This window comes from Triturus cristatus, chromosome 1_2, assembly GCF_964204655.1.
Source record: "Triturus cristatus chromosome 1_2, aTriCri1.1, whole genome shotgun sequence".
NCBI classification, from domain to species: Eukaryota; Metazoa; Chordata; class Amphibia; order Caudata; family Salamandridae; genus Triturus; species Triturus cristatus.
Window position 1 is genome coordinate 387,548,555 of NC_140580.1, and position 144,179 is coordinate 387,692,733.

Sequence of the window (144,179 nt, forward strand, 5' to 3'; positions counted from 1 at the left end):
CATTACACACTGCTGCATTACACACTGCTGCACGCCGCACACTGCTGCACGCCTCACACTGCTACATGAAACACTGCTGCACGCCTCACACTGCTGCATGCCTCACACTGCTGCACGCCACACACTTCTGCATGCCACACACTGCTGCACGCCTCACACTGCTTCACGCCGCACACTGCTGCACGCCGCACACTGCTGCACGCCACACACTGCTGCACGCCACACACTGCTGCATGCCGCTGCACGCCATACACTGCTGCACGCCACACACTGCTGCACGCCGCACACTGCTGCATGCCGCACACTGCTGCACGCCGCACACTGCTACACGAAACACTGCTGCACGCCACACACTGCTGCACGGCACACACTGCTGCACGCCACACACTGCTGCATTACTCACTGCTGCATGCTGCACAACACTGCTGCACGCAGCACACTACTGCACTCCGCACACTGCTGCATGCCGCACACTGCTGCACGCCGCACCCTGCTGCACGCCGCACCCTGCTGCACGCCGCACACTGCTGCACGCCTCTGCATGCCACACAGTGCTGCATGCCTCACACTGCTACACGAAACACTGCTGCACGCCACAAACTGCTGCACGCCACACACTGCTGCACGCTGCACACTACCGCACACCACACACTGCTGCGCACACTGCTGCATTACACACTGCTGCATTACACACTGCTGCACGCCGCACACTGCTGCACGCCTCACACTGCTACACGAAACACTGCTGCACGCCTCACACTGCTGCACGCCTCACACTGCTGCACGCCTCACACTGCTGCATGCCACACACTGCTGCACGCCACACACTGCTGCACGCCACACACTGCTGCATGCCTCACACTGCTGCACGCCTCACACTACTGCACGCCTCACACTGCTGCACGCCTCACACTGCTGCACGCCTCACACTGCTGCACGCCGCACACTGCTGCACACCACACACTGCTGCATGCCGCTGCACGTCACACACTGCTGCACACCACACACTGCTGCACGCTGCACACTGCTGCATGCCGCACACTGCTGCACACCGCACACTGCTGCACGCCACACACTGCTGCACGCCACACACTGCTGCACGCCGCACACTGCTGCACGAAACACTGCTGCACGAAACACTGCTGCACGCCACACACTGCTGCACGGCACACACTGCTGCACGCCGCACACTGCTGCACGCCACACACTGCTGCACACTGCTGCTTTACTCACTGCTGCATGCTGCACGACACTGCTGCACGCAGCACACTGCTGCACGCAGCACACATCTGCACGCAGCACACAGCTGCACACTGCTGCACACCGCACACTGCTGCACGCCGCTGCACGCCACACAGTGCTGCATGCCTCACACTGCTACACGAAACACTGCTGCACGCCACACATTGCTGCACGCCGCACACTGCTGCACGCCACACACTGCTGCACGCCGCACACTGCTGCATGCCGCACACTGCTGCACGCCTCACACTGTTGCACGCCGCACACTGATGCACACCCCACACTCATGCACGCCGCACACTGCTGCACACCGCACACTGCTGCACTCCACACACTGCTTTTATGCAAGTTTATGCTACTGACATTGTAAATGACAATGCCTTTTATTTGTTTTAAAACCAAAACATAAATAAAAGGCATTGTCATTTTACAATGCCAATAGCTCAAACTCTTATAAATGCGAGACCTATTGCATTGCAAATGCTTGTTGTACACACTTTCTTTCATATAGAACAGACTACTGGTTACTGCCAACTAGTCCTTAAAGGGGGCCACAAGCCAGCCCCTATGATACCCATGTGACTACATCCCATTCAGATCTGCATACTTTACTATCGAAAAGTTGTACAAAATATTCTGGCGATACCCCAAATATTTTGTATGCACTCAATGATGCTTGTCTTGATTGTGCCCCTATTTAGATGATTAGGAGCAGCTTGTAAATTTAGTCAGTCTGGAGATCGGAAAATCACAGTGGACTCCTACCCAGCAGTTGAGTGACATTTAATGGTATAATAGTCCAGCAGAACTCATACTAATAATAAAAAAAATAGGGAAACATCAGTATCAGGAAATGGCTTTCTAAACCATTGATATAGGTTCATTTTTTTTACCATCTCCTGGACTCGTCGAGCGCTGTACAATGCTACAAGTAAAAGAAAGTGTTATTGCTTATTGTTTTGCTGAATTCTTTCCAGGATATCTGGGGGTGCTGCAGCACCGACCACATCCCTAGTTCCAGTGCCATCGGAAAATAATGAAGAGAAAGGCACACAAGTGCATAATATACCCCGCCCACAATATGAACTTGAATCTTCAAATCAGTTGGTACTTCAGTCCCATGTTTTCAAAGAGCAAAAAGTGGACATCGGGTATTTTCCATACTTACACCCTCTACTTAGAACTCCATTCCACTTGACCTATGTTATATTTCCTCTCACTTCCGTTTCTAAAGACAGTTGACAACATTAATATTCAACTCCTACCTCACTTGAATGAGCTGTTCTGGTTAGGTCACCCTTCTGTTGAACCGAGCCTCAGCTTCTGGAGACCGTCAATAATAATTTTATAACATGTTATACCGTATTAGGGTGAAAGGAGGTAGACATGATATCATACACTTTCTGTGACCAAAACAAGCTGCCATGTGTTGCTTTTCTTAAATAACACAGTTTCTTAAAACATTTAATTCACTGGTGTTAGACAATTAATTTCTACCACCAAGGCAGGCACACCAGTATCTCCTATTTTGATTTGTATCTCATACAATAACTATGCAAATTGAATGCAGATTGCTAAAGCCCGTGTAAAATACCCAACCACCAACAATAACAACACAACCAAATACCTCCACAAACACCACTCCCAATAGCACAGTCACCATCAACAGCACCAGCACAATACCACTAGCGCCATCAACATCACCAAGAAGCACCACAAGCACCATAAGCAGTATCACTAATACCACCAGCAACACACCACAACCAACAACATTACCTGATCGCCAATCCATCATCAATACCACCACGACCAATTCCACCAAATCCACCACCAAAATTAACAATACCCCCACCAATAATGCCAACAGCCTCAACACCACCACCAATACCACCATTACTTCCAATATAATACCGAAACTAATAAAATCACCTCCTCAATACACAACTATTAAATACACAACAAACAACACCACCACCAATTCCACACTACAACCAATGCCAACACCATACCATCATAACCATCAATACCACCACCAACAACACCATATTACCACAACCATTAACACTATCAAGCATTAGCAAAGCCAATAGGGCTGTATTTAATGTTCCTTTACATGGAAACATATTTTCTACATGTCTGTGTTTGAATGCATTCAAACATACAACCTAGACCTTTTGGCTTTTCCAATTCCTGTTTGTACAGTACACTCGTCCTTCCCACCAAAATCTACTGGTGTGTGTCTGCACCAAAGTCATATTACCATGTACCTCTGGCTACTACCTTCACTCAGAAATTCAATGTAATAGCGACTCTAAATTCAAGCATATAATTTCAATATTCTATCAACAAATATAGTATGCAGGGGCAAAAAGGGAGTCAGGAGAACTCACTGAGATCCCATTAAGAATCAGGACGTAGCTGTTCTCCGGCCCCACAAGAAGAAAGCTACAAATCTAGAATACCACATGCAGCTTTTTTTGTATTAGGATAGTGGAGTATGCACATTTTACAAGTGCAGAGTATGTCAATCAGCAATCCTAGATTGAGGCAATCCAAGTCGAAATTGAAGTCCAAGTTACAGGCCATCTTGATGCTGGAAGAAGCGGTCTCAAGATAATATGATCAGAAATTACACAAATATACCTGAGTAACGGGTATCCTGACAAGATCCATGGGCAGAGTGCCACCACTGTAGCATCAACACCTAAAGAGACCTTGGCCAGGATTAGAAAACGGGAGCACAACTGTGGATAGGCAAAGTAAGAGAATGAAATAAATCAGAGAAAGATACACAGTTTAAGAGAGAAGATAGAGGACAGAAAAGACATACGATAAAGTACAATGATGAAAAAGTAAGAAAGAGCATAATTATGCTATAAGGGGAGTGGATTAAGTGAAAAAAAGAGAGAAGGAGACAGAGAGGGAGAGAGACAGAGAGAGAGAGAAGCAAAATTGGATAATGAACGAGAGTGAGAATAGGTTGTAAACAAAGTGGAAATGAAAATAGATGCACAAGGAGAGACTGAGAGTAAAACAAAGAAAGAATGGATCTAAGAAATGTATGGTAACATTAAACAAGAGGAAAGAAAGAGAGACAGTGAACAAAAGCAGATTGGAAAGTGACAGTTCAAAAGGAAAATAGGAAATCAGAAAATAGGGAGTGAGGAGAGTCAGAGAAAGAAAGTACAAATTAAGAAATTAGTTAAAAAAAAGAGAGAGGGTGTACTGGAGAAACGAGAGATTGAGAGAGAGAAAAGTAAAGCGTGCGACTTAAAAGGAAGGAAATAGGGGCATACAATATATTGTGCAAGGGAAAGAATGATAGTGAATGAAGACCAAAAAAATGAAAGGAACTGAAAGAGAGCGAAATGTACACAACGAGAGTGAACTTAGACTTACCCTTCTCTGCAAAACTGGAGAGCGAGCCCACAAAAACTGCTACCAAGAATCTTTCCTAACTTTGCCAGTAAAAACATTTCAAAGCCAAGTAAAGAAACATTATCCAAACATCCATGTTGCCATAGCGACATAACACCTCTTGGCTCATGAGGCAATGCTGAGCCGCAATCAACAATCCTAAATCATTGCTTTCAGTGTGAAATTTGTGTTAATATGTCCAATGCCACTCAGGGGACAAAGCTGATCCATGACTGCCAACCAATGTAGTTTTTCTCATTTGTGGCTCAGCACCACTCTCGATATTTGTTTTTCCTCTTTTGAATAGAGAACAATTGTTAGGTCCCAGGTAGGAAGATCATAAGGGCGGGATGTATGACGTCTGTCCTTGCCATTTCAACTTCGGTGACCCTAAAACAAGCCCTGCTCATCAAGGTGCTTGTCTCACCAGACTGGAAAAGGCGAATCATGGTAGCAGGCTGCTGCTCGCTTCACTTGGTGGATCATTTTAGAAACTGTTGCCAGCGACTGCAAACAGACTCCATCCATTTTAGCAGGTCTAGGTTGGCAAACATGCCTGCTGCTGACTGTTGCATCAATCAAGGTAAGGGGGATATTGGCTGTGTCTGCTTGAAGCAGTATGGGGCTCAGTATGCAGTTATTGGACTGGTCCAGTTAACATATGTTCTAACTTTTTGTGGGCAATGCCTGAATTTAGCTGTCCAGTCTGTCTCGTGTGTGCAGTTTTAGGCTGTTATCACTTGTGGCTGAGTTCAGCTTTAGGCTGACCCATGTTACACCTGCAGCTCTTGCTAGGATGACATGTGGTCAATCAATCTGTCTGTTTCTGTGCAGTCCCTTTCTGAGGTCCACGACTGAAAAAACAGACCGCGACTGAAAAATGTGCTACAACATTCAGTTTAGTATTACCATTTATACTATAATTTATTATACTTTAAGACGTTGCGTTTAGTGGAAACTGATATAGTAGGGTCGTCCAAATCCTGGTTTGTACCCTCTGAAGTAAAAGTACAACCCCACCTCATTTCTTTAAATGTTTAATCTTGTTACTCGCCAATAGAGGGTTTTTTCAGCATTCTACATGATATCAGCTCAGATCGAATGCCAACAACATCTGGCAGAGAAAAGGTATGCGTTATTACAAACTCTAAGTAAGGCGCAGAGCTGCCTTTTTTCAGTGGAACTCCAGCATAACGAACATTGAAAACATGTTTTCTGTCCTAAAAGAAGTTTGCATCAACCCATTTCAGAACCTCACTAGAACATGCAATTGGAGCTACATGCTGGCTGTTGGGTGTATGCAATAGCCAGGAAAGCTCTTATTTAATCAAATTCAAATTCAAATTAAGCTTTATTCGATTTTAGTCATTTAAAATCACAAAAGCATACATAGTCATAAAAACATTTAAAAACATTTGATATAATCATTAATCTAAAATACATTATCTATTACAAAGTGTGTATTGTGCCTTCAGTTAACTTACATAGTAACAGGGACCAGACTGTAATCACAACCAGTTAATTCAATTAAACTTTTTCTGACTCTAAATATATTTTTCAGAAAGCCAGACATAACAGATATTGTTAAATAACTATCTAAAAATAGTAAGTATAAAAAAGCTGGTCTACATTCTCCAACCTGCTTGTTTAATCTTATTTAATCAAAAGGGGTACGTTGGAACACAAAGATGGAATTACTCTGGCCACGTGGCGGCATTTCTGATGGAAATACAGTTTCTGGGGTACCAATCACAATGTGCGAGCGGGGCACCTTTTGACCTATGAGGATTACATTTTAATTTTGACTCGCTCTATATATGATTCAATATGTTAAAGATAACCAGCGTCACCATTCAAATCTAAATTACATTTCTATCTGACATTTAAATTTGGACTTTTTTTAATATAATTTTGTATAAATAATTGTAAAGGTTCCTATGTCCCTGTGGTATAGTATTAATATGATTAACCATTTATTTCTTGCAAGCTATTTGAAGAAAAGGATAGCAATCCTCAAATATAAAGTTTGTCACATGAGAACATTTTCAAATTTGAAGACTCCATGGCTTTCATTTCTCGGGATTCCTATGTTAACACCACTTTTCCTCACATCTCCCACAATATTATAATAATTTCTTAGGTATGTCTGTAATGTTTGCATCTTTTTTCCGACGTTCATATTCTGTGTGCTACGCGAATGTGTATTGTACATTTCAGAATTCAGGTTAGTGTTTACTATAGAGTTCCTAAGTTTCCCTCCCTGTAGCACCGGATCTTCGAGCCTGCATGATCTGATCCAGTAATTCCTGACATCGAATGCAATGTGAAGTGTTTTCAAGCTATATTTCTATGTGTATGTAAATTGTACCTTTATTTTATGTATAAGGGTACACAGAAAACATTATGGGGCAGATTTGCAAGCCCCTTGCGCCTCTTTTGCGTCATTTTTCCCATGTTAAAAATGACGCAAAAGTGGCGCAAGGGGCTTGTAATCTAACCCTATTTATATCATTCATTCTTAAGGGTGTCGCAGCTTAAAAACAGTAAATGTGGAACTAATTTTTCGTTGTGAAATTGTTGTCACAAATTATGTTTCAGTTGTAGGTATATGTGTATAATACCAGTGATGCAATATTGAATGTTTATTATGGCAGGTTTTGCGCAAATATGGTTTGTTTTATTTATTTAATTGTTTACTTACCTGCAATTATCCATATTCCGGTTTTTAGAACCCCCCACCCTGCCCCTACCCCGCCCCGCCTTACCGCCCCACGGAACTCCTTCCACGGGCCGCGGCTGCTGCCAACCTGTATTTCCAGTGACGGATGGTACCTGGTCATCATAGCGGACTTGGTTGAATGCTTGCATCTCTCCTGCGGTGCCATGCTTTGGCAGGAGAGAAGCGTTGTTGACTGGGTTGTGAGCACCCAAAAATCAGAAAAATCAGGTTTTAAATCAATCACCCTGATGGAGCATGATTTTTGCGAATAATCATGTTTGAGCAAGTCTGCTCATAAGTGTGTTATTAATAAACATAAATAACAGTGTGAAAATTAATAACATGGGACACTTTCGAAAATGCAACATGAAAATGTACAAGAAAGGCACAACACGTTTAGTAAACAGAAGCTGCAACGTTTAACGTGCAGAAAGCTTGTAAGTGTTTTTACATGAACTAAAATGATACGAGAGCGAAAGTTGTCAAATGTGCTAAATAATACTTATAAGTAGAGTTTTGATAAATATTAATAATAAAAATGTTTAGAGTAAAATATTTCATGATTATATTCTTTATAACAAGAGAATAATTGATTAATAAGTCACATTTTGAAATTGAGTTACACTTTAGGATCTAATTAGAATAATGAATTCTTAATTTCTATTTTCCTTATGTATACTCTTTATTTCTTAAACAGTAGTGCATGTGTTTAATTTCTCAGAAAACCGACGATTTATGCTTTTCCTCTGAAGGCCTCAAACCCCGCTAGAGTTATTTTCCTTTTGTTAAACTAGGCCTCAAAAAGAATGTACCTTGTCCTTCCTTATTTCCAAAATGCTGACTTATTTGTTTAGTTGTGCACAGCATACAACTAGAATTTCCTTTCCACCTGTATTTCTTTCTATGAATAATTGTGTCAACTATGTTGCAAACTGATGTGGCAGCAAACCTGAAGACATGAAGACATTTTAAGTTCCTTTCCTGCTTCCTTGGAGCAATGACATCTTTCATTTTAACAATAGACTGTCTTGCTAAAGTTCCGGATGACATAGCCTAGAGAATGATGACATCATGAAATTAACCAATGGAATTGTGTAGAACTGTCAAAATAAAACATTTGGGGGCTGGTTTATGAACATTTTTGGGTATAATTATTTCTGTGGAAAAATAATTTGGCAGTAGCTGTTTCTATGAGAAGAGACACTTTAGCCGCTGTATTCTCTCTATGCTTCTCTGGCTGGCTATATTCCTTGCAAATACTGGGCGTGACATGACAGCCCCAACCTGATTTTCTTGAACAAGATCTATCCTGATTACCTTGCACATCATCGGCTGGTGATGTTGCTCATGCTTACCTTTTCGGCTGAAAGGTTAGCTATTTAACTATTGTGCGCTGTGCATTAGTTCATTGATTCTAGGTTTGCATGAATCTTTTATTGCATACTGATATTGCAATGTATTATTTCCTTTGTTTCTCTCTCTCTCTCCATCCCCTCGCACTTGTTATTGAATTTTTGATGTATTTGTCGTGAACTGTATTTCTTTATTCTGATTTTACCTGTAACACTGAAATAATATTGAATTGACATTACTAATGTATTTGGTGTATTGACCATTCATATTTTGATGATTTAGATAAAAGTGACTTGATAAGTATACAGAGTTTGTCTTTATTAGTAAATTATTTGACATTGATGCATACTCTGACTGTTATGTTTGGTTAAGCATTTCCTTCATTATAGGTCCTCATGAAGGAAATAGCATCCGTCTCTTATTATCTGAGTCCCTATTATTAGCTCTCCAAAGATCTATTGGAGGGCCAGATGTTTGAAAGTGGTTATTGAGTTTCTATGGGCCCAAACTCTTAGATTTAATTAAAGTTTCATACATGATATTGGAGCTATTGTGAATGAGTATATAATTTACAACGCTTCCGCTGGATCAACCCCAAACCTACAGCTTGGACCCTTGATATCCTGGGTGCTTGACAGGTCGAATGGACCTTGGCTGCAGTATTCTGAATGGAGATGAAACAGAACATACAGGTCAAGTATATCATCATATGTCAAGTTCTTTATTTTCAGTAACTGATGAGAGGTTTGATTAGTTTTAAAAGGTTTTGTTTTCTAATTACATTTGAGCTTTTCTGAATTACATTAGTGAAATATTAATCAGGTTACAGAATTGATAATAGAAAAATATAGTTGTGCAGATCACTTAAAGGAAAGAATCCCTATTCTAAGTCATAGGGCGCAAATGATCTCAGTCAGAATCAATGAAAAAATAAAGGCAAGAGTGAGATTAGCATGATGCTAAAAAAAATCAATCATTAATAATTGTAAAATTTCCCATAAAGAGAAATAAACCATAGAGTAAATAAGCCTTGGCAAAGCTAATATGTCAAAGCATAAAGCTTGGGTTTTAATAAATGTCAAAAGAACACAGCCTGTCATTTCTCCTCTGAACCTCAGCTGATCTGCCTTCCTTCTCCTCAACTCTGCTCTCCTGTCATTTGCATCTCCTCTCTCAAGCTGAATCTGTGATCTCCTAAAACAAATCTCAAGCCCCTAAACTAGGAACACGTTTTTAAAGCACTAATTCAAAGTTATAAAAAGAATGTGGTCTGTTCTTTTCTCCATCCAATGGAAATCCAGCAATTGTTCCACGTCATCCATCATGTGTGCATGCTATCTTCTTTATGGCAGTGAATAAATCTTTCCAACAGCACATTTTCTCCACATTTCGAATCTTATTTAAAATTACCTAGTTTCCTAATCTTCCAATAAGCAACTGTTTATTTTAACTAAATGCATGGTCAAAACTTTATCTAAGCAGGAAGTCATTAGAAACAAATTATGACAATGCATTTTGAAATACATGTGTTTTCTGTTCTATATGGCAAATTAATGAATGGGACTCTGTTTAAATGATAACATTTTACCAGCACAAAATCCGAGGTTGCATGCCAAAATCGGTCCTAGGATGCTTGTTTCCAGTCCAGGGAGGACTTGGCCTGGCTGTTCGGGCTGGACTGTTCCCATTGTGCACAGAGTCAAGACTGATTTGCATATGTCTGGGTTCAAACTGGAGTAGCACGTTGAGCAAAAAAACAATGGATTTAGGCCCAGATATCGGTACTGGGGTGAATGTATGACATTGTTCTGCATTCAGTACATCAATTGGTGATTTTGTAATTTATGTGAGACATCTTTATTTCACAAAAGACACATTCTACTGTTATCTTAAAGGTCAAATTGTCTTTGAGCAAGCTGCATTTCTACAAACCATTAATTTTAGTTAGCTGTCACTGTATTTTGCACTTTTAAACACATGCTAAGTTAACACAAACTACACGTTGATGCTTCACACATGTTTAAGAATTATTTTAAGTTAAAAACACACATTCTATAGTTAAGACAGAATCTAAACCAGTCACAATAACTATTAATAATTTTCCGCATATTTTAGTATTCTAAAAAACATTATCGATTAAAGGGGAAGTGTCCGGATAAAGGTCTTTGAATATCAAAGCCGCGTGTCTTTATGTTTTCAGCACCAAATGTCTACATGTCATGTTTGAAGCCCAAGGTAGATTGTCATTAGTAGTGATTAATTTTCAGGATTTTTTATTTATCACAAAGGCAGCTGGGCGCTTTAATTTCTCAGCCTTTTGGGGTGGTTTGACACTTCCTGCATGATTGGAGGATAGCTGGGCACCCTTGTTGTATGCTGTGTTGGTAGTCGGAAGGAGGTGGAGTGACTCTCCTTTAGGGATGCGGCCTGCACATGCACGAGAATGGGAGTTTGCGCATTAGCATTGAAATGCTGTTTTTGAGCTAATGTACTGCCAATGAGAACTTTAAAGGTGGCGGTTCCAGGTAGATACGCATAGCGGATTCCTATTCTATAGTTTTGGAGATCATTGTGAGCCATATTTTGTTTCGGTGCCTGATGACTGTATTTGGGCTACTAATTATGGGGAAGCACTCGTACAAGAGGAAGCGGGTGGTCTCTTCTTCTTCTTCTTCAGACTTCTCTTCTCCCTCTCCTGTGAGAAGGAGGTCTGGAGGTTTGGATGAGCACCTGAAGTGCTTAATTAGAGAGACTTTGCTGGAATTGTCTCCATCACAGAAAGGGCGACAGGAGTCATTTCGAGCTTGTTCTCCTTGGTCTTCGGTGTCAGATGAAGTGACCCGTGGCCCACATGAACAAAGGGGGAAGTATATAGGCAAGAAGATCTTGCCTGAATTATTGACATATGTGAAAGACAATATGGGGTTTCAGGAGGAGGTGGTGCCTCAAGTTTCACCTTCTGGATTATTGAGGGAGTTTCAGAATGCCTCAGAGTTGGGTTTTGCAGTTCATCCTTTCATTTGGGAGGTCTTGAAGAGAGAGTGGAAGGTCCCAGACAAGATTATGTTGCTCCCCTTCATTTAGAAGTTATACCCCCTTACATAAAATACATGTCTGGCAGTTTATTGGATTCTATCCCCATTGACTCCTTTGTGGCCAGCTTGGTGGGCAGGACCAGCCCGATGAAAGATGATTAAGGGCATGACCAATAGGAAGGTCGATTTAGCCCTCAGGAAGGTGAATCTGAGCTCTCAATTGACGTTGAGAGCTGGTATTTATGGTTCTTATGTCTCTCAATCCTTATTGACAGATATCAAGAAGTTTTTCAGTGCTGTTGATGACTCTTCTGATTGTTCCTCTTTGCTGGATCACATGGAGAAACAAATTGAATTCATGTCTGACATTGTGTTTGATGTGGTGCAGGCCACTGTTCTGATCAGGGATGCTTGTATTGCTATAATCCAACAAGGAGCAGCAGAGGGAAGATAAATGCCAGGCCACCCTCCACTCAATTTATAATCCAACAACAAAGACCCGACAATAATCGGCACTTTTCATCAATTTGTATATGTAGATACGCAGGATTACTTATAGGGTGATATGTTTATCTGCTCCCCCTAAATCAGTAGTTCTTTTCATGAAATCTGAACTAATCCACTGTGCCTTAAAAATTGATATTTTATAATTCCCACAGTAGGGAAAAAAACCAGTCAACAGTCAGATCACTCAACCAGCACCAATCAACATTAAAAAGTGTATATGTCACAAACATAGTGAGGTGCAGGAAAAAGTGTAGCGAAATGAAAAAGTATCTCACGTGCGCACCACCGGAGGAGCAGGTTCTCACCAGCTTGCCCACGTATTTTATCATCATCGATAACTTTCTCATAAAGTAAAATATGTGTCCAGTGCGAGAGAAGTGTGAAAATCGCTGTGTTGGATGAAATTAAGCTGCTGGAAGAATCACAGAAGCAACATACTTTCAGCAATATGAGTCAGTGTGATTGGCAAGCGATTAAGTCCCTACAAGATAATGCCTCACTGACAATAAAGTCGGCTGATAAGGGTGGGGCCATAGTCCTTGGATACTGTGGACTATGAAATGGAAGTAAGGAGGTTATTACAGGATAAGAAAAACTACCAACCGTTGCCCAGAGATCCAGGTGAGGAACTTCTTGGGGTAATTACAACCATGGTTGAACAAGCCAAAGAAAAGAAATGGATAACCAGCAAAGAGGCAGATTTTTAAATTAATGTAAAGCCAAGAACACCAGCATTTTACATTCTGCCGAAAATTCATAAGGTGCAACATCCACCACCAGGATGCCCGATAGTTTCGGGGATCGTCTCTGTGTTAGAGCCGCTTTCGCAGTTCGCTGATTTCTTTCTAAGAGAGCCAGTGTTGAAACAACTGTCCTATGCCCAGGGTACAACAGATATCTTGAATATTATCCAAGATATGGATTTTGAGCCGTCACAACAGTTGTTAGTGACGATTGACATTGAATCTTTGTACACTAGCATACCCCAAGAGGCGACGCTGGTGGCAGCAGCTCGTGCTCTTGGGGCGCAGGAGTGGTTTTACGATACTCCACAGTCCTTCGTGATGCAGTGTATTGAGATTGTCCTGACCCGTAACTACTTTGCGTACAAGAACGATCTTTTTTTTCAGACATCCAGTACTTCAATGGTCGCAACATTTGCGCTGAGTCTGGCCTGCATTTATGTAGGCCAGTTTGAAGAACACCATCTGTACAATTCATCTAACCCCTTCCAGAGTCATATTTGCCTCTGGAAGAGGTACATTGATGATATTTTGTGTGTATGGTCAAGTACTGAGAACCATCTTTACAAATTCTTGGAATGGCTGAATAACCGTGATGACTGCTTACAATTTACATGGAGCCTTAGTAATGAGAAGGCGACATATCTTGATTTGGACATTGGTGTGGTTAACAACAAGCTCACTTCAAGCATTCATCAGAAACTGACAGATAAGAATTCATTATTACACTACCAATCATTCCACTCCAGAGCTTTGAGGGACAACCTCCCGGTGGGGCAATTTCTTCAATATCGGAGAAATTGCTCCTCTACGTGTGATTATTTGCAACAGTCTGAAAATCTTACTGAAAGACTGGTGCAACATGCATATCCAACAAGAATTGTTAATCGAGCTCATAAGAGGGCACATAGCACTCCACGGGAGGCTTTACTTGAAAGAAATACGAGAGAGTCTAATGATTGCCTGCCAGTTGTACTGACTTATGATCCCCTGTCTACTAAGATCCGTCAGATGATTAGGAAACATTGGTCGTTGTTATCTACCAATAATTATCAAATGCCACAACCAAGGTTCGCTTTTAAGCATGCGCAGAATCTGAAGGACAGTCTTGTCCACACGAGGCCCATACAACAAACAGTAAATACATCCATTCCATCTGGGCACTACCCATGTGGTGGGTGCTCAGTGTGTGAGCTTACAGAGAAAACTATGAGTGTGCAGCTGCAGAATGGGAGAACGTGGTACCTTAATAGGTTTAGCAATTGCAATTCTGCTAATGTCATTTACAGATTAACATGCCAGTGTGGTCTACACTAAGTTGGCCTCACAGCCAGTAATATCAAAGTGAGAGTGCAAGAACATCTGAGCACCATCAAAAACGGAAAGTTGACAACTAGATTGTCCTTTTTCTCCAGTCCCTTGTGGTTCAGGGTACTTGGTTCCTTCCCCTCATCCTCTCTTCTCTGCAGGTGTCCCATGTTCTCTCGCTTCAGAGGCTCCGCCTCTCAGTGTGAAATTTGAAAGGAGGGGATTACAGAGCAAGGGATTACCTAGACATCTAGCTATTCCCATGCAGCAGTCTCGGAAGCATTCTACCATGAAGTCGTAGGGTAGGCACAGAGAAAGCTTTCAGAGGTGGTGTTCAACCTTGAATCTTTCTCCTTTGGACTGTCCTTTGAACTATATCCTTCAATTCTTTTGGGATGGGTTTGAGAAGAAGCTTTCTGTGTCTACTTTGAGGGTGCAGTGGGCTCCTATTATAGCATTCAGGCATTCCTGGGGCAATCTGACTGACTCTGATGATTTGATAGCTCTTTTATTAAGAAGTTTCTCTATCTCTATGCCTTTTGTACATCCTGTGTCCCCTTTATGGGACTTTCCTTTGGTTATTATGGCTCTGATTTCCCATCCATTTGAGCCTTTTGATTCATTAGATGTTAATTTTCTGATGATGAAATTGGGCTTCTTGGTCGCCATCACGTCTGCTAGGCGGCTAGATGAATTCGGTGCGTTGTTGATGAAGGAACAATTTCTTTCATTTTGTGATGATGGTGTTCTGTTGCGTTTGGACCGTTCTTTTTTTCCAAAGGTCTACTCTAAATTTCACATGACTCAGGATATTGTTTTACCTGCTTTGATGCAGACTCACTGGATTAAGCAGGTGATTTCCATGGCGTACTCTTGGTAAGGGTCTCTGGATCCCGATGGGGTTCAGGGGCATTCCATTCTTGGGATGTCAGGTTTTCGGCCGAAATTCATGGGGTTTCTATTGCAGACATTTTTTGGGCGGCTACTTGGGCTTCTCCAAATAATTTTGTCTGACACTATCGCATGCATAATGATTTGTCTGATGGCCCCAATTTTGTTGTGGGTGTTCTGCAATGTGCATTGTCCTGAGATTGTCTCATGTGCACGTTTGGGTTTTTGCATGTCAATGGTGGTGTCTGTGGTCCTTTTTACTTTCTGTATGAAGCTGTGCTAGTCGGCCGGCTTATGGATGCTTTGGTATTCCTCATTAGTGATGAATGGGATGAGGACTAGGGGGATATGGGGGCAATGTTATATTACTTACTGTTAACTTTCATTACTCCTGGTCCTATTATCCTCATTACCAATCATCCTGTCCCTCCCACCCTCCCGTCAACCTGGCCTCCTGTTGGTGGAGACTTGGTATTTCAGGAGGGAGGTTGGGCGAGTATAGCTTTATAGGCTACCGCCTTTTGGGAGGGGCATATACATAGGATTTTACTTGCTTTTTTCTGTGTGTGCGGTAGAAATACCTCATTAGTGACAAATGGGATGAGGACAATAGGACCAGGAGTAATGCAGATTACCAGTAAGTAATATGACATTACAGGTAGCCACTTCTTGATTGTGTATCACAAATTAGACCGTCTGTTTTTAAAGACAGATCTAACTGGGGACTACTATTCTCATTTAGGGCTTGGGGGCCAGTCCATTGGCCAATGAGGGGGGAGGATGTCATGCACAAGGTATTTCTGACCCCACATCGATCCGGAAAAAAAAACTTCACAGCCACTTTTTGGAACTTATGAATAACACATTTTTTCCCACACAATGCGAATTGCAACCTTCAGAGATCAAAAGAACCAATTAGACCCTGAAACAATAGCCATCCCCTCTGGTAAAGCATCAGCTTTACAGTTCCAGGGACTGCACAGTCAGCAGACCCACAGTAAGGTTGTGTGAGAGAAGCCATCCCTGATGCTGGTTGAACGGCAATGCCAAGGCCTTTTAAGGACGTCTCCTTGGGCATACCACTCTGCCCACCAGGTATCTGCTAGGGCTGTTGTGAATGTTCAGCTATAGTTCGTACAGGGTGTCTGCGTAGCCCAAGAGGAGCACAAATGCCACAGGGTACTGATGGGATTGCCGTCACCACCTCTGTCCATTTGTGAGTGACTGCACACTCTCAGTCATATAGCTCCGAGGATGGGGGAGGCAAGTAAACACAGTGGTAGGTGTCGTTAAATCCAAGGCGGAGACTAGAGGGTGTCAATGAAGGAATGTGTGGTGGATTCAACACCCAAATTAATCACTACCATAGTATGCCCCCAATAACCACATTCCTCCTTACGCAGTTAATAAATCAGAGGTACTAACTTGCCTTCTTTTTGAAGCTTCTAAATGATGCTGGGTGTTGTAAGCACTATGGGGCACATTATCAAGGACGGCGTTAAACATTATCGCCGGTTTCGCTGCAGAAAACTGCCGCTAAAGCAGCAATAATGGGCTTGATAATATGCCCTTGAGAATTCCAATAGAAGTCCATGTTCTGGTGTGAACATGGGCTTCTATTGGAATTCTCCAGGGCATATTATCAAGCCCATTATTGCCGCTTTAGTGGCAGTTTTCTGCCGCAGAACCGGTGATAATTTTAATGCCGTCCTTGATAATATGCCCCTATATACCTTACATCCTGCTGAATTAGACCCAGAGCAACTAAACAATGAAAGAGACCATTTTTAAAATGTTATGTAAACACAGTCAATAAGTCAGTGAGGGATGATGGGAGGACCACGAGCAGACGCCTCAGAACGAGTTTAGATAAAAAATACAAACCCAGAGAGGAAGGGCTATTGCAAAACACGAAGCATACTGTTGCATGATAAAGGAGTGGAGATTTGGTTCAGTAGCTTAGTTGTTTCTTTCCCTACCAGAGACACCTGATTTCTGTAATCTATTTCCAACAAGACTCCCTAGTCAGCCTCCCTGCTTTCCTCTATAAAGCACTTACAGTTGATACACTCCTGCTGTAATATGAAAATAAATGTTGTTTGAAAGCTCTTTCCTTCTGTAAAATGACTAAATAAGAGCACTAACACGATATGCACTTATGAAGGGGTTGCTTCAGAGTGAAAGAGGTAACATAAATACATGCATGAGTGAAGGAAGTGAACAATGCTTGCCAGTACTGAAATGGACTTGCCCTTGATGAGCCACGAAGCATTGCTCTGTGCCTCCGCAGCTGGGTCTCAAACAGGAGGTATTTACAAAAGAGGGATAAAAACACAGCAACCTTGGCTTTTATTTAATGTGAATCAGTTTCTTTTTTTAGATTGCTGACAATATGACTTTTCATCACATTGCAGCATTTAAAGGCACTTTCTCTCATTTGTACATCTATCAGTGACACTAGACTTTAAGAAACTGTAGAAAGGGTACCCATTCCAGCATAGATGTCATTAACGTCGAAGTCTCTAAATCACCACATAATCTTATATGCGGCACAGAGTATCTCAATTAATGTTTGAACTGAAACAAAGTTCACTCTGCATGTAGACATACACTTGTACATACATCTGAAAGAAGCATTAACTGAAATTTGTAAAACAAAATTGTGCTTATTGGGTTAATTTAATCGAACCTGTGACTGTCTTTAAATATCTGCTTTATGCTGGGTGGAAAAGAGACATTGAAAGGCCTCCTTACTGACCATTCTGCTGCCAAATTTCCGTCACCTACTTCCACGCTCCATCTTTGTCAGTATTGTGCTCATGTTCAATCTTTTCCGGTGCATCTGCTTCTCAATGAAAAGGAGACAATGCAAGACGCTGTGCTATCCGAGAACAGACATGGGTCTTAGCTTCAATAGTAGCTGTATATCATTGGCAAAGATGTAAAAATATTTCAAAACAGTAGACACATATAATTAAGAAATCCAAATAAATATTATTACAGAGTGAAAAATAAAATTAAAATCTGTGCAGAGTACTACTCCTGATTGTGTTAAAGTAGACTGGACTCAAGGGTCCCCAACCAGTAGTTTGTGAGCTACTCTAGCTCTCCAGCTACCTCCTAATAGCTCACCTGTGTGTAGCCCAGCTTATTAAATTAGAAAGTTTTTGCTTGGTTGAATTAATATACATATTAAAAAATTTAGATTATACAACACTAAAAATATTAGTGGCTCTTCATGTGTTTCATTGGACATAAGTAGCTCTCCGCACAGAAAAAGTTGGAGACCCTGAGTTTAGACCTTGACAGGACCTCTAACCAGTCTGTTCTTGTTAGAAATTGGGTTTCTGGTTGGCAGAGGTATGCACTCTATCCAAGCAGTAACCACAATCCTGGTCAGGGTAAGTCAGATACACACCCTAAATTAACCTGTGCTCACCCTTTGGTACCTTGGCACAGAGCAGTCAGGCTTAACTTAAGAGGCAATGTGTAAAGTATTTGTGCAACACTTAATACAGTAAAACTGAAAATACCACACAAAAATAATCCACACCAAGTTAGAAAAATAGAGCTTAATTTAATGAACAAAACAAGACCAAAACAACAAGGGAGATGCGTTGGTTCTTACCAGTGCAACAACAGAAATGCGTGGATTTTGGTGTATACAGCAAAAAAAAAACACTTCCAAGGGACCGGGACCAGGACTGGTTTGGCACCACTTGGCATGCAAGGAAAGTATCACAGTTGAGGTGCTGTACAGGGTTGTTTGAAGTATTTCCCTGAGACTTCAGAACTGGGGAACTGCCTGCAAACACTTTAAGCCACTTTGATTCTGGGGTGTAGAGATGCAAGTCCAGTGCTTTTCACTCCCAGGCAAGGAGGGCAGCAGGTAGCAGGGCAGGCACAGCAAAGCAGGAATCCAGCAGAGTCCAGCAAAGTGACAGTCTTTTCAGATGCAAAGCAGGCCTTTTTCCTGGCAGAGTATCCTCGTATCCAGAAGTGTACTGAATTGGTGGTGTCAGAGGTCCATGACTTATAGTCAGTTATGCTTTTGAAGTGGGGGAGACTTCAAAAAGAGGCTGTTGAAAAGCACAGAGTCCCTGCCCTTCCTGCCTGCCTCCAGACTCACTTCAGGGGGATATGCAGCTCTTTGTGTGGGGACAGGCACTCCCTATTTGGGTGTGTCAGTTCCACCTTTCCATCCAGCCCAGGGTGCCCATCAGGATTATGATGGCCCATCAGTCACACCCAGGCTCCCTTTGTGTGTGTGGCTGTCTGGAGGGAATGCACAAAACCCAACTGTTACCCACTCTAGATGTGTATTCAGTGACACATAGAATGCACAGAAGGGTTAAAATAAGAAAATGCTAACTTTCTAAAAGTGTTATTTTCTGATTTTCAGTTTAAAATCCAAATTTACCAAAAGTTGGGATTTTAAATGTGAAAAGTCTATCTTTTGTCAAATCGAAATTACATGTATAAAGTGATCTCAATGTTAACCTATGGCCGAGATAGGCCTTGCAGTAGAGAACATCTAATTTAAAGGTTTTTCACTACCAGTGCATGTAACACGTAAATGCACATGTCCTACTTTTTAAATACACTGCACCCTGCTCTTGGGTTGTTCAGGGCCTACCTTAGGAGTGAGTAAAATGTATTAAAAAGGAATGTTTATGCCTGGCAAGAGGTTTAACTTGTGTTTGCCTTGTTCGCCCTATGATGGCCGGGTATGCCCAGACGTGGGTCCCTTGCTCACTTTGCCACTAAGTTCAAGGTAGTCTGGCTGATGAGGGGTGTTACCACAAAACTGGTCCTAGGATGCTTGTTGCGGGCCAGGGAAGACCTGGCTTAGCAGTTCGGGCTGGACTGTTCCCATGAGAAACAGAATCAAGACTGATTTGCATATGGCTGTGTAATCGCTACTGGAGGGCGAGAGAAACTGAAATGAGTTGCACTTTCCCACTTTTGAAGATTTAAATCACATAGCCAATGGATTAAACAGGGGTTTCAAGGAACTATATCCAGTTCCCTCTTTGTACTAGGATGTCAGATAGACTCTCTGCTTTATTGTTTTCTTCTGATGGGGTATCCAAAGATTTTGGAGTAGACGCCTCACTCACTTATAATGACATGCTTCATGATTGGCGCCTATCCACACCCTGGTAAGATGAACCAGACTGGACTCAACCATAGTTGGAAACGGGAGTTCTTAGATAAAGCAAAACTGGATATGCAGGGACCCAGATCGGTAATATGTTAAAAATACCTCTAGGTATACCCAAAATATTATTTTATTCGGTGGGTACCTGTGGTATGAATAAAACCATGAATAAAAGTAATTATTCAATTATGCCGTTATTTTACTGCCAACATGTTTCGGCCCTCTCTTGTAGCACAATCGGGTCTGGGGCCTTCGTGAGGGCTGTCTCGTCAATGTCCCTGCCTGTCATTAGTGCACGCACTACATGCAAAATTGTGAGGCCTAAAGCTATCACCTGTATTTCTTCCTTTGTTTTCTTTTTTTCAGAGGATTTTCCTCTAGGTTGTCTTTTTGAGGGTCATGCAGTACGTGCGGGATGGTGCCATCTTATAGTCACACATTCGTCAAAGAGCAGGCACCTCAGAAATACTTGAGTCCTGCTGCTACGTATGCATACGGCTGTGTCTCAACTGGGGTGGCGAACAGAGCTAAAGAACGATGATGGATTTAACAGATCGAATAGTGACTGGGGGTGAGTGTCTTAAAAGTTTCAGTAATCCGTCCATCATCTCCTTGTGTTTGAAGAGGTTTAACTTGCCAGGTCAACTTGGCAGTTTAAAGCTGCACACACAGGCTCTGCAATGCCAGGCATGAGACATGTTTAAAGGGTTACTGGAGAGGGTGGCACAATCAGTGCTGCAGGCCCACTAGAAGCATGTAATTTACAGGTCCTGGGCATATGTATTGAACTTTACTAGTGACCTATAAGTAAATTAAATATTTCAGTTCTGGATAGGTCAATGTTACCATGTTTTTAGTAGAGAACACATGCACGTTAGCACTGGTTTAAAAAAATGAATTCATCAAAATGAGGAGGGGGGAGGCAAAATGTTTGAGGGTGACCCTGCATAAAGGGCAATTTTTAACAGCGCCAGATCAAGTGTACTGTGGATTTTTATGAATAGTTGAAACTAACCCATGACAATACATTTGATGAGTAGAGTTAGGCACTTTTAAATTGGAAAAAAACCCTACAGTTATTCAGTGACATTTAATGATGTGTTTCCACTGCCCATTTAAGATGGGCTGGAGCATAACCTTCCTTCCTCTATTTCCTGCCTACTGGGTGAGTTGATTTACCTCGTGTTGGAAGCCCATTCCTCTCATGCAAGGTATACGCTCTCCTAATGTAATCCTCTCCCTTATTCTTGGGCATCCCATGATGCCCCAGGATTTCGTTGTCACGATTCCCTCGCTGCACTCTCGTGCCCACCACCGGAGGGGAGCATAGTGTGACTTTCCTGTGTTCTAATAAGCTTTCATATTCCCCTCCCCTGCATGCATATCCTGACTTCCATCCATTTGGTCACTATTTGGGAATTGACATTCATTCCCAATCCATGCTAGGTTTTGTGAAAGCCACCCTGCTCATGCTTGAAGGCAGCCTGCTAATGTTTGACACTCTGTTACCTAGAGTTCCCTGCTCACTGCTTTGTCTTCACCCCTGCAGGCCAAGGATGGGTGGAGGAATTCAGCTCACTTGTAACTGGCTGCTGCTAGCTTGCTCACACCTGATGCATGTGATTACTGTGAGCTCTTTTAAGCCCCATCTTTCTTCAGGCCAAGGTTGGTAATTGTAGCTGTGTTCCGGGGAGACTGATCCTTGTTTCCTGAGCTGTTTGATATGCCTTGATTCCTGAGCTATAGTTAATCCTGGTTCCTTGATTCCTGAGCTATAGCTATTCCTTGTGCCTGAATTGGCACTGCCTGCAGTGCTACCTTGTTTCCTGAGTTCCTGAGCTATAGTTATTCTTTGTTCCTGGGCTTCAGATATTTCTTGTTCCTGATTTTCACTGCTTGCAGTGCTCTCTAGACTCCTTGTTTCCTGAGCTGTAGCTATGTCCTGTTTCCTTGAACTAACACTTCCTGCAGTGCTACCTTGACTCCTGAAGCTTTAGTAATTCTCTGTTCCTGAACCATCACTGCCTGCAGTGCTACCTTGACTCCTGAGCTTAAGGAATTCCCTGTTCCTGAACTAGCACTGCCTGCAATGCTACCTTGACTCCTGAGTCTTAGCTCAATTCTTGTTCCTGCCCCAGCACTGCCTTCAATGCTACTTTGTTTTCTTAAGTACTGAACCTGCACTATTCTTGTATACCCTTGTCCCTGCCTTTCTTCCCATTTCCTTGGTTCCAGTTACTAGTTTGCTGTCTTTCTATTCCTGCTGTTTTGCTTCTAATTACCTTGTATGTTTGTTACTTGCTTTCTGTCAAATGTGTCCTGTGATTTTCTTCCTTTCCTATTAAGCAATCCTCCCTGCTAGTTCCTTGTCTATTGTGCTTGTGCTTAGTTCTACCCCCTTGCTGCTACTGCCTTGCGTGTTCTTGTTTGATTGCCAGGATCCGTGGCCACAGCTGACAACCTAGGTGGTGTTTCTTGTCCACTGTGAGTATTGTCTTTGAGTTACATTTATAACATCACCATAGGTATCAGCCCCACAGACCCTGCCTGTGCATGCATTGCCTTTATGTAGGAATTTGCAGTCAGTATCTGTAACAGCAATTGTGGGTGAGGAATTTACTGAGCTTCAGTCTTACTGTGTGGAACTCCTGAGTGCTATACCCCACATCCCCTTAATTGTTAATGGTGTTTCATATATATGTCTTGCACATTCGTCCTGGGTGTAGTTATTCTGAATGCTAAATCACCTCAAGAGTGCCTGTCCATCTTGTTCCTTTGTGCAGGCTTCCCCTTTGGATCCATTCTCTCCTCTGACTTCTTGTATAATCCTGGCAGGGCTGTACTCCTCATTCTGTGTATGTTTTCTACCCAGTTTCCAGTCCTTGCCCAAGTCCCTGACTGTGTTTCCGACATAGTGGCGGACAGTTCCTGGCATTCGTTTTTTTACTGCACTACAGGGCTCACTAGCTTTGGGATTGTTTCCCACCCTTCTGTCATCCTGGGCAACACTTTTCTCCCTTTTCCAAAATGTTTTAACCTTAGACAGGCCCCATTTCACTCTTTTCAGAACCTTAATTGTACATTTGATTTCCAGATACTGGATGCTCACCCCCCGTTCTGATGATGACCTCATATTGCCAGAGGTAGAAATACCGTTGACAATAGATATTTATAGACTCAATGCCCCAAACTGCAATAATAGCAAAAAGGTGTCATAGCTTTTTATGTGTGATGAACATTTTCTTCTTATATCACTTCACTTTTTTCACTTATGTGTGAGCACTGGATCTCTTTACAAAAAAACAAAAAACACATAATAATGAGAAAAAAAACACAATTACTGAATAAATTGTTATGCAGTTTTTAATGACTATTTTCCCCCTTTTTTCATAAATATTTATTTTTGTCATGGCTTGGGTACTCGTGATGTGTCTTAAATAAATGTAGACATAGAGTTCTCTCATTTGATGGATGTCCTAGTGACCCATTGATATATTTTTCTCTTATTTTGATTGATGTCCTAGTGACCCATTGTTTTTCCACTATATAGCATTACCCCAGGGCCTAAAAAATGTTGGGTTTACCCTTGTTTATAACACTCCTCATAATCTTAGTTAACATCTCATCCCTCAAGTTCTTCCTGCTACACCTTGCTAGCTGTATCACTTTCTAGATTACCTTATTCAGCCACTCAACCATTCTATTTGTTTCAGGATGATATGGAGTACATATCTTTATGCTTAACCGTTTCGCTGCTAGGCCTCCCCCCCACCCCATGCTAACTTTTTATTTGAGCTATTTGGGGTAGTCTGCACTTAGGCTCCTGTAACTTTTTGACCACATAAGGTATCCACACCAAATGTGCGTCCTTCTTTTCCAACATCATGGGGATTTTAAAGTTACCCAGGATTTGTTGATTCCCCTTGAGGGGACTCAGAAATTAGCCAAAATACAGCGTAATTTGTTTTGGGGGGTGGGAAATGGGCAAAAAGTGCTGCAGATGAAAGAGTCTGTTTTTTTTTCTTGCAAATGGTATCAACAAAGGGTTTGTGGTGCTGAAATCACGATCTTCCCAGCTTTCAGGAACTGACAGACTTTTGTCTGAAAACCAAAATGTTTTACACAGTTTTGGCATTTTACTGGGACATAGCCTATTTTTGCAATTTTTTGTGCTTTCAACCTCCTTCCAGTTAGTGGTAGAAATGGGTATGAAAGAAATAATGAATCCTGAAAAGCTGTACATTTCAGAAAAGTAGACACAATTCTGAATTCAGCAAGGGGTAACTTGTGTAGATCCTTCAAGGTTTTTTAATAGAAACTAACAGTTGAAAATAGGAAAAACTGAAAGTGAGTTGCAAAAAACTGCCATTTGTGCCAACATTTTAACCTGTAACTTCTAAGTATGACACATTTTTTAAAGTAATATACCGTTACATTCGTTGGACCCTTCTGGTTGTGGGGATATATAGGACTTGTAGGTTCACCAAGAATCCGAGGAACCCAGAGCCAATAAGTGAGCAGCATCTTGCAAGGGTTTTTATTGTGTACCAGGTATATAGCAATTCATTTGGGAAAATATAAACGGTGAAAAATTTGTATGAAAGACACCTATGTATTTCTGAAATGGGAAAACAATATAGAGTTTAGAAACAGTAGTTATTTGCACATCTCCAAAATTGTGGGTACCCATGCTAGCATGTGAATAATAGGACATTTTTCAAAGGGACTTCTTTTTTACACATCGTCTTACATTTGGAAGGCAGAAATGCATCGAAAGTCAATAGGTAATAACAGTTGCTCCACAATTCTGTGTTTCCTTAAGTCTCCCAATAAAAATGGTACCTCACTTGTGTGGGTAGGTCTAGTGCCCGCGACAGGAAACGACTCAAAACGCAACATGGACACACCACATTCTCACAGTGAAAACTGACCCTTTTTTTGCAAAGTGCCTAGCTGTAGATTTTTAACCCTAGCTCTGCCGGCACCTAGGGACACCTAGCAAACCATACATTTTTAAAAACTAGACACCCAGGGGAATCCAGGATGGGGTGACTTGTCTGGCTCTCACCAAGTTCTGATACCCAGAATCCCTTGCAAACCTCAAACTTTGTCAAAGAAAACACATTTTCCTCACATTTCTGTGATGGAAAGTTCTGGAATCTGCGTGGATCCTCAAAATTCCACCCACCCCGCATTTCCCAGAGTCCTCCAATAAAAATGGTACCTCACTTTTGTGGGTAGGTCTAGTGCCCGCGAAAAGGAAACAGCCCAAAACGCAACGTGGACACCACATTTTTACCATGAAAACTGACTCTTGTTTCGCAAAGTGCCTAGCTCTAGATTTTGAACCCTAGCTCTAACGGCACCTAAGGAAACCTACAAAACCTACATATTTTTTAAAACTAGACACCTAGAGGAATCCAGGAGGGCGTGAATTGTGTGGCTCTAACCAGGTTCTGTTACTCAGAATACCTTGCAAACTTCAAACTTTGTAAGAAAAAAACACATTTTCCCAACATTTCTGTGATGGAAAGTTCTGGAATCTGTGTGGATCCACAAAATTCCACCCGCCCAGTATTCTCCAAAGTCTCCCAATAAAAATGGTACTTCACACCTGTGGGTGGGCCAAGTGCCCGCGACAGGGAAGGGCCCAAAACGTATTGTGGAGACATCACAGTTACCAATCACAAAACGATCTGGTTTTGCAAGGGGGAGTCACCTGGGTTTTTGGCCCCGGGCTCGGCAGCCATCTAGGGAAACTTACCACACCCACAAATTTATGAAAACTAGACACCCGGGGGAATCCAGCGAGGTATGGCTTGCATGGATCCCCCAATGTTTTCCTACCTATAAACCCCTGCACACCTCACATTTAGCTGAAAGAAATCACTTTTTTTTCAAATTTCTGTGTGGGAAAGTTGTGGGATCACAGGGCTGACAGAAATTTCCTACCACCCAGCGTTTCTACAGGCCTCCCAATAAAAATGGTACCTCACTTGTGTGGGTGGCCCGAGTGCCGCGACAGGCAAGGGATCAAAACATATTGAGGAGACATCAAAATTACCTATCAAAAAATGACCTGGTTTTGCAAGGGGGGGTCACCTGGGTTTTTGGCCCCGGGCTCTTCGGTCAACCGAGGAAAACTACCAAACCCACACATTTCTGAAAACTAGACACCCTGGGAAGTCCAGGGAGGTATGGCTTGCACGGAACCCCCAAAGTTATCCTCCCAAGAATTCGCTGCAAACCTCAAATTTAACTGTAAAAATCACTTTTTTCTCAAATGTCTGTGTGGGAAAGTTGTGGGATCACTGGGCTGACACAAAGTTCCTACAACCCAGTGTTCCCCCAGATCTCCTGATGAAAATTATACCTTACTCGTGTAGGTGGTTCAAGTACCCGCGACAGGCAAGGGCCCAAAACGTATTGAGGAGACATCAAAATTACCTATCACAGAACGACCTGGTTTTGCAGGGGGGGATCACCTGGGTTTTTCGGCCCCGGGCTCGGCCGCCATCTAGGGAAACCTACCAAACCCCCACATTTCTGAAAACTGGACACCCGGGGAGTCCAGGCATGTATGGCTTGCATGGATCACCCAACGTTTTCATACCCAGAAACCCCTGCAAACCTCATGTTTTGCTGAAAAAACTAAATTTTCCACATATTTTTGCTTGGAATCTCAAATGCTCTACCAAACAGCATTCCCCTCAATCTCCCGAGTAAAATGATACCTCACTTTTGTGGGTGCCCAATGCAGACTTGGCTAAAATGTATTTTTTTTAAATGTAGCGCTTAGAATTCGCTGTCTATACCCTTAATCCCTATGTTTTGAGCTCTTCCCAGTCACAGGCCCTTGCCCCACCCACACAAATGAGGTATAATTTTATGCGGGAGACTGAAGGGAACTCTATGTGGTGGGAAAATTGTGCCGGCATGGTGATCCCCCACAAAAATCTGTCGAAAATGTATTTTATTCAGCTAAATTTGAGGTTTGCAGGGGATTCTGGATAGGAAAACGTTGAGGGTCAACGCAAGCCATACCTCGCTGGACTCTCTGGGTGTCTAGTTTTCAGAAATGTGTGGGTTTGGTAGGTTTCCCTAGATGACCGCCGAGCCCAGGGCCAAAAGCCCAGGTGACCCAGTGCAAAACCAGGTCATTTTGCGATAGGTAATTGTGATGCCTCCTTAATATGTTTTAGGCCTGTGCCTGTCGTGGGTCCTTAGGCCACCTCATGAGTGGAGTACCATTTTTATCGGGAGATGTGGGGGAACGCTGGGTGGTAGGATATTTGTATCAGCCCAGTGATCCCACGTCTTTCCCACACAGAAATTTGAGAAAAAAGTGATTTTTTCAGCTAAATCTGAGATTTGCAGGTGATTCTGGGTAGGAAATCATTGGGGGATCCATGCAAGCCATACCTCGCTGGACTCCCCTGGGTGTCTAGTTCTCTGAAATGTGTGAGTTTGGTATGGTTACCTGGATGGCCGCCAAGCCCGGGGCCAAAACCCCAGGTGAAACACCCTAGAAAAATCAGGGCATTTTGTGATAGGTAATATTGATGTGGGCTCAATAAGTTTTGGGCCCTTGCCTGTTGCGGGTACTTGGACCACCCACACAAGTGAGGTACCATTTTATCAGGAAACCTGGGTGAATGCAGGGTGGTAGGAAATTTGTGTCAGCACAGTGATCCCACAACTTTCCACACAGGAATTTGAGAAAAAAGTGATTTTTTCATCTAAATTTGAGGTTTGCTGGAGATTCTGGGTAGGAAAACGTTGACGGGTCCACGCAAGCCATACCTCCCTATACTTCCCCGGGTCTCTAATTTTCAGAAATGTGTGGGTTTGGTAGGTTTCCCAAGATGGCTGCTGATCCCGGGGCCGAAACCCCAGGTGACTCCCCTTGCAAAACCAGGTTATTTTGTGATAGGTAACTTTGTTGTATCCTCAATATGCTTTGGGCCATTGCCTGTTGCGGGTACTTGGGCCACCTACACCAGTGAGGTACCATTTTTATCCAGAGACCTGGGGGAAAACTGGGTGGTAGGAAATTTGTGTCAGCCCGGTGATCCCACAACTTTCCCACACAGAAATTTGAGAAAAAAAGTGATTTTTTCAGGTAAATTTGAGGTTTGCAGGGGATTCTGGGTAGGAAAATGTTTGACATCCATGCAAGCCATACCTCGTTGGACTCCCCCTGGTGTCTAGTGTTCAGAAATGTGTGAGTTTAGTAGGTTTGCTTATATGGCCGCTGAGCCGGGTGCCAAAAACTCAGGTAACCCCCCTTTCAAAACCAGGTTTTTTTGTGATAGATAATTGTGATGTCTCCTCAATACGTTTTGGGCCCTTGCCTGTCACGGGTACTTCAGCCAGCCACACGAGTGAGGTACCATTTATATCGGGAGATGTGGGGGAACGCTGGGTGGTGGGAAATTTGTGTCATCCCAGTGATCCCACATCTTTACCACACAGAAAGTTGAGAAAACGTGATTCTTTCAGATAAATTTGAGGTTTGCAGGAGATTCTGAGTAGGGAAATGTTGGGGGATCCACATCAACAATACCTCGCTAGACTCCCCTGGGAGTCTAGTTTTCAGAAATGTGTGGGTTTGGTAGGTTTTCCTAGATGACCACCAAGCCTGGGGCCAAAAACTCAGGTGACCCCCCCCTTGCAAAACCTGGTCGTTTTGTGATAGGTAATTTTGATGTCTCCTCAAAATGTTTTGGGCCCTTGCCTGTCGTGGGTACTTGGGCCACCCACATGAGTGAGGTATCATTTTTATTGGGAGATCTGGGGGAACAATGGTTGGTAGGAAATTGTGTCAGCCCAGTGATCCCACAACTTTCCCACACAGAAATATGAGAAAAAAGTGATTTTTTTCAGCTACATTTGAAGTTTGCATGGGATTCTGGGTAGGAAAACGTTGGGGGATCCACGCAAGCCATACCTCCCTGGACTCTCCAGGTGTCTAGTTTTTAGAAATGTGTGGGTTTGGTAGGTTTCCCTAGATGACCGCCAAGCCCAGGGCCAAAAGCCCAGGAGACCCCATGCAAAACCAGATCGATTTGTGATACGTAATTGTGATGTCTCCTTAATATGTTTTAGGCCCTTGCCTGTCACGGGTCTTTACGCCACCCCATGAGTGAGGTACCATTTTTATCGGGAGATGTGGGGGAACACTGGGTGGGAGGAAATTTATGTCAGCCCAGTGATCCCACATCTTTCCCACATCGAAATTTGAGAAAAACTTGATTCTTTCAGCTAAATTTGAGGTTTGCAGGTGATTCTGGGTAGGAAAACGTTGGGGGATCCATGCAAGCCATACCTCGCTGGACTCCCCCGGGTGTCTAACTTTCAGAAATGTGTTTATTTGATAAAGTTCCCTAAATGGCCGTCAAGCCCGGGGTCAAAAACCCAGGTGATCCCCCCTAGAAACATCAGGTCATTTTGTGATAGGTAATTTTGATGTCTCCTCAATACGCTTTGGGCCTTTGCCTGTTGCGGGTACTTGAACCACCCACACAAGTGAGGTACCATTTTTATCAGGAAACCTGGGGGAACGCAGGGTAGTAGGAAATTTGTGTCAGCCCAGTGATCCCACAACTTTCCACACAGGAATTTGAGAAAAAAGTGATTTTTTTCATCTAAATCTAAGGTTTTCTGGAGATTCTGGGTAGGAAAACGTTGGTCTGTCCATGCAAGCCATACCTCCCTGGACTTCCCTGGGTCTCTAATTTTCAGAAATGTGTGAGTTTGGTAGGTTTCCCAAGATGGCTGCTGATCCCGTGGCCGAGAACCCAGGTGACTCCCCTTGCAAAACCAGGTCGCTTTGTGATTGGTAATTTTGATGTCTCCTCAATACGCTTTGGGCCATTGCCTGACGCGGGTACTTGGGCCACCTACACGAGTGAGGTACCATTTTTACTGTGAGATCTGGGGGAACACTGGGTGGTAGGAAATTGTGTCAACCCAGTGATCCCACAACTTCCCACACAGAAATATGAGAAAAAAGGGATTTTTTTCCAGCTACATTTGAGGTTTGCAGGGGATTCTGGGTAGGAAAACGTTGGGGGATCCACACAAGCCATACCTCCCTGGACTCTCCGGGTGTCTAGTTTTTAGAAATGTGTGGGTTTGGTAGGTTTCCCTAGATGACCGCCGAGCCCGGGGCCGAAAACCCAGGTGACCCCCCCTTGCAAAACCTGGTCGTTTTGTGATAGGTAATTTTGATGTCTCCTCAAAATGTTTTGGGCCCTTGCCTGTCGTGGGTACTTGGGCCACCCACATGAGTGAGGTATCATTTTTATTGGGAGATCTGGGTGAACAATGGTTGGTAGGAAATTGTGTCAGCCCAGTGATCCCACAACTTTCCCACACAGAAATATGAGAAAAAAGTGATTTTTTTCAGCTACATTTGAAGTTTGCATGGGATTCTGGGTAGGAAAACGTTGGGGGATCCACGCAAGCCATATCTCCCTGGACTCTCCAGGTGTCTAGTTTTTAGAAATGTGTGGGTTTGGTAGGTTATCCTAGATGACCGCCAAGCCCAGGGCCAAAAGCCCAGGTGACCCCATGCAAAACCAGATCGATTTGTGATACGTAATTGTGATGTCTCCTGAATATGTTTTAGGCCCTTGCCTGTCGCGGGTCTTTATGCCACCCCATGAGTGAGGTACCATTTTTATCGGGAGACGTGGGGGAACACTGGGTGGGAGGAAATTTGTGTCATCCCAGTGATCCCACATCTTTCCCACACCGAAATTTGAGAAAAACATGATTCTTTCAGCTAAATTTGAGGTTTGCAGGTGATTCTGGGTAGGAAAACGTTGGGGGATCCATGCAAGCCATACCTCGCTGGACTCCCCCGGGTGTCTAACTTTCAGAAATGTGTTTATTTGATAAAGTTCCCTAAATGGCCGTCAAGCCCGGGGTCAAAAACCCAGGTGATCCCCCCTAGAAACATCAGGTCATTTTGTGATAGGTAATTTTGATGTCTCCTCAATAAGTTTTGGGCCTTTGCCTGTTGCGGGTACTTGAACCACCCACACAAGTGAGGTATCATTTTTATCAGGAAACCTGGGGGAACGCAGGGTAGTAGGAAATTTGTGTCAGCCCAGTGATCCCACAACTTTCCACACAGGATTTTGAGAAAAAAGTGATTTTTTCATCTAAATCTAAGGTTTTCTGTAGATTCTGGGTAGGAAAACGTTGGTCTGTCCATGCAAGCCATACCTCCCTGGACTTCCCTGGGTCTCTAATTTTCAGAAATGTGTGAGTTTGGTAGGTTTCCCAAGATGGCTGCTGATCCCGTGGCCGAGAACCCAGGTGACTCCCCTTGCAAAACCAGGTCGCTTTGTGATTGGTAATTTTGATGTCTCCTCAATACGCTTTGGGCCATTGCCTGACGCGGGTACTTGGGCCACCTACACGAGTGAGGTACCATTTTTATTGTGAGATCTGGGGGAACACTGGGTGGTAGGAAATTGTGTCAACCCAGTGATCCCACAACTTCCCACACAGAAATATGAGAAAAAAGGGTTTTTTTTCCAGCTACATTTGAGGTTTGCAGGGGATTCTGGGTAGGAAAACGTTGGGGGATCCACACAAGCCATACCTCCCTGGACTCTCCGGGTGTCTAGTTTTTAGAAATGTGTGGGTTTGGTAGGTTTCCCTAGATGACCGCCGAGTCCGGGGCCAAAAACCCAGGTGACCCCCCCTTGCAAAACCTGGTCGTTTTGTGATAGGTAATTTCGATGTCTCCTCAAAATGTTATGGGCCCTTGCCTGTCATGGGCACTTGGGCCACCCACATGAGTGAGGTATCATTTTTATTGGGAGATCTGGGGGAACAATGGGTGGTAGGAAATTGTGTCAGCCCAGTGATCCCACAACGTTCCCACACAGAAATATGAGAAAAAAGTGATTTTTTTCCAGCTACATTTGAGGTTTGCAGGGGATTCTGGGTAGGAAAACGTTGGGGGATCCGCGCAAGCTATACCTCCCTGGACTCTCCGGGTGTCTAGTTTTAAAAAATGTGTGGGTTTGGTAGGTTTCCCTAGATGACCGCCGAGCCCGGGGCCAAAAGCCCAGGTGATCCCATGCAAAACCAGGACGTTTTGTGATAGGTAATTGTGATGTGTCCTTAATATGTTTAAGGCCCTTGCCTGTCGTGGGTCTTTATGCCACCCCATGAGTGAGGTACCATTTTTATCAGGAGACGTGGGGGAACACTGGGTGGTAGGACATTTGTGTCAGTCCAGTGATCCCACATCTTTCCCACACAGAAATTTGAGAAAAACGCGATTCTTTCAGCTAAATTTGAGGTTTGCAGGTGATTCGGGGTACCAAAACTAGACTCCCCCAGGTGTCTAACTTTCAGAAATGTGTTTATTCGGTAAAGTTCCCTAAATGGCCGCCAAGCCCGGGGCCAAAAACCCAGGTGAGCCCCCTAAAAAAATCAGGTCATTTTGTGATAGGTAATTTTGATGTCTCCTTAATACGTTTTGGGCCCTTGCCTGTCACGGGTACTTGAACCACCCACACAAGTGAGGTACCATTTTTATCAGGAACCCGGGGGGAACGCAGGGTGCTAGGAAATTTGTGTCAGCCTTGTGATCCCACAACTTTCCACACAGGCATTTGAGAAATAAGTTATTTATTTTTTCATCTAAATTTGAGGTTTGCTGGAGATTCTGGGTTGGAAAACGTTGGTCTGTCCATGCAGGCCATACCTCCTTGGACTTCCCCGGGACTCTAGTTTTCAGAAATGTGTGAGTTTGGTAGGTTTCCCAAGATGGCTGCTGATCCCAGGGCCGAAGACCCAGGTGACTCCCCTTGCAAAACTCGTTTTGTGATAGGTAATTTTGATGTCTCCTCAATACGCTTTGGGCCTTTGCCTGTCGAGGGTACTTGGGCCACCTGCACGAGTGAGGTACCATTTTTATCCAGAGACCTGGGGAAACACTGGGTGGTAGGAAATTTGTGTCAGCCTGGTTATCCCACACACTAATTTGAGAAAAAAGTAATTTATTTCAGGTAAATTTGAGGTTTGCAGGGGATTCTGGGTAGGAAAATGTTTGAGATCCACACAAGCAATACTTCCCTGGGCTCCCCCTGGTGTCTAGTGTTCAGAAATGTGTGTGTTTAGTAGGTTTACCTAGATGGCTGCCAAGCGCGGAGCCAAAAACCCAAGAGACCCCCCTTGCAAAACCAGGTAATTTTGTGATAGGTAATTTTGATGTCTCCACCATACGTTTTGGGCCCTTGCCTGTCACAGGTACTTGGCCCACCCATGCGTTTGAGGTACCATTTTTATCGGGAGACCTGGGGGAACGTGTGTGGTAGGACATTTGTGTCAGCCCAGTGATCTCACAACTTTCCCACACAGAAATATGAGAAAAATTTGATTTTTTCTGTTACATGTGAGGTTTGCAGGGGATTCTGGGTAGGAAAACTTTGGGGGGTCAACACGAGCCACACCTCCCTGAATTCCCCCCCGGGTGTCTAGTTTTGTGGGTTTGGTAGGTTTCCCTAGATGGCCGCCGATCCCAGGCCAAAAACCCAGGTGACCCCCCTTGCAAAATCAGGTCATTTTGTGATAGGTAATTTTTATGCCTCCACAATACATTTTGGGCTTTTGCCTGTCACGGGTACTTAGCCCACCCACACAAGTGAGGTACTATTTTCAATGGAAGACTTTCGGAATGCGGGGTGGGTGGAATGTTGTGGATCCACACAGATTCTAGAACCTTCCATCACAGAAATATGAGGAAAATGTGTTTTTCACTAAGTTTGAGGTTTGCAAGGGATTCTGGGTAACAGAACCTGGTGAGAGGCACACAAGTCACCCCATCCTGTATTCCCCTTGATGTCTAGTTTTAAAGAATGTACAGGTTTGCTAGGTATCCTTAGGTGCCGGTGGCGCTAGGGCCAAAAATCTACTGGTAGGCAAATGGCAGAAAAAAGTCAGTGCCTAGTGTGCTTTTTGCCGCCCTGGTGGGGATAGGGGGGAGTTGAGCTGATATGCCCCCAAGTGGGGCAGAAAGGCTGTGGCTATATTTTTGGTGGGGTGGGGACATTGGTATGCCCATTCTGGGCAACCCCCACTCCCACGTATGAGAAAACCAGCATAATCGATGGTGCCTAGTGGCTCTCTGCGGGCCCCGAGGACCAGATCAGGGGCTACTGCAACATCTGCCTCCTGGGGGGGCAAAAAGACTGTGGCATTTTTGGGGGTGTGTGGTGGGATTGGCATGCCCTTCTTGAACAGCCCCATCCCCTAAATCAAATTTAAAAAAATGCCTGGTTCTAGTGGGCTTTCTGTCGCACTGGGGGGCATATTGGGGGCTACTGCCCCCATCTTCCCCCCAGGGAAGGTAGAAAGACTGGGATTTGTCTATGGGCAATGGCATGCCCATAAAAATATAAAATCCCTGGCTTCTAGTGGGCTGCTGCCCCCATCTGCCCCCAGGGGGGGCAGAAAGACTGTAATTTCACTGGGGGGCATTGTCATGCCCATCTTGGACAGCCCCCATCCCTATAGCGATATCATTTTAAAAATCCCTGGATGTAGTGGGCTTTCCACCCCCCCCCCCGGGTGGCATATTGGGGCCTACTGCCCCCATCTGCTCTCCAGTGGGGGGGGCAGAAAAACTGAATTGCTCCCCTTAAAAAACTGTGGAAGGAAAGGCCCTTGCCCAAGGGGCTACTCCCCCTCCCTGGTGTCTAGTGGGTGGATCCCTTCTTGGGGATCGCCCTCCTGGGGCTATCCCCAATCAGGGATGCACTAGGGAGGGGTACCATCTCCTCTTTCCTATGATACCTCTTCTGATTTTCCACGTGCTCGGGGGGCTGAGATAGCCCCCTAAGCACGTAGAAAGTGAAACTGAAATGAGCCTATTAGCTCATTTCAGTTTCGGTTTCTGTGCAATGACGTCAGAGGGGCGTGCGCGCTGATCGTCCTTGCAGAGAAACCAGGGGAACAGCCTCCTGAGCTGGGGAAGCTCTTCCCCAGCTACAAAGCTGTTAAGGGTGAAAGAGAATCCCTCTGGTGCCCACACCAGAGGTATTCCATGTGCCATGTGATCGGACAGCCGGGGGCCATCCGACCCACCAGTGCTCCTGTGCGTCGGACTATACATTTTGGACCTTTGACTGTTGCGGGTACTTGGCCGACCCGTACAAGTGAGGTATTATTTTTATCGAAAGACTTTCGGGAAGGCAGGGTGGGTGTAATTTAGTGGATCCAAGCAGATTCTAGACCTTTCCATCACAGAAATATGAGGAAAATGTGTTTATTTAACTAAGTTTGAGGTTTGCAAGGGATTCTGAGTAACAGAACCTGGTGTGAGGCACACAAGTCACCCCATCCTGTATTCCCCTTGGTGTCTAGTTTTAAAACATTTACAGGTTTGCTAGGTTTCCCTAGGTGCCAGCTGCGCTTGGACCCAAAATCCACTGGTAGGCCCATAGCGAAGAAAAGTCAGTGCCTAGTGTGCTTTTTGCTGCCCTGGTGGGGATGGAGGGGAATTGTCCTGATATGCCCCCAAGGGGGGCAGAAAGACTGTGGCTATATTTTTTGTGGGGTGGGGGCATTGGTATGCCCATTCTGGGCAACCACCATTCCCACATATAAAAAATCCAGCGTAATCGATGGTGCCTAGTGGCTCCCTGCCAGCCCCTGGGTGAGGCAGATCAGTGGCTACTACCCCCATCTTCCTCCTGGGGGAGAAAGACTGTGGCATTTATTTGGGGGGGGGGGGTGGGGGCATTGGCATGCCCATCTTGAGCAGCCCCTATCCCCTAAATCAAATTTTTTTTAAATCCCTGTATCTAGTGGGCCTTTTGCCCCCCAGGCGGGCATATTGGGGGCTACTGCCCCCACCTGGCACCCAGGGAGGGCAGAAAGACTGGGATTTTTCTGAGGGGGGTAATGGCATGCCCATCTTTAGTAGGCCCCACCCCTAAAACAAATACAAATAAATAAATAAAATCCCTGGCTTCTGGTGGGCTTTCTGACCCCCGGGGGTCAGATTGGTGGCTCCTGCCCACCATCTGCCCCCAAGGGGGCAGAAAGACCGTAATTGTGCTGGTGGGCATTATCATGCCCATCTTGAGCAGCCCCGACCCCTATGCGGCGGGCATATTGGCAGAAAGACTGAATTGCTCCCCAAAACATTTTGGGGGGCAAAGACCCGTTCCCAAGGGGCCACTCCCCCTCCCTGGTTTCTAGTGGGTGGATCCCTTCTGGGGCGATCCCCAAGCAGGTATTCACTAGGGAGGGTTACCATTGGAAAGGGGATGATTTCTCCATTTCCAATGATACCTCTTCTGATTTTCTACGTGCTCGGGGGGCTGAGACAGCCGCCTGAGCACGTAGAAAAGTGAAACAGAAATCACTTTTGGTTTCTGTACAATGACGTCAGCTGGACGTGCGTGCTGATCATCCTTGCAAGGAAACCAGGGGAACAGCCTCGGGAGCTGGGGAAGCTCTTCCCCAGCTCCGAGGCTGTTGGGAGTGAAAGAGAATCCCTCTGGTGACTGCACCAGAGGGATTTCCTTTGTCATGTGATCGGACGGCATTTGTGCGTTGGATGTACCCCGGCTGTCCAACGCACCGAAGGGTTTAATCCCTCTTTCATCAAAAATGGTACCCTCTCTCTGGGGGCTAATTGTACCCCATTGACCAAGATAAATGTTGGAGAAACATTCCATGTCAATTGCTCATTTAAAAAAGCAATAACATTTTCATTTCAATATAATTACCAATTATTATCACTAGCCATCTTGAGTATGCATTTTTCAGAGACAGCAGATGTTGACACTCTTTACCCCCTTGTGTTGGTACCACTGTTTTCAGGGCAATAGTCTCTGAAGGTTTATTTGGTAACCTTCTCTCTTCCATGGGCTGACCCATTGCCTTACTCAAACTAATTTCTATGTGCTCTCTCACTGAATGCTCCACTTTTTATCTAGCCCTGGCCACCAATAATCATGTCATAGTATTGCCTTAGGTATCCTGATACCTATGTGTTCAGTCTGGCCTTATCTGCAGGATCACCCCTAAACCTTTTGCCTTTACCCTCCACTTTTTGCTAAATTTGTTTTGCTGGCCTTAGGACTCTGCACACTTTACCACCTTCTTAAAACATGGCAACATTGCCTTATTTCCATTTGGCATTTTTGATTTACCTATCAGACCCTCGTAAAGTGGCATTACATGTGTTCAAGGCATGTAAATTACCTTATTATGATTAGTAAGCTGTAATTTCAAAATGGGAACAGGTAACCATTTCATGTGTGGTGTCTTTGGAATTGTAATGAAAAACTTTACTTGGGATAAAGTTGGGATTTAAATTTCAATTTTGAAAATGCCACTTTTAGAAAGTTAGCATTTCCTGCCTTAACTATTTATTGCCTGTAGCCTGTCCCTGGGTCACATGAATGGGTATAGCTCACAGATGAGATTTGCGTATTCCTCCTAGATAGTCACACACAATAGAGAGCTTAGGTGTGCATTTCGTGGGCAGACACTGGCAGGATGGGAAAGAGGAGCTGGAGCCAGATGTACTTACACTTGAATAGGCAGTGTCCTAGCTCCACACAAAGGTCTACATACCTACTGTAGGTAGTCTGAAGCCAGGGCAGGGAAGGCAGGATGCTTGGGGACTTTAAACGGAAACCTCTAGGAGTTTCTCCCACAGAAAGGGCACATGTATAAATATTGAACCAGAGCCACAGGGAGATAACAGGCTCATAACCACCTGAAACAGCACACAGATCAAACAGGAGCAAGCCCCCGACCCCAAAGTGGTGCCTCTAAGGTCATGGACCCTTGTGTGGCCTCAGAGAGGGTCATCTGAAGTTTCTGCTTTATACGCAACTGTGAATTGGCCAGTTGGTGCTGAAACCTTGCCACTCACACAGCCCACGAACGCGAAGTTCTGTCTGCCTGACCCTTTGCGCTACAGCATTGGTCACTAAGGGAAGCACTGGTTCAACCACTCGCAATGGCAACGAGATCTTCAAGCTGCAACAATGTCATCCGTGATGGCAGGCCTGCTGTTCACGCTAGGAACTAGAAAGGTAGTTCTGGCAGGATAGATATATAAAATTTGAATTCACTGTTGTTTCTTCTCACTTGGCGTAGACCCTGGGGGTGTGGTCGAAGTGTTTCGGCCTTGCAATGCAAAGCATTGGCCCCTCACGGGGAAAGCCATCACGAAGCACTGGCCCAACCGCTCGCAATGAAGACAGGATCTTAAGGCTACAGCAATGCGGTAAGTGGCAGCAGGCCTCCTCTTCAAGCTACATCAGCAACTGTACACAATGCTTTCCTGCTTCTTGTGGCCCCCTGCACTGTGAACTGGACTCTTTGTGCTGGATTGAGAGGGTAACTATTCAGTGGGACAAACCTGGTCCCTGTATCTAACACACACTCCATCGCATTTGGCCTGAACTTGTGACTTTCTCCCTGTCTTGCGTGACCAGTTAGCCCTAAATGGCGCTTTGGGCTGTTTGGTGCAATTTCCACTGAAATATTTAAAATTGCATATCATCAGATCTACTGATTGGAATTCTGTTTGTTTGGTGTTGTTTTATTTATTGAAAATGTTACTAAACTGTTGTGGGATCCTTATGTGGTGTACTTCCACTGTTTTACTCTTTGAAGTGTTGCACAAGCACTTTACACATTGCCTCTGAGTTAAGCCTGGCTGCTCGGTACCAAAATACTTGAGGGTTGAGCACAGGTTCTTTCAGAGTTAGATTGTGTATTCACCCTAAGAAGAGTTGTGGTTCCTGCTTGAGAAGGGTTTCCCGGTCAACCAGTATCCCAATCTCCTAGACTATGTAACCTTTATGAGCTAGCCTTTACATTTTATCTCCAAAGTTGATGGATTGAGTTTGGTACCCTTGAAAATCTCCCCTTCACCCACTGATAATTCCTCTCTGACCAAGCAAAACACCTTACTCTCTTCACTACAGTTATTTTCTCTTGCCACATTTGTTCAATGTTCTTACACACGTCCTGTTAGAGTATGTCAATCTCTACTTCTCTCCCCGATTTCTCATCCTGTTTAGTTCTTCCTATGATGACACATATCTTTACCCCTTTATCCAACTCCTATTTTTCTATTTTACTTTCATTCGGGCTTCTTGTATCAACTAATCTTACAAACAGTCAGCAATTCTATTCTTTGCCCCATGCTATATTCATTTTTGAAATCATATTTTGAAGTGGTACTACCCACTTGCAAATTGATTGGATATTACATCTATTCCTTTCTTCATGAACATCTGTCTGAATGCTATATGATCAGTTTCAAACAAAATGTGTTTCACCATAACAATCTATTTAATCTCCTTACCACCCAAACACAGCTAAAATGTTTCTCAATCAGGGAATAGATAGAGTCCGGTTATTTCAGTCAACTGGAGATACATGTGATTGTACTTTCTTCAGTGCCTGCATCTTGTAACAATACTGTGCCTAGCCACTGTGCTGGTGTCTTTTACCACTGTATACATTTGTTTTGGGCCAAAGCTCTTTAAGCTTAGGGTCTCCTGTGACTTGTCTTTTACTATGTCAATCTCCTTTTGATACTCTGTGTCTCACTTGAATTCTACTCTGGTCTTTCATAAACCTCTCAAGTTCTCAGTATTATTATGGAAGGTGGGTAAGAATTTGGTGTGCAATTCCACCATGTCCAGAAGATTTAGCAAATCCTCTTTTGCTCTTGGTGCTAGCATTTTCCTTATAGTGTTCACTAATTCTTCTGTGGTACTTATTCTCTCTCATGTAAGTCATCTGTGTTTTAAGTAGTTCAACTCTCTATGACGAAATTTTCATTTCTCACTTTCAGTGGGAGACCATCATAGCATAATCTACCTAGCACCTGAAACATTCCGCTGTTATTCTCTTGCTTATTGTCAAAGACTAGCAAGTTGGCTTAGTATATTTTCACACTTTGTATATTCTTCAGTACTCTTTCCATAGCCCTTTGGAAAACTGAGGCTGCCAAGATGTAACCAAATGGCATTTTCAAAAATTCGTCAGTTCCATTAGGTGTAATGAATGCACCGAAACCCTTGCAATTATCATGTTACCTCGCCTAGTGGTACACTGGCACTTAGTCAATTGCTGACAAGAGCATATCTATTTCATGTTCTTCCACTCTAATGATGTCAATTCGCCCAGTTCCTCTTTCACCCACTACTTGCAAAACGATATCATCAACTTCACCTTGTACTTCAGTAACCTTCTTTAAGGCTTTGGTGACTTACACACTTCAGCAAAGTGACCTTTCCTTTCACAGTGTTTACACATAACTTTGCCAGGAACATTCTCAATTGTTGACAAATGGTATTGTATGTCACTCCTCTAACACCTTGTACGTGCCTCAAAAGTCATCTCTCCTTTTGGTTTATGAGCCACAACGTGCATGTTCTCCTAATTGTTGATTTCTTTCCTCTACATACCCTAGACTGTGTTTAGTCTATTTTGCAGCACCCCACTTAGCATAGGATTGTCCATTGGCCATAGTTTGTTTCTCGCCTTTATTTGCTACAACCCAACATAAATTGATCTCTAAATCTCTCCTCCAGATTTTCCCAAAATTGCAATGTGTCACTATCTTCCTCTGTGTTTTTTATATGCTCTTCTACAGATTCTACACCTTCTTGGGCAATTCAATATGTTCCACACACACTGGTGTAAAGTGGATTTTTTTTTCTCCACTTTTCCGACTTTATGACAGGTTCCTCTGGAGAGAACATAAACAACAGAAGTTGTGCAGTGTTTTGCATCTTGAATAGAGATATGTGGAGTAAAGTGAGAGGCCTATGAAGCAAATATTCGTTATACAATTACCATGGCGCAAGACACACTTACCTGGCACACGCAGAAAGCACCAAGAAAAAGAAAGAAACTCGGTATTCAAGATAATACGCGACCCCCAATGCCTGGTTTCACTCTACTTTCATTGCTCTCTCTCTCTCTCCATTTATGTTATGCTTTGCAGTTCTGCTGCTTCTCCATTTTAAATTCCTTTCAAGCACTAACAACGTCAATTAATACAGATTTTAGTTTTATGGGGCATTACTTAGCACCCAGCAAGACCCTCTGAAGCAACACAAGACAATACAATGGGAAAACTGTAGATTATTTTTTTTCACTCGCTTTCAGTCGAGTTTCCATTTCTCTGACATTCCTCTCTCCAGTTAATGACTCATGCTACTGCCCATCTCACCTGTGCGTCCTCCATTTGTCTTCCCAAAGTGGTTCTTGATGAAGTGAGCTGCGTTGAAATTCTGCCTCGTGGTCCACTGAACTTCCCTTTGTGCAGACACCCAGGCTGTGCAGTCAGTTCCCCCTCTGCAGTGCAGCTGAAAACTCGAAGGGCTGAGAGTTGTCACACACACTGCACTGCACTCCTCACGTGGCGGCTGGCTGCAATGGCGCAAAGAAAAGGAAAATGCTCATGTCCTCACATGACAAGTGGCAGCAGCCTTTGCTAGGAGATGGAAAACAGACTAGCGACGCATTACTCAAACTTCCTTTGCAGCACAGCTTTTTGCTGAGGATAAAATTCTGTCGAGCGTTTGGGGGCTGCTGCCCATAATTCACTCTAGTTGCACCAAGACCCGCCCAGAATTGGTCACCACATCATGTCACAACTAGTAAAGGTGATATCTGTCAATAAATCACTGAAGCAAGGTCCAAAGTTACCATTAACAAAATGCATTGCCCAGATTCATTTGTAACTGCTGCTAACTTGCAGCTTAGATGGCCAGACTTCAGTCACTTCAAACTTGCACGGTGGAAGAGAAACCCAGAGACAGAGGAATCCCTCAAATTCCATCTTGAGCTAGGACCAGGGACACGCTAGTAGAAGTACAACTCTGTGGTGTTCAGGGGATTAGTGTTTTGGCATCCAGTTCATTACCAGTGTGAAAAAGTAAATCAAGTTAGAATTGAAGTAAGTTGCAATGAGACTTTACTCCATTATAAGTGTCCCTCCCACCTGTGCTAGTCCTTCAATTACAATCTTCATTCGGAAGGATCTCAGATTCCACCTTGTAAATGACAGTCTCAGCCCTACACTCCTCAACCTTCCCTGACTGCCTTAATGGCCACAAATACATTGTTTTGATCTCCTCCTACTCTGCTACTTTATGTTCATTCTCTTTACCTGCTGAAAACCATTGCAAACTGGTATTTCTCCTGTCTGAAAACTAACATACAGTGTCAAATGTAAGCTATGCTCTGTATTTAATGTTATTACTGTAAGTGTTGTATAAAACCTATATTGCTATCACTCATGATCCTTTTTGTCAGAAGCTTTGTTTGACTTTTTGCGAAAAGGTGCCGAATATGTCCAAATCATGAAATAAAATGAGTGAAAAAACATGGAGTGGTTAATCACTTCCTAGTCCTCAGACTGGAGTAATTATGGATATGATACATCGACATTGTCATATAGAATGGTACATTAATAAATATTCTGTGCTTAAACTTTGTGCTCTTCAGTGTGTAAAATGTTCCCTTCGAACAAGGAATGTTTATGAGCCACCTGTTTACTTTGTTCCCGCCCAGGGACGTTTCTGTGTGCCTCAGTATTGATTTAAATAATTGATGAGTCTGAAATATCTCTGCACTTCTAGCGACAGCTGCGTTTGTCTCACTTATTCTTAAGATTGGCAAGTTACCACTTCATGTGATTGTTTCATTCGATGGGACGGAATAAAAAAGTACAGGTCCATTTCCTCATTATTTGCTAAATAAAAGGTACATTAAATTCAGATATGAATGAGTGCCTTTTTGTTTATTATAAGCAAGAGCATAAACATACACCTCACAAATCCTCGGGTTATAATTCTGTTATTCCACAGCACAGGCGAAACGAAACTGCTCTTCCTTTAGCTTTAACATTTAAGAAGGATGGGTCCCAAAATGTATTTTACCTCATTTATTTTTCAATAGGAAAATTGAAAAGCCATATTGCAAACACTGAATGGAATTACACCAAATTTGGCAAATGTGGCAGAAAGCAAGATCTTGGTCCGTGCATTTCGTGATTTGGTGTAAATCTGTTCAGTAGCTTATGAATTAAGGTTAAAAAACGTTGTATTTTTAATGCCAAAGAAGATCTGCAGAGCCAACAGCTCTTGAAATAAGATCTGAATGGCTGCCACCATATGAATAAAGATGCGGTTGCAGCAATTTTAGGACTCGGGGACTCAGTCCCTCGTAGCACTAAATTGTTTTAAAAAAACATATACCAGTGCCAGATATCACTCCCCCTCGGCTGGTGGGGGGGTAAAAATGGCATTTTGTTTTATTGGCGCAGCGGATGCGAAGCACCGATTAAAATAAAAAGACTGCGATTTCCCATCTTTTTATTTGAAACTCTCCGGGGTGGGCCAGGGGAGACAGTGCATTTACATTTTTTGGGGAGAAGGCTGTTGTGGCCCCCTGCCCAATCCCTCATTAGGTCCTAGGGGACCCCATCCCCCAGGGGCAATATTTTTAAAATGGGGAGGGTGTGCATTGCTTACTCCCCAATCCTCAAAGAGACCCTGTGGATTTCATCCCCAGGGCCCCCAATGTGCAGCACATGTGGGTGCCTAAGGTGGACACCTACTAAAAAGTTCAAAAGTGGCCAGCTCCTGTCCACTAGGAATTGTAATAATATGTTATTTTACATTTTAAGAAAACCTTAGAAATTCATTTAAAAAACAAAGGTTAAAGGGATGTGATTGTTAAGTGAAAATGTAAGTTATCACATATCATTTTAAACAAAAGGAAACACTGAAATTCAAAAGTTACCTCAAACAACTGTGTTATAACCTCCCATACCTTCCTTTCTCTACCTTCCCTCCCTTTCCTTTTCCTCTCTCTTCTTTCGTTCCCTTGGTATAGCCCTCCCTTCCCCTCTCCTTTTCTTACCTTGGTTTCGCCCGCTCTAGAGGGCACCTTAGAACGTTGGCATTGTTTGTCTGTGGAGAGCAGGGACCTGACTTGCAATAAACTGCACTGACTCGCACTGAGTGAGTGGAGTAATTCTTTACATTTTTGGCGACGACTTCAGCTGTGCAGGGGACAGCGTCAGTGTTCCCCCCTGGCCTACCTGGCCCCTCATTCTCGTACGAGCTCTCCGTTCTGCCTTCTTTGACCGTCGAGGACTTCCTTCTCATCGCTGCTTGCCTCCTCCCTCCAGCGACGAAAGTGCCTCCAGCGTATACCGAGCCTCCAGGGTAGTGTCCCGCCAATGCTTCGGTTTCAGTCAGCATCTCGTTGTGCGCTCCTCCTCAGCGCATGAGCAAGCGAGAGCACGGTGTTTTTTATCCTCGATCTTTCTTCCGGCAAGTGTCCTGCATGGCGCATGTTCAGCGGTGAGAGAACAGCGTTTTTAAGCGCTGTGTCCCGCGTTGCGCATGTGCATTGGTTGGAGGTTTGTTTCTCCTTCGCATTTCTTTTCAACATTGGGTGAGCAGTGTCCTGTTTCATTGGTGTGGTGCTGCTGTACAAGGTATCGATCTATGCCTATGCTGCCTGGAGGATCTTCTGGATGACATGTGGTGTTTCTGGAGTGATTCTCTGTCAGATTCCAGCACCATTTGGGCTGCCCTCATGCGTATAGTGAAGTTAAAGGTGGAATTTCGACGCTACGCATTGGTGAGGTTGTTTTTTCCTTCTGCTAGACTGCAATTATCAGCGTTGGTGGCGTTTTTCTTCAATTTCTTCAATTTTCCAGTGTTTCCCTTTACTAGTCCAGTTCCTTGGTGGTGGTGTTTTTTTTTTCTCTTCTCGTTTTTCTGTGCCTGTGGTTTTTGGTGCCTTAGGTTCAAATTTTTACCTCGAGTGCTTCCTTGCTCCAGTTTCTAGCTCTGGCTTAAAAACAAGTTGGACTCTTACGTTTTCACGCTGATAGGCTCAGCTTGCCTACAGTTTCAAAGTACTATCAGTATACTTTCATCAACATTGAAATTTCATTTGCATCTGTGCCATTGTTTTGTAGCTCCTCTACCCTGTATGCATATTACATTACGTTTTCTTTAATTCAAATTTGGCAATTTTTTTCTTGTAGTCATGTCTGTTACAAATATGAGCCAACCTCCTCCATTTTTAAATGACGAGGGTGAACCTGAAATTCCTTGGGACAGATGGGTTAAAATGCTACACTCCTATTTAATTGCAATTGGAGGGGAGAAGTTTTCTTCGGTAAGAAAACAACATATTCTCCTGCACAATTTGGGTACTCAAGCGAGAAAAGTTTATGAAGATCTGGCAGATGAGGGAGATGGAGGTGAAGGGGATGATGATGTTTTTACCTTTACTTTAAGGAAGTTGGGGTCCCATTTTAAGGACAAAATTAATGTGGTGTTAGAAAGACACAAGTTTTTTAAAAGGGTACAAGGAAAAAATGAGAAAGTAACAGCATATATTGCAGCTTTGAGAGGTCTTTCAGCTACTTGTGACTTTGGGGCACTGACGGATTCCCATATCAGGGATCAATTAGTTCTCTGCACCAATGACCACAAAGTGCAAGAGAGACTTCTAACTCAAAATCCTGATTTGGAGGAGGCTGTAAGCATTGCTAAAGGTATTGAGCATACTGCGTATTGTGTTAAAGAGATGAAAATTAGTAAAGATTCCTCCCACGATGAAAAACAAGTAAATGAAATTAAAGAAGAAGAGGATGTTTTAAAGGTATCAGATATTCACGCTGCAAACAAATCTATAGTTAAGAAAGATCATTTTAAATGTTTTCGTTGTGGAAATGCTAATCATCTTGCCAATTTTCCAAGGTGCCCAGCAAGAGGTGTATGTTGCAGGAAGTGCAATAAAATTGGTCACTTTTCTAAAATGTGCAATTCCAAAGAGGTTAAGAGTGAAGTACATTTGGTACATGAGGAGCATGTTTCTGTCCCAAGGGTTAATAAATATATTTTTCAAGTGCGTGACCAAGAGTTAGAGGGAATAATTAATTATCCCATTTGTGAGATTCTTTTGGATGGCAAGCGAATTAATGCATATGCGGATTCTTGTTCGCCGTATACTTTAATTGATGGAGAAACATTCAACACATTGTTCCATAACGGTGCGTATACACTTGAGAAACCAGATGTACACCCTGGGGGGTATAATAAAGAACCCATACCTTTAAGAGGCATGGTGAATATGTGCATCAAATTCAAAGATAGATGTACTTATGGTAAAGTGTACATTACTGAAAAAGGGAGCAACCGACTGGGTTGGAAGCACCAAAAAGAATTAGGGATCATTCTTGACCCGAACAACAAAGAACAAGTTTTACTTGTGGACAGATCCTTAACGGGTTGGGGCATATGTGAGGAATTCCCTGAGGTATTTTCTGACCAGTTAGGGGTACTAAAAAATTATGAACACAGGATAAGGCTAAAAAAAGATGCAGTTCCCATTGCTCATAAAACTAGATCAGTGCCTTTGCTTTTGCGAGAACCTCTTGAAAAAGAGCTTGAGAAATTGGTGAAGCAAGGCATCATACAAGTGGTTGAAAGCTCTGAATGGTTGGCCCCCATTTTGATCACGTCAAAGAAAAATAGCCAAGACATCCGCATGTGTGTTGACCTTAGGAGTTTGAATTCTAGCATATGGGTGGATAGATTCCCTCTCCCTAAAATTAATGAAATGTTATCGGTCATAAATGGTGCTAAATTTTTCTCAGTCCTAGATCTTACATCTGCTTATTATCAAGTACCTTTACACCCTGACTCTCAATCCCTAACAGCGTTCACCACTCCGTTTGGCACATACAAATTTCTGAGGTTGCCATTTGGCTTGGCTTCTGCCTCATCTGCCTTTCAGAGAATAATGCAACACATTTTGGCAGACATAGATAAGGCCGTATGTTTTCAAGACGACATTCTTATCCATGATTCTAGTGAAATGGAACATGATGCCAATCTGAGAAAGGTGTGCAGTAAACTGAGAGATGCTGGCCTTACTATAAAAAAACAAGTGCAAAATTGGGCTAGCCTCAGTTGATTTTCTAGGACATACACTCTCAAGCAAAGGAATTAAACCAAAAATGGATTTGGTTGAGGCCGTTGTAAAAGCTCCTGTTCCAACGAACAAGGAGGAAATCAAATCGTTCCTGGGTCTAGCAGAGTACATGTCTAAGTTTGTAAAAAATTTCTCAGAAATAGTACAACCCATAAGAGATCTATTGAAAAAAGATGTTAAGTATGATTGGTTACCCATTCATGATCAAGCATTTTCTAATATTAAAAAAATGATTGTTTCGGCTCCTTGCATAGGTAGTTTTGATTGTACCAAAGACACTATTTTGACCACAGATGCCAGCAACAGGGACATTGGTGCCACACTTTCACAACTTCAGAATGGCAAGGAAAAAATTATAGCCTTCGCCTCAAGAACTCTGAGAGGCAGAAAACAATTATTCTACCATTGAAAAAGAAGCCCTTTCCTGTTTTTGGGCCACTAATCACTTTATATATTTTCTATGGGGTCTACCGTTCAAATTGAAGACTGATCACAAACCCTTAGTTTCATTGTTTTCTTCAAAAGACATGGAGAAGGCTACACCTTGAATTGGTAGGTGGTTAGTTTCTTTACAAAATTTCAATTACTCTATAGAGTATGTGCCTGGGAGTAAAAATCAGGTTGCGGATTTTCTCTCTCGCCTCCCCATTGACACGCCCAATGAGTGTAGCGTTGAGGATTTGGAGGTTCTGCAGGTATCCTTTCCTGCAATTCTGGAGGATGAATGGAACTTTTCTTGTAAAGGAGATGCCACACTTAATGCTGTAAGTGAATTAATCAAGAAGGGCTGGCCCAGTAAATGTGGAAATCTTGCCAGTAGTTTGCAATCTTATTGGAATGTAAGGAATGAACTGTCTATTGTGGGTACTAATATTTATAAGGCTGAGAAAGTCATACCACCGGAGGTCCTCAGAAATCGCATTTGTGATTTAGCTCACGAAGGCCATTTGGGCAGGAGTCTTACTAAAAGCAAACTACGTTCAGGTTATTGGTTTCCGGGTATGGACACCCAGATTGAAGAACTAGTCAAGGGTTGTCATGCATGTGGCATAAGTGATAAAACCAAATGCACAAGAAGAACTCCACTTGTACCGGTTCAAGTTCCCATTAAAGCTTGGGAAAAATTGGGCCTAGATATTATAGGGCCATTACAGGTATCAGGTCTGCAAGAGAGATTTATTTTGGTTTTGGTGGATTATTTTTCAAAATGGATTACCCTCAAATTTGTTAATAAAATAGACACCAAGGCCATTAAAATGTTCCTATCTGACACATTTGCTAGTGAAGGTATACCACATACACTCATTACCGATAATGGAGTTCAGTTTGTTTCGGAAGAAATGAAAGAGTTTTTGGTTAGCTTAGCCATAAAGCATGTTTCCACCCCGTTGTATTGTCCATGCGCTAATGGGTTGGTTGAACGCTGCGACAGAATGATAAAGGATGCATTGCAGTTAGCCATAGCTTCTCACAAACCCATAATTCAATCCATAAAAGACATGATTTGGTCACATGCCATTACTCCAAACAGTGTAACAGGCTATTCCCCTTTTTGTCTTTTGAGAGGACGAAAACCGGGATCCAAACTTACACCGAACTGACTGTTCGAGGATAATTCTTTTGTCTGTGATAAGCAAGTTACTCAAGAGAGGATACAGTGCCATCAGAATAGGTACAAACAACAGTATGATGAAAGGTGCGAATCAAGTCATATGAGTGGAAGGTTGGCCAAGGAGCTTGGGTGAAGAAACCGATTTTGGGTGCTAATAAATACGACAAGTTCTATGGTCCGGAAAAGATTAGCGAAGTGGGTAAGAACACTGTTGTAATGGCAGATGGTAGGAAATGGAGCATGGACAGACTAGTTCCTTATGCTGCGCAAGCCACCAGTAACAAGCCTTCTAGCGTGTCAAGTGATGGACCAAGAAGCATGGTTTCAAGACACAGTTACAGATCAGTAAAGGCACCGGGATGGCAGAAAGACTTTGTTTTGAAATGAACTGCAGTATTTTTTTTCCTTCGGATATTCTCCTAAGGGAAGGATGAAGTTTCACCGGGATGGCAGGAAGACTTAGTTTTGAAATGAACTGCAGTATTTTGTTTCTTCTGTTAATTTTCCTAAGGGAAGGATGATGTGTTATAACCTCCCATACCTTCCTTTCTCTACCTTCCCTCCCTTTCCTTTTCCTCTCTCTTCTTTCGTTCCCTTGGTATAGCCCTCCCTTCCCCTCTCCTTTTCTTACCTTGGTTTTGCCCGCTCTAGAGGGCACCTTAGAACGTTGGCATTGTTGGTCTGTGGAGACCAGGGACCTGACTTGCAATAAACTGCACTGACTCGCACTGCGTGAGTGGAGTAATTCTTTACAAACTATAACTCATGGTCTAAAATAATTATAACTTGTGCCATCGTCATGCACTGCTAATTACCTCATATATGACATCACTTATGATATGTTCTAGGACACCACTGATGACATTATTGCAACATCTGAAATGCCATTATTGATCACAACACTGTGCTTAGTGGAGGAGTGAGTGGGTCTATTGGTTTTATTAAGGGATCAGAACATCCACCTATATAAAGCACACCTATTGTTTTTGTCAAAAATCACCAATATTTGTTATCCAATTTACAGTTCATAAATCCACACACTAAAGTATTAAGCAAAGTGATTGTCCTGAATTTTCTTTCATAAAGTTTTATTTAAAAGAATATGAACATGTCTTAGAATCTTTCTTTGAAAACTTTTCAGGCCACATAATGCAGCCCCGAAAACAACTACAAGAGGGCCCATCCCTCCAGCTAGAAAGCATATAACTAAAGCTCAGAGTGCTGAAATTTGAAATTTGAAAAGAATGGGGTAAACTCTCCTGGCGTCATGGATGTATTGACCAAGGGGGCTTACGATTTTTAATGCTGCCATGGGGCTGCTGCACTCTCTACAACAACCCACAACATGAAAAAAACAGAGTAGTGATTAATAAATGCTCCAAGCCGCAAATTTATTGTTCATATTACTGTTTTTAATTATATTTTTGTCTCAAAATATTTTATGTTTTTAGGAGCTTCAGTGCCCACTCAAATAACCTAAAACTAACTTTTCTTTTTTTAAATTGCCATTTTGGCTTGAGGTGTGGATTCCCTATGGGACCCCCATACCAGGCCTAGGGGGCAGGCTATGTTTATCCTGCCCCCTATTTGTTTTATTAACTTTGATCTAGCCCAGGGGACTAGGTCCCTGAGTCCTAAGATGGCTGCCGCCACATCTTTCTTGATGTGGCAGAAGCAAATCAAATCCTACATGGCAATCTGTTGGCTCTGCGGATCTTCTACTGTGAAAGATATACAGGGTATTTGAGCCTTAAATCTTGAATGGAATAAAGTGGTAACACTTAAAACATTTGATTTGCAAAGGAACAAAATGAGGGGGTTCATTTTGCCATAGAAATTATGATTAGTGCTGCAGAAAGAAAAATTAGGGCACATTTTGACTTCTCAAATCCTCTTCTATTTCATTAAAAAGTTCTGACATGCAGACTGAAACATGCACTTTGAATACCAGCAGCAGACTTCCCTGATGAGTAGTAGCTTTACTACAGTGATCTAATGAGGAACTAGAGTGCTACCATTCAGATTTTATGGCAAATGTGTCACATCTGAATGCCTTCTTGATGGAACCAAAGTAAACAAGCATTGAAAATGCAATAGGTTTCGCCCTCGTTTAAGTTAAAGCAATTCTGTTTGTAATTAGGTGGCTTTTTAGCTTTGCTTGTATTAGTGTTTTTCAAAATTTAATGTACATAACATGCATATATGTATATGTATGCATGCATTTATATTTGTATTTATATAGATATGCAGATTATATATATGTTTATATATGTATGTATATATATACACATGCATATATAAATGCATATGCATATATGTGCATATGTGTGCGTGTAGAGAGAGGTAGAGAGAGGTAGAGAGGTAGAGGTGTAGAGGTAGAGACGTAGAGGTAGAGAGGTAGAGGTAGAGAGGTAGAGAGTAGTAGAGAGAGAGGTAGAGAGGTAGAGAGTAGAGGATGAGTAATAGAGAGTAGAGAGTAGAGAGAGAGTAGTAGAGAGTAGTATAGAGAGTAGCAGAGAGTGAGTAGGAGAGAGTAGTAGAGTGAGTAGTAGAGAGTGAGTAGTAGAGAGTAGTAGAGAGTGAGAAGTAGAGAGTAGTAGAGAGTAGTAAAGAGTGAGTAGTAGAGAGTAGTAGAGAGTGAGTAGTAGAGAGTGAGTAGTAGAGAGTAGCAGAGAGAGAGTAGTAGAGAATGAGTAGTAGAGTGAGTAGTAGAGAGTAGTAGAGAGAGAGTAGTAGAGAGTGAGTAGTAGAGAGTAGTAGAGAGTGAGTAGTAGAGAGTAGTACAGAGTGAGTAGTAGAGAGTGATTAGTAGAGAGTAGTGGAGTAGTAGAGAGTGAGTAGTAGAGAGTAGTAGAGAGTGAGTAGTAGAGTGAGTAGTAGAGAGTGAGTAGTAGAGTGAGTAGTAGAGTGAGTAGTAGAGAGCAAGTAGTAGAGAGTGTGTAGTAGAGAGAAAGTAGTATTGTATTGTATTGTATAAAATATTTGTATAGCGCAGCTATCACCCCACGGGTATCCTGGCGCTTAGAGACCCTGATGACATAAGGCAAAACAGAGCGATTAGGCCGCTGAACAGGAATGTTGCTAGCTGTTTCTGGCAAATAGCCAGGTCTTAAGGTTCCTCCTAAACATCAGCAACGAGTCAGCTCGTCTGAGGCTTAAGAGAATTTCATTCCAGAGGCGAGCTGCTGCCGAACCAAAAGCTCTACCTCTCAGCTTTGTCAAATTCACTCTGGCAACAGATGCCAGGCCTTGGCTGGTGGACCGGAGGAGTCTTTGGGCGCATACCAAGTAAACCGCTCTTGTAAGGGAAGCGGGCCTGAGTCGTGTAACGCTCTGAAGACAAGGCATAGAGATTTGAAACTGACTCTATCCTTGATAGGAAGCCAGTGTAGGTCCCTCAATGCCGACATTGCGGAGGAACTGCGCTGTCTCTTGAGGGCCAGTTTGACTGCCATAGACTGGACTCTTTACAACCCCTGCAAAATGTATTTAGGTGCGCCCAAATACAGGGAGTTGCAGTAGTCCAGTCTACTCATGATGATGCTGCGGACCACCAGTGGTCTCACTTCACTTGATAGTAGAGGGAGGATTTGGCGGAGGGCTCTCAATAGTGCAAAACATATGCCAATTGTTTTATTGGCCTGGGTTTTCATTTGAAGGTCTTCTTCCACCATGACTCCCAGGTTGCGAACCGTCCTGGCTGCCACTATGGGAGCATCCTCTGGTCCAAACCTAAATTCGCCCATTAGTTGTCTGGACAGTTTCGCTGCGCCACAGTACAGCAGCTCTGTTTCCCCGCATTGAGCTGAAGGGAGTTAGCCCCTAGCCAGTCTGAGATCTGCCCCATACACGCCTGAAAGGAACTCATGGATAATGCATGCTTTCCTTTGATGGAAAATAACAATTGAATGTCATCGGCGTAGTTGACAACAACAATCCCAAAACATTTTATGATGGGGATCAAGGGGCTAAGGTAGACATTAAAAAGGATCGGGCTGATTGCTGAGCCCTGGGGTACTCCAAAGCATACTGGGGACCAGGGGGAGACATATGGCATCATACTGACCGCCTGCTGTCGGCCTGACAGATAGGATTGAAGCCACTTCAGGGAGCAGCCCTTCACTCCAATGCTCTCTAGTCTTGCCACCAATACCTAATGATTAACCGTGTCGAATGCGGCCGACATATCCAGTAGGACCAACACTGAAGAGGTCCCACTGTCGGCTCGCATTCTCAACTTGTCCATTACTGTAATCAGAGCGGTCTCCGTCCCGTGCCCTGGACGGAATCCAAACTGGTCCCTGTCCAGAAGGTGATTCTCTTCTAGATAGCATGACAGGGACTTGCTAACCAGCTTTTCCAAGATTTTAATAGGGAAAGGCAACAGAGATATGGGGCGGAAACTAACTGGCAGCGAAGGGTCTAGAGATGGCTTCTTCAACAGGGGAGTCACTATCGCTTGTTTCCAGACATCTGGCACCGCTCCTTCTTTCAGGGATTGGCAGCATATATGCCGTAAGGCCGGGAAGAGGATGGGGCCATACTCCTTCCAGGTTTTCTGAGGGAGAGGGTCAAGGGGTGATCCGGATGATACCTCCTGTGCTAAGCTATTGAAAAGATCGTCTGTGAGGGGTCTGAAATGTTCCAATGAGGTGACATGTCTGTCTTCCTTAATAATTGGCGATGATCCATTGGCACCAGTATCAAAACCCCCCACAATTTTGTCTACTTTTTCAATGAAAAAAAGTGGCAATCTCATTACAGAGACTTTGTGATGTCTGGATTCTGTTGGCCATGCACCCAGGGTTGCTAAGGTCTTTAACGATTTTAAAAAGAGCCTTGGTGCTATTGGGCGCCTGTAGGATGGAGCTGGCATAGAACTGTGCCTTAGCTCCCCTGATGGCTTGATTGTATTGGGCTTGGGCTAATTTTGAAGCTGTTTTATCTGTTTCAGAATATGACCTGCGCCATCTTCGTTCTGCCTGCCGGCCGACGGAGCGGAGCTTTCTCAGCTCCTCACTGAACCACGGGGCAGAAGGTGTAGTAGAGAGTAGTAGAGAGTGAGTAGTAGAGAGTGAGTAGTAGAGAGAGTAGTAGAGAGCAGTAGAGTAGTAGAGAGTGAGTAATAGAGAGTGAGTAGTAGAGAGTAGTAGAGAGTGAGTAGCAGAGAGAGTAGTACAGAGTAGTAGAGTAGTAGAGAGTGAGTAGTAGAGTGAGTAGTAGAGAGTAGTAGAGAGCGAGTAGTAGAGAGCGAGTAGTAGTGCGTGAGTAGTGGAGAGTGAGTAGTAGAGTAGTAGAGAGTGAGTAGTAGAGATAGAGTAGTAGAGAGTAGTAGAGTGAGTAGTAGAGAGTGAGTAGTAGAGTAGTAGAGAGTAGTAGAGAGTGAGTAGTAGAGTAGTAGAGAGTGAGTGGTAGAGAGTAGTAGAGAGTAGTAGAGTGGGTAGTAGAGAGTAGTAGACTGAGTAGTAGAGAGTAGTAGAGAGTGAGTAGTAGAGAGAGTAGTAGAAAGAGAGTAGTAGAGAGTGAGTAGTTGACAGTGAGTAGTAGAGAGTGAGTAGTAGAGAGTAGTAGAGTAGTAGAGAGTGAGTAGTAGAGAGGGAGTAGTAGAGAGTAGTAGAGTGAGTAGTAGAGTGAGTAGTAGAGTAGTAGAGAGTGAGTGGTAGAGAGTAGTAGAGAGCAGTAGAGTGAGTAGTAGAGAGTAGTAGAGAGTGAGTAGTAGAGAGTAGTAGTAGAGATTCGTAGAGAGTAGTAGAGAGAGAGTAGTAGAGAGAGAGTAGTAGAGAGTGAGTAGTAGAAAGTAGTGGCGAGTGAGTAGTAGAGAGTGAGTAGTTTAATTTAAAAGGAACACAATGAGGAGGTTCATTTTGCCATAGGAATTATGATTAGTGCGGAAAAAAGAAAATTAGGGCACATTTTGAGTGACTTCTCAAATCCTCTTCTATTTCATTAAAAAATTCTGACATGCAGACTGAAACATGCACTTTGAATACCAGCAGCAGACTTCCCTGGTGAGCAGTAGCTTTACTACAGTGATCTAATAAGCAACTAGAGTGCTAACATTTCGAATTTATGGCAAATGTGTGACACATCTGAATGCCTTCTTGATGGAATGAAAGTAAAAAACCTGTAAGTATTTCCTACTGAGGAGACTGTTGTAAATGAGGAAATTAGGAAACTTCAAAACAAATAAGTCTCCCAAGATGGCCACCAGAGACAAAAGAGCCCAAATGTAGGACAAATATCACCGAGATGTAGCCCAATTATAGCCCAATGACAGAATGTCCCAGAGTGTTTTAAAGAACAACTAGAGCGCTAACAGTCTTACTTATGACAAAAGTATGGCACACCTGATGCCATCTTGATTGGAATAAAGTGGTAACACTTAAAACATTTAATTTGCAAAGGAACAAAATGAGGGGGTTCATTTTGCCATACGAATTATGATTAGTGCTGCAGAAAGAAAGATTAGGGCACATTTTGACTTCTCAAATCCTCTTCCATTTCATTAAAAAATTCTGACATGCAGACTGAAATATGCACTTTGAATACCAGCAGAAGACTTCCCTGGTGAGCTGTAGCTTTACTACAGTGATCTAATGAGCAACTAGAGTGCTACCATTCAGAATTTATGGAAAATGTGTGACACATCTGAATGCCTTCTTGATGGAATCAAAGTAGACAAGCATTGAAAATGCAGTAGGCCTCGCCCTCGTTTAAGTTAAAGCAATTCTGTTTGTAATTAGGTGGCTTTTTAGCTTTGCTTGTATTAGAGTTTTTCAAACTTTCATGTACATACCATGCATATGTATGCATATATGTATATGTAAATGTTTGCATGCATTTATATTTATATTGATATGCAGATTATATTTATATGTTTATATATGTTCTGCTCCAAAGGTTGTCCACCAGGTGAGCAGCACTCGATCAGCAGCTTTGTTTATGATAGGCATGGACGAGGATCCGCTTGTAGAAGCCGCTCCGTAGTGGAAAAATGGCGAAGTAGGTTCAGCGCTTGCACACACCGTCTCCGTTAAAGCCTCTGAAGAGAAGCATATGGAGCTTCGAAACGCGTCAGGCAATTCCACTACGGAGCGGCTTCTACAAGCGGATCCTCGTCCATGCCTATCATAAACAAAGCTGCTGATCGAGTGCTGCTCACCTGGTGGACAACCTTTGGAGCAGAATGTTTATATATGTATGTATATATACACATACATATATTCACTGAAAAAACCATAGGTTTCACACACGTTATAGTTAGGAATTATCATTTACAAAACCTTGCAAATTCACTTAAAAAACCATAGGTTTCATACATGTTATAGTTAGCTGTACATTTCACTCGTAAAAAACCAATGAAATTCCACGTTATAGTTAGATCAGGTAACTATAACTTGCGCGCCCACAATAAACTGCTGATGACGTCACATAGTACATCACTCATGACATGGTCAGTGACATCAGTCATGACATCAATGATGACATCTGAAATTACACATTGTGGATTGCGGTCGCGCAAGATATAGTTACCTGATCTAACTATAACGTGGAATTTCATTGGTTTTTTACGAGTGAAATGTACAGCTAACTATAACATGTGTGAAACCTATGGTTTTTTAAGTGAATTTGCAAGGTTTTGTAAATGATAATTCCTAACTATAACGTGTGTGAAACCTATGGTTTTTTCAGTGAATTTGTACGGTTTTTTAAATGCTAAGTTATGTATTTATTTTTTATTTTTTTTTCTGGTTTTTCACTATGCGCACACCCTGCGCGCACGGTGCGCTTCGCGCACCGTGCGCGCGCTGTGGGCGCTCGGTGCACTTCGCGCACCGAGCGCCCACGTTGCGCAGTCCATGCCGTGCGCGCCTCGCCTTTTTTACGCAGTAACATTTGTTTTTTTCTCCCTTGTGGGTCCTTTAATTTATTCAATAAATGTGATTGTTACTTCTTTTTTTTTTTTTTTTCCCGTGCGCGTACGGTAAGCTTACCGTACGCCTTCCCCGCGATTTTTTTTAAAAATTATTAAATTTATTTTTCGTACTTTTGGGTCCTTCTTGGACCCCCTGACAAACACTAGGGGGTCTGCAACTCTCTCCGTTGCCCCCGTTTCATGTTCCCCACCTTTGTTTCTCAGTGCGAGAGACAGAAAATGGCGGCCGACACTTCCTGATTTCGACCGATTCGAATGTTTACAGTCATGTAACCACCAATCAGAATTGAGCTCGCACACGGCACCGTACGCGTACGGTAAGCTTACGGTAAGCGCACGGAGCGCGCTTACAGATATATATATTGATTTAAATGCTATTTTCTCAGGACCTACTGAACAGATTTACACCAGACCTACAAAAGGCACATCCTTGACCTGAGGACTACCTCTCTGCCAAATTTCAAGTAATTCTGTTCAGCCGTTCGGGCTGTAGCTGTGTCTAAAGGTCCTATGGAAAAATGCATGGGGAAAATGCGTTTTGGGACCCCCTTTTTTCTCAGCCCCCGCTTGACGAATCCCCCCGAGACTTTCAGGGTAGGAGCGGAGCGTAGCGCCCCATTCGTTTGGAAAATTTCGCGAGAATTCGTCGACCGGCGCCAAAGTTATTCCAAATAGAATGTTGCGGATTTCCTATGGCAACACGGTCCTAACTATAACTATCTACTGGCGACCGCCAGTAGATAATATAAATGCATATGCATATATATGCATATATATGTGCATATGTGTGCATGTACAGAGAGGTAGAGAGGTAGAGGTGTATAGGTAGAGGTGTAGAGGTAGAGAGGTAGAGGTAGAGAGGTGGAGAGTAGTAGAGAGAGAGGTAGAGAGAGGTAGAGAGGTAGAGAGTAGAGAGCGAGTAATAGAGAGTAGAGAGTGAGTAGTAGAGAGTAGTAGAGAAAGTATCAGATAGTGAGTAGTAGAGAGTAGTAGAGTGAGTAGTAGAGAGTGAGTAGTGGAGAGTGAGTATTAGAGAGTGAGTAGTAGAGAGTAGTAGAGAGTGAGTAGTAGAGAGTGAGTAGTAGAGAGTAGTAGAGAGTGAGTAGCAGAGAGAGAGTATTAGAGAGTAGTAGAGAGTGAGTAGTAGAGAGTAGTAGAGAGAGAGTAGTAGAGAGTGAGTAGTAGAGAGTAGTAGAGAGTGAGTAGTAGAGAGTAGTAGAGAGAGAGTAGTAGAGAGTGAGTAGTAGAGAGTAGTAGAGAGTGAGTAGTAGAGAGTGAGTAGTAGAGAGAGAGTAGTAGAGAGTAGTAGAGTAGTAGAGAGTGAGTAGTAGAGAGTGAGTAGTAGAGAGTAGTGGAGAAGTAGAGAGCGAGTAGTAGAGAGTAGTAGAGAGTGAGTAGTAGAGTGAGTTCTAGAGAGTAGTAGAGAGAGAGTAGTAGAGAGTGAGAAGTAGAGAGAGTGGTAGAGTAGTAGAGAGTGAGTAGTAGAGTGTAGTTGAGAGAGAGTAGTAGAGAATGAGTAGTGGAGAGTGAGCAGCAGAGAGTAGTAGAGAGTGAGTAGTAGAGAGTGAGTAGTAGAGAGTGAGTAGTAGAGAGTGAGTAGTAGAGAGAGAGTAGTAGAGAGTGAGTAGTAGAGAAGTAGAGAGTGAGTGGTAGAGAGTAGGAGAGAGTAGTAGAGTGAGTAGTAGAGAATAGTAGAGAGTGAGTAGTAGAGAGCGTAGTAGTAGACAGTGAGTAGTAGAGAGTAGTAGAGCGTGACTAGTAGAGCGTGAGTAGTAGAGAGTGAGTAGTAGAGAGTAGTAGCGAGTGAGTAGTAGAGAGTGAGTAGTAGAGTAGTTGAGAGTGAGTAGTTGAGAGTGAGTAGTAGATAGTGAGTAGTAGAGAGTAGTAGAGTAGTAGAGAGTAGTAGAGAGTGAGTAGTAGAGAGTGAGTAGTAGAGAGAGTAGTAGAGAGTCAGTAGTAGAGTAGTAGAGAGTAGTCAGTCAGTGTCAGTCAGTGTCAGTCAGTGTCAATCAGTGTCAGTCAGTCAGTGTCAGTCAGTCAGTCAGTGTCAGTCAATCAGTGTCAGTCAGTGTCAGTCAATCAGTGTCAGTCAGTGTCCATCTGTGTCAGTCAGTGTCAGTCAGTGTCCGTCAGTCAGTGTCAGTCAATCAGTGTCAGTGTCAGTCAATCTGTGTCAGTCAGTGTCAGTCAGTCAGTGTCTGTCAGTCAGTGTCAGCTAGAGCAGCTCTGCTGACCTGGTTCTCTGGCTCTAAAGCAGCTCTGCTGACCTGGTTCTCTCTCTCTAAAGCAGCTCTGCTGACCTGGTTTCTCTGGCTCTACAGCAGTTCTGCTGACCTGGTTCTCTGGCTCCAGAGCACCTCTGCTGAACTAGTTCTTATGCTACAGAGCATCTCTGCTGATCTAGTTCTCTGGCTCTACAACAGCTCTGCTGACCTGGCTCTCTGGCTCTAAAGCAGCTCCGCTGACCCAGTTCTATGGTTCTGAAGCAGTTCTGCTGACATGGTTCTCTGGCTCTAGAACAGCTCTGCTGACCTGGTTCTCTCCCTCTAAAGCAGCTCTACTGACCTGGTTTCTCTGGCTCTGCAGCAGCTCTGCAGACCTGGTTCTCTGGCTCTAGAGCAGCTCTGTTGACCTGGTTCTTAGGCTCTAGAGCAGCTCTACTGACCTGTTTCTCTGGCTCTAAAGCAGCTCTGCTGACCTGGTTCTATGGCTCTAAAGCAGCTCTGCTGATTTGGTTCTCTGGCTCTAGAGTAGCTCTGCTGACCTGGTTCTCTGGCTCTAAAGCAGCTCTGCTAACCTGGTTCTCTGGCTCTAAAGCAGCTCTGCTGGCCTGGTTCTCTGGCTCTAAAGCAACTCTGCTGACCTGGTTCTCTCCCTCTAAAGCATCTCTGCTGACCTTGTTTCTCAGGCTCTACAGCAGCTCTGCTGACCTGGTTCTCTGGCTCTACAGCAGCTATGCTGACCTAGTTCTTAGGCTCTAGAGCAGCTCTGCTGACCTGGTTCTCTGGCTCTACAGCAGCTCTGCTGACCTGGTTTTCTGCACTCACGATGCACGCACCCAACTTCGCGAAAATATATTTAAAAATAATATAAGTTTATTATAAGTAAAAATATATTATTTTGATGAATATCTTACATAATCTCTTGCCTTAATATGTATATTAAAGACACATACATATCATTTTGGAACATAATTTTTTTTGCGGGAGTTGCGCACCCAGCGCGCCCCAGCACATATATGATGTCACACGGGACCCGCAACGCGCCAACATCTCGTACCGTAATGCGCATGTGTCGCAAATGCGCAGGAGCAGAAGTCGCAGACTGGTCGCATACCAATCGCGCATATCACGTGATATTAAATGTATATGATGTAACTGAAAAACACGCAGCCGTCGCACACCATACACGGATCCTTCATGACTTTTCTAAAATGGCGGCTAGAATGCGTGCACCCACCGTGATATGTACACTTTAAGAAAATAATATAAATATATTAAAATAAAAAATGAAAACAAGAAAATTAATCAATATTTCAGTTTTAATTAAAAAACTTTTTTTTTTGCAATTTTCAGAAAAATATATAATGTTATTTAATGAATAAAATATTTATAAATAAACAGTTAAAAAACTGTAGAAAATCAGTACAAAAATTAGATATGACTTCTATCACACTTAAAAGTTAGCATTTAAAAAACCTTTGAAATTCACTGAAAAAAAACATAGGTTTCAGAGACGTTATAGTTAGAAATTAGCAGTTAAAAACCCTATAAATTCACAGAAAAAACCATAGGTTTCAGGGGTGTTATAGTTAGCTGCCCATTTCACTCATACAAAACCATAGAAATTCCTCCGTTATAGTTAGTTCTGCTAACTATAACTCACGCGCCCCCAATGCACTGCTGATGATGTCACATATTGCATCATTCATGACATGGTCAGTGACATCACTGATGACATCACTGATGACATCTCAAATGACATCACTGATGACATCACTGATAACATCATCCACTGAATGTGGTTTAGTTTGAAATTTAAATATGTATTATATATATACCAATCTGTATTGAAGATTGATTGGATATATAACTGTCTGGATGGAGGATTTAGTAGCTGTCTGACTGTCTTTTTAAGTGAGTAATTAAGTGTCTCACTTAATACATGGATTAGTAACTAAACTATGTGAATGTGTGCAGCACTGTCTTTGTTGTTGTATAACATGCTGCATCAGTTGGTCACTACCTACATGAGTGTGTATATTAGTTATTGATTAGTTGGGTAAGTATTTGTATGGGACACTGAGTTTCTGTGTGGTTGGATGGGGTGTGTGTAACTCTATGCATAGATGTGTGAATGGTTGATTGACTAGGTGTATGGGTTTAAGAGAGCATGTGGAAACAGTTGTTTGGGTGACTGAGTGTATTTATTTGTGTGTTTGTGAGCGAATATATGTTTTAGTTGTACATCTTCAACAAAGTAAAAAACATAAAAGGCAGTGTATGTGAGAGTTGGTGTATCTAAATATGTATGTGTAAGAGTCAGTGATTGTGAGAGTAACTATATGAATAAGTGTATAATTGTAATGGTGCTTTTTTAACATATTAACGATGAGTTACTATGTGTTTGAATAAATGAGGTGTTGTTGGATAATTGTGTAAGTGAGTAAATTTAAGTGCGATACATTTTTTCATGAGTGAGTAGGATGACTGCATAACCGACTAAGATGACTGCTGATGTGTCAATGTCTATATATGTGTATAAGTGCATTTGATAGTGTTCTATTAATTAATGACTGCATGTATAGATGATTCTGTTGTTGAATGGGTAGTTGTGTGTGTAGACTTAGGAATCAGTGAGTGGGCATGTAGTAACTGGTATTGGTGTGTCAATGGTTTCAAATATGGTACTCTGTATTTTACAGTGAGTGATGAAAGGTTATACTAGTGTATGATGAGGTGTATCAGATTGTCAAGTGGATGATGTCATCAGTGATGTCATTTGAGATGTCATCAGTGATGTCATCAGTGATGTCACTGACCATGTCATGAATGATGCAATATGTGACATCATCAGCAGTGCATTGCGGGCGCGTGAGTTATGGTTAGCAGAACTAACTATAACGGAGGAATTTCTATGGTTTTGTATGAGTGAAATGGCCAGCTACCTATAACACCCCTGAAACCTATGGTTTTTTCTGTGAATTTCTAAGGTTTTTTAAATGCTAATTTCTAACTATAACGTCTCTGAAACCTATGTTTTTTTTCAGTGAATTTCAAAGGTTTTTTAAATGCTAACTTTTAAGTGTGATAGAAGTTAAATCTATTTTTGTACTGATTTTCTACAGTATTTTAACTGTTTATTTATAAATATTTTATTCATTAAATAACATTATATATTTTTCTGAAAATTGCAAAAAAAAATGTTTTTTAATTAAAACTGAAATATTGATTAATTTTCTTGTTTTCATTTTTTATTTTAATATATTTATATTATTTTCTTAAAGTGTATACATCACGGTGGGTGCGCGCATTCTAGCCGCCATTTTAGAAAAGTCATGAAGGATCCGTGTATGGTGTGCGACGGCTGCGTGTTTTTCAGTTACATCATATACATTTAATATCACTTGATATGCGCGATTGGTATGCGACCAGTCTGTGACTCCTGCTCCAGCGCATTTGTGACACATGCGCATTACGGTACAAGATGTTGGCGCATTGCGGGTCCCGCGTGACATCATATATGTGCTGGGGCGCGCTGGGTGCGCAACTCCCGCAAAAAAAATTATGTTAAAAAATGATATGTATGCGTCTTTAATATACATATTAAGGCAAGAGATTATGTAAGATATTCATCAAAATAATATATTTTTGCTTATAATAAACTTATATTATTTTTAAATATATTTTCGCAAAGTTGGGTGCGTGCATCGTTAGTGCAGAAAACCAGGTCAGCAGAGCTGCTGTAGAGCCAGAGAACCAGGTCAGCAGAGCTGCTCTAGAGCCTAAGAACTAGGTCAGCAGAGCTGCTCTAGAGCCAGAGAACCAGGTCAGCAGAGCTGCTGTAGAGCCTGAGAAACAAGGTCAGCAGAGATGCTTTAGAGGGAGAGAACCAGGTCAGCAGAGTTGCTTTAGAGCCAGAGAACCAGGCCAGCAGAGCTGCTTTAGAGCCAGAGAACTAGGTTAGCAGAGCTGCTTTAGAGCCAGAGAACCAGGTCAGCAGAGCTACTCTAGAGCCAGAGAACCAAATCAGCAGAGCTGCTTTAGAGCCATAGAACCAGGTCAGCAGAGCTGCTTTAGAGCCAGAGAAACAGGTCAGTAGAGCTGCTCTAGAGCCTAAGAACCAGGTCAACAGAGCTGCTCTAGAGCCAGAGAACCAGGTCTGCAGAGCTGCTGCAGAGCCAGAGAAACCAGGTCAGTAGAGCTGCTTTAGAGGGAGAGAACCAGGTCAGCAGAGCTGCTCTAGAGCCAGAGAACCATGTCAGCAGAACTGCTTTAGAGCCATAGAACTGGGTCAGCGGAGCTGCTTTAGAGCCAGAGAGCCAGGTCAGCAGAGCTGTTGTAGAGCCAGAGAACTAGATCAGCAGAGCTGCTATGTAGCATAAGAACTAGGTCAGCAGAGCTGCTCTAGAGCCAGAGAACCAGGTCAGCAGAACTGCTGTAGAGCCAGAGAAACCAGGTCAGCAGAGCTGCTTTAGAGAGAGTGAACCAGGTCAGCAGAGCTGCTTTAGAGCCAGAGAACCAGGTCAGCAGAGCTGCTCTAAATGACACTGACTGACAGACACTGACTGACTGACACTGACTGACACAGATTGACTGACACTGACACTGATTGACTGACACTGACTGACACAGATGGACACTGACTGACACTGATTGACTGACACTGACTGACACTGATTGACTGACACTGACTGACTGACTGACACTGACTGACTGACACTGATTGACACTGACTGACACTGACTGACACTGACTGACTACTCTCTACTACTCTACTACTGACTCTCTACTACTCTCTCTACTACTCTCTACTACTCTACTACTCTCTACTACTCACTCTCTACTACTCACTCTCAACTACTCACTCTCAACTACTCTACTACTCACTCTCTACTACTCACTCGCTACTACTCTCTACTACTCACTCTCTACTACTCACGCTCTTCTACTCACACTCTACTACTCTCTACTACTCACTGTCTACTACTACTCTCTCTACTACTCACTCTCTACTACTCTCTACTATTCACTCTCTACTACTCTCTCTCTACTACTCACTCTACTACTTTCTACTACTCTCTACCACTCACTTTCTACTACTCTCTACCACTCACTCTCTACTACTCTACTACTCACTCTCTACTACTCTCTACTACTCTCTACTACTCACTCTCTACTACACTCTCTACTACTCTCTCTCTCTACTACTCTCTACTACTACTCTCTACTATTCACTCTCTACTACTCACTCTCTACTACTCTCTACTACTCTCTCACTACTACTCTCTCTCTACTACTCTCTACTACTCACTCTCTACTACTCACTCTCTACTACTCTCTCTCTACTACTCACTCTCTACTAATCACTCTCTACTACTCACTCTCCACTACTCACTCTCTACTACTCGCTCTCTACTACTCTCTACTACTCACTCTCTACTACTCACTCTCTACTACTCACTCTCTGCTACTCACTCTCTACTACTCACTCTCTACTACTCTCTACTATTCGCTCTACTACTCACTCTCTACTATTCTCTACTGCTCACTCTACTACTCTCTCCTACTCTCTACCACTCACTCTCTACTTCTCTACTACTCACTCTCTACTACTCTCTCTCTACTACTCACTCTCTACTACTCCCTCTTTACTACTCACTCTCTACTACTCACTCTGTACTACTCACTCTCTACTACTCACTCTCTACTACTCTCTACTGCTCACTCTCCACTACTCATTCTCTACTACTCGCTCTCAACTACACTCTACTACTCACTCTCTACTACTCTCTCTACTTCTCACTCTCTACTACTCTCTCTCTACTACTCTCTAGAACTCACTCTACTACTCACTCTCTACTACTCTCTACTACTCACTCTCTACTACTCCACTACTCTCTACTACTCACTCTCTACTACTCACTCTCTACCACTCTACTACTCTCTACTACTCTCTCTCTACTACTCACTCTCTACTACTCACTCTCTACTACTCTCTACTACTCACTCTCTACTACTCTCTCTACTCACTCTCTACTACTCTCTACTACTCACTCTCTACTACTCTCTCTCTACTACTCTCGACTACTCACTCTCTACTACTCTTTAATACTCTCTCTGTGCTACTCACTCTCTACTACTCTCTACTACTCACTCTCTACTACTCACTCTCTACTACTCACTCTACTACTCACTCTCTACTACTCTCTACTACTCACTCTCTAATACTCACTCTCTACTACTCACTCTACTACTCTCTACTACTCACTATCTGATACTTTCTCTACTACTCTCTACTACTCACTCTCTACTCTCTATTACTCGCTCTCTACTCTCTACCTCTCTCTCTTCTACTCTCCACCTCTCTACCTCTACCTCTCTACCTCTACACCTCTACCTATACACCGCTACCTCTCTACCTCTCTGTACATGCACACATATGCACATATATATGCATATACATGCATATGCATTTATATATATGCATGTGTATATATATATACATATATAAACATATAAATATAATCTGCATATCTATATGCATATAAATGCATGCAAACATATACATATACATATATGCATACATATGAATGGTATTTACATGAAAGTTTGAAAAACTCTAATACAACCAAAGCTAAAAAGCCACCTAATTACAAACAGAATTGTTTTAACATAAACGAGGGCGAGACCTACTGCATTTTCAATGCTTGTTTACTTTGATTCCATCAAGAAGGCATTCAGATGTGTCACACATTTTCCATAAATTCTGAATGGTAGCACTCTAGTTTCTCATTAGATCACTGTAGTAAAGCTACAGCTCATCAGGGAAGTCTTCTGCTGGTATTCAAAGTGCATGTTTCAGTCTGCATGTCAGAATTTTTTAATGAAATGGAAGAGGATTTCAGAAGTCAAAATGTGCCCTAATCTTTCTTTCTGCAGCACTAATCATAATTTCTATGGCAAAATGAACCCCCTCATTTTGTTCCTTTGCAAATTAAATGTTTTAAGTGTTACCACTTTATTCCAATCAAGATGGCATCAGGTGTGCCATACTTTTGTCATAAGTAAGACTGTTAGAGCTCTAGTTGTTCTTTAAAACACTCTGGGACATTCTGTCATTGGGCTATAATTGGGCTACATCTCGGTGATATTTGTGCTACATTTGAGCTCTTTTGTCTCTGGTGGCCATCTTGGGAGACTTATTTGTTTTGAAGTTTCCTAATTTCCTCATTTACAACAGTCTCCTCAGTAGGAAATACTTTCAGGTTTTTTACTTTCATTCCATCAAGAAGGCATTCAGATGTGTCACACATTTGCCATAAATTCGAAATGTTAGCACTCTAGTTGCTTATTAGATCACTGTAGTAAAGCTACTGCTCACCAGGGAAGTCTGCTGCTGGTATTCAAAGTGCATGTTTCAGTCTGCATGTCAGAATTTTTTAATGAAATAGAAGAGGATTTGAGAAGTCACTCAAAATGTGCCCTAATTTTCTTTTTTCCACACTAATCATAATTTCTATGGCAAAATGAACCTCCTCATTGTGTTCCTTTTAAATTAAACTACTCACTCTCTACTTCTCACTCGCTACTACTTTCTACTGCTCACTCTCTACTACTCTCTCTCTACTACTCTCTACTACTCTCTACTACTACTCTACTACTCACTCTCTACTACTCTCTACTACTCACTCTACTGCTCTCTACTACTCTCTACCACTCACTCTCTACTACTCTACTACTCACTCTACTACTCACTCTACTACTCTCTACTACTCACTCTCTACTACTCACTCTCTACTACTCTACTACTCTCTACTACTCACGCTCTACTACTCACTCCCAACTACTCACTCTCTACTACTCTCTCTCTACTACTCTCTCTACTACTCACTCTCTACTACTCTCTACTACTCACTCTACTACTCTCTACTACTCACTCTACTACTCTCTACTACTCTCTACCACTCACTCTCTACTACTCTACTACTCACTGTCTACTACTCTCTACTACTCTCTCTCCACTACTCACTCTCTACTACTCACTCTACTACTCTCTACTACTCTATCTCTACTACTCACTCTCTACTACTCTACTACTCACTCTCCACTACTCACTCTCTACTACTCGCTCTCTACTTCTCGCTCTCTACTACTCTCTACTACTCACTCTACTACTCACTCTCTACTTTTCTACTACTCTCTACTACTCTCTCTGCTACTCACTCTCTACTACTCTCTACTACTCACTCTCTACTACTCACTCTCTACTACTCTACTGCTCTCTACTACTCTCTCTACTACTCACTCTCTACTACTCACTCTCTACTACTCTCTACTACACCTTCTGCCCCGTGGTTCAGTGAGGAGCTGAGAAAGCTCCGCTCCGTCTGCCGGCAGGCAGAACGAAGATGGCGCAGGTCATATTCTGAAACAGATAAAACAGCTTCAAAATTAGCCCAAGCCCAATACAATCAAGCCATCAGGGGAGCTAAGGCACAGTTCTATGCCAGCTCCATCCTACAGGCGCCCAATAGCACCAAGGCTCTTTTTAAAATCGTTAAAGACCTTAGCAACCCTGGGTGCATGGCCACCAGAATCCAGACATCACAAAGTCTCTGTAATGAGATTGCCACTTTTTTCATTGATAAAGTAGCCAAAATTGTGGGGGGTTTTGATACTGGCTCCAATGGATCATCGCCAATTATTAAGGAAGACAGACATGTCACCTCATTGAAAATGCGATGCAGCGCGCGCTACGAAATTCGTTTCATTTATTTAATTGTTTACTTACCTGCAATTATCCATATTCCGGTTTTTAGAACCCCCCACCCTGCCCCGCCCCCGCCCCGCCTTACCGCCCCACGGAACTCCCTTCACGGGCCGCGGCTGGTATTGAATATGGTTTGCTATCTTTCATTATCACCATCACTTTGATTGACACCTTCAATTCGATCTTGTTTTTCCCCACCTTAGATTATAGCTCATTCGCACATTTCAAGATGGCGCCCAAGGTTTTAGCCTGTTTGTCCTATCTTTATGTCACTCCATACCGGCATTACTTATTCACCTGTGTGCACTCGGCGTCTTTTGAGCTGACTTGAAGAGTTTCATTTACACGCGCTATGATGCTTTCCAAACATAAGTTTTATACTGTTTGTAGCATTTGACTCTACTTAGCCAGAAGCGCACAGAAGTCTTTCGTAATAACCATCAGGTTTACGGTCGTTTACCACTGTTGGGACTCACCGTTCCAAACACTTGAGCCAAACTTTGCACATGGTTTTTTCTTGGTTTCTACATAACTTCATGCATGATGACTACTTTTCTCCCCCGCACGAGTATTTGCTTCTTTGTCTTACACCCCATATTATCGTTCGTATCGCACAACGCAATTTTTAAAGTCACTAGTACTTTTTTCACTTATTTTTCCACTTATTTTGGCACTTATTTGACACATTCTGATATTGCATATATTGGAAATCTTTCCACCGCACCTTTCACCTTTTTTATATTGGTGATCTTCACTTTGATGATTTTCATTCCGGAGATCTGTTTGCATTTAACATGATGCACTACGTTGCTCTTGCTCATTCAATACTATGTTGTTTTTGGTATCAGCATGGTATCAATTCGCTGTTTGTTTCTTCTAGATAATTTCCCCTGAAGAAGGTCCAAGGGCCCGAAATGCATAGGGAATGCTAATCTTTAGAAGGTTCGTACATTGTGATTCAAATTCAATGTGACATTCTTGGAAAGAAATGCATTAAAATCCTTTGATGGTTTACAACCAATCCAGTTCAGATACACCTTCTTTATATTGAAAATCTTACCTTCACGTTGTGCCCAGGGGGCCGCCGCTTAATTCAAGCGCCGCAACTTCTGGAAGCAGAAAGGTCCCATATTCAATTGATGTTCATTCGATCTCCAGAGTGGTACTATCCTTGCCCTTCTAGGTTGATATGCAGCTTCCTCCTTGCACTAACCTATGTCAAAATGAATTGAAGGTCCAGTGAGTGGTTGGGCTTGAGCTGTTTTTAGGGCAAATGAAACTCCCCTCACAAGATATTAATACCGAAAAACACCACAATTTGAGGACACATCTACACATACACTTAGAACAACAAATTACAAATGTCAAAAGGAAAAACTGACTTAGACTTTTGGGAATCATATAACCATTAATGAATCTATTCAGTGATGCTTCTGCACCTAATTATGATATACCTGTGATTTGGTCCCCAGTCTTCAAACATGTCACATAAATAATGTCCAGCTACATAACTACAAGTAACAGTCATGTGTCATACACCTTAAATCTTCCCATTGTATCCTCAGGCCATCAGTTATGTCACATTAGAGAATTATAATAGTTTAATAACACCTAGGCATTATTTTCTTAGAGTAGGGTAATTCTGACACAAGGTGTAGCCTGTAAAAAGGAAACCACATCAGAAGTAAGGAGTGACAGTTTACTGCAACTCAGTTCTGATGTAAGAAGACCTTGCAGAGCCCCTACACAGAGTTAGGGTTAATTTTTCTCACTGATTAATTGGATCTCACACTGATTAATTGGATCTCAATTGCTGTACCATCTGAGTGTGGTCTTACTTGTATTCCTTGTTGTTATATCTAGCATTCTATGACTGCCACTTCATTCATTAATGTTGTCTTCCTTGATTGAACAGGTACATCGCAGAGATACCAGATCATTTGAGTATCTCTCTCTCTCATCTTGGGGATAGGATGGTTATTTGGGTGGCGAAGGTCTGGGACTTGAACATTGTGCGCCTTCGTAGACCTCATCGCACCCCAAGATCTTGCATCCACGACTACATCCTACTCGGAGACCTCAACTTTCACATAGACAACCCCAGCGACCAGAGCACCACCTTCCTACTGGAGAACCTCACCAACATTGGTTGCAAGCAGCTGGTCACTGCATCGACCCACGAAGCCGAACATACACTGGACCGTGTTTTCTCCGCCAGCGGGAACATCAGCTACAGCCACACCACCGAACTCTCCTGGACAGACTACCACTGCATGCATCCCACCTTCGCCACGCTCACCGTACACCACTGCCCTCATCACCCCCCCCCCTGTTGCAGCTGTGTAAAGGCCACCAAAGAACTTCTCATCAACTCCCTCAGCACAAACATTCCACCAACAACAACTGACGCGAACTCCACAGCATGCAACCTCCACTAATTGATCTCCGACTGCAACAACACTCTGGCACCCCTCAAGAAGAGACCAGGCAAGCAACACACCAAGAAAGCCAGCTGGTTCACTCCTGCCCTCCACTAGTCTAGACATGCCTGCCGACGGGTCAAGAAGAGATAGAGGAACAACAAAACCCCGTAAAACCACACAACCTTCAAATCCGCCCGCAATGCACACAACCCCTCCTTAAAACCGTAAAGAAAACGGTCTTCGAAGACAGAATCAATAAATGCCAACACACACAACAGCAAAGAACTCTTCGCCTTCCTCAAGGGGTTTGCCAGGCCCAACAGCGAGACCACAGGCATCCCATCATCCTAAGCAGTGGCGGCTCCTTCGCAATGGCGGAGGAGCATCACCCCACTCCTTTCTCACTGTGCGAGAAGCAAAAACATAAAATGGTAATAACTTTTATTTATTACCATTTCATGTTTCCTTTGCAGGCATGGGCTTGCTCTGGAGCAGGGGAGGAGTGGTTTGCCCACTCCTTAGTGCACAATGAATGTTTGATCGACCTTCTTGGGCAAACATGTAATTTTCACTTTCCCCTTCTCCATGCAGGCTGCATTACAACCTGCATGAAGAATATGCCCACCCCTCCAACCACTGGGTGAGCGCAGTGTCTCCGCGCTCAGACCAATTACAACACTGCATTGCAGCGTTGTGATTAGCTGAGGAGAGGCATCTTGGCTGTCCTGTTTCTGTTTCTGTCTCCTTCGAAACCCAGGTTCCACAAGACCAGAACCGAAGGAAATTCCTTCTCCTACCTCACCGCCAAGACCTGGAACACCCTGCCCTTCCACCTCAGGCAGCCATGTTGATGACCCAATTCAAGAAGGACCTCAAGACTTGGCTCTTCGAATGATCCTCCACACCCAGAGGGAACAGCAGCCCCCCAGCACCTTGAGACCCTCATTGGTGAGCAGTTGTGCTTTACAAACCCCTGATTGATTGATTGATTGATTGGTTGATTGATTGATTGATTGACTATGAGCAGGACTACCATGCACACAGCAGAGGGACCCCATTAGTCGTGCCGCAGGCAGGAGCCTTCGGTGGTTTCTCATCTTGTGACAGGTGTAAAGTCATCTAGGGATACTGAAACAAGCAGTGTGGCCTTTAAGAAGGAGTTGGTCCCAGAGTGCTCCCTCTTTGTCCCGTGGCCACAGGGAGGTCAAAATCTCCAGAAGCTCTGGACCTGCTGCGGAAGCTGCATCAGAAGCAAACTTACACCCACCCACTCACACCTATAGCATGAGGTGGAAATTTGAGCAGAAGAAAACGATTCTACCCGAATATATGACGTTACAACATATGCAATTACAACGCATGCTTTTCCAACGCAGTCTTTACATTGCAACTACCATTACATTGCATGATTCTACAACACATGCCATTACAACGCATTTTTTAAAACTACCATTACAACGCATTCCATTACAATGCATATCATTACAGTGCATAATGCCTTTAGGGCACCAAAAGGGTAAGTGTTGTATAGTGTAGGGGTAAAAACTACTATTCCCACTCCAGTGAGTGCAACAGTAGGGTAAGTGTTGGATAGTGTAGGGGTAAAAATTACTACAAGTTGGATAGTGTAGGTGTAAATATTACTATTCCCACTCCAGTGAGTGCAACAGTAGGGAAAGTGTTGGATAGTGTAGGGGTAAAAATTACTATTCCCATGTACCCCAAAACCCATACCCACCCTAATACTAAAAAAAGCTCCATTACTTACCTTATAAATGCATTGTAATGGCATGCGTTGTAATAGTATGCATTGTAATGTCATACGTTGTAGTGACATGCGCTGTAATGGCATGCGATGTGAAGGCAGTTGCGTTGTAACAGTTGCGTTGTAAAGGTAGGCCGGTGTAATGACTGCGTTGTAATGGATGTTTCCCATTCTACCCCAGAAATTAGACTGATTTGCTGGCATTGACCCCTTGATTGGTAGTGATCTTGCTGGCCACGGGGCTGGCTGGAGGGGGAGCGGACCTGATGGTGGTCCTGGACCGTGCTGCACCCCCCCTTCATTGCCTGGAGTGGTTTATGAATGGGGGCATCGCTTGGAGGCCTGTCAGGCCACAGGTACCCCAGCAGGGATGCTCCATTATGCGGTGCCCTGGAACTGTATGCATAAATCGTCTTAAGAACCCCTGGTGGGGAATGAGAATTGTGGGCGCCCGGTGACTGCCTCCATAGGGGAGACATATGGAAAGAAGCTGCTGGCTACAATACGTGTGAACTGTTTAGCACCGGACTAAGGAATCTGGGCTTAAGTGTAAAATGTATTTTGGTTTATTTATCTCAAGTCAATTGCTGTACCATCTGAGTGTTTTCTTTGTATTTATAGCTAGCATTTTATGACTGCCACATCATTCGCTAATGTTGTTTACCTTGATTAAACAGCTATTCATGGAGATACCAAACAATTTGTGTATGTCTCTCTCTTATCTTGGGGATGGGATGGGTGTTTGAGTGGAGAAGGTCTGCGACTTGCATGTTCTGCGCAAACTAAGAAAGTGAGTATTTGAAAGGAAACATGTTAACTAGAACTTGGAAAGGGGAACAGAGCTTGAGAGACATGAAGGTTAATGACAATGGAAACGCAAGCGCACTAAGTGGAAAAAAGGAGATGGAAATTCTAAAAGAAAGATATGAAGTATAAAAAGGACAAAGCTAAAATGAATAGGAAAACTGAGAACTTGGGTGGGAAGGCAGGGCATTCAGATAAAAAGAAAAAGAAAATGCTGAAAATAGGACAGTGCTAAAACAAGAGAGGTAAAAAAAGAACAAAAAAGGAGGGAATATATAAAAATGTGAATGTTTTTTACTTATGTGTTTTGAAGTGGAGTGGGTGTATGTGGTTTGTAGTGGAATTATGTGGTATGTTGTGCAGTAGATAGAAATTAAGTGGTATTTGGTGTGTAGGAATTATGTGGAGTAGGATTGTCAGAGATCTGGGACAGTGAAAATGTGGTATGGTATTGTGGTGGAGTGTTATGTAGTGGAGGTTAAATATATGGTGTGCTGTTTTATTTTGTGGTGTGATGCAGAATTGTGGGTGTGAATTGAGAGAGCACTAGAGTGAAAACACCTCTCACAACTGCTGAATTTGCTGCACCCGGCTAAACAAATGTGGTGATGAAGAACCCATTCTCTCTTTCAACATGGTCTATTGGGTGGCCTCAATAAGACCTGCAATGGCCTTAATGTTGTTCTGACACTGGCTGCAAAGAAGCTTTGCACTGATGGTTCCTCTGCTGCACCTAAACTGGATGTACTAGTAAAGGTAGTTAAGATATTTCCTCAATACAAAAGGTGTAATAATGGGTATTGTGGTCTTTTAAGTCAGTTTAGTGTATTTGAAAATGAGGATGTTGGAAAAAGAAAACGTCTTTTAGCATTATTGTTTCTCTACATTGTTTATTATTACATTTTTTAAGAGGCAAGACTAACGTATACTGTCTTTAGACAATCTTAACATTGGAGTTATTCATTTCCCTCTGTATTAACCCCGAGCCTATTGCTGCAAGCCTGCTGCCATCAGCTGATCTGTGCTCCAACAGAAGGGGTGGGAAAATAAAATCCTCTAGCAGCCTTGGTTGTGGAAAAACATTTAGCTGAGTAATTATTTGTGGTCCGCACACACGTTATTGACTGCATGTGTCTGGCGTATTCGAGAGTTTCTTGTTCCCTACTTATAAAAGAAGTTCAGGCTTTCAGTGGTAAAAGCATGGAAGCTGCTGCCTAGGAGCCGAAAGGCCAAAGCTGTGCTGAACTCACACTTGAGAGCAGAAAGGTAGACGACAAAATGCCCGGAATAGAAACATGAAAGTGGAAGGTGCAAGGCTCTGTTAATTTGCAGCCCCGGCGAGGGGAGATGTACATAAGCATGGCAGAAAGCGATGGATGGAAAGTAACAATCAAAACGCAGACAGGGTGGTAGTGCTGATAGAAGTCCGTGATGGGTGGAAAGCAATAGTTTAAAAAAGGAACGCAATCATTAAAAAAAAAGACGAACACAAAAGGGAAAGTGCGAGACTCTGTTCTTCTGTGCAGCTCCGGCAATTAACGCCTTTGAGACTACGGGGCTTCTGCAATTTAACAACCCTAGGGCCCGATTAACAGAACTAACTTAAGACAAAATCCTAAACTTACTACCATTTTCGTATTCACAGAAGGCACTTACTCATTTTGGTATTCACAGAAGACACTTACTCACTTCGGTATTCACAGAAGTTAGGAGTCCTAAGTTTAGGACTCCTAAATGCCTTCTGTGAATACTGAAAGCCTTAAAATTAGGATTTTTCTCAGTTTAGGAGTCCTAAAGTTAGGACTCCTAACTTTACTACTACTAAACTGAGAAAAATCGTAATTTTATGGCTTTCGGTATTCATAGAAGGCATTTAGGAGTCCTAAAGTTAGGAGTCCTAACTTTAGGACTACTAAATTGAGTAAAATCCTAATTTTAAGTCTTTCGGTATTCACAGAAGGTATTTAGGAGTCCTAAAGTGAGGAGTCCTAACTATACTATTACTAAACTGAGAAAAATCGTAATTTTATGGCTTTCGGTATTCACAGAAGGCATTTATAAGTCCTAAAGTTAGGAGTCCTAACTTTAGGACTACTAAATTGAGTAAAATCCTAATTTTAAGACTTTCGGTATTCACAGAAGGCATTTAGGAGTCCTAAAGTGAGGAGTCCTAACTATACTATTACTAAACTGAGAAAAATCGTAATTTTATGGCTTTCGGTATTCACAGAAGGCATTTAGGAGTCCTAAAGTTAGGACTCCTAACTTCTGTGAATACCGAAATGAGTAAGTGCCTTCTGTGAATACCAAAATGAGTAAGTGCCTTCTGTGAATACCAAAATGGTAGTAAGTTTAGGATTTTGTGTTAAGTTAGTTCTGTGAATCGGGCCCACAGACTTTAACTCTAACTATATGGCTCTCTGGAGTATCCACAAGGCGAACTGCAGTACTACACAAAACTTAAAATAAATTAATAAATACCTCCTTAAGAAGTAGACCAGACAAATTCAATATGTTTGGATGTGTAGCGTGCTGCTCTTTTTATTAGTGTAGATGTGACATGGAAGCCAACGAGCAGCACATCTCAGACCATACAATGCCTGGAAGACGAACACGAAAGGGTAAAGTGTGAGGCTCTGTTCTTTTCTGCATCTCCCGCGAGAGGACAGGTACATAAACATGGTAGAAAGTGACAGGTGGAAAGTAACAATTAAAAAGCAGATGGGGTGGAGGTGCCGATAGAAGTCTGCAATGGGCGGAAAGCAATCATTAAAAAAAAAGATTTCTCCTGAAGGACAGGTAAGAAATGCAAGTGTAAGGAACCTGTACTTGGCCGGTGCTCCTCAACCTTAAATGGAAGTGAGGTATCGGCTGAACAAGTTAGGAGGCAGCCAAGAAGAGTGACACTACAGTGAGCCTATGGTAAGCAGGAGGTGGGAAAAAATCATTTGTATTGAATACAGCAGGTCTTGCAGACATCACATGCGCGCTGCCTAAGCTCACCTAATTAAATGAATAAAACTTGACAGAGTACAGCTGGCGGTCATGTATTTATTAAGGAACAAAATGGCCCCAACCGTAAATGAATAAACACAAAATGTATGGAAGTTGCATCAGACAGTTTTGTGACCTTACAGAGGTCCATCCTACATGTCGTAATGTTATTGTATATGTATTTTATTTTAGAAGTTGAATTATATATTTTCCCAGTGAAGCTATCAGGTCCCACTGGACTTTTTTCTGAATAGGATCGTGTAATAGAACAGAACAAACCGAAATCCAATCCTGCCTCTACAGAAAGCATTAATTCCTTCACTGGCAGTGCACAAACAGGAATGAACTTCGAAACGCGCAGGAATGGTAAAATAAATTTTTATTCCATTTTCCTGGCATTTGTATGCCCTTCAATTTTATTTCTGGGTCACCTAATGGACATAAGACATTCGCAGAAATGCCAAAACAGATTTCAGTAAAATCACATATTTCTAAACTCTTCAAGAGCTTGTTGCATCAGAACATGATCTGATTCTTCAATTCCACATAATTTCCCACACAACAATTCTTTACTTTTTGTACCTCATTTTGTGTCTTATGATCTTATCCTTTGGTTTTTACACATTTCATGTTCATCTATTTTTCTTTAATTACCAATTGAACAACACATTTGTATTCCTTTTTGACTGAGTCAGTCCAGTTGTACATTAGAGCACTGCACACCTGTATGAGAGACTCAGATAGGCTCTGCATTAATAAACATGCAGAGGAATACTATCAAGCAGTGGACACAGCACTTTTATTCGCCCTTTTGCAGAAGTATTTTTTATCACTAGAGATAGGTCTGTATGATTAATTTTCATAACTGTAAGCAGTTGCTTATCGATTAATGTAAGCAATGAACATGCACTGTGGGGTAGACTAACACAGAGGCATATGAGAGCAGACACATTCTGTACTAATTGTCATGGATTGTAAGCTACAGCTCTTCCAAGTTTACATTTCGTAGAGAAGTTTACATTTCGTAGAGATCAGTAACTGTTGCAAGTTTTCATCAGCATGATCGTTACTTAATTAATGATCGTGTTAATTGCTTTCTGATGTTACTACCACCTAAATGGAAACAAGCATTGGCAAAACAATTACGTACCATCTCTAAAAGGCTGAGCTATTGGTTTTACCAGTGTTTCCATTCTTTACATTGGTATTAATTAATGCCAAAATGGCTGCCAGAGCATCAAAATACATGCGGTAGCACGCACCATTACACATGAATGCATGCTGATGTATGGCTAGCCATCTTAGAAAGGAATTCCATTAAAGAAAAGCCATTCCCCAATGCATAATTGTCTCTGCACATTCCTAGTGATACCCCGACGAACATTTCGGCATTTGTAATTTGACATTTCAACATGGCCAACTGCCATTTTAGAATGTTAAATGAAAAGTGAAAAAATTAAAGTGCACTGCAATGCTAAGACAAAGTGCAAGCGGCCTAATAGCTGTAATCTTATCCCGCATAACAAAATGTAAACAAGTAAAAAAAAAATGCAGATAGAGAGTACGATGAGCAGCAGCATTGTGCCACTCAGATGAAAGAAAAATGAAAATGTGGAGCGTAACCAGACGCATCAGAGAATGAAGAGAGCAGTAAATAGAGAGCTCATTGGGAGGTGTGGGTGATTGGGTATTAGGAGGAACAAGTAGGGGACTGACAGTATTCCCACAAAATATTGATAAAAAAATTTGTGGCTCACACATTTCACATAAAAAATATTTTGATGTCATAAATATCATGGGATAGAATGTAGGAGGTAAGAATATTGTTTGTCAGGTATCTAATATCTATTTCTTTTTCAATGTGGTTGTATATAATATTGTTTTTATAATATAGTGGTATACAATTTACTTTTTCAATTAGTTTAATAAATATTAGTAGTTTTAATATTATAAGGCATTAGCATTATAATAGTGTTTGTGGTTCATTTATTTTAGTATAGTTTTTCAGCTTGAATATAAATTGGAGATTGTTAATTTTATATTAGTTTGTTGGGTTTATACTAGGGGATTAGGGTAGAAGGTTTTATAAAATGTACATTATTATTTTTAATTTCTAATTACTTTTTTATGTATTTTCATTTTTTAATGGACAATTATTTATTTCAAATTTCTGTTTAGTTTTAATTACTTGTTAATTGGTTAATCAGTTTATTTGTGCATTAAATTGTGCTAATTAATACATTTTACATTTATTTATTGTGTTCATTATAATTATTTTATTTTATTGATTTAATAGTAATCCCTTTTAATTTGAATGCCATTAGGTATTTTTTAAATACATTTTAATTGTTTGTTTTTAAATGTAAAATATTGTAAAAAAAAATAATTTGTATTTTTTTTTAAATATTGCATATGTTTTATACCTAATGTATGCAATTATTCTTTTAACTATGTTTTAATTTTTGGTTTATATTTGCATTTAAAAAAAATAGTAAGGAGTGACTATAGTCAATCTGACCCATCCAAAGTCCAACACTTTCCTTGTAGTTGCTTAGATTAGATAGGGAATAGTACATTTTACCCTCCGAAATCCAATGCTTTACCTACTGTTGCCCTAGTTGGAGTGAGTATAGTAAAATGAACCCCTCCGTAGTTTAACATTTTTCCTTTTGTGTTGTTGCTTGGAGTAGGAATAGTAAATTCCACCCTTCTGAAGTCCATAACTTTCCCTACTGTTACATACACTGGAGTAGGAATAGTAAATCTCACTCCTATTGTAAAGTCCAGTTCTCTCCCAACTTTTATATACAGTGGAGGGCAACTAGTAAATATGATCCTGTCCAAAGTTCAGCACTTTCCCTACTGTTGCACAGATTGGAGTGGGAATAGTAAATGTCACCCCTTCAAAGTCCAACATTTTCCACACTTTTCCTTACTTTAGAGTGGGAATAATAAATCTGACCCACTTAAGTAGCCTTTAAACATGTCTCATGCCTGCAATTGCAGATCCTGCATGTGCAGTTTAAACTGACATTTCGCCCTGGCAAAATAAACCTTTTGCCAGGCCCAAACCTTCCTTTTCAATACATATAAGCCACCCCCTAAGGTAGACCCTGGACAGTCCCAAGGGCAGGGTGCAGTGTATTTAAAAAGGGGAAACATACTTTTAAATTTTACATGTCCTGCTAGTGAAAAACTCTTAAATTAGTTTTTTCACTACTCTAAGGCCTATCTCTCCTATAGAATAACATGGGGATTACCTTATTGCCTTTTATAAGTGTCATTTTCCAATGGGAAGAGATAATCCCTTCAAGGTTAGTGTCTCTAGAATCATAATTTAAAATCATAATTTATGGTTAAGTCGAATTTTAAATTGCAACACTGAAAATGTCACTTTTAGAAAGTTGCCATCTTCTCGCCTAAGCCATTTGGTGCCTGCAGACTGTCTTTGGTCACATGCCTGGGTGTAGTTGTCAGTTGGTCTTTGTGTACTCGTCCTAGACAGCCACACACAATGGGTTGCATGCCCCCTGTAGTTAGTCTGGAGACATGTCAGGGAAGGAATAGCATCTGTGCACTTCAAAGGCATGCCTCTAGAATCTTCCCCCCACTGTAAATGCACACACTGTGTATAAAAGAAGGACCTCAGACACCACCACCCCAGTATACTTCTGGACCTGTGGATACTCTGTGAGGAAGAAGGACTGCTGTGCAGCCGAAAGGACTGCCACTCTGCTGGACTTCACTCTGCTGGACTCCTGCCTCTTACCTAGGTGAAAAAGTACAAGACCTGCATCTCTTGAACCAAGAACGCAGAGTGACTCCAAGGGCTAGCTGGCTTCCAACTTCCATGCACCTGCACCTGGACTCTGCCATCTGGGAATCTACCCTGCCAAGTGGTGCAACCCTAGTCCTGGACCCTTGGAAGTAGGCCTTAGGGGCTAGCCAGAGGAACAAACTCATCTTCTCTAATAAGCAATGCATCCTCAAGCAGAACCGATGCATCTCCTTGGCCAAGTGGGGCATCCCTGAGCAGAATTGACGCATCACCGCTGCAGTGTGGATTAGACCCATGTAAGGACCTGCATTGCATCCGCAGTCCTTGAAACAAATGCATCGCACCAACGGCACAGCTCACCCACAGACCAGGTTCTCAAATCTCTCCCCAACAGCAGTCTTGACGCATCGTAGCTCCTTTGATCTGACCCATCGCTAGTTGAGCATCGCATCCCAGATGCTAGACTCTGCATTGCAAGCCCCGTCAATGGGATCCTCAATGATGACACAACAGGACCTTGCACCAGAGCCTCACCGCATCTCAAAACTAAGGCATCGCTTCGGCTGTGCGATGCATCTTCGAAGCAGATACACGTAACGCTCCACTACCAGGATTTAAGGTACTCTATCCAGTGGGCATAACTGGGTCCCTGTGGCCAGCCTGTGCTCCATCATCGCTGGCGTAAACATTTGACTTTGTCCCGGTCTGGCACGATCAGATATCCCTAGTACTGCTTTGTGCTTTTTGATGATATTTTCACAAAAAACTCTAAAATTCAATACATTCAGTTCTACAAATTGAATTTTTGTCATTTTGGTCCAGATTTATTTATTAAAAATTACTTTATGTTTCTAAAACTGTTGTGGGCATCTTTCTGGTGTGTTTTCACTGTTTTACTGTTTGAAGTATTGCACAAATACTTTACATATTGCCTCTAAGTTACACCTGACTGCTCTGTGCCAAGCTTCCAAGGGGTGAGTGCAAGTTAATTTTGGGTTTGCTTGTGCCGTACCCTAAGAAAGATTGTGGCTGCTGCTTGACCAGGGCTTACACCCTAGTCAGCCAACAACTCATTTTATTACAGAAATTCTTAATAATTTTGGTTAATTTATTTTTCGTTCAAAAGAGTTTATTGAATTTTCTGTGGTACAAAATATGAACAATAACAACACCAAAGACTACATCTTAAAAATTTATTGTTCTACATTTTTATTGTATATACTTTTATTCGATATCATAATTTTTTTATAATTTATGTTTCAATAATATGTTATTTTTCAAATCGTACGTTTATAATTTTTGCTTTTATTTTAAAGTATGCATTTTTATTTTATGTATGTAAGGTCTATAACGGTAAGGGAGACAGCTTATCCAATCTTCACACCATGAGACTGAAATGCTCTTGGATGATGGGACAAACTCAAGTATAGGGAGAAAAGCCATTGAATTAAGAGCAGAGACCTCAAATAGATAATAAAAGGAAAAGCATCCAATTGAGAAGAAAAAGGCAAAACATCCAATTAAAGCCCCCTAAGTATATTTTACATATTGGAAACAATATTTCTGTGGCAGACGGCTAAAGCCAAGACCTAAAAAAAATACAGCTTTGGAATTTAGATATCCATGCATTTAGCTGCTTAAAAATACATCTATAGTTAAAATGTAGATCAGAGCATTACAATGTACTGTTGGTTGATAGGAGAACAGCCATCCTTAACCTAATTAATAATAGGGAGTCATTAGGACTGACTCTGCTCCGTCTTTACCTGATCATATATTGAGAACACATAAGCAAAGCTTAGCACTGTGAATGCTGGTTATGATCATTTTGAAATCAGCTCAGTTCTGCTGTTACTTCAGGTGGTTATTATCATCATTTTTGGAAGTACATTTTGCTCTAGAGGGGATTGATGCTGGTAATTTCCCTTAAAGTAACTTTATGTTGGTAATCGCCAGTGATTCATTTTTAAAAGTAAGAGTGCCGGTGCCCGAAGCTCTGCATCAAAGGCCCGCAGGCAGTGCAATTCAATGTCGGTGCACCGAATACCAAGGATCCATAATGTTAAATTCACCTCAGGCCTTTTTAATCCACTCCCACACACTGATGTCCCTGAATCTCACTCTTGCACGCCCCTGCTTTCTTCCTTTGTGTCGATTTTTGCATCTTTCTCTTCTCCCTTTCTTTAATGTTAGTGTGTTTACCCCTCTCTTGCTCGTTGTCAATATCTGATGCGGAAAAATAAGTGCAGAAGCAAACAAATAAGTGCTGCTTGTCCCAACCGGCAATGACCAGCTCAAAATAAGCACTGGTGATAACTTAGCTGGGTGGATTTGAATGCCTGTCGTCAAGTTATCCTTTGCAGTGGGCAGTGTTTACTGCTAATGCATAGTAAGTGCATAATACCACCAACAATATTCCTATCGCAAGTGTCATATTTCTGGGCTTCATATTTGAGATGTGCAATTACATGACAGTGTGAACCCTGCTCTATCACATTTCACATCTGGTTACTTAGGCACACCTACAAAATTCAGATGCAGGTTGTAAGCGGACAGTCTGGGTATATGTCTAAATCATGCAGCTGCATACGATATGCACGCAAACACCAGCTGTACCGTGGAAATATAAACTCCAATAGGTCATATACTAAATTGCACATGCAATAAACCTTACACAATTAACCATATGTTTGGACATGATACTCAGATCAACTATCTACTTAATAATTACTGCCAGGAATGAATTGTGAATCAACTGGAATAACACTCACAGCCTAGTATACCGCCTGCTGGTATTACCACTAATGCTATAGAATTTCCTTTGGAGGAAAATACTGTTGGGCACCAGTCTAATACACTGGGCACACAATATGTAGCAACCATCCAAAACTGCAGGGTTAAATCTAACTAGCAAATAACAAATTTACTACCCGGTGATGAAAATACAGCTGGATAAAATGATATTATTTTTAGAGATATAGGTAAAGGAATTTTTCAGGGTAAATACTCCTGTAATGTTCGCTGAGTTTTTAGTTGCTATCTGTAACCTGCGATTTATGTTGTAGATGCTGGCTAGCGGTTTTTGAAGAAGTCGTTTTCTATTGTATGTATGCAATTGACCCTTCTATGTATCCATCATTTTACCCATCTTTTCACTCTTCCATCTATCTGTACTTTCCCCCATCCTTTTGCCCTTTCATTTATCCTTGATTTTTACCCTTTGTTCCTTTTATTCATCCTCCATTTTTCTTTCCACCCTTCCCTTCAAGTTTCCTTTCTTTCTTTAATATCTCTTACGTTCATTTGATGTTTCATTTAATTTGTCCTTCATTCCTTTCAACCTACTTTTTACCCTATCCTTCTCCCTTACTCGATGCCCTGCTTCTGCTTTAATCTACGCACCTTAATTTTCTCGACTCCTTATTTTTTTCGTGCCTTTCTCACTCTCATTTTCTCAGTCCGCCGTTTGTCATTTTTGTCCGTTTTCATAATTTCTATTCCTCTGTTTCCTACACTGTACTCGACTATATTAGCAGCCCCATGGCTCACAACTTCAGCCATATTATCATTTATGAGCCTCTGAATGAAAACCTGCAGGCGGAAGAGGCCCATAAAGAAATTAACATCTTACTGGGACTCAACTCATTGGCCCATCAGGCTCAATACACCCCCTTACCCTGTTGCAGCTATTGTAGTGGGGAGTCATTATGCTGTGTTTGTAAGAATCTAATTCCTGGCTAATATTGACCCCACTCCTCCCAGATAGATCAAGTTCTGCTCCTACCTGTGATAGTAGCATTTTTTTCAAAACTTGCATTTAATTCTCATATTTGCTGACCTTTTTCGTTCATTTAACTCTCTTGTTACCATGAATTTATTATATTTTTTTTAACTTGTTGTAAGTTGTATATACAGTTTCCTTTATGCAAGGGAGATACTCTGGAAAAATGTTTATAAAAATGAAGGAAGTGATTATAAATTCTAATATATATTGTAAAATGTATTGCAGAATAAATGAATATAGACAGTATATAATGATGATGCATGTCCATCCTGCTGAACTGAAGAATTGCAAAATACTTATTTTAAACTGAATAACATAGTAGCTGTTTAACTGTCAAGATAATAGCTTGTTTGACAGTTAGCAAAATGGCCGTCATGCGTGTTATTATGTATCTTTCTCTACTCCATGCCTCTGTAGTACCTAGACAAGACTTCAGAATATCCGAATTGTCTTTTTCCCATGTGGTGTTTGCCATCAAGGAGAGAGTTCAGGTTATCGACGAGTTTAGAGCATGGGGAGTTCTTACACCTTTGAGACTGCTTCACTTGCTACACAATGGTGTATTGTGTTTTTGATGTGAACAGTTTATGATTGTGTGACTTTTCTATTAGCGACGTGAGTTATAAGCACTCTTGCTGATGTTCAAAGGTAGTGGTAGTGCCACTAACACATTTTTAATTTTTGTATTAAGGCCTAGCCAATTATCTATTGTATTTATGTATTTTAATTAAATCAATTGAACTCATTTCAGTATTATTACAATTATCGTAATTTATTTGTATTCTACACAATAAGCGTCAACCTATCCACGTCTAGATATTTGCAGATATGGTAATGTACACAAATACTAATTACCATACGTTATGGCATCAGATATGACATGTGAAAGCAGCAATGCATCATTCATCAGATTTATGAAGCTCTTGCATGGTCATTACATCACGCAAGGCGGTGCAAGGCATCGCAAGGGCTGCAGTGAGATTTACTAAGCCACGCAAAGCCACCTTGCATGGCTCTGCGTGGCTTAGTAAATCCAGAGTACCACAAGGCAGTGCAAGTCACTGCCATGCGTTACACTGCGTTATTCTTTATTTTTTATTTTATTTTTTTTATTTTTCTATAGCGCGAACAAGACCCAGGGTAGGGTATCAGAGCCCTTTACAAGGAGAGCAGAAGTAAGTAAAGAACAGTTTGCAAAACAAAAGATCAAACAAAGTATCAAAATATTTCTTAACAAGGTTAGGTAGGTAGAGAAAAGAGCATGTAGCATTAGGAACAAGTTCGAGTGTGTGTCAGTCATAGAGGCGAAGGTGTCATTAAGGGGTTTGAGGAAACAAGTTTGAAGTCGTAGACTAGATCAGTGCCTTGCGGAATTAAGGGAGGAATTTGCTCATCAGAAATGATTTTGCTTCCCTTTTGAATGGTGGTGTAGAGGAGATTTTTCTGATGCGCGGAGGTAGCGAGTTCCATATTCTTGGTGCCGCTCCATGAATGCTCTGTGAGACGTATTTTTCTTGCTGAAACAAGAAGGTTTCAGGAGTAGATTGTCAGCGCTCCTAGAATGTCTGTTTCCTCCTGATAAGGTAAGTTATTGGGATAAGTACTGGGGGGTATTGTGGTGTAGAGCTTTATAAGTGATGCAAGCCATCTTTAGTTGGATTCTAGCTTCATAGGCTAGCCAGTTGAGCGCCTTCAGGTGTGGCGATATGTGGTCAAATTTCCTAGATCCTGTTAGGAGTCTTACTGCTGCATTGAGACAGGCTTTCAAAAGGGCTGTTGAGATTTTGGGAAGCCCCGAGAAGGTAGTACATCCGTACTCCAACCTTGAAATTACTAAAGCCTGAGCTGCAGTTTTGAGGTCAAGGATCTCGATGAATGGTTTCATTTTTCTGAGATAGCTGAGATGAAAGCGGGCATTTTTAGCTAACAAGTTGATGTGCTGCAAGTTAAGGTTCTTATCCAGTGTAATTCCAAGCGATTTTGTGGAGTCCACCAGAGTCGGTGTGCAATTCAGAGGAGTGATCATCTTGGTCCATTCCTTTATGTCCATAGAGTTTATAGGGTGGGGGGAGATTAACAGAAATTCCGTTTTCTGCGAGTTTAGCTTGAGGAAGTTGGTCGTTAGCCAGTGGACTGTCTTTTCGAGAGCTTGATTCATCATTTTTATCTCTTCGATGGAAGAGATCTTGATGTAAAGTTCAGTGTCGTCCGCGTACATGTAGTAGGAGATATTTGCTTGCTGTAGTAGCTCGGTTAGTGGTTCGAAATATAGGTTGAATACAGTAGGGGAAAGGGTTGACCCTTGTGGTACTCCAAGTTGGTTGGGTGAAGAGGGAGAAAGATTTCTGTTTAACATGAACGTTTGCGTTCTGTTTTCCAGAAAGGATTTGAACTATTGAAGGACTGTGCCAGATAGACCCATTCTGTTTTCCAGTCTTCTTAGAATTTTGTTTTTTTTGACGGTGTCGAAGGCTGATGAGAGGTCAAGCAGGACTAGTAGGCAGGTTTTGTTCCGGTCAAGTGCAAGGAGGGTGTCGTCTACTATATGCAAAATGGCTGTTTCTGTGCTAGGGCCAGGTCTGAAGCCCGATTGGCAGTCGTTCAGTAGTTTGAAATCCGTGATGTGTTGGTTCAGTTGTTGCTGAACGCATTTTTCCAGGACCTTGGCTAGCATGGGAATGTTGGTTATAGGTCGGAAGTTGTTAGAGTCGGAATGTGTTTGCTGTCGGTTCTTTTAGGATAGGGGTGACTTGACCAGTTTTTAGGCAATCCGGGATGTGACCTGGCGCAAGCAAGGCATTGATGATTTTGGTCCAGAGAGGGGAGATGATATGGTGGATGTGGGGTAGGCAGTTCGAGGGGACAGGGTCATTGAAGTGGTTGTTGGTTTGATAGTTGCTAATGTTCTGGAGATGTCACTGAGATTGTAAAGTTTGAAGGTAGACCAGTGAGAGTTATTTTTGGGCCAGTTGTTTAGGATTTTCATCTTGTGTGTTCTTTGGGGTGGCTGAGTTGCTAGCTGCCGCCCTTGGCTCGAGTTGGAGGGAGTTGGTTTTTACTGTGAAGAATGTGAAAATTCTTCACTACTGAGCTGCGATTTTGAAGTTGAGTGCGGTTTTGACCAATGTGTTAGATTGTTGTTTTAGCATTTCAAAGAGTTTCTTCGGTCTGTTTTTGGCATTGTCTAGTTCTGATCTGAAAAAGTCTTTTTTTTTGGAGAATACTTTTATTATAGGAGTTTCTAGATTTACTGAGTAGTTTGAGTTGGAGGGGGGAGTGATGTTGTCTCCATTTGCGTTCCGTTATTCTTGGTTTACGTCTCTCTTCATTCAGAGCTCCATTGAACCATGGGTTTTTGTCTTTGTACGGAATTCTTTTGAGTTTTGGTGGGGCTACTTGGTCGAAGATTTTGGTTATCGTGGCGTTGTAGTGAGCAGTGAGGTCATTGATATCTGACATGTTATTGGGAGGAGTAAGAGCTTTCTCACAGTGTGAAGCTTGGTTGTTCCAATTGAGGATTTTCGTGTCTCTTATCCAGTGTTTAGGCTTGACTTGCTGCGATTAAGTTTTCTTTCTAGCGGAGGGAATTTGGAAGGCAATAGTGTGATGGTCTGACCAATCACAAGGAGTGATCGAGATAGATTCGATAATTTTTCTTTTGGAGATGATCCAGTCAAGTGTAGCACCTTTGGAGTGAGTGGGCTTTGAGATGGCTTGGGTCAGGGAATGGTCTGTTAGGAAGGTTTTGAAGGCATTGACCTGTTTGTCTAGGGGGTTTTCCCAGTGTAGATTGAAATCGCCAAGGAATATGTTATTGGAATGAGGAGACGAGTTTGTAGTAATGATTTCCATCAGTTGGTCTGTGAATACTGTGTTCTTACCAGTGGGGTGGTGGGGTATGTGTAGTTTGTGGGAGTGGTTATTCGAGGATTTTACCCAGATCCCCAGGTATTCATAAGAGTCCAGGGGATCGGAGTGGAACTTCGAGATGGTGATGTCAGATCGGTGTACACAGGTGATGCCTCCACCCTTTTTGTGAGATCTGTCTTATCTTATGATGTTGTAATTTGGGGGGACTAGAAGGTCTAGGCATGGCGAGGATGATTCAGTGAGCCAAGTTTCTGTGAGGATGGTTATGTCCGTTTTCAGGTTTAGGATGAGGTCGGTGATGTCAGAGGCGTGTTTTAGGGCTGAGCAGCAGTTTAGTAAGAGGCAGGAGATCTGGTTTGAGGCATTCTCTAAAGAGGGCTTGTGATTTTCGGAGGTAGGGGAAATTGTTTGAAGGTTATTCAGGTTTATCGTTCTGTTCTTCGGTTGGGAAGTTCTGTTTGGCTGATGGGGATTGGGAGAATAGAGAATTCTTCCTTGTTTGTGATGGGGCAAGTAGGCGTTTCATAGAGAAGTAGTAGGTTTTGGATTTCCAAGTCCGTTAAGTAGTTGGGGAGTTTGTGTGTGCGTAAGTGTCGATTAGTCAGAGGCAGTGTGATAGTATATACAGCGCTGTTGGCTGCCGCTAGAGAGTTTTGAAGATGATTGAGTTTAGAGAGAGAGTTTTCTGCGAGTTGTAAGATGTTTCTAATTTCTAGGATAACGTTCTGTAGGTTCCGGGAGGTGAGGTTAGTATTAGTTTTGAGTGAATCTAGTTCAGATCGGTGAGAGGGGGAGGCAGGATCGGCGAGCAGAGAGGGTTGGGGATAGTATTGTTTGGGGGTTCGGTGACTGTGCTGGCAGTGTGGTAGGTTTGAGTGGCTGGGAGAGAGTTAGGTGAGAGTGACAGGGGTATGTGCTTGCTGGGGGCTTTTTTATGATTTGCTAGAGTTGCCTTGTTGTGGTGAATTTCTTCAGTGGATGGGAAAGGGTGGTAAAAGGGAGAGAGGGTTAGGGGATAGGGGTGTTGGCGGAATGTGGAGATAAGGAGGGTCTGTGATTGGGTATTAAGGGAGGGGCATTGTTGTTGCTTCTGTTGATGGTTCTAGTTAAGGGTGTCGGAGATATGGGTTCTGAGGGAGGTCAGTTGTTGATGCTTCTTTTGAAAGATCTAGGTAAGGGGGAGGGTTGCTGAGATTCAGGAGATGTAGGGGTAGAGGGAATAGTTAGGTCCTGGGGAACCATGGGTGGAGTGTTGGTGTGGGTTTTTAGTGTTAGAAAGTATTTGTCGAATAATTGTAAGTCCTTATTAGCTGCTTGAATAAGAACAGTGCCATTTTTGTAGGAAGTTATGTTCAGGGTGGCTATGAGGTTTTGTGCGGGTGTCATTGTAATCCTGGTTCCGTAGGGAATATTTTTCTTGTCATGGTAGTTAGAAGCTTGGAGAAGATAGTTCACATTTGGCCATTTTTATTATGAAGAATTTGAGGTCATTGATTATTGCAGCTTTCTTGGCCTTGAAGGAGGGGTCAAGGAACAGTGTTTCGGGGTTTCTTCTGAGAAGGTTGTGTTTGAAGGTTTTAGAGGCATTTTTAGATAGATTGGGGGGGTATTGAATGGAGTACGCGCTGTTTCCTGCTGGTGTCAGATGTGATCCAGCCATTATGTGATATTTCTTGTTCTGGGTGGGGAACAACAGTGGGAGATGGGGGTAAAGTGCAATAGGCCCAGGTCTGCATAGCGAACACAGAGCTTGGCCTGTATAGTTATGGTGACTCTGAGTAGAAGGGTAAGCTCTCACCTGCATATTTGCAGTGTGAGGAGTCGTGGGGTTGGGTCCTCTGGGGACCAACTCATGGAGAGTAGGTCAGTTCAAGATGGCCGCTGCCTTTATTTGTAGAAGACCGATCCTATTAGCTAGTCCTATCTCAGTTTTTCATTAGTAAACTGTCCTGGGGTGGGGTTTTGTCACAGTTTCAATATGCCTTGTGATGGTTGGCCTATTCTGTCTTGTTTCTCTGGGTAGGAGGATAAGCTCTCAACTGCGTATTTGTGCTGTGAGGAGTTGTGGGGTTAGGTCTTTTGGGGGCCAACACATGGAGAGTAGGTCAGTTCAAGATGGCCGCTTCCTTTAGTGTAGAAGACCGAGCTTATTAGCTAGTCCTATATCCATTAGTGGACTGTCCTTGGGTGGGATCTTGTTACATTTTCAATATGCCTTGTGTTGGTTGGTCCAATCTGACTTGTTTCCTTGTTGGGTGATAGGGACGAGTCACATGATTCTGTCTTTTCTAAGACCCTCCCTTTGTGTGGTCTTTTCTCCAAGAGTGTATATTCTGCAGCCATTTTGTATACTGTGGTGGAGGATAGATAGTTAGTTGTTGCCTCCGTATTAAAAGTGGAGGGATCTAAAGTGGGTGTCTTCTTTTGTGTTGTCTCGATAGCCAAGAGTGATTCAAATAACTATGAGTGGAAATAAAGTAAAGAAGGTAACCATACCAGTAGAAGCATATGCTCGTATTCTGTCTATTCAATCAATCCATCAAGAAATTTGTATAGCGCGCTACTCACCCAGAGGGTCTCAAGGCGCTTGGGGGGGGGGGGGTCCGCTACTGCTCGAACAGCCAGGTCTTGAGTTGCTTCCTGAAGGAGAGGTGGTCTTGGGTACGACGGAGCTGGATGGGGAGGGAGTTCCAAGTCTTGGCTGCCAGGTAGGAGAAGGATCTTCCTCCCATGGTGGCTCTTCGAATGCGTGGAACCGCGGCGAGGGCGGGATTGGTCGATCGCAGTTGGCGGGTGAGAGTGTAGAAGGTCAGGCGGTTGTTGAGGTACCTGGGGCCCAGGTTGTGGAGGGCCTTGTGTGTGTGGGTGAGGAGACGGAACGTGATTCTCTTGCTGACGGGGAGCCAGTGCAGGTCTCTCAGGTGTCCAGAGATGTGGCTGTGTCGGGGGATGTCCAGGATGAGTCGTGCGGAGGCGTTCTGGATGCGTTGGAGTCTTTTCTGTAGTTTGGCTGTGGTTCCGGTGTAGAGGGTGTTACCGTAGTCCAGTCGGCTGTTGATGAGTGCTTGGGTGACCGTCTTCCTGGTTTCGGCGGGAATCCATCGGAAGATCTTTCGGAGCATGCGTAGGATGTTGAAACACGATGATGAGACGGCGTTGACTTGTCTGGTCATCGAGAGGGAGGAGTCCAGGATGAAGCCCAGGTTGCGTGCATGGTCCGTTGGTTTGGGTGCGCAGCCTAGGGCCGGGGGCCACCAGGAGTCGTCCCAGGCAGAGGGTGATGATCCAAGGATGAGGACTTCCGTCTTGTCTGAGTTCAGTTTCAGGCGGTTGTTCTTCATCCACTCGGCCACTTCTTTCATCCCTTCATGTAGGTTGGTTCTGGCGGTGGCAGGGTCGTTGGTGAGGGAGAGGATCAGCTGGGTGTCGTCGGCGTAGGAGATGATGTTGAGGTTGTGTTGGCGTGCGATGGCTGTGAGGGGGCTCATGTAGACGTTGAAGAGGGTGGGGCTGAGTGATGATCCTTGTGGTACGCCGCAGATGACTTTGGTGGCCTCGGATCTGAACGGGGGGAGGCGGACTCTCTGGGTTCTTCCGGCGAGGAACGAGATGATCCACTCCAGTGCCTTCTCTTGGATACCGACGTTGCTGAGGCGTTGTACTAGGGTGCGGTGGCAGACAGTATCGAACGCTGCGGAGAGGTCCAGGAGGATGAGGGCCGCTGTTTCCCCGTTGTCGAGCAGGGTTCGGATGTCGTCAGTGGCTGCGATGAGGGCGGTCTCGGTGCTGTGGTTTGCTCGGAATCCGGACTGTGAGTGGTCAAGGGATCCGTTCGTCTCAAGGAAGGCGGCAAGCTGTCTGTTGACGGTCTTCTCGATGACTTTGGCAGGAAACAGGAGGAGCGAGATGGGGCGGTAGTTCTTGAGGTCGGTGGGGTCTGCTGAAGGTTTCTTTAAGAGGGCGCTGAGTTCGGCATGCTTCCAGCTTTCCGGGAAGGTGGCGGTGTTGAAGGAGCAGTTGATGATGTCCCGGAGATGGGGTGCGATGACGGATTCGGCCTTGTTGAAGACGTGGTGGGGGCATGGGTCGGTTGGCGATCCGGAGTGGATGGTGTTCATCGTGCGGATGGTGTCTTCGGTGCTGACCGGGGTCCAGGCGCGGAGGGTGATGGTGGGGGGCGTTGGTTCTGTGGTAGGGTGCGTGGACTGTTCGCCGAAGCTGTTGTGTATGTCTGCGATCTTGCTGTGGAAGAACGAGGCGAGTGAGTCGCAGAGGTCTTGTGAGGGAGTGATGCCATTGTTTCCGGCGCTGGGGTTGGAGAGCTCTTTGATGATCCTGAAGAGTTTCTTGCTGTTGTGTGCGTTGTTGTCTAGTCGATCCTTGAATGCTGACTTCTTGGTGGTGTGGATCAGCTGGTGGTGTTTGCGGGTGGCGTGCTTGAGGGCGGTCATGTTGTCTGTGGTCGGGTTTTTTCGCCAAGCTCTCTCGAGGGTGCGGCAGTTCTTCTTGGAGTTCTTGAGGACTTCATTGAACCAGGAGGCATTCTTGCTTCCGGGCCTGCTGGGATGGTTTTTCAGGGGTGCTTGGTCATCAGCGCAGTTGGTGATCCACTGTGTGAGTTTGTTGGCTGCTTGGTTGAGGTCCGTTGATCTGGCGGGAGGGTTCTGGTTCAGTGATGTGGTGAGCTGGTCGGTGGTGATCTTGTTCCAGCTCCTGTGGGGAACCTGTTGCAGGAGGTGGTGGGTCGTGGTCTTTCTGAAGCTGAAGTGGACGCAGCTGTGGTCTGTCCAGTGGAGTCCGGTGGAGTGGCTGAAGGAGATGTACTTGCTGGAGGAAAAGATTGGGTCGAGCGTGTGTCCGGCGTAGTGGGTGGGGGTGTTCACCAGTTGCTTGAGTCTGAGGTTGGCGAGGTTGTCCAGCAGGGTGGTGGTGTTGTTGTCGTAGTTGTTCTCCAGGTGGAAGTTGAGGTCCCCTAGGAGAATGTAGTCGGCGGAGGGGAGGGCGTGTGGGCTGATGAAGTCTGCGATGTCTTCGCTGAATTGTGTGCGGGGTCCTGGGGGTCTGTAGATGAGGGTGCCTCTGAGTGTGGTCTTGGGGTCGGTGTGTATCTGGAAGTGAAGGTGTTCGGCGGCTGTGAGGATGTCGTCGGGAGCTGGTCGTGATGCGGATGGTGTCATTGTGTAGCATGGACTCGCTTTGGTCCGGGTCGCGGCAGAAATATGAAAAGTTATGCAAAACTAACGTTGGGTGGGCGGAGTCACATCACTCGTACGCCTCACCAGTGGCACCGGTAGATGGTATCTACCGGGCTCTTCTTGACCAGTGCACGCTCCTCGCTCGATGGGTCACTAGACCTGCAGGCAGGAAAACAAATGTGGACAGCCGGCAGTGCACAGCATGCTGCTACCTGCGTCTGGAGGATCTCAGGCCCACGCTCGCAAGACGGCACGGCAGCAGATGGGCAGGGAATCTCTGGTGGAAACACTGGGGGGGAGGACACGGCCGCTCTCAGCTGCTCCCAGGATGGGAGTCCTCTCCTCAGCAGGGCCGATGCAGCAGTTGGTTATGGCGAGGCTCGCCCGATTGCGTAGCAGCTGGGCAGAGAATATCCAGAGGAAATCCTGGCGGGGGGAAGATGCACAGCCGCTCCTAGCTGCTCCCTGGATGGGAGGCCACCCCTCAGCAGGGCCGATGCAGAAGTTGGTTACGGCGAGGCTCGCTCCGGGGATCCCAATTGTTGTACGGTGACTTCTGCAGAAGACCCCGGTGGGAGGAGCGTGACTGTTCCCGGTACAGGAACCCACATCAGAGCCAAGGCAGCAAGGGGGCGAAAGCTAACTAGGGACTTGTCTCGAGCCAGGTGTTGCAACCGGTCCCTGTAGTCTCGTTTCGGGGCTCTGTACTAACCCGCCAGTTCCCGGCGGGCAACAAGCGCGGGGCCCAGGGTGGTGAGTGACCTTCAACAGTGGGAATCACCAAGGCCTCAGCTCCTGGAAGATCAGCAGACAGAAACCCGCAGCCCAAGTCGGAGATGATTCCAAGCCTTCACCCTACATTCGGAAGGCTTTCCATGGGTGGAGCTTGGGTGTTCCCAAGCATCCACCCACGGATCGTGGCGCATTTCCTGATTTACTAAGGCTAGCAAACCTGGGAACGCACTAAAATGCTGAACCTTCCCAGAAGAGGCGTAATGAGAAGAAATATGTGAATTTCTCCTCATGATTTCCTCTTTCTACATGTGCAGCATTCTGCAGCACCCATAGAAAGAGGAAAATGCCTCTTTGGATTGTTTTTGTGCCGGAAGGTGCCATTTCCTGCACAAGAGGAATCCTGTCTGTAATGCAGGCACCCTTGCACCATGGTACAAGGGTGCCTGTATTGACGCTATGCTGCATTGTGTACACCAGTGCAGAGAGAGTAGGAATACTCCATATATTAGTATATATGGCACATTCCTGCTCTATCCATTTGACTCAGCAGAGCAAGTTGCCTTGCTGCGCTGTGCCAAATAATACTAAATCTGGGCCTCAGTCTATTGCTTTCTGTTGATTGGGCCCCATAGGAACCCTGTTATTGCTGACATCATAAGTAAGGTTACTGATGATGACATCTGTGGTCATCTGTGAAGTCGAGTGTGAGACCAGGAGCAGTGCATACATTGTGGTTGTAGTCTGCAGTAAATAAAGAATATGTCCTGCAGCAGTCTGTGTGTAGTTTCATATGGCAGGGTAGGCCCTGCTCCAATGCGTGCTATTATGATGTATGTGCTGCCCCCAGGGCAGCCGCGAACTCTCGCTGCCCCTAGGGCAGCGCATACATGTGAAAACGTGGAGTAGCCACTCCGTGTTTTCACAGTGCGGGCGGCACCTGCCTGCACTTTTCCAGGGTAATAGAGATCCCCGTGCAGGCAGGTGCAGTAAATGACTGCACCCTCCTGCAAGGGGTTGTCTGGGGGATCCATGGGACCCCCTTCACCCCCTGCAGAGGGCTGATCTCAGGAGGCGCACTGACAGAGTACCGCCTTTTAAATGGCGCACTGTCAGTGCGCCTCCTGAGGGCTGCTTTGACTCTGCGCCCGGGCGCAGAGTCAAAGGAATTCTCTCATTTGCATAGGTCACACCCAAAGCAAATGAGGGAACACCCTCTGAAGGTAGCGCTGGCGCATTAGGTGTGCCAGGGCTATTGGTATTATGGAAGGGCACGCACAAGCATCTGCGCCCCCTTCTATAATACAAAAGTGCCCTGTGGGCACGCAAAGTGGGCGCAAATGCCCCTGGGTCACTTATTGTAATTCAGCCCTGGAAAGCATGAAGCGAGCACTACACTGAAACTATGATTGTTGGCCACTGTACTTACAGCTCCCTCTTGAGGCCTGAGTCAAATTAAAAATCTGCTGCATCTAATTTTAAAGTTCTACAAAAATTCTACAAAGGCAGACCCGGCTACCTATCTGATCTACTAAAAAACTCCCATCCATCCAGAAAATCACGCAGCAAGGACTCTCATTTTCAGCTTCCGAAATGTAGAACATTTATAGCTCAAAGACCAGCCTCCTTTGGATTTGTCTCTCTAATCTTGAATACATTTCTGATTCAATTAAGGAGGGCTCTGTACATCCTGTCCTTCAGGAAATGGCTCACTACTTACCTCTTCCCAAGACACCTATTGGATGGACACCCTGGATAGATCAAATCCTCCCCTGAAACCAGCATAATTTAGTCCCATCTTCTACTTATCCCTATCAATACCTCTCCCTAACCTACCTCATGGTCATTATTTTCTGTTTGTTAACACTACTACAATGCTCTGTGTCTCACCTTTTACATTGGTCTCTACCCTCTTCTTCCTTCTCCTCCTAATCCCTTCGCCCTTTGCATGAGCTGTTTCCTGGTCTAAGTTATTCTCCTTAGGTAACCATATCTCACAGATATAGTTAAGGTTCTTTGTAAAGTGCTACAATACTATTCAGTGAAATTGTTCTGTAGAACAATAAATAAAATGATTTGAACAGAGGCAATGTCTATGTGTGTTGTGCACGATTTAATGTCCTGTGGCCATTCCATATGCCTAGTATCTACGGTGCATGGTCTCAATAGTCTCCTCCAGTGCACTGTGCATTCATGGCCTATATGCACTTTGCCTAAGCAATGTCCTTTACATTATATATGAGACATTAAAATGGGTACTGAGAGGTAGTTTTTGCAAAACCTGAAGTGGGGTGTTTTGCTGCACAGCGCTGCACCTACGGGATGCCTGCAATGAATGCCGCAGCTATGCTTGGGCTTATTTTGTTAAAAAATTGTTTACGGAACACTAGTGTCAAGTTCTGATGCATTCTGGCAACAGAATGGCAATTTGGCCCTTTCCAATGCACTGCCACACTAGTTTTCAAACACAGGCTCTGCAGATCCTTTTGCAAATTTGCAAATCCAAAATGGTGCCTCATAGAAAGTGTTCAGCAGGTTTCTGCCAATAACATAATCCGTTCATATTTCTTATTCCATGTCCAGCTGGTGAAACGCAGAAGTACTTAAGGCATCCCACAAAGGAGTGCCAAGGACCACATGAATGTTACAGCACAAAGCATTGTAGATCTAATTTTAAGTGTTTTCTCAAATGACTTCTGAATCAAGTTACACCATTCATAAAATTCACCCCCTATAGGGGATATTTCTGCACGAAGGACTTAAACTACATGACAAAATTTGGAATCCAGTTTGGTTTCTGCTTAACAAGGTGGCTATTGCCCGATTGGTGAGCTTATCTGTGGTTTACAAGAATAACTCCAAAATGTTGCCCTGCACTGTGCATGCTTTTCTAGATACATCAGTTTCAAGTTGGCGAACAAGCAATAATATTTGAGAAACTCTGGGATGCTGCAGCTGGGGATTTCAGCGATTTAAGGTGGTAGCTATTTTCGTTTCTCACACTTGTTTAAGAATAGCTACAATGTTCTTGAACATTTGTTAAATTAAAAAAAAAAATTGATGAAAAGAATAGCAAACAAAATCTCCTCAGCAAAGGACATTGGTATAACTAGTTGCAATGATGTTGTGGTTGTTGCTTGTGTTTTTTAACTACTAGAGGGTTAGAAGAAGAAACATCGCAAAGGCAAAACTCTGTGTTTGTAATTAAGTATTGGCAGGAGACTACTCCTGAACTATCCATGAACTCGGAATAACTAGATTTCACTGACTAGATCTGGCCCATTTCTGAATAACGCATTAGTGGATATTGAGCTTCATTCCCATCACCTTTTGTGTGTTTGATGTAATGCCCAAAGTGGCCAAGGGTATTCCCAGACATGGGTCAGTTGTTCTCTCTGCTACTGTAATCAAGATACACCCGACTGAAGAGCCCCAATCAGGCTAAAACCAGCAATGGATTACTATTGTTCTGGTTCAGAGAGGACCTGTCTCGGCAGTTCGGATTGGACTGCTTCTATTGGAACAGAAACAGGATTGACTTACATATGACTGTGTCTAATCTGAGGTGGCATAGTGGGCTAAAGAACACTGGGTTGGAATTCTAGCCCAAGCAATTGCCAGTGGTTAGACTTATTCCTTCCATCCCCTTTTGTGTGTATCATTTTATTTTTAAAAGTAGCCTTGACGTGATGCTTTGCCTCCTCTTCACTTTTGTGGAGTCACAGCTCCCCACATATGTGGGCTCTTTGGGACTCTTTCTTTCCAATGTACCTTACAAAAATGTCATCCTTCATCCTCTTTTGATGACAGGTTCTGAACTCCTAAAGACACCCAGACTCTTACAATACTCCACTACAGTGCTTAATCTGTAAAATAATAACTGCCAGCGCCCTGACCAGAAGGCCACTACAGCTTGCGCCGCCAATTGCCCCTGTCATCGCTGGCAAAACAACTACTAACCATCTCTCTTGCATGCAAAGGCGACATTTCAGATTATTCCAGGTCCCCAAAGCTAAGGGAATGGCTGGGGAGGCAGGTATTATTAATTTTTTATGTATGTTGTATTAATAAAACAACCTCTGCTCTGCCCCTCTCTAAATTTGATGAGCAGCGCCACCATGTGGCAGACTGTCATAAGGGCGGTGTTAATATTGAAGTGCCGGTGCTGAGCACCGGAACCACCTGCTCATATTAAGCACTGCTCTATTAGTGTGCTTTATTAGATACATAAAAAATACACACACACACACACACGCACACACTGCACGAGAGGCAGAAAAGCCACATTCATGAGTTAGGGCACTTTTTGTGCACTTTGGATGTATGTGATCGTATGATGGTATGCAAGGGCTATAGGCGTTAACTTTATTTATATGATCACCCTTTGGAGACACATGATGGCAAGTGGGTCATTGAAAGAAACATGGATGGCACAAGATGGTACATCAACAGCACATAATGCATTTAAGGGGCATGTTTCAGCACTAAAGAGTCTCACACTCAAACTCCCTCAAAGAATTTTCCTTACCAGCAATGGTAGGAACCTTTTTCATTGTTCAACGTAGCTAAAAAGCTCACAATTTTGATGCCTACACAAGACCAACAGCAACTCGAAATGTTCACAATCGAGAAAAAAAGGACCGGTGCCTTGATCTGAAGACTTTACATTCTGCTTCAGACTCGAACTCAAGACTTTTCAAATGTGAGCAGACACCACTTTGATATTAGGATAACGGGAAATCAGAGATTACATTCTGAGCCCTTTTCTAAAGGCTCTATTCCTTATTTTCACTCCCCCATCTACTCCTATCTCTATAAGGTAAAAAAAATATTAATCTTTGTGCTCATGTAACAATTTACCAATTTCTCGTTAGTAGGTTCTTGCTATTTTTGGAATAAGCTTCTTTTGTGTACTAAGCAAATTATTTCTTTATTGTTTTACAATGTGCTTGTTGTTTTCGTCTGTCTAAAGAACACCGTGTATGGTATATGTTGGAACTTGGCTTTGCTACCAACAAAAGAGCCAAGATTCCCTTAGATAACTTTTGGTTAATTTCTTTTGTAAAACAACTTAGTCTGGTGCAGCAAAATCTTTGAAGATGTGTTTTTTTCCATCTCTATCAGGCCATTTACTTCCCCGAGCCAAGGCCAGGCTAATACCACTTTGCCAACTACAACTGAAGGAATGAGGGGAAGAGACAGTCATTAAGGGCCGGTTCCTGGACCTTAATGACAATTTGCCTCTTTTTTCTTGCTATTGTGGCCAGTGCCTCTTTAAGAGATGGAGGTCTCTTGCCAGGCACCATCCTGCCTTTAATAGTAACAAGTGAAGCACACATCCAAGTCCCAAGGAGCTGGGTAGCTGGTGTTAGTTTTAAGTACCTGTCCTGCAGGGGCCTTCCTTTGTAGGAAATTATGAGGGCTTCCCATGGGCATAATTCCTTAGCAGGTCTGTGTCCTAGGACGTCCACCATATACCAGAGTTATTTTTTTGTTTGAATCTTTTTTATAGCATTTTATGTGTACAGCCATTACCTATTACAGTCATATGCAATAGAGGCATGACACATGAAATATACAGCGGTAACAGTGAAGAGCATCAGTGCAATAAGCAAAGGACTCAGTAAGTGTTTTATGCAATAGAAACATCCCGAGCAGGGAACATCAACAGTGCGGTCTGCACCATTTTTTAAGAGGAGGGAAGAACTAAAATGCACCATTACAGAGACACAGTTTGAATGAGGAATGCAATGACAGTTACCGTATTCGGGGCGGAAACACATTCAGATAGGAAACAAAACACTGTGATCCAGCACTCCACATGGTCAGTTCAAGATACAGTAATATACAATGAAATATGTCAATCCATTCAGCAGGTCTGGATTCAAGTTTTCTTTATTGAATTCTTCTTTTAAAAAAACAGCGTAGCCAACGTGTTTTGTCCCTAAGGACTTCTTCAGGGCTACAAATAAGTAAATACATTATATTTACAAAAATGATCATAGAAGTATCTGCAATTATATACAATTTAAAATGAGTTGTTTTTATATATACAACATATATACCCATTTTCTATACAAAAAAACTAAATGAAACAACAGCCCATATTTTACAACTTATTGTACACATTTTATATCAAAGTTGTGAAAGATAAACATCACTAACTCTAAACCTGCTGAATCAGTAGTTGTCATGCCTTTATGCAACATGTGTTGGACCTGACAACTGCTTCCTAAAAAGTGTATCTTTTCTAATAAACATTCGTTTATATTCACCATCACAGTTTTGGTTTTTCACAGATGGTACAAAAGGCATCTATTTAAAATCACTGTTTACTTCCTGTCTCAGCGATGGGGCAAAAGTATTCTAGTAGTGACAATAAATGTTTAGTGGGTATAGTATTTTCAAACAGTGTTTAACATATCATGATGGATATAAATGTCTCTTTTAGTAACTTATAGGAAACTGAAATATATTTATTATCTTTCAGGACTAAATGTTTGATCTATTAGTGCAGCACACAGTCTTACCAGATTTAAGAAATAAAGGCGCTTAGTCTTGTTCCTCTTCAGAACTAAGGTCTGTAGCCAAAGCTCCCTTTAATCAACCAAGTTAATATATTGCCTAAATATATAACAAAGGGAAACACATGAGTATAAAATGTACTGACTTATCAGTTATATTAACCATTGGTCTCATTTTATGTTAATCCGCCATTCAAGAATTAACAGTGCATACCGTATAATTTTAGTAGATTGATCTGAAGCTCTCAGTGTGATTTCACCCTGTCGGAGTTTTAGGAATAGTATATCTGCAATATACAAAAGGGAAAAATATTTTTCCTCCGATCATATACTTATATTTTATATTAGCTATGTTTTATTCAAATTGAAATGTTTTCAGATGTTTTAGACGTATAGGATAAGGTCTTTCACGGGGGTAACTGACCCAAATTATGGTCAATGATATCGTAAAATCAAAAAAACATATATGCTGACGACATATAAGTCTCAACATAAAGATACAATTGTCTAACCATGCGTAAAAAATGTATGGTTCCCGCATAACGATTACTTGCCTATGATCGAAATCAGCACAATTTTGTGAAAAAATAAATGAATAAAATAATTTTTTCGCTAAGGAATCTTAGTTGCGCTTTAGCCATATTGAGTTTATACCCAGAAAATAAACCAAACTTAATTGCCAACGCTTCCACCTTTGGGATAGCTTTGACAATATCTGTTGTGATCACAACCACGTAATCGGCATAGGCTAGTGCTCTATAATTCACTCCCGCAACCGAAACTGGGGAAATATCCTCCGTTTGATTCAGTTCTTTAAGAAAAAGATCAATATAGATAGCGAAAAGTAATGGTGAAGCTGGACAGCCCTGTCTAGTCCCCCGACTGATAGAGATCAAGGCAGATGAATTTGTCCCAATTCTAACACAAGACAAAGGGGATTTATACAGGGCTTTCAAAGCCAAGACCATTATAGGTCCAAACCCCTTCAAAGAAAGCATATCCCAGAGATAGGACCACGCCACCCTGTCGAATGCTTTTTCAGCATCCAACAGGGTGATTGCCATAGATGTTTTAGTACCCTGAGCCCAATCCATGAGGGCAATAACCCTGCGGACATGGTCCGTAGTGTCCCGCCCGGGTATAAACCCATGTTGCCACCTAGAGACTATAGTAGCAATTATCCCTGATATTCTTGAGGCTAATATTTTAGAAAAGACTTTACTGTCTGCATTAATTAGTGATATTGGCCTATATGAGGCCGGGTTGGTGGCAGGTTTATCTTTTTTCAAGAAAGCCATTATTGTTGATTGTCTCCAAGAAACAGGCGCTGTTCCTTTCTGTGCTTCTAAAAAAGTGGACAGCATGTCTTGTTTCAAAAAGTTCCTAAACAGCCTATAGAACTCCAGAGGGATGCCATCAGGTCCCATAGCTTTGCCTGAGGCAAGTGAAAATAAAGCCAGCTCAATTTCATCCCATGTAATTTCAGTGTCCAAAGCCTGAACTTGAGTGGTAGTTAATTTTGTAATATTATCCAATGAGGAAAAATTCAAGAAAAGCTCATTAGAATATGATAGAGCATCTTGCTCGTAGAGCTTTGAATAAAACTGTCGGAATACCTCAAGGATTTCATCGGGATTATTATGAGTCAGCCCATTAGCATCCTCAATTGCAGTGACAACATTGATGGTCTCTTTTTGTCTTATTGTTTTTGCCAGAATCCTACCAGAGTTTTCCCCCATTTCATAAATCTGTGATCTAAATATTGCCGTCTGCTCAGCCACTTTAGTTGCTAACACCTCATACAGTCTAGCTTTATGTATATCTAGAATGGTTTTAATGTAGTCTGTGTCTTGTGATAAACTAATAGAAATGATTAGTTTAGCCTCCCATTCCTGGATCGCTTTATAATAACAATCAAGCTTATTCCAGATATTCTTTTGCTTTCTAATCGAATACGACAAGGTCTCCCCGCATACTCCTGCTTTAAAAGCATCCCAGACATTTTGGGTTGAAGCACTCCCTCTGTTAAGCTCAAAAAATTCACTAATCCATTTCCCCATAGATTCTATATATGCTGAGTCCGGCAGTAGCTTCGGATCGAAAGACCAAGTTCTCACCGGGGGTGTATCTGGTCTGTCAATTTTAACCTCTATCAGAACCGGGTTATGGTCGGAGATTATTCTTGGAAAAATTTGAAAGCCAGTGTTATGATTAAATCCTAAAGTAACAAAGAAATAATCGAGTCGACAGAGTTTCTGATGTGGTGCAGAGAAGAAAGTATACCCCGGTGACAAGGGATTTTTATCAAACCCGACATCAAACAGACCAAAATCCAACACTAGAGCTCTTAATGCCTTAAATGTCTTTTTTTTCAAGCCTGAATATATTGAAGTGCCCCGTATGTCCAAACCAGCTTCCATATGAATATTTAAATCTCCGCAAAAAAATAGAGGGGATGGCCACGTGGCTAATTCTAGATTTAAAAAATTTAGTATGTCAGGATCATCTGTATTGGGGGCGTATATTGAGCATATAGTCCATAGTTTATTATCAAAGCAGATTTCAATAATCATCCATCTGCCATACTCATCTACTTTGGATCGTTTCAGACTGGCCAGTCCTTTCCTCATAAGAATAGCAAAATCTCTAGTGATAGTACCTTGACGGGTACAGCCCAATAGCTGCATACCCAAATCATTAAGTAAATGTCTATCATTCCAAACCAGGTGCGTTTCCTGAAGACACAATAGGTCAAGGTTCATACTCTGTATTAATTGAGTGCAAACCCCCCTTTTTCCCCTATTATTTAGACCACAGATATTCCAAGAGCAAATCCTCAATATACCCATCTTGTTAAAATTAATCCTAGCGTACTACCTCTACATGAATCTAAATTAGCACAAATCTCCCAAGAGAAAAAAAAAAGCAAGAAAACAAAACCCAGAAAGTATACCCTTTTATTTTAGAACTCCGATTGATTATAACATTAGACTGTATGTATATCTGCAAGAAGATATAGCTAATCAGATTCATGATCATCTTATAGCATATGTCTTTCTCTGACCATTCTTTTGTAACCAAGCTTGGCCCCTCCGCACCCCGAACCCACCAGCTCACACAGCTGCCCACCCCCTCCCCTGTCCCTGTCCCTACCCTGACCCCTACCCATAGTGGGCCAAGGGACTGAAAAGTATCTACTATGTGATGTTGTGAGAAGTATCCTGTGCCTCGTGGCTCGCTCTACAGCGTATAATATGTCAAGCATAATAAATGAAAGAGCCAACCAAATAAAATTCACAACAGGTTAATTTAAATGAAGTCAAATAGACCACGAGAACAGTGAAAACTAATGTCTCGGCAGCATAGAAAAAAAAAAAGCAGGGGATATGCTCATAATGTGGCTAACAACTCCTTAGCTGCCCATTCAGATATAAGAAAATACGTTCTTGATTTATGAATTACCTTCAGTTTAGAGGGATTGAGGAGGAATGCTTGGGCCCCCTTAGCCTGAAAAGACGGAATCATCTGGCGAAACTGCCAGCGTTGTTGGACAGTCGCATGACAATAGTCAGGCCGAACAAAAAATTCCAGGCCCTTCCCCCTGCGCTTTCGATCTGGTCTGGCTAAATCGTACAGAGCCTCTCTGGCCAAAAAATTATTCAAGCTGATCAGTATAGCTCTTGGCCTAGCAGTATTACTAGATCTAGTATTCGTTTGAAATGGAAATCTGTGGGCCCTTTGGAGTTCCACGTCCCACTTCCAATGCGATAATTCTGGAAAATCTTCAACAAAAAGTTCACTAACAAATTGCCTAACATTCCCCCCCTCGCTCCCCTCAGGAATACCCAAGAGACGTAAGTTATTACGCCGTGATCTATTTTCAATGTCAACCAGTTTCCAGTTAATCTCTTCCTTTAAACCCTCCAAGGAGGATAGCTGTGCTTTTTGAGTATTCATCCTGTCCTCAATTTCGGAGATCCTCCCTTCAACTTCAACCACCAGTGCAGTGATTTCGGAACATGATCTGGCCACTCGTCTTAGATTATTTTGCAGCTTCCGTACAGCCCCTTGTGTTCGTAGATTCTCAGTTCTCGTTTCTTCACGATGTTGGAGCATGAGCTGGTAAAGTGTGCTCAGCGTAACCACAGGAGCCTGAGAGTCGTCTGTATTGCTTGAGCTCTTGATAGTGGGAGAGCCAACATTAGTTCCTTGTATCGATAAGACGGTGTTTTCGTCTGTCTCCCATTCTGGACTAGCCGGAAGCCCCTCCACCTCAATCTCCTCATCATCTTCATCAGGAGAACTCCTGTGGTCCTGTGAACTACTCAAGCTGTTAACACTGACTGCATCACCCGTCACTCCATAATGATCTATGTCCCCTTCAAGGCTCTCAGATTCCAAAGCATTAGACAAATCCAACATAGAATAAAAATTCCCTGCAGAGTCAACTGTATCAGAATTAGTATCTCCCGCCGGTACCAAAACCTCCTGTATATTATCTCCGACAGGAATCACGGCTGCAGAGGAATCAGTCTGAAACAAACTTGCATTGTCGATAGTCTTGACTGCACGATCCGCAGTATCTATCGGAATATCCTTACTCTGACTCTTCTTCTTCTTTTTAAACATTCCTGGTATTTTTAATGTCGTACCAGGACTACCTGTCCCAGAATCCACCTGAGCAGCCAGTGAAAAATTAGATGGAGTAGAAACGGGAGATGCATTGGAAGATACTTCTGCTCCCAGTTAGTAAAGGTTGAGGATCTTGACTGGATCCGCTGCCAACAGAGGAACTGACGGTGGGAGCATTCTGAATAAGAACTGAAGCGGCAGCCGTAACTGCTCTAGTTTTAGGCTTCTGAGTCTTAGAGTTTATGGCAGGAGTCGGATTTTTAGGTGCCATACTGAAGAAACGGCCTTTTTCCTGATGACACAGCAGAAAAAGCTGCGTTCGTCTCCGATCCAAGAAGCCAAGTCAGTTTCAGTACTCCAGCATTGCCGCACAGCAACGGCCGAAGAACGCCAGATCCGTTGAAGTGAGCGGCGAAAGCAGCAACGGAGATCCCACCGCATCAAAACAGCCAGTACTAACTCATCGACGGCGTTTCCTCAGACATACGGATTCCGCTTTGCCGAGTTAGCCAGTTTAGCCACGCTACACCCCAATTCTTCAAGGTAAGCGCTAGTATCTTCACATTGAGCGAGCACAACAAGAGCACCTCAGTACTCCTCACTCGAACGCCAGCGCGTCCGCCAACTTGGCCCCTTGTAACATTCATGAATTTTTTTTCTGGGTATAAACTCAATATGGCTAAAACGCAAATTCTTTTAGTGGGCCAGATCTCTCTGGCTCGTCTTCCGGCTCATTTCAATATTGTCACAGTGGCCACATATTTGGGTATTCAGATTACTACCCCAGTTTCTGCTATTCCGGAACCTAATTATAAACTAATTCTAAAAAAGGCTAATTCTATGCTGGAGCGCATTAATCATTTGCATTTGTCTTTATATGGGAGGAATAATGTGCTGAAAATGTTAATTCTCCCTAAATTCTTATACTTATTTCGTTCTGTTCCTTTAGAATTTCCTCTTAAAAAAATATTGCCTATGATAAATTATAAATGATATTTATTTTCTATTTATATCAAATGCTGCCCAGAAATAGGTACAAAATTGTACATCGATCGTGAGGAATTTCGTTTCTTTCAATACACTAGAGTTAAAAATGCCCCTGGCGGCTGTCTATTTGATTAATTACGGCCTATTATGGTTCTAAACTCGCTACAGGTGACCAATAATGCGGGCTATTTAAAGCGAGCAACTTTGACGTTCCATTATCGTATGGACCGCTTGATGGAGGGACCTTGCTCCTGAATACAAGTAAGCACTAGTTGATAGGTGTGCTTTAGATGCTTGGATGTGTTACTAATAGGCAGGAATTTCTTATGCCTCAATACTCGGTTCCTTGTGTGGGTCTTTTTAAAATTTAAGACTCTAGTCTTAGTTGGTGCAACTAAGATTCCTTAGCGAAAAAATTATTTTATTCATTTATTTTTTCACAAAATTGTGCTGATTTCGATCATAGGCAAGTAATCGTTATGCAGGAACCATTAATTTTTTACGCATGGTTAGACAATTTTATCTTTATGTTGAGACTTATATGTCGTCAGCATATATATTTTTTTGATTTTACGATATCATTGACCATAATTTGGGTCAGTTACCCCCTGTGAAAGACCTTATCCTATACGTCTAAAACATCTGAAAACATTTCAATTTGAATGAAACATAGCTAATATAAAATATAAGTATATGATCAGAGGAAAAATATTTTTCCCTTTTGTATGTTTCAGATATACTATTCCTAAAACCCTGACAGGGTGAAATCACACTGAGAGCTTCAGATCAATCTACTAAAATTTACGGTATGTACTGTTTATTCTTGAATGGCGGATTAACATAAAATGAGACCAATGGTTAATATAACTGATTAGTCAGTACATTTTATACTCATGTGTTTCCCTTTGTTATATATTTAGGCAGTATATTAACTTGGTTTATTAAAGGGAGCTTTGGCTACAGACCTTAGTTCTGAAGAGGAACAAGACTAAGCTCCTTTATTTCTTAAATCTGGTAAGACTGTGTGCTGCACTAATAGATCAAACATTTAGTCCTGAAAGATAAGAAATATATTTCAGTTTCCTATAAGTTACTAAAAGAGACATTTATATCCATCATGATATGTTAAACACTGTTTGAAAATACTATACCCACTAAACATTTATTGTCACTACTAGAATACTTTTGCCCCATCGCTGAGATAGGAGGTAAACCAAGACAGTGATTTTAAATAGATGCTTTTTGTCCCATCCGTGAAAAACCAAAACTGTGATGATGAATATAAACAAATGTTTATTAGAAAAGATACACTTTTTAGGAAGCAGTTGTCAGGTCCAACACATGTTGCATAAAGGCATGACAACTACTGATTCAGCAGGTTTAGAGTTAGTGATGTTTATCTTTCACAGCTTTGATATAAAATGTGTACAATAAGTTGTAAAATATGGGCTGTTGTTTCATTTAGTTTTGTTGTATAGAAAATGTGTATATATGTTGTATATATAAAACAGCTCATTTTAGATTGTATATAATTGTAGATACTTCTATGATCATTTTTGTAAATATAATGTATTTTCTTATTTGTAGCCCTGAAGAAGTCCTTAGGGATGAAACGTGTTGGCTACGCTGTTTTTTTAAAAGAAGAATTCAATAAAGAAAACTTGAAACCAGACCTGTTGAATGGATTGACATATTTCATCGTATATTACTGTATCTTGAAATGACCATGTGGAGTGCTGGATCACAGTGTTTTGTTTATGATTTGTAGGATCTTTGATCCTAGGGGGGTTTAGGGGTATTGAACCTCAGATCCTTGGCACCAAAAAAGCTATACTAATTTTGACCTGACTGAATGATAGGTGCAATCATTTTTTTGCCTCATACCTCGTTTCTTTTGTATATTACACATTCAGATAGGAGTGACAGGCACACCAGGCAACAGATCAGTGACTGGGGGGGTTGCCACACTCGCTAGAGATAAGGACGCCTCAGGCAGTGTATTGTCAGGTGCTAAGGCAGCTTGTAAAACGGTCAGGATGGCATCCCAGCTAACTGCTAGTGGGCCTAACTGGATCCCTCTAGCCAGCCCGAGAACCATCAAGGTAGACCTGAACTTGTGACTTTGTCCTGGTTCTGCGTGAGCCTATGTTCCCAATAGCGCTTTCTACTTCTTGCCTCTATTTTACCTAAAATCTTTGAAATTCAATATCTCCAGTTCTACTGCTTGGATTTTTGTTGTTTTGGTCTTGTTTTATTTATTTCAAATTAAGCTCTATTTTTCTTACCTGGTGTGGAATCCTTTTGTGTGGTGTGTTCACTGTTTTACTGTTTGAAGTGTTGTACAAACACTTAACACATTACCTCTAAAGTTAAGCCTGACTGCTCTGTGCCAAGCTACCAGAGGGTGAGCACAGGTTAATTTAGGGTTTGTCTGCTCCTTACTCTGACTAAGATTGTGGTTTCTGCTAGACTAGGGTTTATACGCCAGTCAGCCACCAACCAAATTCTATCAAGGATGTAAACCTCATCTAAACCAAAACTGCTACACATGCATGTGTGATGTAAACCACTACTTATTTAAATTGTCTCCTACTCAGGGTCATAGAAGCACAGACATTTTGCCACCCTCATTGAGCACATGAAAATCAATGCTTTGACATGTATACAGTGCTTTCAGAGAAGGAGGTCTAGGCAACTTACTGTTTGCCGAAAAAACAATTGATTGACAGAATGCAGAACAATGTCGTACATTCACCCCAGTACAGAGATCTGCCAAGCCATGTCTTCCCTGGACCGGACTTACTGTTTGCCACCATAATCAAGCCAGTTCATCAGGTCCTGTGTGACTCACAGGCAGTTAGGCAATCCTCAGAAGAAGTAAGACCATTATTCTTGGAGACATAGGGACATAGAGACCAGGTGAAATTTCAAGCTCATTGAATTGCTAAATACGTAATTTTAGGCCCTCACTTTCAGTGTGTATCAAAGCCAGTAAGTCAAGACCTTCTGTTTGTAGTTAGTTCAGAGAGCACACATTTCACAGACAATAAATATAATGTCCAAGCAGTGTTATTTCTGTACCTAAAATGTATGTCTTATTATTAACAATTAAATGTGTTTTATTTGTTTAAGAGGTTCTAAGGCTAGACATTATGGAACATTAAGGTGCTACCAACATCAGAGTGTACACTATGAGTCCGAATGATTGTCTATGTGCCCATATATCCCTAAGAATTTGGGGTCTGATATATTAAAAGATTTTTTCCAATCTGTGAGGAAATGTGTTGATGTAATAGCTTGGATTAGTAGTTCAGTATTGTTTCTGTGCTGCAAGATTCTAAATGACATGGAAAAAGTGGTGACTCTGTGCAGATTACCTGTATTCGATAATGAGACTGTGCTAGGGTTGATTCACTGTGACTGAACCAAGCATGAATGTATGAAGAATGTTGTGATCAGTAGATGTGTGCCCAGTTTAATACTAGTTTAAGAGCAGTGAGAAATTGTTATATAGGAACTGGGAAAATATCTATGCAAGACATTCATACGTTTTGAGTTGATTTGTCAAGGGAAAGAACACATTTGAAGGTAGTTTAATATGCTGCCTGGTAAGCAATCTTTGAATGTGGGCCCAGTAGAACTGTGTATTTGCCTGTTTCAGTGATACCAAGAAACATTCACTGCATGCTAACAATTGGGCAGTAAACTGGATAGGTCGGAATGGGTAGAGTAGTCAGGAAACACACATTTTTTTGACAAGTGGCTCTTGCAACATGATCCCTCCCGATCTTTGCGTAAACACATACAAAAACAGCCACATGCCACATAAACGCTCAGATCACTCACTCGACTCGACTGCAACAACCTCCATAAACATTGAAGAAATGCTTAAATTAATCTCATTCTTAATCATAAAAGATGGATTTGGAATGCTGCCCAAGTGATTGACAGTAGCTGAGATTAATTCTGAATTTCTTCCATCACTGTGTTTGTTGCTCTAGATGCCCTAAGTGCAATGTGTATGCACAGTTGGTTCCTGAGCTCATTCTGTCACAGGAATCAAGCTATATCTCACAAGGCCTAAGTAGGCTGAAATATGTGTGGGATGTCTTGTGTTACTGCCTGGGATGGGACCGAGGGTGGCAATTCAGGCTGAACTGTTCTTAGTGGAGCAGGATCAACACTGATTGGCATAAGTCTGTTCTCTGTGTTGCGTGGCATATTGGACAAACAAGGATAGTCTGGCATGCAGCACTCAATATGTTTGTTTTCATACCAGCCTCTCACTCAAGCAAATATACTTTCTCATACACATTTGCACTCCTCTAATTCACACATTTCTAACTCATTCACACTCACTCACACATTGAGACTTCTCACTCCAATCACTTTCTCTCACATTCATTCCTCTCACTCTAACTCGTCACAATCCCTACCCTTACAAACACACTACCCACACTGTTCACCTGCTAGTGCAATCTGCCTCTCTCGGGGTGCTAAAGTTGCTCATCTTTCACTTCAACTGGTTACTGTCCCCAGGCTGAAATCATGCTCCTGATACCAGTGTCTGGACCCTCAGAGCATGATCTCAGTCCTGTCATAGGAAGAGCTCCCACATTCCGGCCAGGCATGCTGTCCTTTCCTCGACTTAATCTTGCATGTTCTGTGCTACGTTAATATTGCGTGTCAATAGCTTTCAGACTAACTCCTGGGGAAAATCCCTCACAGAACCCCCTGGTAGAACATGCAAAGAATTTCAAATCTTCAGGAAGCAGTTGAGAGAAAAAGATCCTGTTTCAAGAAAGAATCTATGAAGGTGGGAGCATCTGTATATCATGTGTGATCGTTCTGAATTTAACAGAAGACACCAGTTCTGGATGGGGTTGAAGTTTTGCAGGACAGATAGTTCTTTCAAAAATTTTTGAGGTGCCCAGCATGCTCATGCAATATGAGACCCAACCAAAGCGGTTCAACCCCTCTCTTCCCTCAATGAATTGTACACAAGGATAAACCTTCTACACATTGTGTACTAAGGGTGTACTGGGAGCACTTAAACATTATTGAACAATGAAGCAACAACAGATTTAGAAAGACAAATAGCAGTGCTTAATTTGACCCAATGGTTTCCGATGCTCAGCACTGGCACTTAATTGTCAACACCGGTACTTATGATAGTCTGCACCATGGTGGCACCAACTGTTTAATTTAGAGTTGAGCACAACAACAGATGTTTATTAATTCAAGATACATTACAAATGACTATTACCAGCGCTCAAGCTATTCTTATAGCGTTGAGGGCTTGGAACAGTCTGAATAGGCACACTTTTAGGAGTGTGATGGTTAATTTGGTACTGTCATGGGCAGCGCTGGTAGGAGCAATGTGTGGTGTAAGCTGCAGTGGCCTTCTCAGGAGGGCCCAACATGTATTTCTTTACAAATTAAGTACTGCCAAATAGAACTTAGAACTAGTCACCTGTCAATCTACCCTATACATTGGAACAGTTGGACATAGTCATATGGCGACCACACTGTCCAGATTGCCTCACATATTCTTCATCTTGGTGCGCTACCTAATGAACCATAAGCATTGACAATATACTAGAAAATATATTCATGTCTTTCAAGAAACCAATCTGTGTTTTTAGTTATTTACAAATTCTACCACCCCGGAGGGAGCAACCAATTTTTAATTCCAGGTCCTTTAGCCTGTAGGACTTTAGCAAATAATGGCTTCTAGAATTGCTTCCGAAGGAGATAAACAGGTCTGATTGCTATACGTTTTGGAAGATAAACACAGTATTTTCTTTAGTAAATTGATGACTTCTCAGATGAAATTAGTTTGTAAGAATAATGGTTTTATTTAATGTAATGTTTATAGTAGATTTAGGATTTTAATTTGTAGTGGCCACATTCATAGGAAATGTTTGCAAAGCAGAGGGAAATTCAAAAAAATTAAACACATTCGGAATGAGGAAAACATTAACCAGTTTATTGGAAAATGCGCCACTTCAATTCTCATTCCCCTGAAAAACGCCCACATTCTTTAATACAGTAGTTTGAAGTACAATAGATAACATCAAACCACCACACACAATTTATAGAAATATATTTATGTCCATTAAGTCTTGGCATTTGGTTTTACTTTGAAAAAATACACCCTTTTCATTTATCAATTCTAGTTTCTTAAAGAGGAAATAACACTGAGTCCATAAACCAGTCAAAATATATCTATAAGCACACCTTGATTCATAGCTGACATTAGTAAGGTTTAACCTTTTTTACATGAGACTTAAATCACCAATAAACGAATTCAGCACAACAATATTTATCCCATTCTGATCATATCATTTTGCCCTTCATTTGTCACTGGTTCTTCAATGTAAGATTTCATGCAATGCAATGATTAATTCTGTAAATGGCATGGTTGCACTGCTTTAACAACACATTTTTCTTTTATTACCCGTTTTAATATCGTCCTTAGTGTCCACGAGCAGAGGCTCAGGAAAGATTGTGCTATTTCCTACATGACTGTTCCTCAAATGAAAAGCTTGAGTTTTGATGGACAGATAACCGACAAATAACCACAAAAAAAACCAGCAGGTGCTTAAGTACAAAGGATGTGGCAGAATCAATATTCCTACCAGTATATTTCTATGAATACTCTTTCATCATGTGCCCCATTACATTTAACCTTACAGAAAGTACACAAACAATTTGCGTTTGGAACGTATCCGAAATAACCCTCCTCATTTTTTATTACATTAGTCCTATGGTCACAGTTAAGAAACACAAATCAAGATTGCTGAGCTAGGTTTGTAGGACCTCTGTGGAGAGTTCAGTGCAGAGTAATTAATTTGTTTTTATAAGTAAGCCTCTAATAACCACATTTAAATGTCTCTACTTTTCTTATGACAGTCTAGTTGTAGCAAACGTTTTCAGATGAGTTGTGAAGTCACAATGCCTCTGCAAGAGAGAGCAGAGAGTGTGAAAGGCAGGCGACTGATTACAACTTCTGCTTAAACAATAAAAGAGATAATTAGATTTTCAGCGCCTGTGACTGGTTTCTCTGAAAATTCAAACAGTAGATAACAAGGGCACATTTATGACAAAGTGTTTATTTGTTGCATTTGCTGGTGTTCATGACAAGAAAGCGGGCACTTAGCAATATGTTGCCAGCTGGTTTTGAATTTAACATAGTTTACCGCTTAAAAGAAATGAATGCATTCTGCGACGTTTTACACCTCCATTTTGGCATGCATATTTTCTTTCAAAAGAAAAAGCAAGAAACCATGTTTTTGAAAGAAGGTTGGAGGTATGACCATAAATTATAGGAAATAAAATACCACAGAACCTAAGTCACAAAGTTATTGCAAGCAAAGTTAGTGGCATATGTACAAGGAGTTAACGCTGCCGTAGCGTGAGTTTTCTGATGTTACAGCAGCTATTTTTTATCGCCGTATGTACAAGTTGCCGCTAACCACCGTTAGCGACAGCATTCTGGCGATCTCGTCTGTTTTTCCTTTCGCCACTTCTGTTAGAGTTAGCTAACCAAAATGAGATGCAAGGTAGTCGTTCTCATGTAAAACGCGCCGCTAACCCCACTTCGCGATATGTGCAATGATCGCCGTGGGCCGGGAAACATTAAAAAAACAGCCGCTAAGGTCCGTTAGCGACTGGTTTCTAAGACCAGAAAAAGATGGTCTTAAAAATGGAGATAACAAAACAGGATATAGGGGGGAGTAGCCCAGAACCACATTTGACAACCCACTGATGCCATGGAGGTACTGTTCATGCAGCTTGGAGCACCAAGAAGACCACAACAACCACCGCCACCGCAACCGCCCCCAGGACCACCACGGAGGCAGTGCCAAAGAAGACAGCAGGTCTATCGTTAACACATCACCCTGATAGACCTAACACCAGAGCATGTGATAGCCCACTACTGGCTGAAAAGGTCCTCCATCCTCCGCATATTGACCCAGATAGCCCCCAGGCTACAGGCACCAACACAGCATTGCAACAACATCCTTCCGCAGACGAAGCTCCTAGCAGTGCTGCACATGTTGGCCTCAGGTACCTTCCAACCATTCACTACAAGAGTTGGGGGAGTATCCCTGTCATCCTTCTCAAGGTTCGTCCCAAATGTCTAGGATGCCATCATCAGCCTGACGTCACAGCACCTATGCTTCCCCAACACTGCTCAAGAACAGCTTGACACCAAACAATGCTTCTATGCCATTGCTGGTTCTTGGGGGCAGCCTTGTAGACAAACTTCCATCCAAAGTCCTGCCCCTCCATCACACAGCTGCAAATGCTGGGAGAGGTTGGAACCAAGTAGGTGTGATGGTGGGTCAGGACCTATGAGGGAAGTGTGAACACAAGGCCAAGTATGGTGGTGGTGTCCTGCATAGTCATGAGCTTGCAGAGCAGAGACTTTCCCATGCTGGTGCAGAGGGCGCGTCTGCATCCCAGTCTGATGTAAATTAGTGCGTTGGTGATTGTATTCTTGGATTTTAGGGGATCTAATTGAAGCTCTTACAGAGGATGCGGAGGGAGTTGAAGTAGCTGGATGTGATGGCAGTGACCTGTTGGTACATGGAGAGGGAGGATTTGAGTACAATGCCAAGGTCTCTGGCGTGGTCTGTGTGGGTTGTGGGACTGCCGAGGGTGATGTGCCACCAGGCGCTGTTACATGCCACTGGGGTGTTTCCAAAGATGACAACTTATGTTCTCCGTGCATTGAGTCTCATGCAGATGTTGCTCATCCAGTCTGCAACTATCTGCATTCCTTCCTTGAAGTTGAGTCTGGTGGTGGTGGGCTCCTTGGTGAGGGAGAGAATGAGCTGGGTGTCCTTGGCATAGGATACTATGCTGAGGTTGTGCTGTTGGACGATGGTGGCGAGGGGGGCCATGTGGATGTTGATGAGTGTTGGGATGAACAATGATCCCTGGGGCACTCCACATGTGAATATTCGTGGGTTCAGAGAGGAAGAGTGGCAGTCTGGTTACTTGGCTTCTGCCGGTGATGAATACAGTCGAGAGTGGTTCCTTGTATGCCTGCGTCATGTAGTCTTCCCGCTAGTGTGCGGGGGGAGACGGTGTGGCATGCTGCTGACAGGTCAGGTAGAATCAGGGCTACGTTGTGGCCTTGGCCGAGAAGGGTGTGGATGTTGTCTGTGGCAGCGAGTAGGGCGGTCTCGGTGCTCTGGTTGCTTAGGAATCCAGGCAGAGACGTGTTCAGGATGGAGTTGTCCGTGGCTTATCTGGTGGTCTTAGTGAGTTCATGGATGACGTTGAAGAGGTCTTTGGAGTTGGTGGAGTATGCAACTATTATCTCGTGAATGAAGCTCCTATCAGTGCCACCGATGCTTTGGTGGTATTTGGACATGGTGTTTTTGTATGTCTAGAAGTTAACGTGTGTCTTTCAGTTTCTCCTGTTTTACTCCAGAGTTCTGCAAGTGTGTCTAGAATATTTGACTTTGGTGGTGAAATATGCGGACTTGCTGCTGGGCTGTCTGTCGGAGTTGTGTGGCGGGTGAGTTTGTCTGCGCATTTGGAGATCCATGTGTGGGATTCCATGGAAGCAAGTTTGGCGTCTGCTGCAGTGTTGGGGAGTTGCAGTTGAGGGTTTATTACATCTGCTCATCGGAGACTCAACTCCAGTTCCTTTGCGTTGTGCGATGTGCGGGTGTGTCCGGCTTGGTTTTGTTGCCCATGAAGTGTATGCAGTGATGGGCGGTCCATGGGTGCTGTGTGGTTCGGCTGAAGTGTACGCCATTTCCACCTGCAAAGAAGGGGTTGAGGGTGTCTCCTGCCTTGTGGGTCGGTGTGGGTAAGAGCTGTGTCATACACATATTGGCGGGCTCTTCATCCAGTGGGTAGTGGAGTTGGTGTCTTTCGGGTTGTTGAGGTGGAAGTCCAGGTCTCCAGTGAGTAGGTAGTCCATAGAGGTGATGGCAGGGGGTGCAAAGAGGTCGTTGAGGGTGTTGGCAAAGCAGTGCATGTGTCCGTGGGTCTGTAGGCAAGTGTGCCGTAGAGTGTGGAGTCGGGGTGGGCTGGACCTGGAAGTGCATGTCTTCTGTGGTGGCAAATGTGTTGCTTGAGGTGGAGAGGCAGAGGGACTTTGTCATGCACGATGGTGAGGACTCCTGCCGGTTGTTGTGGGTAGTCCTCTCTCCGGGTCTTGTCTCTGTCTGGGATTGTGAGGGTGATGTCAGGGGCATAGGAGTTGGTGGTCCAGCTGTCCAAAAAGTAGGCGATGTTGGGTGATAGTGTGTCCCGGAGGTACCAGGTTTCCACAGTGTATATGTGCAGGGAGCGCACGGTGAGGAGGATGCATCTTAGTGCGTTGGCAGTGTTGGCAGCTGTGGGGGTGGTGAAGGTCATGCAGCAGTCGAGGCAGGAAAACTGGCCTTGGGTGGTGTTCATTGTGGCCTGTTGTGAGTTGTACTTCCTTCTGGGGTTGAGTGCGACAATGGCTGATGAGTTGTAGAGGTAGACGTAATGAGATCAGGGTCCCTGGCGCCGGTTGTGTCTGGGTCACAGACGCACGCAGAAGTGCTTGCTTATTGTATGCCTTTATTACACCAGCGGTGCTAATGTGCAGCCGCCACCATTACATAGGGTAGGGGGGGTGGACGAGCAGCTGGGAGGCAATGTAATTAGCATCGATGCTGGACAATTGTCTGCAGCTACACATGGCAAAGCTAATTTACCTAAGTAGCACAAATCACACACACAAAAATAGGAACACTGCAAACAGAGCATGCATATATATTAATGGACACATCTCTCCATGTCATGTTACAGGCGATCAAGGAAATGCACTATCTCCATGGCTGATGACACCCCTCAGAGCCACAAACACCCAGCACAGAAACATTACAATGTCGCACTCTGATGCGCCAGGTCCATTGTGGAGAGAGCATTTGGTGCACTCAAGTCACGGTTCAGGTGCCTTAACATCTCAGGCGGTAGACTGCTGTACATCCCTGAAATAGTCTGCAAGATCATCGTGGCATATTGTGTGCTGCACAACATACTTGTCTGCACCAATGCACCATGGATAGAAGTTTCGGATCAACTGGACAATCCTGAGGATGACGAAGAAGAAGAGGCTGATGCTCCCAGCCATGTATGCAGGAACAGCACGAAGGGACAGAACCATCCACAGTTTTTTCACATGTCCACGTAAAACTATGATAACCCTTTCTTTGTTTAGACTGTGCAAAATGCACATGAGCATAGTTCTTCAAATAAAACATCACAACACAAAAACCTTGTGTGCATGTTCATACTCTGCATGAGTACAAACATCTGACAAGTGAAATTTTAACAATGTGCGGTTATTATTGTTGAATTGTATGTTTGTGTGTGGGTATGTGTTTTGGGCTCAGAGATTAAATTTAGGGTGTGTTTTGGGGTCAGAGATTAAGTTTAGAGTTTGTTTTGGGGTCAGAGATGAGATTACAGCAAATACAGTTCATCTGTGGTAAAACTTGCAGTTAACATCCAGATTTTTGCCGCATTAAAGCGATAATTTTTTCATACCGCAATAGTAAAATATAGCTAAATAAATGTGAAAACACGAAATATTACCGCAAAAACCCTTTTGTGTGTAGAAACAAATCGCAAACTCAAAAAACAGGCTGCAAACACACAGGAAGTGATGTCAGCATGCATACTGTTGTCTGGTGAAGTACTGTGCACTTTCACTTTTTCTCTGAGCACACTTCTTGTGATTGTGGAGAGTGTTGGAGGTTCTTGGTGTTGTGTGCTGATGAATTTGATTTTCATAGTGTGGTTGTGTCCTGTGTACTGTCCCTAGTGTCCCTGTGAAGTCTTGTGTAGCTGTCCTTTCTTGTTTTTTGTGTCTAGTACTATATTTAGTCGGGTGTTTGTCCAAGGGGTATTTGAATTATTAATCGTTGTTGGGGTATATATAGGGTTTTAATTTTTTAGGAGTGGGTTTAAGTGTGTGCTGGGGGATGGTGGGTGTGGGTAGGGAGGGCAGGATGTCAGAGGGCAGGATGTCAGAGGGTTTCCTCTGGCTTGTGAAGCACTACCTGCCATTGATGATCGAAAGTGGGGGTCGGATCCTGCAGGGCTATGCGGAACATGTTAGAAAGGTGAGGTAGGAGAATATGAGGAGCCAGATGCTTTGGGTCTTCGGTGTGGACAAGGCTGTCCAACAGTGGATACATCGATGGCAGGATTGCGTTGGCTGTGAGTGTGACATGTTGGACCACCTTGGAGTCCTCTTTGGCCAGCAAGGTAGCAAGTACAACCTAAAAATAGTTGAATGAGCACTTTTGTTACTAATATTAAGTGCTGTCTGTACCACAATGGGGTACATGTACAGGTATTTTGTGAGGCATTCTACATCATGCCTTCAGGCCTAACTTTCCCACTGCAGAAAGGCACCACTGCACTATCTTCATAAACATATGGTGCAGGCTTGCATTTCCACATGCGCTGGTACAAAAAAGTTGCAGTGTAGTGCCAACCCAGGCACCCTTGCACCATAGTGCAAGTGTGTCTGCGTGCTGGGAAAAGATTGCTCATGTACATGAAGTGTGACCTTACATGACATCAACAATCCAAAGCATCATGATCATTCCATGTGTGCCTCACAGGGCGGCACACATGTAAAGATCATAAAAAATGAGGATTAATGATTTTCTCTGAGTTTTGCAGAGACTGGATCAGCTATTCACTAACATCCCATGTTGGCGCAGACTACTATGTACTCTGCCCTTGTACCTCAGTCTAGAGTACCATTGTATGAGATATGAAATTTAAAACATTTAGCATATGACTTCTCAAGAGTGACTTACACCATCAATTGTTTTGACACACCCTTGTGCAATCTCCATCGATGTTATTGACAAAAGAGCATGGTGGACAGGATTATCTTTGGCCAAACGGGGCCTTGGGAATGTGTTCAAAACCAAAAGGGTGTGCAGTTCCTCGATAGAAAAGAAGGAGAAAAAGGAGGAAGAGAGATTGGTCTCTATAGAATGCCCTCACACACCTAGCAAGGTGTCATGCTTCATCATAGGACTGTGCTCCTCGTCGGGAGGCGCTGCAATGCCCGACGGGCTCCCGCGAAGGGGCTCTTTATCGGAGATCTTTTAGAGACAGCCGTATGGGTGCGTGGGGGTAAGTGCAACAAGTGTAGTGAGTGGAAGTGCGGTGACTTAAAATAGGTATGGTATTGCCAATCGAGGAACAATTTTATTCTGGTGGTATACCAGCCTAATTAAAATAGGTGAACCCTGAAGGGATTATAATGCTCCCCAGGGAAATAACAAAAAGGTCGACATGTTTCTTGCCCTGTGCCCAGATGGGTCGGTGGCAATTCTTCAGGACCAATTGAGAGAGTGCTCAAAGTAATCTCTACTACATTGTAGGTGACAGTAAAATTTGTACATCACCAAAAGGGGTCCATATAGTCCCAAGAGGGGGGGTCTGGACCCACTGTTGCGAGACCCCCTGGACTACAGATATTGCTGTACGGGTTCGCCAGTAAAGCCAAAACAAGGCTCGCCGGGGGTTCGGCGTGCATTAAGCCGTGCTCCTACCAAGGCTCTGGCTTCCGTGAATGTGTCACACAAGTCGTCTGTGCAAAAAGTGTGAATGTGCAAGCACAATTGTCTTGTTTGCCCTCACTCGGCATTATCATGTCTTGTTGGAATAAGAGGCAAACTCAACACAATCATGTATGCCACATGAACTGCAAAAGTACAGTTACAGAGCATTTACATTGCAGGTGATCAATTGGATGATGACTAGGAACCATGTTTGAATTATCTTTTTGGTTACCAACACACCTTTTGTTTTATGTCTCCCAGCCGCAAGACCAGTCATCACACAGGGGGACATCAACACCTTCAGGGACCCACATGCCACTGGTGAGTACACCCATTAAATGTTGTCAATGTGAGATGTGATGAATGTCAGGATCTAATCATGTCCTTAGTGCCAGGCAGTATGTGTGTGTATCACATGTACTTTGACTCCAGTGTGTTGGGCTTTGGTGTGAAGGGTGTATACATTAGTAAGTGAAGAAGCAGGAATGCATGTGTCTTCCTGATGTATGTTTGCACATCCCCAGTCATTGATACCCATGCAAGAAATATCAATGTGTTGTGTCTTTTCAGCAAATGCATGCTGATTCCAGAGCGTACAGACAGGAGAGGGGACATGTGAGTTGTGTTGGTGATGAGTATGACCAGACATGGAATGCGTGTACATCCTTGGCTGAGATGAATGTACAAGTGTGCCAGATTATGCACAAGTAGGTAGTGTTCTCCTGGCTGTACAGTGTCAGATACAGGTCCGCACAGTACTATCGTATATATGCTGCATAACAGTATTCCAAGGTGTAGCTTAAACCCAAGGCTTCTAATGGCATGTTCACCCATCAACTAGCAAAGATGGGCCCATGTATGTAATTGGCATGTTTTGTCACTGCATTGGTGTTGTAAAGCTGTCTCCTTGGACTCATTCCCCTCATTTGACTCAAGGTCAAATGTACAAGCCACTCGCGCAGAATCGGTGACGTTACCCCACATGCATTTTCAAGGCATGCTTTTAATCCACATGTTTTAAGACACAATACCTTTTACAACGCTGGGCTTTACAACACAATTCTTTACAACACGTTCCCCATTAAATCTCAATGACTATTCTGACTACAGGGGGGCGTTACTTATAGGAATGTCTTGTAACATATAGCGGTCTACAGTCCTGTGTGTTGAAATTTCAACAGGGTCAAAGATGTGGATTAAACCATGTTGGTCCTGATCACCACCACTATGTCACCTATTGTGAGGTAGTGGTGGTGAGAGGGGCTGCGCCTCATGTACAAGTCAGTGTTCCTACACTAAATGTTGTTTTGCTATGTGTGATGCTTGATACAGCAGCTCCAGTGAAAGTGACAGTAGGGCTACTCCAGGATTGTTCATGTGCATGGAGGAACACCTTCCTACCCATGTACAATCGCTACATGCACACAGACACCCTTGCACTCTGGTGCAAGGGTGCCTGCATTGGCGCAAAGTAGTTAAACCTAGTATCATCGCAGGATGAAAGGCAAGGCTGCACCATGTCATTGGGAATACGGTGCAGCCTTGCGTTTCAAAATTGGTGGAGAGAGTCGTGGAGCCAAGGAGGCTAACGACACGCTATGCCACTTCCTAGTACATATTCCCCATTGTTCATGTACAGGAAGGCACACCTTCATGCATATATACAAAACATGGCATTTTGCATATTGCATGTGTGCTGCACAAGGCTGCACACATTGAAGAATCAACTACGAAGAGAAATGCATTGGTTCCCCTCCTTTTGACTATTTTGGACAAGGATTATCAAGGTCTTATTTCTGGTGCTGCCTCATATGTAGGCCACCCTTGTACATAGGGAGCAGCATCAAATACAATGGGTGTTGCGCTGGAAAGACCCACACAACACCCACTGGATAGACCTTTCACATTAACCATAGTGTGAAAGGGTGCCTATGTACAAGGCAGCGTTAAGCCACGTTACGTGGCTCAATGCTGCTTTGTACATAATGTGCAGTGCCTTTCTCCACAATAATGTCACTGAAAGTGACGATATAGTGGCGATAGTGGCTTGCACATATGCCCCTGACAGGGTCATGGGGTTGTGACACTACCAGGCACATGCCATGCACTGTCCTGTCAGTGTTGGCAGCATGTTGTAACTGATGATTGATTCTACATTGCATTGTACATGTTATTTTCAAACTTCACAATCTTTTGTTAGAGTGTTGGCTCCCATGTTCCACTGTCCCAGTGTTTCTGTGTTAAATGGAGAGAATTGACTTAGTCTTCATGACTCACATTTGCTCATTGCTCTTCTTGACAAACAACATGTCGCCAGAGGAGGCACATGCATTCAGGGTCAGGAAGGACTGGTATCTCCACATCCGCAAGGTGGCGAAGTGATACTACAACATGTCAAGGAGGTATAAAGCTGACTGAGCAGCTGGTAGGTGGAAATCGGTGCCCAATGTAGACCAAGGACACAGCCAGAGTGTGACAAAAGCCAGACCGGGCACTTCTGGCGACAGGTGTGGGTCCAAACATGGGCAGGGATCTGCATATCCCCCTTGAAGAACACCGAGACAAGCTGCAACCTCAGTATCCGGAACACATTCTGGTGCCCCCTCACAGACCCAAGGACAAGCTATATTGGCAGCAGCAGGATCTGATCAGGTGGTCCCGTTTACCATGCGGGACCGCCTTGCTATAATGCACATGAATGTCAGGTTGGCACGTTTAGAACGTGAGATGTCTGAGCAGACCACCCACATGCAGGACATAAAGGCTGCCCTGGGTCTCCCATTTTGAACTGGCCAATGGAGACCCATCCCCCTTTTCTACGTTCCCCCCAATGTAATTTATACTTAGTAGTAAGTGATAGGTTAGTTTTTTAATTGTTAGATAGTGTAGTTGTAGTATAGTGATAGATAGTGCTAGATTTTAGCAAAGATTTATAGTTATTATCTTCTAGTATTTGTGGATAAGTTTCCTTTTCCTTTGGGTGGGGCGTTGATGTCTTTGTTCTTCAAAACAATATTTTAAAAACAAAAAATATATATTTGTGTATGATATCTGCGTAGTTAGTTTATGTTTAGCTAAGATGTATTTGTCCTGTCTTCTGATGTGCTTTAAGGGTGGGAGGGGGGTTGATGTCTCAGATATGTACTTGCGTGTTTAGTATTAGTAGAGTTAGATAGTTAAGGTTATTATTCACTTTGTCATAGTTAGTTAAGATTAGGTGAGTTGTAGTAGTACTTAGTGTCAGTTTAGGATAGTTTATTTGGTTAAATGTTAATAAATTCATAAAGTTTTGGAATTCAGTTAGCACTTATGTCTGAAGTGGTTTGGTGGTGTGTTGCTTTTTACCTTGTTTCCCACTTATTCAATCTCAGGGCAATCATTTGAATGTGTATATGTGGTTACAACATGTTACTTAGCTGGACAGATAGTGTCAGCCTTTTGATTTGAACACTGTGAACTTGCATGCATTACAGTGTGGCAAGTTGGAGTCATGGCCTAGGCAAGAGACACTCTGTTGTAAAGTTGAGCATCTCATGTGTGACTCACAAAGTAGGAATGTACATTGAAGCACATTTGCAACACATTATTGGAACATGGCCTTGAACAGACATTGACATTGCAACTCTTGTCCATCATGATGATGGATGTCTGCACTGTGTTCCACAGATTAAGTCCACACCCTTCTTACCCTTAGAGCCTGGCGCTGAGTCCATCTAACATGCACAGACATAGGCAAACTTGCTGCGCAGTGCAAGTGTGTCATCATTATGGACATTGGTTGTTCCTGTGGCTGGTGGCTCACCCTCCTGCCCATGCACAATGTTGTGAATTAGCTGGTCAAATGTGCATGGCACAAGGCCGAAAACAGTTCTTCAGCAAACAGGAGGGGACATGTAGCATTGCTTCCTGTAGTGCCAGTGTCATACCCACTTTTCCACCCTGTTACTTTTGTCATTGCCTCATAGTGATGCCACACTTGAAATGGTGATACAGCATCTGACTATGTGCTAAGTGCAGTGCCCTACACATCCCTGGACACATTTCCCTCTCCTTTCACAGTGAGCACAGAATACGAGGGTTCCTTGTTTCCTATGCATTGTTAAGCCACAGTAAGTGGACTTGCACTTAAGGCTAAGTCCCTATTGCCAACACAACTTCACTGAAACAGACATTGCAATTCCAATAGCAGGTGGGTGATATGTGCCATGGCGAATCGACATCTATGTGCATGTGGTGTGCTCTATCTTGGAATGTGACATGCAATGACCCCCATCACAACAAGCTTTGTCCACCCTTTAGTGTGTGAGTAGATCTGCCAAGTGCGACTTGTTATCACTGCTAAATGGAGATACTACTTGTGGCATGCAACAGACTTGGACCTATTTCCACACATGCCTATTGCCACCATGTATGGAGGGGAATGTTGGGATATTGCTAGTAGGTCATATTTGATCAAGAAGGGCAAGGCTAGATGTCACATGCCCAGTCATCTCACTACCTATCTGTGAAACAGTTTAACATGATCATTTATCATGTCACTCGGTGTACATTTGGAAGGATTCACTGCTCAAACATTATTGGAGACTTCTATGCCTGTATGGTCATGATAAACACACATCTGTGTAAATGTTAGGTTTTAATTAGCATGTGCATTGGCTTTGTTGAACACTGCCACATCACTTGGTCATACAACCTCCTTATTTCATAGATACCCAGTGTAGGGCCTCACAGAGTCCTTTGTGCGGAACATGTCCAGAGGTAGAGGGTTCAGTCAGCAGGCTGATTGCAGTGTCTTTGGATACAACACAAATTATCGCAGTCCATATTGAGGCCCAAGGTGAGGTTCACAGTGTATAGCAGAGGAAATTGGAAGATGATGTTCCGTGGTATGATGGTAAGCAAGGATCCAAGGCAAAACTGACCATTTGGCATTGATGAATTCTAACACTCTCTTCTTAGCAATATTGAAGAATCATCAACATCTTTATCCTCTGATGTGTCATGTACCTCCGATGTGCATGGTGGTAAATTGTCAGCGGCACTGTGAAGGACTGACACATCAGGGGGCGGAGATGTGCATGTTGAAGCAGCAGCAGCATTCATCAGTGCCAAACATTGAGGCAGCACTACTGTGATGAGCAGCTGCAGGGCATGAAAGATTTCAGCAATGTGTCTGTGGTGGTCAACCGTGGCTGCCATTAGCAAGGCATGCATCCGCTCCATGTTCTCCATGCTCATTCGCATGTGATGCAACTCCTTGCTGACATCGCTGGAGCCACTCAGACAGGACAGTTTTTCTTGTCTCTGAGTCAGTTCTCCAGCAATGTCAGCCATGTGATGCTGGAGATCATGGAGTGGACTGTGGGTGTCTGTGATGGTCTGTAGGTGGTCCCGAATGGGACTGAGACACCCACATAACCCAGCCAGGCTGTCAAACCCCACCTGCACATGACCACCCATCTCCTGCTGGACCTCTACGGCACAATGTTGAAATGCCAGAAGTGGGTCCTCAAGGTCCTGGGGGACAGTTTTGGTGGTTGGTGCTTGCTGTTGGGTTGTTTGTGCAGGGGCTGTAGTTTTCACAACACTGCTGGATGGCCCTGCTTCCGGAGATGTGGTGCTAAATTAGTTGAGCAGATGTTGGTTTGTGTCCTGATCGATGGTTGCTAGGTCTTCCTCTTCATCATTGAAGAGAGGGACAGGCTGCTGTACAGGTGATATTTCTCCCTCTGAAACGTAAAAGGAAGATGCATTTTTATGTGTGTTTATAGTTTGATCATGTATTTTATTGGTGTACAAGCAGATAACCTGACAATGTACATTCATAAGTGCATATGTACAAGGCCCTATTGCCACAACAACGTCACCTATGTTGACATTGGGGTGGCAATTGGGGCTGCGTCTTATGTACAAGGCAGCGTTAAGCCACTTAACATGTCTTAACTTTCTAAGGCCCCCTATCACTTTATGCTTAGCGTGAAAGGGGTGGGCAGAGGGGGTTGCGGTGGCCGTTCCACTGCAACACCAATTCATTTTAACACTGGCCCCTATGTACAAGCGTGGCGTACATAGGGGGGGATGCAAAAATGAAGACCAGGTATAAACTGCTCTTAGGATTTCAAACCAAGGAGAAATGCATCATTTTGCATCAATTTTGCCTTTTTCCATGTGCGCTGCTCAATGCAGTGCACATGTACGGACAAATAGCTTTGGGTCTTGTGATTTCTCATGTGTGCATGCCGTCATGCATGTTTTTCCATGCATGCATTTCTTACTGCCCTCCTGTTGGCTTAACCATTGTGAGACTGGTGCAGCGTGACTTTCTATTGTTATTGCCAGCTGAACAGACAGTTACAACACCCATTACCCTCAATGTTGACACCACAGGTAGTGTGAAAGTGGGCCTGGATTTCAGGGCTGTGTATTCAGAAATACTCATTTGTGCTGCTCAGGCCCTATCACCCCGCCCCCACATCACATCATGTGCGATTGGAAGGGTAATGTTTGTTTGTGAATATTGCACGCAGATGCTGACATGGATGATACATGCAGTGCTATTTCAGAATTTTTGCTGTCAGTGTTTGTGTGCAGTTGATAACAGTCCTGCCTGTACATTTGTTCACTGACACTGTTGACTTTCCCAAAATACTTGTTTATATGCACATCAATGTGTGATGGGCAAGTCACACCAGGACTAATGTATGGTACAGTTTTAGGTATGGCACATGTGTGCACCTGTGAGTATAGGAGTGCTTTTTGAGCTAAGGGGTCATGGTGCCATTTATCTATTAGAGAATGTTGGTTGCTAAATTGACCTATCATACTTTTTTACAGGGACTCTTTTACTTCTGTGAGTATGGTACACAGACAAAACATGTAGTAAAACATTATGGTGACATATTCCTGATATGCGTAGTCCATGCACTGTACTTTTGAAGGCATATCCCCACTGCTCATGGTATGACATGACATTTTGACTCAACTGTGCTGAATGTGTGCATTGTGGGATATGCACCTTTTAGACAGTAGGCTGCATGATCACTACATTGTTACAATGCATGTGTTCATGGTATGCAGACTCACTCCATGCTTTCTCACTTGGTGTACACAGGGATGCATCTAATGAACATGGAAAGGGGCACATTGCCTGGAGATGCGGCAGGCTGGTGAAATGTCCCCCTTGGCTTAACACCACACACATACAATTGTATGCACAGGGCTGCATCACTTTGACTACAAAATGAGGATGCACTGAGAATGCGACAGATGATGTTCACAAGTGAGCATGCCCCCACCAATGTCAGCACACATGCACCATTGTGCACATCTGTCTGAGTTGTGTGCATGAATGTTTATGTGCAGTAAGGTCCCCCTTCATGCACATAGACAATCTGAAAATCAACTCAGGCACCCTTGCACAATGGTGCATGTGTGCTGACATTGGTGAGGGCATGCTCACTTGTGCACATCATCTGTCATATTCACGGTGCATCCTCGTAGTCAAAGAGATGCAGCCCTGTGCAGACAATTGTATGTGTGTGGTGTTGAGGCAAGGGGAAAATCTTGCCAGCTTGCTGCCTCTGCAGGCTATGTACCACTTAGCTCTTTCCTGTTGCCCTTATATTGTGGTCTGATATGGATCTTTGACTATGTTTAGAATTACTTTTCTGTGCATATTTCCAAATGTATGACCCCACCAAGATGTGTCTTGCAATATATTTGTTGACTAGGGTGATATGTGTCTCTACACCCAGGGAGAAGAGTATCTGTGACAAGATCTGCAGTCATTGTGGATGAGCACTGGTGGATATTTAATTGTGCATGAGTGACATTGGGCCCATCCACCCCGTCCCCTCAGTCCCTGATTGTTACTCACCCTTTTGCTGATGTTGCTGGCCCTGTTCAGCAGTGTCCTGTCCCTGGACTCAAACCACTGACTCCTCGCAGATACTGCAGACACCTGTTCCTCCAAGGCATCCAGCTCCTCCTGTGGCGCTGGACTCCCACTTCCGTTCTGGAGTGCTGCAATGCGATTAGCCGCCAGTTTCTCCTTAGTCTTGCGCTTAGCATCATGCCAGCGCTTCTTGCAGTCGCTCACTGTCCTCCTCACCTCTCCAACAGCATTCACCTTGGCTGCAATGGACTGCCATATTCCATTCTTTGTCCCCAATGACACAGTGGGACTGACAAACAGCTGGTGTTGTTTTTCTGTCACCTCTGCAATCAGGACCTGGTTGTCCTGCTGGCTGAACCTGCTTTTCCTCTTCTCCTTGCCCTTCTCCTGGCTCGCTGGCTGGTCGTCCTGGCTGCTTGGGGGGCTGTTTTCTCCTGCAGTACTAGGTCCAGCTTCATCCACGGTTCTTTTTTTTTCTTCAGTTTGTGATACTTTGCGGAAATATTTTGTTGTCGCTTTTTCCGGCTTAACGTGAAAAAAAGTGGTGTCACGCTGATTTGGGTGCAGTTTCTGGCCGCTGACTGTCCTGCTGCCACTTTTTTCACATTAGTGGCAAGATTTTTATCGCCGTGATACTGTTTTTAACGTTGACATTTTCCGCTTAGATGAGAAACTATCACCACATAAGGTAAGCTTGTACATACGTCGCTAATGTGGCGATCTTTTGGGCGGTGCGCGGCGATAAAAATGTTGCCGATAACTAACGTTAGCAATATTTTTTGCTGTTTGTTGTACATATGCCCTTTAGAGTTTGTTGACTTTATAAAAGACCCCGGCCTTTGACCAAGATCCTATATATCTCTTGGGACTCCTGGGTGACTCGCAGTGTCCTCTGAATGTGTATAGGGTCCTTTATCCCACAGAAGTTGTAACTGTTGGACCCCATACTTACCATGACTTAAAAATATTTGGTATGTTGACTGTGTAGGGAAGTACTCATTGTTTTGATCCATGAGACCATCAATTATTTATCCTCTTTAGAAAGATCCTGATCAAAGGTTGTGTTAAAACTCTGACAGAATGGGATCTGTAGAGTTAAGATGTAGCTTACTCCAGATGGGTGAAACTTTAGGAGATATCTGAGCTGAAATAGAATCCTCTTAAAAATGAATTGTGGTAAGGCTAATCAAATAATATGTAATTGTTATAATTTGCATATCTGATATTTCTAACATAAGATTCTTCATGATAGAGGATATTGCTTACTGTACTAATTTCCTGGTTCTTTAATCTGTTAGTAGAATTAAATCATGTTTATCTGCTCAGCCATTATATTTGGCCAACTACAGACTCAATCAGGAGGCATAGTGTGTTCTTGATAATTTGGACCACCTTTGTGGTGGATTCTTTTCCATTGCAATCCCCCATATTTTGATGATGTTTGGAAATGACCTTTGGTCAGTGGATATGATAGTGGTAAAATCAACAAACACATTCTTGTAAGAAGATTTCACACATGCATTACAAAATCCATGAATTAGCCACTCCTAAACAGGTTGAAATTTGTGTTGACCTAATTGTTGACTACTGTAAAATATTAAACAGTGAACCTCAATAGCATTTTGTGAAGTGTTTGGAGTACACTGGGTCTTTAGAATGGGGCATGGAACTGAGTTGTTCTTGTGTGAGAAGCGAATGCATCCTAAGGGCAATGAACAGGTACTGATAATTAGGCATTTCTATGTTATAGATATGTGTGATTTTTTAAACTTTTAACCCTGGAATATAAGTATGCTGGCACATGACCCCAAGTTTGTGTGTTGCAGCCCCTTTCTCTTTTGTGATTAACCAGTGTTTTGTATTATCATCTCTTTTGCGTAATAAACAGGAGAACACTACCCCCTTTGTGGTTAACCAGTGGTTTGTATTGTCATCTCTTTTGTTTAATGAACAGGAAAACCAATCAAAGCATCATCTGAAGGCACAGCCTGTTGACCAATCAGTAACCCTATATAGAGCTAAACGTCACTAGAACAGTGGAATGCTGGGAGCTCCGTTTAAGATAATGGAATAGTACACAGACAATAACAGCTGGTATAAACCGTCTGCTCCACAATTAAAGTGTTTGACTTTTTGTGTCTCCCACTTTAAGCTACAACATTTTACCTTCTGTGGGTGAAATGTTCTAATAGCATTAAAAGTGATTTGCCTCAGGCTATGCATGTTGTTAAAGGCCCTGCCACGAGAGGGATGTTCTGTGTCTTCTTGATGGTCTAGCAGTGGTGGCTGGTGACATTTGAAAGTGGTGGGCGTAAAAAAAGGGTCTAAATGTGTTTTGTGTCATAGCGAGCCTGATTGACTAAAGGGGAACTGCAGGACCCTCACGCCAAGGAAATTTTGAAGAACAAAAAAAAAGGCCCAAAGGATGCAGGTTAAACCACATTTCAGAAAGCAAGAATATTTATAAAAGTAGGTAGGATATGTAGACTTGAAATAATTAAACACATTTAAAACTGTCCCATATCGTGCTTCATTCCTGCTTGCACCCGTGCCATCCATTTAGCCTGACTGCATTATTTTAAAAGAATAGGGAACATTGGCGTTAGCCGCCTGACCTTATTGCCAAAGAAAGATGAACTATATGTCACCTCAGGTCTCCAGTAGGGCCAAAGATTGGGTGGCGAAAACAGTGACCAAGTCTCCATAACCACACTCTCTCAGATGCATTGAATTAGTTATATAGCGCCACTCATACCAGTGCAGGGTGTCTGAGCACTTTGCATCACACGCATATTACACACAGACATTCAATCATACATGTGTAAATCACTGTGTAGGAAATGTTACGTAAGCCAAAGGACTAAAAGTGTAGGAGTCACATGTCATCCATACTGGTAGGCAGCATAGTTTAAGAGTGCCTGGTGTGGAGAAGCACAAACTCAGAGTCGAAAAAGAAACAGCATAGTTGGGAGTTTTCTTTAATAATAAGAATCGATTTCTAGCCAAATTAACCCTTTTTGCAACATTGATCAATGTTCTGTACTTTGCAGCGTGTATGCAGTTCTAGGATGAAAGTTAATACCTCACTATTCTATATTAGGACTAAGGACTTTAAATTATACATTGCAAGTAACCTGCTGATCTGTTTACATCTGTAATCTACATGGTACACGTTCTCTGCAGCAGGCATATTAACCCTCTGCACTAACTTCACCTAAGTCAAAACCACAACTATACAAAATGCTGATCTCTCTCTCCAGGAAGATAATTAATCACACGAGTTATCTTGACATTTATGTGAGGCCTGGTAATTGCGGGTGAAAGAAACGCTGCAGCAGGTGCTTCAAAGGCATAATAAACTTTCAAACACGGCGCCCCCAGGATTCCAGCACCCGGTGCGGTGGCACCGATCGCACCGCACTAAAGCCGGCCCTGACTGGCATTGATACGGCACCGGAGGGTCTAAAATAGTAATGAATGTACATAACTATTTTAGGCCTAAGGAGGGCCTAAAATAGTTTTGTACATTCATAACTTCACAGTAACGGCCGGCATGATGGGGGTGGGGGTCGTCACGGGGGGTGGAGGCGGGTGGGTAAATGAAAGAATATTATAAAACACTTACCATCCTCGTCCTGCAACATCTTCTGGATGCGTTCCAACTCCCGCTCCGTCCTGCAACACCGCAGCTTCTAGATGCGTCCAAACTGCCGCTCCCGCCGTCCTGAAGCTCTCGTCGTCATGTCGTCATGAATGAAAGGCAGCCTCCCTCCCTCCGCTCTGCCAATCACAACGCTGAGGCGCAGTAGAGAGCGCCCCAGCCGGGACCATTTTCGCTATGTAGAGTGGGCGCCGTGGGCGGTGCTGCTCGAGGGCATGGGGGGAGTGGCTTGCCCAGTGTTGTGCATACGGACTGTTTGATCGGCCCCAGGGCCGGCCAAACAGTCCCTATGCACAACACTGGGCAAGCCACTCCCCCCTGCACTCAAGCAGGACCGCCCACCCCCGATCAGGCACTTCTGCTTTCTCGCAGTGCGAGAAGGCAGAAACATAAATGGTAGTTATTACCATTTATGTTTCTGCCTTCTCGCACTGCGAGAAAGCAGGGGGGCGGCGCCCAAACGCCCGTATGGAGGAGCCGCCACTGAGGTCTAGCCATGTACTCTGCCTGAGACAGCCACAGCCTACCTAGATCTAGCATCAGTGACACTGTGCCAAATTTTGTTACAGGAGTTCTGGCTTCAGGTGTGGTGTGTACTGCTTCGTCTCTTAGGAAGAGGAGGGAACTGGAGGAGAATGATACACCACCATGATCATCGTGTTAGGCCACACGGAGTGGAGCGGGAGGAGTAGATACAGGAACTGAATGCTTGAACCCAGGATTGTGGAGCATGCAATGTATTGGTGAGTGTGACTGCGAAGGCAACTAGGGATCTATGCGATTGTGAACAGGCACCTGATGATCACTGAAAGGGAAAGATGTTCCGCATGTAGTGACCATAGCTCAGCGACACTGTGGGCATCAATGCAAGTGTGCGTGTTTACTGTTTTCATGAAACTCTGACAGCTGAAACAGTTTGTAGTGTATTTATCTGCAAGTTATCCTTTTCATTAGATTTTCTGTGCTGATTGGTGAAGCTTTGCCAACTTGTCTCGTTAAGTTTACCATGTCCTTTTCTAGGCACAAGGGAGAGGCAATGTGAGCAACTGCACACACAGCTTAAGTGAGTCTTTCTACCCCCTCCCCCTCCTTCTTCCCCTGCTTGTACAAGCTGACATGCGTCACACTCTCACTCGAGGTCAGGGCTCCCCTCACACATGCACTGTATAGGCCGAGATGTTTGCTTTATCGACTCAGTTTACTTTGGCCCTAAAGACCTCTCAAATAAGGCATGAGAATTAAACAAATAGATGTATTGGGAAACGGTTGCAGCCCCTAAACTCTTGTGTGGCACAAGGGCGGCAGCGACCTCCTCGGGCCCACGGCCTGCACTTGTTTACTCTGCCCCATAGCATTGGGCTTAGCGCTCCTGGCCACAAGGTGACACTAATAAACACTGGCCACAGGCAGCGTCGAACCAGCCCCAGCTCCCAATTCTACCCACCAACTAGTCTCCCCAGAATTTATTGATACTGGGGGAAGACCAGTAGAGCCCTTCAGTCCCCTTGTAAATGATCAATTACTGGGGGTTTGATTCTCCTACTAACTCCTCATTTCCCTTAAAATGTTCATGCAATGGCTGCAGTTTCTTTTAGCTGCCGAACTCTCCAGATGGTACACGTTCTGCTAGAAATATCAGGCCGCATTCTGCCGCAGACTGAACTCCGTGTAATCTCACGCAGTTTTTACATAACTCTGCCGAATGCCGCGGAGTAGAACTTCGCGAACTCCGCCCACCCCAGATATTTATAAAGAACTTTCACAAAATGTTATTACATGGATATGGCTAAATTTAAAAATACCCCACTACCGCAACACTTTATGATATTCATAAAAATCCACGTTTTTCAAATTTCATTCTACTAAAATTGTTTCAAATAGTTCTTAAACTATAAAGTTTCTATATCAGTTTGCAAAATCTCAATCCTGTACTTCGTTGCTACACATTTTTTCACCAACTTTTCTAATGGATGCATTCTCAGCAAAAACATAAAAAGCCCTAGTTCACTTCACATAGCATCACAATGTTCCCTTAATATACGTCAATAAGCAACATGTGCATTAGTAATTCATCAGTGCAACTTGTTTATATGTGAGTTTATGTTACCATATAAATGTGTTTTCTTCATCTCACATTTTAAAGCACGCTTTTACGATGCTCCTACTAAACTTCTCTCTGTTTCATGTGTCACTGTGTCTAAGGTGTGCATCGTGCAATTTCAACCTTTGGTGTCTTCCTTGTATAAATGTTTTGTATATTATGATTTTTAAAATCATGCTGGGTCAGGTCATTTACCAACCAGTATAAACGCAGCAGGAGCTATTACGCTAGATTCATCCACATTTCTAAGAAAACAACTCTGTTTCTAAAGAATGTGGGGCAGATTTATGTTAACTGGCGCATCCCTGCATATCAGCAGGGATGCGCCAATTATTATGCGCCACAGCTGCGCCACCATGGATGCGCCGCATTTATAATGCGGCGCACCATGGGGCAAAAACGGCACAGATGCGTCACGCATCTGTGCCGTAAAAGTGGCGCATTGCTGGAGTTGCGTCGCAAGCGCGACGCAGCTCCAGCAATGTTCTGGGGGGCCCTATCTGTACAATGCTGCGTCAATCCTTACGCCTGCTTCAAGCAGGCGCAGGGTTTTGACGCAGCATGGGCCTAAAAGTGACTGAGTGAAATCTTGTAGATTTCACTCAGCCACTTTTAGGAGGCGTTCCTGCGCCGGAACGCCCCCACCTGCCCTGGAACGCCTACATGTGGCGCAGGGCTTTACAACGTGACGCATCTCCCAGATGCGTCACGTTGTAAATACCCCGCACCATGGCGCAGGATTTGCGCCGCTGCTGCTTCACAAAAGTGACGCAACGGCGGCGCAAAAGTGGCGCAAGTGCAACATAAATCTGCCCCTGTGTGTTTATCAGGAAACAGACAGAACAGAGGATCAATCCATTAATCAAAAGTTGGTGGACAATTTTAAGAGGGCAAGAACAATAGTAGGTGTTGGTGAATACAGAAGGGGATCCTTCAAGTAACCCATTAAATTATCATGGATTTCAGTATTCTTGCAAGTGAGAATATTAACTACATGTTCTTGACGCGGCTCTCTTTCTCAGTATACATTTTCCATTGTTTGTCTAGCTCATTAAATGTCCTCATTTAGAAGGCAAAAGCTGTTATTGTTTCTTAATGCCCTGGGTAAATACTAGATGAACTCCATGATGTACGCGTATCGCCACACCAGGTAAGATGATCTCTCCAAAGGTGACCACAGCTCACCCAGCCCAGTGTTTACTTCTTGAAAATCTGTATCTAAAGCAAATACAAGAAAAATAGGTCAAAGATGTAGGCTGAGCATGACGTATCACCTTTACACGATAAGAACACGAAATAGGGAACACCTGCTTCCGAGCATTAGGGGTGTAATCTGTCATGGGTACAGTATGTGAAATATTGATCAATTCGCCCAGCTGGCTTTTTGTTTTGTACAAACAAGATAAATAGGTCAACTGCGGATAAAGACAAGGCTCTACCAAGCCTCCGTTTCACAGGCAAGGAATCACTGGATAGCTCTCTACATAACTCAATATTTCATCAAAAAAACAAAAAAGCTAATTACCCAAAATGGATATTGTAACAAAATAAAAAATGAAATGTAAAAACATAATAACATTGTAGTTAAATCTCTAGTTTCAACAACATTGGGGCATATTATCAAGCACGGCGTTAAAATTATCGCCACTTTAGCGGCAGAAAACTGCGGCGATAATGGGCTTGATAATTTGCCGCAGAGAATTCCAATAGAAGCCCATGTTCTGGTGTCAACATGGGCTTCTATGGGAATTCTCAAGGGCATATTATCAAGCCCATTATCGCCGGTTTAGCGGCAGTTTTCTGCCGCGAAAGCGGCGATTATCTTAACGCCGTTTCTTGATAATATGCCCCTTAAGTCTCCTTCATCTCCATGCGGATGTCCACAATACTCATCAACTGGCATGCAGCTATTTTTTATCACAGTTGTTAAATTGTAACCTTGGCAACCGCTGAATTGAATACGTTTAAAACACGTACCTATTATTTTGCAACTATTTTAATATCACATAGAAGGCCAATTGTATCGTCACCCGTGCCACCTACAGCTCACGCAGAAATTAGTGCATCTCAAAATGTGATTGACAGAATCAAACGACCCTACTATTAGGTATTTTGGTTTCGAAATACCACCGAGGCCTCCCGCGGTTCAATTTTGGAGTCTTTTTCACCCATTTCCCTCCTCCTCATCATTTTCCACCGCTCACCAGAATCTCACTGCTGCCGGTGACTCCTAATGAAGCGCAAATAAAAACACCGAGCACAGAATGTGCCACCCACAAGGAACCAAATATACGCTCAGGTGGCTCTGATTTACAAACGTGGATTTTATTGTGAGTCATATCGCATGTTTCTGAGCTCAAGACGCTTTCCGACTGCTTCATAAAGAGTCATAATGAATCACCTGGATCCAAGGGATCAAATTTCGCGCTGCTCGTGGCGTAGTTTTAAATACGCTTGTGTCTGTATGGAGCACTCAGCTCCATGACTGCTGCTGCCCAGAATGCAACAGTGAAGACATGAAAGTAAAATGTGCATTGTTCTAGACTAGACTTACTTGGAAGCCATTTGTTTTTCACTAGTCCCGAGTATACATCTGTGTGCCTGCATTATTGGGGTAGGCGAAGGGCATGCGAGCGCAAAGGGCAAAGACAACGCTACGATTACTGTGGTCTGCATAATTCGGAGGCCAATTTTCATGGAGATTTAGGCACTGCGACAAAATACATCAGGGAGACAGGGTCAAGTGAAAAATAAACAAGAAGGCTGGCAATTTAAGAAGGTGAACACATTCAATCGGTGGGGAGATAGCAAAGCACAGCCTTTAACCAGAAGCATTCTCTAAGCCAAATGACTTATCTTTTAAATAGCGAAGAAGGTTTTTATGTGTTTCGCTATCACACTAAGAACCTTTGTGGCCTTTGCAGTAGCAAAGCTGGTGTACCATGGGCCGCAGCAGTGCAAGATGCAACACAAACCTTGGATGAGTGCAACATGATATCCACATGCAGACCTCCTGTATGTGCACACAAATAGGCAACATGTAGGGTGCAGCATTACCAGTTTATCTCATATACAGATTAGGGATGCAGCACGTGGAGGAGTAGTGCAAAATTATAGCACAGTCAGCGAAAGATTCCCCACACACATAAATGATGGTACAATGTTGCAGCAGCAAGGATGGCCATGTATTTGCAGGTCAAGCAAATGCTGCACAACAACACCAAAGTAAGCATCTTTTCTTCTCACAAGTGCAGACTGCAGACACACACACATCCCTTGTCTTTTCTGATCACCTCAAAATGTATGCGTCTATATGAAAAGATTAGTAAAACACGCAAAGGCGTGCACAGCAGGTTCACACGGCAGTTGGCTGCAGCAATGCAACCTTTCTTCACATACAGAACCCAGGATGTTGGGTACCTAACTCACAGGGTTAGACATCACCCATATCCCGTCTGCTTTCCAAACACACTACAGCTAGTTGAATAAATAGAGGAGTTGGCCATGTGGACTTCTGGAAGATCATCCAGAATTGAGAGGTGCTGGAGATAAGATCTCCCAATGCTCAGAAATTCGATATCTGTTCTGGAAAAGGAACAAGAACAACCAGGCAAACTCAAACTCCTAGAGGATGAGGCGATGCTGTTGTGGAATGACAATCATCTTAATACTCCTGTGTCTTTATCCAATTCATACCTCAAAACGAATTTTGTAATTGAGTAGATCCGTGGTTCTGATAATAAGTATTTAAGGGTGTATAGCCAGCTTCTCTCACTCAATACTTCATTTATAAAAAACATAAAAGCAAGGGCTCTTGTCAGAAGGCCACTCCAGCTTTCACCACACATTGCCCCTGCAAGTGCTGACAATGATAGGAACAACACAACTATTAAGCAACACACTGTGTGACAATTCAGACTATTTCAGGCCCCAAAAGCTATAAGAATGGCTTTGGTGGCAGGTAATAGTTATTTTTAATGTATATTGATTTAATATTTAACTGTTGTTGCGGTTATCTCTAAATTAGCCAGACAGTGCCACCTTGTTACAGACGGTCACAAGCGCTGGTGCTGACAGTTAAGCGCTGATGCCGAGCACCGGAAACCCCCCCCCCAAATTAAGCACTACCGTCACTGCTCATTCAGTTGTGAAATGTGTACGGTTCTTGTTATTCTTTAGTTTACATGCACAGTTGTTTCCACTGACCTAAAGAGCTGGGCCGCTATTGTTTAGCTAGCAGAACGATTTATACTTAAATATTTACATATTGTCCACTGCATTCACAAACGCACTCCAGCAGTTCCAGATATCTGAGTGGTTAGATTGCTGAATTTGCTGGCATAATCCGTTTTTGCAATCTTAATAACTTTGTTCCAGCTCCATTGACAAATTTACATTGAACATAGAAGAAAGGAATTTCAAAATTCAGGTTTCACTTTGGTGTAAATAAGTCAAACATTTCAAAAGTTTTAAGGGGGTCCTATAAATAGTGACTTTTGAATTTGACATGTGTTTTTGGTTACCAAAGTGCAAAACATGCTAATTACGTGAGAAAAATCTCCAATTATTAACAGCACAGCAGCCTTCTACAATGTGTTGCCTCTACATGGGTAGGTGAATTTTCTCTTACCAATTAGTGCACATGCCTGAATTATATTTATTTTTTATAATATTGGTGATCACAGAAAAAATTTATAATTGCTTTTGATGACTAGATACTCAACTTTTCTGTTGCCTGGACCTGTCTTACTTAGGGTGGTCTCACCTCAACTTGTTGCCTTTTGCCTCCCTCTTTTTGCTGTATCTTTTTGTTTGACTTATGACTCTGGGCACTTTGCCACTGCTAACCAGTGCTAAAGTGCATGTGCTTCTCCCCCCTCAAAAATGGTGACATTGGCACATTCCTGATTTGCATATTTAGTTTACTATAAGCCCCTTGTATATTGGTATCTCATATACAAGGGTATGTTCTCTAAATGCTACTAGTGGGCCTGCAGCACTGGTTGTGCCCCCCACCCAAGTAGCCTTTCAAACCTGTCTCAGGCCTGCCATAGCAAGGCATGTGTGTACAGTTTACTGCCACCAAGATTTGGCCTTTAAAACTTCTTTCCAAACCTTAAACTCCCCTTTTATTGCACATGTCACCCTCAAGGTAGGCCCCAAGTGACTCTAAAGGCAAGGTGCTCTGTAATTAAAAGGCAGGACATGCACTTTTAAGTTTTATATGTCCTGGCAGTGACAAAAAGCTACAATTGTTTTCCTCTGCGGTGAGGCCTGCTCCTTTAGGAGGCCTGCAATGGGAATTCTCTTATAGACTTTTAAGTGGTAATTCCTGATCAGAAGGGATTAGCTCTGTCCTGTTTGGTATGGTTGGAATAGTAATGATAAATCTTCTTTAATTTCTTTCATGGTAAAGTTGGATTTATCACTACTATTTTAGAAATGCCACTTTTAGAAAGTTAAACTAACGAGTGTGAAAGTGCACTCCTTTCCTTAAATAGAAACCATTCCTAAAAATCTCCTTGTGTGTGCGTGCAAAGATTGAACTGTGGATCGCCTCTACCACAGTAATTGTAACAATGATCAGACCAGGGAGCTTGTCTCGCACTCCTCACTGTTGCACAGTGAAAAGTGGGATTAATCCCCCAAATATAAGTAATTCATCCTGGTACTCTTCAAATAATCCATTGATCCCTTTAATTAATGCTGTTCCTTATTTTTTAACTTATCCTTATTCAACTTGATTGTTTTTTCCAACTTGTCATAGAAACCCCTGACGAAGAGCCTTGAAGGCTCGAAATGCATTGGGTCTGAAAACGTTGTGTCAACTCCATCTGTGATGTATCTGTAGTAAACGAGCCGTTGTACAAAGCCCGAAGAGGCATACAGCTGGTGGATGAAAAGTTTAATAAAAAGTGCAGATGGAATCTTACTGTCTTCGCAGTGATGAATCGAGTTGAACAAGGATAAGTTAAAAAGTAAGGAACAGCATTAATTAAAGGGATCAATGGATTATTTGAAGAGTACCGGGATGAATTGGTTATATTTGGGGGATTAATCCCACTTTTCGCTGTGCAACAGTGAGGAGCGCGAGACAAGCACCCTGGTGTGATCACTTTTAGAAAGTTGACATTTTTCCGCTCTTAGCTTTGCTCTATGTGCCTGCAGCCTTTCTCCAATCCACATCTGGCCTGGGTGACAGCTACACCAACTTTGTGCATCCTGTCTAGACAGCCACAAATAGAGGAAGGGCTAGGTGTCCCAGGGAATACGTCTGCATTCATCGACATACCGATAGCCTTCCTGTGCTCAGAGGGAAAGAGGTGGTTCACACTTACATCTGAATAGGCTGTGTCCTGCTCTCACACAAAGGACTGATTTGCCCCCTACTGGTAGTCTGGAGTCAGGGCTGGGCTGAAAGGGACCCTGGTGTATTACTGACGATTCTATTGAAGTCACCCCCCCATATCAAAGGCTTTTTTGTAGTGTAAGTATAAGTACTCTGGCACTGCAAAATTAGTACACTTCTGGACCAAGAAGAAACTATGCTGGAGTAAAGGCTGCTGAGCCAGAAGGATTGCCACTTTGCTGAGTCTGGCTGTTCCCAGATACTGCTTACATTCGTTGCTGAGCTACCCTGCTGCCTGCTGATCTTTGCCCTGCTGAAAAGAACTATTACAACCCAAGAGTGACCCCAAGGGCTTGCTGGCTTGTCCCCGTTCTCCCAGAGTTCTCATGTCCATCAAAGACTTCATAATCAACTCTACATCAGTATCACACACTCTGTCCATGTAAGTGCTCCACATCCTGAGAGCTTGATTATTTGCCACACGATTCCTAAGCACCAAGCCTGATGTTTATTTTCTGTTCCTGGCACATCTGAAACCTGCAAATTACCCACCTGGTTCAGGGCACCTTGTGAAGGTCTGCCTGGGGGCTCAAAGACACTTCCTGTGGACTTCCCTGGTTCCAGCCGCAATGAGCAGACCCCCCTCAGCATGGCCCTACATTGGTAGGGTAGGTCTGCAGCAATACGTATCACAAGAATCCCTCAAACGATGGCTTTCACACTGACTTTCAACTCCTGCTTGGGTAAATCTGAGTGTAGCACAGTGCCCGGAGGTCAGGAGCAACGCCGGCAGGAAAAACCTACATGCGCTCAGTGAATACCCCAGACTCAGATGGGCCCTGGTCACTAGCCCAGGCCAACCCAGCCTGCAGTGAATTATAACTGTGCGTTGCTTTGTTGAACTGACTAGAGTGGTCTTTGCAGTTGTGCAGTGCTCCGTTCACACAATATTGTGTGCCCCTGACTCCCAAGCCTGGTGTGCATATGAGGGCGTAATCAAAGCTTACTGGCAAGCAGACACAAGCAGTCCCGGTGTGGGTGCAATGCTACTCATGGCAAACAGCCCAAATCAGTTCCATTATTTTTCAAATCTCCTGCGTGCCTCTAAACCTCATAAAAGAAGCGTGCTGGCTTCTGAGACTCTGTTGAAACTTGCATCGTAGAACTCAGGGGAAATTCAGCAAAGGCTCCAAAACAAGCCTAGCTAATCTCTTCTTTTAAGCACTGCTTGGATGTCCGTAAAATGTAATAACTTTTGGTCTACTGATTAGAGTATTATAGTTTCCGTCTCAGTTTTTACATAAAAAAGTATCCACTATGTTTCTGTGGAGCCTTTTTGTATTGTTTTCATTGAGCTACTGTAATTAAAGTTTTGCACAAATACTTTACACATTGCCTCTGAAGTTAGGCCTTACTGCTCTGTGCCAAGCTGCCAGAGGGTGAGCACAGGTTAATTTAGGGTGTGTATCTGACTTACCCTGTCTAGAGTGGTGGTCCCTTCTTGGACATGGTGCAAACTTCTGCCAACTAGAGACCCCATTTCTAACAGTGTGAGTGTACATTATGTGCACGCACACGTCTGCATAATAAAGATGATTGTGGCCAATAGAGGAGATGCAAGGACGTGAACAAACAAGCAAACAAAGTAATACATGCTAAGAGGGACATTAAGATAATTGATTGTGCCTGGATGATACTGAGCATTGGCATCGGATATGTGCTCCAGAATGCATACACAAACTCTCCCATACATGTATGCACACCTATCACTGCATACTAATATCTTATTTGAAACATAGAGGCTGAAACACATTTTATTTATTTTGAAAGTTTTATACAGCGCGAACAAGACCCTTGCGGGTATCAGAGCGCTTTACAGGGTAAGTGTCTTGGTTAACATAGTACAGGTAGTTGAACAAAGGGTTCAATGCAAGTCAATGATAGTATACACATCGTCTCGTAGATAAAAAGTTATATGGCACATAACAAAATGTTCCCAGTATATCAGGCAAAGGGTAGATACACTATCTGGGATATCTGGATAGAACGTAGGCATTATAAAGATCAGTAGCGAAGATATGTTTGGTCTCATTGTTTATTTAATCCATGCTCAGGTGAATTTAGTCATGAGAAGCGATTTCACTTCTTTTTTGAAAGATGTAGTAGAGGGATTAAGTCTAGTTTCTAGGGGTAGAGCATTCCAGATTCTGGGCACCATCTCTGAAAAGGTTTGGTTATATGTTTTCTTCTTGTTGAATCTTTGCGGCTTCAATAGCAGGTTTTTAGCACTTCTTGAAGATCTGAACCTACAGGAGGGCGTCAGTTTCTGAGCCAAATAGCTGGGTGCCTTGTGATGAATAGCCTTATGTGTCATACATGCTCTCTTCAAATGAATTCTGGCTTGAAAAGGCAGCCAATTAAGGGATCTTAGGTCCGGGGATATGTGGGAGCTTCTTTTCGAGCCTGTGATAAGTCTCGCTGCGGCGTTGATTGATGCTCTTAGAGGGGCCGTTGTAGCTTTGGGCAGGCCGCAAAGAGAGACACTCCTGTAATCCACTCTTGGGATGACTAGAGCTTGTACTGCCAGCTTGAGTCCTTTTCTGGCAAGAAAGTTTTCAGCTTTCTCAGCGTATTTATTTGAAAGTTTGCTCCTTTAGTTGCGTTGCTGATGTCTTTTGCATATTGAGGTTTCTGTCAAGTGTTATTCCCAGTGATTTCGCTGAGTCCACAATGATTGGTTGGCAGTTGAGTGCAGTAAGGTGTTTGATCCAGTCTTGCATTATGGGTATTTGTGCGGGAGGAGCGATTAGGAGGAATTCGGTTCTGAGGGCATTCAATTTGAGATGGTTTTCTGCCAGCCAGGTCTGAATTTTTCAGTGAGTTGTGTTAAGCGATTTGATGTCTTCTAGGGTATGGATCTTTAGGTATAGTTGTGTGTCATCAGCGTACATGTGATATTGCATTTTAGACGCGTAGAGAATTTCGGTGAGTGGTTCCATGAAAGGATTGAACAGTGTTGGGGATAGTGAAGGTCCTTGTGGGACTCCTAAAGTAACTGGGACGGGTTTGGACAGGGAATGGTTGACCTTGAATCATTGTGATCTGTTTTGGAGGAACGCTGTAAACCAATTTAGCACTGATACCGAACATCCCATTCTGTATTTCAGAAGATCTATCAGGTTCTTGTGTTTGACGGTATCAAAGGCTGAGGAGAGGTCTAGTAAGATGAGTAAGCAGGCTCCATTCTGATCTAGGATTTGTAGAGCATCGTCAATTATCTGGGTCATGGCTAATTCTGTACTGTGACCTGCTCGTAAACCTGATTGGTATTTGTTAAGTAGGTCAAAATGATCAATATGACTTATCAGCTGGAGGTGGACACATTTTTCCAGGACTTTGGCCAAGATAGGGATGTTGGATATAGGGCGGTAATTGTTTAAGTCCGCATGGTCAGCCGTCGGTTTCTTTAGAATGGGGGATACCTGAATGGCTTTGATGGTATCTGGGATGCAACCTTGTCGTAAAGAGTTATTTATGATCTTGGTCCAGAGAGGTAGCTGCAGCGGGGTGAAGTCTTTTACGGCGTTTTCAGGGAGAGGGTCGGTGAAGTAATTGGCATGGTTCAGGGCAATAAGCATTTTGCGAATAGATTCTTCATTGTAAGTAGCAAAGGATGGCCAAGATGCGTTATTTTTTAGGTTGAACTTTGATGAGATTTGATATGGAACAGTTGGAGGGGATGGGGAAGTGTTCATATGTGAGACAGAATGTGAGATTAGATCGCTGAGAAGGTCCTTCTTAATGCTGTGAGTCTTCTGAGGGAAGAAGGAAGCAAATTCTTCACAATTTGGTTGTTGGTATGATATATCTTGGGGGCGGTGAGGTGCATCCTCAGATTTCGATTTGATTAAATCGAAAAGTTTTTGGGGACAATTTTTTGCCTGGTCTAATTGGTGGCTGAAGAAGTCTGCTTTAGTGCACTTGATCTTTCTGTAGTATGCATTTCTCTTCTTCTTTAGTATCTTGAGGTGATTGGCGGAAGGTGCTGATCTCCATGTGCGTTCAGTTGTTCTTAGAGATCATCTGTCCTCGTTGAGTTTTCCATTGTACCAAGGCTTAGAATCTTTTGTGGAGACTCTCTTTAGTTGAAGAGAGGCTCCCTCATTTAGTATCAAGTTCATGGAGTTGAACAAAAATAGCCATACTCACTGGCACAAACAGGTACAGATATGCATACACGTACATGTAAAAACATTTACTTAACAATGTAGAAAAACACATTGGACCTGATTCAATTTCGAGTTAAAAGTAAGTTTATGACTGCGGAACTCCACACATAAAAAGATAGGGCTGCCATACCAAGTTCATGAACATTAGAATAAAGATACTTACACAGATAATCAACACAAATAAATAAATATACACCCTGACACATACATAGAAACACACACCTAAATCTATTAAAAAATATACAAATATACAGAAACACAAACTTATGCACATACATACACACACAGATACATATCAACGCCATCCATTTACACACTCTCACCTACATATACATAGTTTTAAACACAGACATACAAAAACCCCTCCCCCCAAAAATTATAGTAACACACACACATACACATACAGACACAAAGGCACTGGCACCTACTCGAGTATATGCACACAAGATGGCACAGTTAAAGACATTTACAGATACATGTGCACAGACAAATACATATTCATAATAAACAGACGCAAATACACATAAAACAACACATACAACAAAACAAATAGAAAACAAACAAAAACATCTACAAATGTTGTTTTTCAAAATGAAAGGCACTTTAAAAAAAACATATTTGCAAAAATTACACATAATGACAATAACACAACAAATATACAAACACCATGGGATCAATTTATGTCTTAGCGGAAGCATACTCTGTTGAAATGGCAACTGAGTGTGCTTACCACCAAGATAATGGTCTGCCCGCCCGCTTTTTTATGCGTGTGGACCATAGGTTTGACTACAGCGGTGACTACTCTGTCACTGCCATAGCCAACCCTCTCCGACTGCTTACAGAGAAATGGCTATATGTCCACCCACCCAATTAGGATGGGCGTACATAAAGCCATTTGTGT